The sequence below is a fragment of the Poromitra crassiceps genome (genome assembly GCF_964638095.1).
Source record: "Poromitra crassiceps genome assembly, chromosome: 10".
Lineage (NCBI taxonomy): Eukaryota > Metazoa > Chordata > Actinopteri > Beryciformes > Melamphaidae > Poromitra > Poromitra crassiceps.
This window is the reverse complement of record NC_139631.1, coordinates 3,599,529-3,704,880: the sequence shown is the minus strand read 5'-3', so window position 1 is coordinate 3,704,880 and position 105,352 is coordinate 3,599,529. Positions and strand designations below refer to the sequence as shown.

General features: G+C 42.2%; 5 protein-coding genes across 5 annotated transcripts; all 5 read left to right on the top strand.

Moving 5' to 3' along the window:
• Window positions 1-8,827: 8,827 nt before the first annotated feature.
• LOC310783775 (uncharacterized protein) lies at window positions 8,828-12,884 on the top strand (the record flags this gene model as incomplete). The annotated part of the gene is made up of 5 exons (XM_083644680.1): window positions 8,828-8,881; window positions 10,602-10,623; window positions 11,955-12,059; window positions 12,449-12,711; window positions 12,852-12,884. The coding sequence occupies 5 exons, from the start codon at window positions 8,828-8,830 to the stop codon at window positions 12,882-12,884; spliced, it is 477 nt and encodes a 158-aa protein (XP_083500806.1).
• Window positions 12,885-34,411: 21,527 nt separating this feature from the next.
• On the top strand, window positions 34,412-44,698 carry LOC310783720 (uncharacterized protein; the record flags this gene model as incomplete). The annotated part of the gene is made up of 4 exons (XM_083644648.1): window positions 34,412-34,583; window positions 34,996-35,424; window positions 39,289-39,450; window positions 42,916-44,698. The coding sequence occupies 4 exons, from the start codon at window positions 34,412-34,414 to the stop codon at window positions 43,962-43,964; spliced, it is 1,812 nt and encodes a 603-aa protein (XP_083500774.1). The 3' UTR covers window positions 43,965-44,698.
• A 799-nt stretch (window positions 44,699-45,497) lies between these two features.
• LOC310783170 (uncharacterized protein) lies at window positions 45,498-60,910 on the top strand (the record flags this gene model as incomplete). The annotated part of the gene is made up of 6 exons (XM_083643965.1): window positions 45,498-45,540; window positions 45,933-46,334; window positions 48,252-48,413; window positions 51,608-51,704; window positions 51,819-52,303; window positions 59,313-60,910. The coding sequence occupies 6 exons, from the start codon at window positions 45,498-45,500 to the stop codon at window positions 60,260-60,262; spliced, it is 2,139 nt and encodes a 712-aa protein (XP_083500091.1). The 3' UTR covers window positions 60,263-60,910.
• Window positions 60,911-70,799: 9,889 nt separating this feature from the next.
• LOC310783774 (uncharacterized protein) lies at window positions 70,800-74,307 on the top strand (the record flags this gene model as incomplete). The annotated part of the gene is made up of 2 exons (XM_083644679.1): window positions 70,800-70,971; window positions 72,501-74,307. 2 exons carry the CDS (start codon window positions 70,800-70,802, stop codon window positions 73,562-73,564), a joined length of 1,236 nt encoding a protein of 411 aa, XP_083500805.1. The 3' UTR covers window positions 73,565-74,307.
• Window positions 74,308-78,131: 3,824 nt separating this feature from the next.
• Window positions 78,132-93,383, top strand: LOC310783773 (uncharacterized protein; the record flags this gene model as incomplete). The annotated part of the gene is made up of 8 exons (XM_083644678.1): window positions 78,132-78,303; window positions 80,324-80,404; window positions 80,567-80,800; window positions 83,318-83,398; window positions 84,029-84,196; window positions 86,152-86,328; window positions 90,250-90,948; window positions 91,878-93,383. The coding sequence occupies 8 exons, from the start codon at window positions 78,132-78,134 to the stop codon at window positions 92,741-92,743; spliced, it is 2,478 nt and encodes an 825-aa protein (XP_083500804.1). The 3' UTR covers window positions 92,744-93,383.
• Window positions 93,384-105,352: the final 11,969 nt, after the last annotated feature.

Sequence of the window (105,352 nt, the reverse complement as noted above, 5' to 3'; positions counted from 1 at the left end):
ACAGGGAAGACACCATACAGATGCAGCATCTGTGAAGAAGGGTTCACCAGGAGCTCAAACCCGAGGAAGCACATGACTGTCCACACTAGAGTTGCACAGAGTACCAGTGCTTAAAGTCTCTTATTTGAACTTTTGTGACCTGGGGCCTGTGTCTCGTGAAGCAGGATCAGTGGGTTAGTTTGTGTCACTTTTTTAATTTTTTTTAAATGGCAGTTGTGCTTCTGGGCAACAGTGCCACATTCTGGTATTTATATTTTTATTCTTACATATTCTAGTGGTGTGCTGCTTATATTATGTTTCCTTTTCTCCGCTGAATCCTGTAACTTTTGATCATGCAGAGAACTTTATTCCCCACAAGGATAAATAAAATAATTTAATCTTTTCTTAATGTGCTGCTCTGGATTTGTCCATCATGTGACCCGACCCTCATTTATGAGAATGAGGGTATAGTTACTGCATTGACTGTCATGTCATAATCCAACCACCACTCCGGTGCAGTAGGTGGCGGTGTGCACATGCGTTGGTTTGCGATTTTGTAATTTCATCGGCGGAAGTAAACAATGAACACAAGAGCTAGCAGCTTCGCTGAAATAGTTGCTTGTTTTAGCTCTCTAGCTGCGTTCATTTACAGTCTCTCGTTGTTCTACTTCAGTGGAAATGTCTACAGTCCAGAGTTTGAGGACGTTCGTCAACGAGCGACTAACTGCGGCTGCTGAGGAAATATTAGGAGTGTTTGTTAAAACTGTATTAGAGTACGAGGAAGAGATCGACCGACAGCGCAGGGTGCTGGATAGCGTTTTGAGGCCTGAGATAAAGCCACACAGAACAGGTTGGTGAAATCACAATTTGTAGGCTACGTTGGGGGGGGGGGGATTTGGGTTGGTCGTCCATATGATGTATGCAATTATTTCACCTTAAAAAGCTGCCCGATTTGATAATTGAGAAATCGACTATAGACTGTTTTACTTTTGAATTGAACCCCAGCTCACTTCCTGTTGCAGTGTTTGCTACTACAAGACATATCCGAAAACGTCAAAATACTTCTATTTGATCACTAGATCAACAACAAAAATCGCTTGATTTTGTTTGTTGTTGAACTGTTACCAACCACTAGAACAACAGCATTTACTCTCTCCTCCCCCTTCAGACCCCCCAGAACCATCTGTTCTCCTTGACCAGCAGCACTGTAACCAGCAGAGGAACTTCAGTCTGGATCAAGAGGAGCCAGAACCTCCACAGATTAAAGAGGAACAGGAGGAACTCTGCACCAGTCAGGAGGGAGAGCAGCCTTTACTGTGGGAGGAGGCTGATATCTTTAAATTGACTCCTGCTTGTGATGGAAGTGACCACAGTGAACAACATCAGTCTCTGCATTCAGATCCTTATCAAACTCAGAGAGTAGCAGATGAGATGAGAGGGTGGCTAGAGCCTCCAGCATCTGAATCTGACCGAGAGGTCTCTGCAGTATCAGAACCAGACAGTGACCGCCAGCTCCTCTCTCCCAACTGTCATGTAGCTGAGAGCCAAGCTTACAACACATCCAGCCATGAGAACACGGGATCAACTCTGAGTGCTGAGCCAAAACCAAACGAGAAACTGTACAAGTGTGATAGATGTAGCGAAGAGTTTATTTTCTTACCAATGTTACAACATCACATGAGAACCCACAGTGGTGAAAAGCCATTCAGATGTGACACTTGTGGGAAAATGTTCACCTGTAAATCCACCATGACAAAACACATGAGAAGAATTCACAGAAGGGAAAAGCCTTTCACTTGCAGAGTTTGTGGATTAGGATTCACCTGTCAATCAATACATGACCAGCATTTTATCATCCACACAGGTGAGAAGCCTCATGCTTGCAACAGCTGTGGGAAAAGCTTCAGCCGTGCTGAGAATTTGAAAAGGCACATAAGAGTTCACACAGGTGAGAAACCATACAGCTGTGTCTACTGTGTGAAAAGATTCAGCCTTGCTCAGCATTTGAAAACGCACATGAGAGTTCACACAGGCGAGAAGCCTTACAGCTGTGTCTACTGTAGGAAGGAGTTTGCAGACCGCTCATATTTCACAAGGCATCTCCGACTGCATACAGGAGAGCAACGTTTTGCTCTCAGTTCAACTTTGACCGTGCACACCAGAACCCACGCAGGAGAAAAGTCGTAGAAGTGCAGCACTAGCAGGGAACCTTTCACACACAAAAAACCTGAAACTACACGAGGAGCCATACAGGGAAGACACCATACAGATGCAGCATCTGTGGAGAATTGTTCACCAGGAGCTCAAACCTGAGGAAGCACATGACTCCATACTAGAGTTGCACAGAGTACCTGTGCTTAAAGTCTCTTATTTGAAGTTTTATGACCTGGGGCCTGTGTCTCGTGAAGTAGGATTAGTGGGTTAGTGTCACTTGATGTTTTTTTAATGGCAGCTGTGCTTCTGGGCAACAGCCGTCCCATACCAGATTCTGATATTTATATTTATTCCTACATATTCTAGTGGTGTGCTTATATTCTGTTTCCTTTTCTCTGCTGAATCCTGTAACTTTTGATCATGCAGAGAACTTTATTTCCCACAACGATAAATAATTTCATCTTTTCTTAATGTGCTGCTCTGGATTTGTCCATCATGTGACCCAGCCCTCATGTGAATGAGGGTATAGTTACTGCGTTGACAAAATGTGTTGACCAATTTGTTGATTAGGTTTGTTGTTTGTGAGGAAAGTTTTGTACCTACAACTAATGGCAATTAAAAAGTGTGTAAAAACTATTATCTTTCAGTCTCAGTCGTTAGGGCTAGACATTATTGAAATGTGAATGGATTATTGAGTATTGAGCAACTTTAAGAAACAATATAGATTTTAATGATGTGAGCAATTTTAGAATGGTAAGTATTAGTACAACAAGAATCCTACTTAAGTAGAATACTGTGACTTGACATACACACATACAAATGGTAGCCATAGAGCACTTCTGGTCTCCGGAAGTTAATTTCTGGAACCAAGCCAACCAGCTACAGATGATTTGTGTCCATAAAACATGATTCAAAGCAACAATCTTTTTTTTTTTTTTTTTTTTTTAAACAAAGGCACAAAATAAAATGAATACCATAAGTCTATACTTGGGTCAAAGTAAATTCTAAGAAATTTAACTTTGTATTATTATACTCTATTCTCGATTTCAAATGCATTAATGACTATGATGCTACTAGGATCCAAGTCACTAGAAATTCTCTCTTTAACGCAAAAACTGTTATCAAAGAAAGGTGCAGGAGAAAGGGTGTATTTTTTTATCCTGTTAGATTTGGACATAAGGAAGTCTACTTTGTTTATTATGGACAATAGTGCTTCAGATTTGTGAGAAAATCTGGTGTAAGTGTAAGGTAATTTGGGGGTATTGATTTGAAGGGAGTGTAATCTTGAAGGAATACAGGGTGTAGACGATACACAGTGAGGACTCAGTAAGACATTTCTTTGATCAGGACATAGATTTACTAAACTAACAGACCGAAGATAATGTAATCTGTGCTTTACGTTATCACGAGCAAAGCACCAGACATTGCCCGGGTTAAATAGGCACAACGCAATACAACTGCGCCTTTTGCTTAGCCAGAAATCATGGTGGTTTCCAGGACTTTACAACCTGTCCTGCCCCAGATTATAACCCACCACCATGCACATTTTCAGCCCAATCTGACCCGGTGTGTGAGTGTGAGGTTGTTTCCAGGTGCACTGGCATAAGGTAGTTATGACGGGCCCCGAAGCAAGCAATTTTGATGGGCTTTAGTAGATTCTATTGGGTCAAATAAAGAGGTCATAGAGTAAGCCATCAGAACCATGGACAACGCTTTGACACCCGGTAACAGACAGCCAAAGTATTTAAACATGAAAACAAGCATCAGCACCGGAGAGCAGAGGAGCTGTCTATTTCACTGTGGTTCTGAAATGACTGCTGACTTTAACATGTTTAATGTTGATGAATGTTGCTTTTATGTTGAATAAACATCATTTTGTAGATTGCTACTGACTTATCTTACTAAAACAATGTAAAACCATGACAGAGATGGCTTTGCCTTTAGAGGGCATATACATAGTGAATGGCACCGCTTTAGTAATGCGTGTTCTTATCTGAACACAGGCGTCTTTCTGGGGTGGCAATTTGACTCATTTGCAAGGGCCTGTTCTCTGCCCAGTACAGTGTTGGAGAGCCTGCTGTCTCCACTGGCCCCTCTACCCCAGGGGCCCCAGTGCAGCCGCACTGCCTGCACTGTCGATATTTACGCCCCTGTCCAGGTGGTTTCCAGGATTTTCCAGGACTTAATGACCTGCCCATGACCTTCCTCAGATCATAACCCATCGCCATGCAAAATTTCAGCCCAATCCGAATCTAGGGTGTGACTGTGCATTAAAGATACACACGCACACAGACACACAACTTAAACTTTATTATATAGCCTACTTGACCAAATTTAATAAAAAAAATTAACACCCCACAGTTCTTCACTTGCAGGATACCAAGGCACAGCAGAATCCAGACCTCTGCTGTGCTTTCTTAGATATCCTATCTATCCTAATATATTGTTAGCAGTAGTAGTGATATTATTAGTCATAAAAGTGGACCATATAGTGCTATATTTAGAAAAGGTTTGTTCACCCAGAGTATCCTTGAATATGCAGTTATGGATTTCTTTCACTTGTTCCATTTTGTATCCAAAATGGAATTTATACAAAATGGAGGGACACAAATTTCAAGCTGAGGGGCACGAGTTCATTCATTAATTCTTGTTGTGGCCCATTTATTAAGCTTTTTCCAAGATTTTGTGCATCATGGATTTAATCCAAAGAAATGCTGTTGCTCATCCAACAAACTCTGAAGAAAAATCACAAGCGTGGTTTAGCTCAGCGGTACTCTTGATAATGTTCCACTACATTACAGAGTGGGAGTAACTGTAACCTACTTGCAAGACTCCCGCTCTGCTTTGGCTCCATGCCATAGAGGAATTGTTTTTTTTATATTTTCGTTTTTTTTTGGGGGGGGGGGGGGGGGGGGGGGGTTACAATCTAATCTAGAGTAGTGTCGGCCATATAAATGCAAGGTAGATGCATGAACACAGGCTTCTCCAACAGCTGCCATTGTAGGTGTGCATCACGTAGGGGGATTCTTGTGCTACTTTTAGTTAGTTACCATTCTAAAACTGCACTCTTATTAACAAATTAACATTTTCATAATGTCCAGCACTGATGACAGACTGGAACAAACCTTTTAATGGCCATTAGTGCCTAAAAGCAGTTTTCCTGCTGAGCCAGCAGTTACAGCATTCGGGTCATGTCTTGTCAAACTTAACATGGCTGTTACAACCAGCCCAGGGTCCTGTTTCACCAAGCAGGTTTAACAGCCAGGGTATCTTTGTGAATACTGGCTATACAAAACTACTGGCAATACCAAATACCTGGTCACACCAAATTGGTCATCAACCCTCTCTGCCAACCCAGGACTTTCTAATCCAGCACATTCACATAAATGCACACAGAACAGCATGGTTAGGAGAACACAGCGCATGATTATCTAACGCCATGTGGAGCCTGAGTTTCTGCTAGCTAGTTGAAGGCAAACCAAATCTGTGTGTAAATAAACAAATTTTTCACAATAGATTAAGTTTGAGATTATCATTTTATTGTGAAAAATTTGGGCCGTTTGAAGCCCAATTGGGGTCGATTGAAGCCAGATTTGGGCCGTTTGAAGCCCAATTTGGGCAGAGTCCAATTTTACAATGAGATGCACCCACTTTAACCCTGAATAAAGTAATAAAACCACTAGTAAACCAGTAGGCAGCGCCTGGCCTGCTGTTCAGTGAGTGGCCTGACTGCGGGCACCAAAAAATAAATAAATAAAAAACTTTGCAGGCCAGGCCAGGCCAGGCCACCGGGCATTTGCCCGACGTGCCCTGATTATGCAGTCCGCGCCTGACCATTATCACAATACTCACAGATGCCCCCCCCCCCCCCCCGTATCAGTATATCATATGGCTCACATAATTGACACTAACATAATTGTTAAATCCGAACTGAAAAGTATTCAAATACTATTCACTAAAATGTACTTGTCATATATAGGAACAGTCTGTCAAAAATACATTATGATTGTATAAGAGAAAAAGAATCAAGTAAAATATAAAAAAGAATACATTAAATGAAAAGAGAAAGGTAAATAATAGTAACTAAATAATAAATCAATTTAATAAATAGCTAGTGTCTTAATGGCTTTCTGGTTTTTAACCCATTAATCCTGCTTCATGAGTGAGACACAGGCCCAAGGGGCTTAAAATGAGTCCATGGAGAAAAAACTGAAAATTTTAACTACAGACCATCTTGCGATGGGATCACAGATCATCACACCAGCCACAGCGCCAGTGACTTAAAATTAATGTGGGACAGGGGGGGGGGGGCAATGTGTCTTTGTGAATGTGTTGGGGGACTTGGTCGGATCACACCCATTTTTTAACTCTGCTTTCATTTTGATGTCAACTACACGCTTGTAAAGTTTCATGACTGAATGTTGCACGGTTTTGACGCTATCAAAATCTGTCCACAGACAGACATATAAACCTGGCAAAGTAGTCAAACCCGCTTCTGTGGTACTTCTCGCTACAATAGGTGTCTCCAGGAGCACATTTAGCCTTGATGACAAACACGCACTCACATAATAAATAAAAAATATGAAAATAAGAGAACCAATTGTGGAAAACTGTTTTTGTACCATTTCCCATAAAAATCATTGCAACACTTTTTAAGCACTGCTACTCTGTGCAACTCTGGCATGGGCCGTCATGTGCCTCTTCAGGATCGTCCTGTTGTTGAACCCTTCTCCACAGACACTACATCTTAATGGCCTCTCCCCTGTATGGCCCCACATGTGTTCCTTCAGGGTTGTTTTTTGACAGAAGGTTTTCCCGCAAATGCTGCACTTATGTGGCTTTTCCCCTGTGTGGGTTCTGGTGTGCACTTTTAAATTGTAGCCGACAGAAAAACTTTTCCCACACAAAAGACATTTATAAGGTTTCTCCCCTGTATGCACTCGGAGATGCTTTATGAGAGCTGAAGATTGGGAGAAATTCCTGCCACAGTAGACACAGCTGTAAGGTTTCTCGCCCGTGTGAACTCTCATGTGCGTTTTCAAATGGTGAACAAGTTTGAACATTTTCCCACAAGAGTCACACCTGAACGGCATTTCAGCTGTGTGAGTTTTCATGTGTTTTTCTAAGTTGGACTTATGGTTGGACGTTTTCTCACAAAAGTCACATTTGAAAGGCTTTTCACCAGTGTGGGTTCTCATGTGAATCTTTAAGTGTGACTTGTAAGGAAACTCTTTACTACAACTGCCACACTTGTGCAGTTTCTTGTTTGCTTTCGGCTCAGTCCTCCTAGGTGATCCTGTGTTCCCACAGCTGGATGTGTTGTAAACTTGGCTCTCAGCTACATGATAGTTGTGAGAGAGGAGCTGGCGGTCACTGTCTGGTTCTGATAGTGCAGAGCCATCTCTGTCAGATTGAGATGAGATGTTGGCTATAGGCTCTTTCTCTGCTACACTCTGAGTTTGGTAAGGATCTGAATACACAGACTGATGTTCACTGTGGTCACTTCCATCATACGCTGGAGTCAACTCAAAGATATCAGCCTCCTCCCACAGTAAAGGCTGCTCTCCCTCCTGACTGGTGCAGAGTTCATCCTGTTCCTCTTTAATGTGTGGAGGGCGCTCTGGGTCCTCTTGACTCAGACTGAAGTTCCTCTGCTGGTTACAGTGCTGCTGGTCAAGGAGAACCTCCTCCTTAATGAGAGATGGCTGTGGGGGGTCTGAATGGGGGGAGAGAACACTTGATCAAACAAATACAACGTGTTGTAACTTGTGGCTCCTGCAATCAGAAATGGAATCAAAGCCCTCTTTGTTTAAGTAGACGGCCCCCAGGTATTTTCCCGTTAGATGGCTGTGGGGGGTCTGAAAGGTTGAGGACAAAGTAAATGCTATTAGTACTAATGTTAGGAAAAAGGTACACATGAACTATGAACAAATACGTGTAAATCTCTATTTTAGTTATTAGGATTTCAGTTCAGTTCAGGTTCCTGTAGTCAGCCCCGCCAAATGTAGCAGTGTAGCGTTAACTCAAAAGACTATTTCCTGTTTAACTGCACGGGGACTCACCAGCAACTAACTGACCATTACAGTCGATTTATCAAATGATTAAAATCATGCTGCTTTGGAACAGTTTTAGAATAACGTTAGTATATTACAGTCTGGTCTTTCCAACCTGTTCTGTGTAGCTTTATCTCAGGCTTCAAAACGCTATCCAGCAGCCTGCGTTGACGCTCGATCTCTTCCTCGTACTCTACTATAGTTTTTACAAACACTCCTAATATTTCCTCAGCAGCCGCAGTTAGTCGCTCGTTGACGAACGTCCTCAAACTCTGGACTGTAGACATTTCCACTCAAGATAGACTTGAACAGACCAGAGAATAGAATCAGGAACTGAGCCCTTCTCAAGAAAGAAAGAACGAACCTTAAGAAAGACGTGTTCATTGTTTACTTCCGCCGCAGTAGCGCTATGTGCACACCGCCACCTACTGCACCGGAGTGTGTATTATCATAATCATAATGATTTATCACGATAATACATACTCCGGTGCAGTAGGTGGCGCTGTGCATCTACATACGTTGGTTTGCGATTTTGCTATTTCTCCGGCGGAAGTAAACAATGAGCTCGAAGCTAGTTAGCTTAGCTGAAAGAGTTAATTTAGCTGCGTTGCATGTACAGTCTTTCGTCTACTTCAGTGAAAATGTCTACAGTCCAGGGTTTGAGGACGTTCGTCAACGAACGACTAACTGCGGCTGCTGAGGAAATATTAGGAGTGTTTGTAAAAACTATAGTAGTGTACGAGGAAGAGATCGATCGTCAGCGCAGGCTGCTGGACAGCGTTTTGAAGCCTGATATAAAGCTACACAGAGCAGGTTGGTGGAATCACAAGATAAAAGATGAACCATAGTGTGAATATAATAATCACATTACAAATGAGTAATTTGTCTTTGTGCAGTAGGCAGCGCAGCGATCACAACAATAGCAGAAGATGGAGCAAATAGAAAACAATATCAAATGATAAAGTGCAAAGTAAAAGTCCCTGATATGCTGATATATGGTAATATGGTTATGTATATGATGATAATAATAGTGATATATAACAGAGAGCCGCAGGAATGAGTCCGGAAGTATACTATGGGATTTAACATGGGGGTTTCGCTTAAATGCATAAAATAAGGTCTGTGGTTAACAAAAGTTTATGGGGACGCAAATTTGCGTTCCACATGATATTCTCACAAACGTGAATAACTTTTGGAACGTAAATGCGTAAAAAAACAAAACTTAAGTAACAGTTTTACTTTCTCCTCCCGCTCCAGACTCCCCAGAGCCACCTGTCATTCAGGAGGAGGATCTCCTTGACCAGCAGCACTGTAACCAGCAGAGGAACTTCAGTCTGTGTCATGAGAACCCAGAGCCTCCACAGATTAAAGAGGAACAGGAGGAACACTGCACCAGTCAGGAGGGAGAGCAGCCTTTACTGTGGGAGGAGGCTGATATCTTTAAGTTGACTCCTGCTTGTGAAGGAAGTGACCACCGTGAACATCAGTCTCTGCATTCAGATCTTTACCAAACTCAGAGTGTAGCAGAGAGAGAGCCTCTAGCCAACATCTCATCTGAATCTGGCAGAGATGTCTCTGCAGTATCAGAACCAGACAGTGACTGCCAGATCCTCTCTCACAACTGTCATGTAGCTGAGAGCCAAGCTTACAACACATCCAGCTCTGGATCAACTTGGACTGAGCCGAAACTAAACAAGAAACTGTACAAGTGTGGCAGTTGTAGTGAAGAGTTTCCTTACTTCTCAATGTTACAACATCACATGAGATCCCACATGGGGGGAAACCCTTTCAGAGGCAGTCAGTGGAACCGTGACCAGCATGTTAGAATCCACACAGGTGAGAAGCCACACACTTGCAACACCTGTGGGAAAAACTTCAGCCGTACTGAGAATTTGAAAAAGCACATGAGAGCTCACACAGGCGAGAAAGCTTACTGCTGTCTCTACTGCGGGAAGGAGTTTGCAGACCGCTCGTATCTCACAAAGCATCTCCGAGTGCATACAGGGGAGAAACCTTATAAGTGTCTTTTGTGCGGGAAAAGTTTTGCTCTCAGCTCAACTCTGACAGTGCACACCAGAATCCACGCAGGAGCAAAGCCATATAAGTGCAATACTTGCTGGAAATCTTTCACTCAAAGGAAAACCCTGCAACAACACATGAGCACCCATACAGGGGAAAAGCCTTACAGATGCAGTGTCTGTGGAAAAGGGTTCACCAGGAGTGCAAACCTGAAGACACACATGACTGTCCATACTCAAGTCTCACAGAGTACCAGTGCTTAAAAAGTTTCTTAGTTGAAGTCTCTGTTTTCTTTCCCCATGGTATTGTTTTATGGCCTGGGGCCTGTGTTTCTTGAAGCAGGATTAGTGTCTTATTTTAATTTTAATCTCAGACAGTTGTGCTTCTGTTACTCAGTACAGTGGAGAGAGACAGGAAAGTACAGTGGAGAGAGACAGGGAAGGGGTCTGTGAGCGGGGGTGATGGGCAACAACAGAGGTCCCATACCAGATTCTGGTATTTATATTAATTGGTAAAATTTTACTTGAGGTGACGACTGACATGACACTCTCGTACCATGACATGACACCTGTCACGAACATGAAGGAGGCTTTATGAACGTTTATGACTGTTGTCATTAAATGTCATTCAGTAAATTATAGTCTGCACCCTGTTTTGTTGCACTGCTGTTTTATTAGGTCCAGCACCTGCTTTGAAGACCGGTTGTTGGGATGTCCTTCACTGTTTTATATTCAGTAAATTATGTCATTGTTAATGCAATGTTGACATTGTGATGTCTTTGTTATGACAACTTGACATTAACCCAGACAACATAACCTGTCAATGTCTTTGTTATGACAACTTGACATAACCAAGACAACCTAACCTGTCATAAACATGACGTAGCAGGCACTGCGATGTCATTAAGTGCAATTACACTTTCAAATGAGTTTATAACGGTGTCAATATTTTCCTTGACCTCAACTACAGTGGTACAATTTGAACTTTTCATGAAGGTGTCATCGTGTGTCATTACACTGTCACATGAGTTTATAACTGTGTCATGAGTGTTGTCCTTGATCTCAACTACAGTGGTACAATTCGAACATTTCATAAGATGGCATTAAGTGTAATTACACTGTCTTGGTTAATGTCAAGTTGTCGTAACAAAGACATTGACATGTTATGTTGTCTTGGTTAATGTCAAGTTGACGTAATGAACACATCTCAAACAATGTCAACATTGGATTAACAATGACATAATTTACCGAATGACACATAATGACAACAGTCATAAACATTCATAAAACCTCCATGTTCATCACAGGTGTCATGTTATGGTTATGACAGTGTCATGTCAGTCATCATGTCCACCGTCAAGTAAAGTGTTACCCTATATTTTTTTTATCCTTATATATTTTGTGTTTATATTCTGTTTCGTTTTCATTGCTGAAACCTGTTAATTTTTGATGCTGCAGCAAACTTATTTCCCACAAGGATAAATACTCTCTCATCTTTTCTGCTCTGGATTTGTCCATCATGTGACCCGACCCTCGTTATGTGAATGCACTCATAGTTGAATAAGACAATCCTGAGTTGACAAAATGTATGATGACCGATTTAGTGATTCCAGCTTTGCTGTTTGTGAGGAAAGTTTTCGACCTAGAACTAATGTCCATTAAGTATCCCGTGTCTTCTTCGGTGGAAATGTCTACAGTTTGAGGACATTCGTCAACAAGCGACTAACTGTGGCTGCTGAGGAAATATAAGACGTGTTTGTAAAAAAAACTATAGTAGAGTACGAGGAAGAGATCGACCGTCAGCGCAGGCTGCTGGATATAGTTTTGAAGCCTGAGATAAAGCTACACAGAACAGGTTTGTAAAATCACAATGTTCTTAGTAGGCTACTTTTCTTTTTTCTTTTTTTTAACAAAGCTTGGGTTTGGTCGTCCATATGTTATTATTATACATACATACATACATATGATATTATTATACAATGATTTCACCTTAAAAAGCAGCCCGATTTGAAACAAATGAGAAATCGACTAATTCTCTCTTCTTGGCTGGTGAGCTGTGTGCAAGGATTTACGTTACACTTTTGTGTTAATACCAGATTACTTCTGATTGGCAGAGCTTAGCTGACTAGAGACTCCCAGGAGTCAGAAAAAAATCCTAATAGTTCAAATCAAAGTTTATTTGATCAAATGCCTACTGTTCCTATCACTATAATAACAGTATTTATTTTCTCCTCCCCCCTTCAGACCGCCCCAAACCATCTGTTGTTAAGGAGGTGGTTCTCCTTGACCAGCAGCACTGTAACCAGCAGAGGAACCTCAGTCTGGGTCAAGAGGACCCACAGCCTCCACAGATTAAAGAGGAACAGGAGGAACTCTGCACCAGTCAAGAGGGAGAGCAGCCTTTACTGTGGGAGGAGGCTGATATCTTTAAGTTGACTCCTGCTTGTGATGGAAGTGACCACAGTGAACATCAGTCGCTGCATTCAGATCCTTACCAAACTCAGAGTGTAGCAGAAAAAGACCATCTAGCCAACATCTCATCTGAATCTGACAGAGACACCTCTGCAGTATCAGAACCAGACAGTGACTGCCAGCTCCTCTCTCACAACCTTCATGTAGCTGAGAGCCAAGCTTACAACACATCCAGCTGTGGGACCTCAGGATCAACGAGGAGTACTGAGCCGACACCAAACAAGAAACTGTACAAGTGTGATAGATGTAGTGAAGAGTTTCTTTTCTTACCAATGTTACAACATCACATGAGAACCCACAGTGGTGAAAATCCATTCAGATGTGACACTTGTGGGAAGATGTTCACCTGTAAGTCCACCATGACAAAACACATGAGAACTCACACAGGGGAAAGGCCTGTCAGATGCAGAGTTTGTGGAAAAGGATTCACCTGTCAATCAGTACATGACCAGCATTTTATCATCCACACAGGTGAGAAGCCTCATGCTTGCAACAGCTGTGGGAAAAGATTTGGTCGTGCCGAGCATTTGAAAAGGCACATGAGAGTTCACACAGGCGAGAAACCATACAGCTGTGTCTACTGCGAGAAGAGATTCAGCCTTGCTCAGCATTTGAAAACGCACATGAGAGTTCACACAGGGGAGAAGCCTTACAGTTGTGTCTACTGCGGGAAGGAGTTTGCCGACGGCTCATATTTCACAAGGCATCTCCGACTGCATACAGGAGAGCAACGTTTTGCTCTCAACTCAACTTTGACAGTGCCCACCAGAACCCACGCAGGAGAAAAGCCGTAGAAGTGCAGCACTAGCAGGAAAGCTTTGACTAAAAAGCGCATCCTGAAACTACACATGAGCAGCCATACAGGGAAGACACCATACAGATGCAGCATCTGTGAAGAAGGGTTCACCAGGAGCTCAAACCTGAGGAAGCACATGACTGTCCACACTGGAGATGCACAGAGTACCAGTGCTTAAAGTCTCTTATTTAAGATTTTTTTCTTCTCTCTCCCATGGTCTAGTTTTATAACCTGGCGCCTGTGTTTCATTGGTGCGTTAGTGCTCACTTGATTTTTGTTTTTACCGACATGCTGGACCAGCTGTCCCACCGGGGTCATGAGATGGAAAAGTAAGGACAGTCACTCACTCATGGACGTTTGGTGGGTTTAGTGGGAAAATGGCTCAGGATAGAAAGGTGGTAGAGTCTGGATTCGAGTGGTGAGTAGGATTAGTGGTTACTGGGATGTAGGGATGGGAATCGCCAGATGCCCCAAAATAAAATATTATCATGATACTTAAGTCACAATACGATAGTATTGCGATATATTGAGTATTGCGATATTGTGATTTATTACCTTTTTTCAACTGCAAATGATGTCCCCAAAGGAAAAAAAACTTTGTCAACATGTATTGTATCTAATGAGATAAAGTTTCCAGTCTGTTCATCTCACTTCAATATTTTTTATTGCATCAAAATAGGATTGTCAAGCAGACCGACTGACATTTTGTAAAATAAAATATCACGATACTTGGCATTCGATACGATATATTGCCCACAGTGACGCACATCACTTAGGGGTGCTGGGTTAGATAGAAATCACAGTAGTAAGAATAGAACCCACACACACTTATGCTCCAAAGTAGAATACTTTACTAAGACAACGTTTTGAGCCTCAGCTCTTCATCAGGTCATCTTGTTTTTCTTTTTTTTCTACTTTGGAGCACAAGTTCTACTACATTCTACTTTGGACCATAAGGTTTATTGCACTTGTTTCAATGACAGTTCTGCTTCTAGGCAACAGCGGTTACATACCATAATTATTCTGGTATTTATATTTGTATTGTATATTCCAGTTGTGTGCTTATATTGTGTTTCCTTTTCTCTGCTGAATCCGGTTACTTTTGATCATGCAGCGAACATAATTCCCACAAGTATAAATCATTTAATCGTTTCTTAATGTGCTGCTCTGGATTTGTCCATGTTCATGTGCCCTTCGAGGGTAAAGTTGAATTAGACAATACTTGGTTGACAAAGGGTATTGATGACCAGTTTGGTGATGAGCGTTGCTGTTTGTGAGGAAAGTTTTGTACCTATAATGGTCATTAAAAAGTTGTAAAAACTGATATCTCAGTCTCAGTCTGTCATTAGGGCTAGAGATGATAGAAATGTGAATTTATTGGGTATTAATGAGCAACTTTAGAAACAATTATAGATTTTATTGATGTGAGCAATTTTAGAGTGGTATTGGTACAACAAGAATCCTACTCAGAATACTGTAACCAAGCCAACCAGCTACAGATGAATTGTGACCATAAAAAATGATTTGAAGCAAACAAAATTGGAAAACAGGAAAAAGGCACAACATAAAAATAAATGAGTCCATACTTGTATCAAAGTAAATTCAAAGAGTTTTTACTTGTACTTTTTGTTGATTTTTCTTTTTCTGGCCCCTATTCTTGATTTCAAACGCATTAATGACTTAGTTTTGATTTGGGTTAGATTTGGACATAAGGGACTGAAGTCCACTTTGTTTATTATGGACAAGACTGCTTCAGATAAATGTGTGGAAATGTGATTTAGGAAAGGGAAAGACTGCAGGTATAGTAAGGATTTGAAGGGAGTGAAATATTGAAGGGTATGAATCAGTGTTACGTCACAACCACCCACAAATGAGTTGTGCCAAACAAACGTTAATATCTAAAAAAGTATAGGCCTACATAATATTGCTTATATTTTGACATTCATATCAGGGTGAGAGCAGAATTAGCCTAGCTCAAGAGTCTGATGTATAATATATCATGTCGTGTTAAAGTTGTGTGAACTGTCGCAGTTTTTAAAATAGTAAACAGCACAGCCGGCTAGAGTGAGACACTCAAGGCTGATTGCCGTTTCCACCCAGTGACGCTGTTTGTTTACCAAAATGCTGATCGACTGATCCCTCGTTATCATGGTAATACACACTCCGGTGCAGTAGGCGGCGGTGTGCCCCTTTCCGATTTTGCAATTTCGCCGGAGCGGAAGTAAACAATAAAGCTAGTTGCGCTAGAATCATAATACATTAAATCCATCTAGCTGCGTTGCTTGTACAGCTATTTAGCTTAGCTGAAAGAGTTGCTTTAGCTGCGTTGCTTGTACATTGTCTCTCGTCTTAGTCTACTTGAGTGGAAATGTCTACAGTCCAGAGTTTGAGGACGTTCGTCAACGAGCGACTAACTGCGGCTGCTGAGGAAATATTAGGAGTGTTTGTTAAAACTATAGTAGAGTACGAGGAAGAGATCGACCGTCAGCGCAGACTGCTGGATGTCGTTTTGAGGCCTGAGATAAAGCTACACAGAACAGGTTTGTGATAAAAAATTAAGTCATAATACTGTGGCAGTTATACCTTTATGGCAGGGGTGTCAAAACTGTTTTTCAATGCGGGCCAGACTAGATAATGGGAAAATACCCAGGGGCCGTCTACTTAAACAAAGAGGGCTTTGTTTCCATTTCTGATTGTAGGTGCCACAAGTTACAACACGTATTTGTTTGATCAAGTGTTCTCTCCCCCATTCAGACCCCCCACAGCCATCTGTCATTAAGGAGGAGGTTCTCCTGGACCAGCAGCACTGTAACCAGCAGAGGAACTTCAGTCTGGATCAAGAGGACCCAGAACCTCTACACATTAAAGAGGAACAGGAGGAACTAGTCTGCACCAGTCAGGAGGGAGTGCAGCCTTTACTGTGGGATATCTTTAAGTTGACTCCAGATGATGGAAGTGATCACAGTGAACCTCAGTCTCTGCATTCAGATCCTTACCAAACTCAGAGTGTAGCAGAGAAACAGCCTCTAGCCAACAGTTGTGGTAAAGACTTCCCTTACATGTCACACTTAAAGATTCACATGAGAACCCACACTGCTGAAAAGCCTTTCAAATATGACTTTTGTGGGAAAATGTCCAACCAGAAGTCAGACTTGGAAAAACACATGAGAACTCACACTGGGGGAAAGCCTTTCAGTTGCAGATTCTGTGGAAAAGAATTTGCCTTTAGATCGAACTGTGAACAGCATGCTAGAATCCACACAGGCGAGAAGCCGTATGCTTGCAACACCTGTGGGAAAGAATTCAGACATGCTGGGAATTACAATAGGCATAAGCGAGTTCACACAGGTGAGAAACCCTACAGCTGTGTCCACTGCGAGAAGAGATTCAGCCATGCTCACCATATGAAAACGCACATGAGACTTCACACAGGCGAGAAGCCTTACAGCTGTGTCTACTGCGGGAAGGAGTTTGCCGACGGCTCATATTTCACAAGGCATCTCCGACTGCATACAGGAGAGCAACGTTTTGCTCTCAACTCAACGTTGACAGTGCCCACAAGAACCCACGCAGGAGAAAAGCCGTAGAAGTGCAGCACTAGCAGGAAAGCTTTCACTAAAAAGCACATCCTGAAACTACACATACACATACAGGGAAGACACCATACAGATGCAGCATCTGTGGAGAAGGGTTCACCAGGAGCTCAAACCTGAGGAAGCACATGACTGTCCACACTAGAGTTGCACAGAGTACCAGTGCTTAAAGTCTCTTATTTAAGTGTAATTTTTTTCTCTCTCATGGTCTAGTATTATAACCTGGCGCCTGTGTTTCATTGGTGCGTTAGTGCTCACTTGATTTTTTGTTTCAGTTCAGGGGGGTATATATTTATTAAGGAGCGATATTTTGAATATTGCGATATTGTGATTTATTACCTTTTTTCAGCTGCAAATGTTGTCCTCAAAGGAAAAAAAAACTTTGTCAACATGTGTTTTATCTAATGAGATAAATTTTCCAGTCTGTTCATCTCACTTCGATAATTTTTTTGCATCAAAATAGGATTGTCAATCAGACCGACTGACGAATACCGGTGATAGATGTGACATGCACTTGACATTTTGTATAATAAAATATCACGATACTTGGCATTCGATACGATATATTGCACACAAAATATTGCGATACTATTCTCTATCGATTCCCCCGCCCACACACACACCCCTACTGGGATGTGGGAGGGAGGGCAAGGCAAAGGGGGTCATAGGAATAGAAAGGTGCTGGAGAGTCGGGATTCGAGGGGTGGGTAGGATTAGTAAAATCGGGAAGGGGGGGGGACGCACATCACTTAGAGGGGTGCTGGGTTAGATAGAAATCACAGTAGTAAGAATAGAACCCACACACACTTATGCTCCAAAATAGAATACTTTACTAAGACAACTTTTGAGCCTCAGCTCTTCATCGGGTCATCTTGTTTTTGTTTTTTTTCTACTTTGGAGCACAAATTCTACTACATTCTACTTTGGACCATAAGGTTTATTGCACTTGTTTCAATGACAGTTCTGCTTCTAGGCAACAGCGGTTACATACCATAATTATTCTGGTATTTATATTTGTATTGTATATTCCAGTTGTGTGCTTATATTGTGTTTCCTTTTCTCTGCTGAATCCGGTTACTTTTGATCATGCAGCGAACATAATTCCCACAAGTATAAATCATTTAATCGTTTCTTAATGTGCTGCTCTGGATTTGTCCATGTTCATGTGCCCTTCGAGGGTAAAGTTGAATTAGACAATACTTGGTTGACAAAGGGTATTGATGACCAGTTTGGTGATGAGCGTTGCTGTTTGTGAGGAAAGTTTTGTACCAATAATGGTCATTAAAAAGTTGTAAAAACTATGATATCTCAGTCTCAGTCTGTCATTAGGGCTAGACATTATAGAAATGTGAATTTATTGAGTATTGATGAGCAACTTTAGAAACAATTATAGATTTTATTGATGTGAGCAATTTTAGAGTGGTATTAGTACAACAAGAATCCTCCACAGAATACTGTAACCAAGCCAACCAGCTACAGATGAATTGTGACCATAAAAAATGATTCGAAGCAAACAAAATTGGAAAACAGGAAAAAGGCACAACATAAAATAAATGAGTCCATACTTGTATCAAAGTAAATTCAAATAATTTTTACTTGTACTTTTTGTTGATTTTATTTTTGTGGCCCCTATTCTCGATTTCAAATGCATTAATGACTTTATGACTAGGATCCAAGTCACTAGAAATTATGTCTTGTAAATGCAAAACTTTTATCAAAGGAAGGAGCAGGAGAGAGTTTCTCTTTTTAATCTGTTAGATTTGGACATAAGGGACTGAAGTCCACTTTCATTCAGGGTGAGAGCAGAAGTAGCCTAGCTCAAGAGTCTGATGTATAATATATCATGTCGTGTTAAAGTTGTGTGAACTGTCGCAGTTTTTAAAATAGTAAACAGCACAGCCGGCTAGAGTGAGACACTCAAGGCTGATTGCCGTTTCCACCCAGTGACGCTGTTTGTTTACCAAAATGCTGGGCTGATCCCTCGACGTATACAGGGCCTATATGGTAAGCAGTGTAGACCATAGATATATATAAAGGCTAGATGGCTTACCTGCGCTGCCGGTCAATGGAGAGCGACGTCGTCGCATGGCGGCCATCTTGCCACGGTACCACAGCTTTATATATCTATGGCTCAGCTACTGATAACGTTAATGTCTATGGTGCATGTACTATTTAAATAACCATAGATTGCTCAATTCTTTACCGATTTTCAAACGGGTTGGTTTGCTATAAACATCAAAGATGTAGTTATGATACTACTGCATACTTATAATTATGGACTTTCATATGAAAATAACTTTAAACAGATAAGTAAAGCAATGGCTATACACACACAGACAAGGTAGCCTATTTACAGTGGGTTCGGAAAGTATTCAGACCCCCTTAAATTTTTCACTCTTTGTCATATTGCAGCCATTTGCTAAAAGCAATTAATTTCATTTTTTTCCTCGTTCATGCACACACAGCACCCAATATTGTCAGAAAAACACAGACTTGTAGACATTTTTGCAGATTTATTACAAAAAAACACTGAAATATCACATGGCCATAAGTATTGAGACCCTTTGCTCAGTATTGAGTAGAAGCACCTTTTTGAGCCAATACAGCCATGAGTCTTCTTGGGAATGATCCAACAAGTCTTTCACACCTGGATTTGGGGATCTTTTGCCAATCCTCCTCTCCAGTTCTGTCAGGTTGGATGGTGAACGTTGGTGGACAGCCATCTTCAGGTCTCTCCAGAGATGCTCAATTGGATTTAAGTCAGGACTCTGGCTCGGCCATTCAAGAACATTCACAGAGTTGTTCTGAAACCACTCCTTCGTTATTTTAGCTGTGTGCTTGGGATCATTGTCTTGTTGGAAGGTGAACCTTCGGCCCATTCTGAGGTCGTGAACACTCTGGAAAAGGTTTTTGTCCAGGATATCAATGTACTTGGCTGCATTCATCTTTCCTTCAATTGCAACCAGTCGTCCTGTCCCTGCAGCTGAAAAACACCCCCACAGCATGATGCTGCCACCACCATGCTTCACTGTAGGGATGGTATTAGGCAGATGATGAGCAGTGCCAGGTGTTCTCCACAAATACCGCTTAGAATTAAGACCAAAAAGTTCGATTTTGGTCTCATCAGACCAGATCATTTTATTTCTCAGAGTCTGGGAGTCCTTCAGGTGTTTTTTGGCAAACCCGATGCGGGCTTTCATGTGTTCTGCACTGAGGAGAGGCTTCCGTCGGGCCACTCTGCCATAAAGCCCCGACTGGTGGAGGGCTGCAGTGATGGTTGTCTTTCTAGAACTTTGTCCCATCTCCCCGCTGCATCTCTGGAGCTCAGCCAGAGTGATCTTTGGGTTCTTCTTTACCTCTCTCACCAAGGCTCTTCTCCCCCAGATGTTCAGTTTGGCCGGATGGCCAGTTCGAGGAAGAGTCCTGGTCGTCCCAAACTTCTTCCATTTAAGGATTATGGAGGCCACTGTGCTCTTAGGAACCTTAAGTGCAACATAATTTTTTTTGTAGCCTTGGCCAGATCTGTGCCTTGCCACAATTCTGTCTCTCAGCTCTTCAGTCAGTTCCTTCGACCTCATGATTCTCATTTGCTCTGACTTTACACTGTGAGCTGTAAGGTCTTATATTGACAGGTGTGTGCTTTTCCCAATCAAGTCCAATCTATATAATTAAGCACAATGAAGGTGTAGGCCCATCTCAAGGATGATCAGAAGAATTGGACAGCACCTGAGTTAAATATACAAGTGTCACAGCAAAGGGTCTGAATACTTATGGCCATGTGATATTTCAGTGTTTTTTTGTAATAAATCTGCAAAAATGTCTACAAGTCTGTGTTTTTCTGACAATATTGGGTGCTGTGTGTGCATGAACGAGGAAAAAAATGAAATTAATTGCTTTTAGCAAATGGCTGCAATATGACAAAGAGTGAAAAATTTAAGGGGGTCTGAATACTTTCCGAACCCACTGTATATTACTTACACACACATATCTATCTATCTATATATATATATATATATATATGTATACATACATATGTATATATATATGTATACATACATATGTATATATATATGTATATATATATATATATATCCATCCCACTTATTTTATTATATTGTCATTAGTTAGAAATCTGTATCATTGCCACAAAAGTGTAACAAAGCGGCACTCCAAAATAACAAGTGCAAGACAGGCTCAGGTATAATTTACCATTTATTAGCGTCACTGCTAATGGGACCCATGCAAACTCTGGGGTGTCTTCACTGACAGCTCATAAATGCTGCAATACTGAAAATGCAAAGGCTTCCATCAATGGGCCATAGGCTCAGTCACCACCATTGTGTTAACTCTCATGATCTCTCTAGATCAATGTAATTGATAGGAGATTTTTGATAATTGATTATTTCCTCAAAGGCTGGTGGTGAGCTGATTTGGTTTTAATATTATATGAATGGCATCAGAGCGGGGTTGTTTTCCCCTGGCCTCTTCTCACGAGTCCTCGTACCTCTCTTCCACCAGTAGAAAGTAGTAGAAACGGAGTACGACTGAGGAGAGAAACACCAGGTACCAAAAACAAAAATGTCTTCTCATCTCATCATACAACGCTCTTACTCTCCTAATGCCCTTTGAAAAGGACAGTTTTGGTGAGCTTCTGTCTCGTGTTGCCACACTGTAAGCTCAGAGTAGTTAATTTGGCAATGTGGTGCAGCCGTAGCTTGAAAAACAGGGACACAACTAATGTCAACAGCATATGGTGGTGACTGTCAATGCCATACTGTGTCACCGATGTGCTCTCCGAGTAAAAACACATCCTCTGACCCTATTCTCTTGCGCACAATGTAGAGGACTTTCAGTGGTTTGATGGGCTGTGATCGTCTTGAATCAGCTGATGACTGGCGAATGACCCACTCTGCTGCCCTGACAACCCTCACCGTGCCTTCAGATGGAATCAGCAATCGTTTTCACCCTAGGTTTTGACTATTGGCACAATCAGTCAACCTCTACCTGAAATGTACACAAGGGCGTTGTCCACAAGTTTTTCTTGGCCCTCCTTTCTCTTGCCAAAGCATTTGACTTCTCCCGCTCCAGTTTCCTCACTCTTGCTGAGGCTTCATCGAGTTTGGCCTTTATAGCCTTGGGGCAGGCAGGCAATGAGTAAGGGTGGTCAGTGGCCTGCCACTTGCGGCTCTTTCCCCTCTCTGCAGTGGTTCCCTGTTGCTTTGGCAAAATATATGAATACATAAGTAATAGTAAGAATTAATAACAGTTACTTTTTTTAAACATTTCAATGTTCACTTATCAATGCTGTGACCCTAAATTCATTTTTACATTCTCCAATTCTCCAACTCAGCATACTTTTAAGATATTGATCTTAATAGGCTTGTCCCCTTAGAAGGCAAAAATATGTTTTGTGGCTCTGGACGAAAATGGCTGTTTTGATTGTAAGGGTTGCCTAACCCTGTATAGTTTCAATGTTCGCACATGTTTATTCATCAAAGTGTATGAGTGACATACATAGACTTCAAACAGTACCACCTCAAATAATATTAGGCTCTTCTAATAACACCATCATAGACCTTCCTGCGTACCACCGAGATGAAGGATTTAATATGGCAAGCCATATGATGCTCTCATGAGAGCATCTCTCATTTGTTAGTGACATTCTACATGCAAATACTCACAACATCAGGCTGAGGTTCATCCTGAGGCAAGGCCATTGGAAGCTTGTCTTCCGCTCTTCTAGAATTGTTTGTGCTTCTAGTTGCAGCCGGCTGAAATAAACATAATTAAAGAAGTTGAGTGTCTAAAATGTGCTGTAATAAAAAACACATTATTTACTTGCAGAAAGAAAAACTACAGTGTGACATTGATATACCAATCTCATACACCTTGAATACCTATTGGCCAAACACATACCCTTTGAAGGTGAGCAGGGAAGCTGAACATTGTTGGCACAACACCATCTTTAAGGCGGACAGTCTGCCCCGTCCTGTCAAATTGCTCACTAGTAAAGTGGTCACTGCAGAGCACTGTCCTGCCAGCCGCAACAAAACCCTCCCGTCTTAATGCAAGTTCCCACTGTCTCCTCCTCTCTCCGGTTTTGGGAAACCTTCAGAACATGAGAAAGGTAGCCAAATATAGAAATTATTGTCAACATTTTCCACCTTACTTTACTTTAGCATTAAGGGTAAGGACAAAAATACACACCTAAATTATGATATTTTGGGGGTAATTGTATGAATTTATGCAAATTTTAAGAATAAGACAACCACACTAAGATTGATAAAAAAAAAGGTGTCCAAAAGAAACATTCAATGATTTTGTAAACAATGTTAGCAACATTCTAAAAAGGCTGGGTCAACAACAATCTTGCAATACTATTATCTCACATAACCCCACTATTCCTTTTTGTAGCAGGACTTGTATAGTACATACAGTACATCCACTAAGTAACTAGCGATTATCCTAATTATAGACGTAATATTGTCATATCTTACTGGTGAAAGGTGATCCCACGTCTTCTTGATTCAAGACTACGTAGATTAGAGCATCCATAAGCTGCACAAAAGTGAGGCATGATGCTTCACTGGTAGGCCGCGTACTTCTGTAAACACAAAGCCAGCAATGTCCTGCATCATAAATGTATCTAAATGTAAGATGTTTTTTTTACAAACCAACCCGCTTGAATCATAGCCACGTTAATAATGCTTGTAATAAACCAAACCGTTTGTAAATCCGTCAAGATTTCAGCGAATTATGAGTATTTTTGTCTGTGCAGGCATCCGGTCCAACAGCTACCATAGAACAGAACGTACCAGAAAGCATACCGTGGCAAGATACACACTCCGGTGCAGTAGGCGGCGGTGTGCACCTTTGCGATTTTGCAGTTTCGCCGGTGCGGAAGTAAACAATGAAGCTAGAAGAATAGAAGCTCTAGAATCATGGATGTATTATAATAACGTCTAGAATAGATATAACTCTAGCTGCGTTGCTTGTACAGTATCTCTCGTCTACTTCAGTGGAAATGTCTACAGTCCACAGTTTGAGGACGTTCGTCAACGAGCGACTAACTGCTGCTGCTGAGGAAATATTAGGAGTGTTTGTAAACACTATAGTAGAGTACGAGGAAGAGATACACCGTCAGCGCAGGCTGCTGGATAGCGTTTTGAGGCCTGAAATAAAGCTACACAGAACAGGTTGGTAAAATCACAAAATAAAAGATGATTTTAATAACCATAGTGTGAGTATAATAATCACATTACAAATGAGTGACAATGTCTCAGTATATTAGTGGACCAGTGGGAGTTAGGCCCCCAGCTGGTTTGGAACACAGTGGTCTCCAAAGCCTCCAGGACACACTCAAATTCATCATGAATCATGGATGATGTCATGTATTTATAGAATCGGTGATGTCACTTGAGCACACGATGATGTCACCAGTGATGTTACTCGCGCACTCAATGATGATATCATCAGTGAGTGACGTCATCATTCATTAGGTAATCATTTGGCATTAATTGGCCCTAATTACCTAATTTAAAAAATCTGCCTGCATTGCCAGACCCTTGGGTGTCTGCCCACCATGCTCCCCATATTTCTACATGGAGTGAGTAGGGGTGTAGCCTGTATGGGAGTATTATTATTTGATCGACAATATTGGTCTATCGAAATATGTAGGGATGCACTGATATGAAAACTTCAGCCAATACGATAACCAGGGGCACGGTGGCTCAGTGGTAGAGCTGTCGCCTCACAGTCAGAAGGTCCTGAGTTCGATTCTCGCCTGGGACACTGTGGGCGCTGTGGTTGTGTTCCCCCCATATCTTCAGTGCCTACTGCCCAGGTGGGGTATCTCGTCGTAAGGGCCTTTCTGGTTGTGTGGAGTTTGCATGTTCTCCCCGTGCTCCCCCAGGGGGTTCCTCCGTATATAACCCCCCCCCCACCAAAAACATGCAGAAGATCAGATTGTCATCGTCATCCGACCAGTGACGACAACATCCGAAGTTGGTCCCCGGGCGCTGTACGAGAAAGCGACCACTGCTCCTGGCCTGCCCCCCGGAGGAAAGGACATGCCTGGATGGGTTAAATGCAGAGGACACTTTTCACCGGCCACCGTCAGCATGAGTGTGTTGTGGCCGCATGCATGTGTTGTGGTGTTCGTGTGACAATAAAAGACGGGGCTTGTCCCGTTACGAGAGAGAGAGAGAGAGTAACCGATATTAACATTGCTTTATGGCGATAACCAATATTTTACTGATGTCGATATGAACACATTTCTATGATAATCAAATTGTGTACATACTGAAAAACACATGTAAACACTGTGAATTTGAAAAAGTAATGCATTCTTTATTTCCAAAACTTGAAACATCGGACCGTCCTGGTAGCTACACTAGCGCCTCCTCTGGTCAGTCGGGGCACCTGTTCGCGACCCATTTGTGATTAAAAAAAAATATATATGTCATAATACTGTGAGAGTTATACCTTTATGGCAAGGGTGTCAAAACTGTTTTTGAATGGGGGCCAGATTAGATAACAGGAAAATACCTGGGTGCCGTCTACTTAAACAAAGAGGGCTTTGATTCTATTTCTGATTGCAGGAGCCACAAGTTACAACACGTTGTATTTGTTTGATCAAGTGTTCTCTCCCCCCATTCAGACCCCCCACAGCCATCTGTCATTAAGGAGGAGGTTCTCCTTGACCAGCAGCACTGTAACCAGCAGAGGAACTCCAGTCTGAGTCAAGAGGACCTAGAGCCTCCACACATTAAAGAGGAACAGGAGGAACTCTGCACCAGTCAGGAGGGAGAGCAGCCTTTACTGTGGGAGGAGGCTGATATCTTCAAGTTGACTCCTGCTTGTGATGGAAGTGACCACAGTGAACATCAGTCTCTGTATTCAGATCCTTACCAAACTCAGAGTGTAGCTGAGAAACAGCCTCTAGCCAACATTTCATCTGAATCTGACAGAGAGGTCACTGCAGTATCAGAAAAACTGGATAGTGACCGCCAGCTCCTCTCTTACAACTGTCATGTAGCTGAGAGCCAAGCTTACAACACATCCAGCTGTGAGAATGCAGGATCAACTACGAGTACTGAGCCAGCACCAAACAAGAAACTGTACATGTGTGGCAGTTGCGGTAAAGAGTTTCCTTACATGTCACACTTAAAGATTCACACGAGAACCCACACTGCTGAAAAGCCTTTCAAATATGACTTTTGCGGGAAAATGTCCAACCAGAAGTCCGACTTGGAAAAACACATGAGAACTCACACCGGGGGAAAGCCTTTCAGTTGCAGATTCTGTGGAAAAGAATTTGCCTTTAGATCAAACTGTGACCAGCATGCTAGAATCCACACAGGCGAGAAGCCGTATGCTTGCAACACCTGTGGGAAAGAATTCAGACATGCTGGGAATTACAATAGGCATAAGCGAGTTCACACAGGTGAGAAACCCTACAGCTGTGTCCACTGCGAGAAGAGATTCAGCCATGCTCAGCATATGAAAACGCACATGAGAGTTCACACAGGTGAGAAGCCTTACAGCTGTGTCCACTGCGGCATGAGCTTTTCTGAACATTCAACTCTCACAAAGCATCTCCGAGTGCATACAGGGGAGAAACCTTACGAATGTCTTTTGTGTGGAAAAAGATTTGCTGTAAGCAGCAGTTTGAAAGTGCACACCAGAACCCACATCGGAAAAAAGCCAGAAGTGCAGCTGAAAACAAAGGCTTGAAAGAACATGTCCCGACCCATACAGAGGAAAAACCATAATAGTAGAGGAACAAACCTCCAAAAAAGGCAGTCGTTTTGGAGATACCCCTCCTCGAGGTAGAACAAAGCAAAACCATGTTTTTTCATAACTTTAGTATGTCTACCTTTACAAATGGATGGTTGTATAAACATGTTTTACTGCAGAATTAGTTCATTTGGTTGATGTTTGGATCCTCCCCAAAACTAGTGAAAATGTAGGCTTCTCCAAAAGCGACAGTGTCTGCCTTATCACATGTATCTCTGGAAATAATGATCAGAATGTCCCCAAATCAATAAAGCAAAGGTTTCATCGATACCTTTGTCCACTTTGAAATGTATACACTTAAACACATGTGAATTATAGGTGGTAATTGACTAGGAAAACAAACATGAGGAAGGTATGTATATGTCTGTCATTATTAAAGTAAGGAGATAAATCACCAAAAAATTTCATTTATATGTACCACATAGTGTTATATAGTATGTTATTTGACTATTCCCTTCACCCTCTGATGTCACCAGCCCCTAACAGGCAACTAGTGTATTGCAGCCAGCACTTAAAACAGTCAAATAGAATGGGGCCTTGTTGGTGTAAATGTGTGAAGAGAGAGAAGGTCACAAACCATAGATTAAAGCCAAAATGCTGTACTGACGTGTGTAATTATATTCATATACTGATGTGTGTATTTCTACAATGTTATGAATACTGTTTCACAAATATGCTTATGCTCAGAATTGTATGCCACCGTCTACTCCCGCCCAAGCACTAGTGTCTTCTAGAGAGAGAGTGGCGTCAGCGGAGGACCAAAATGCGTGACTCATTAGCCAATGAACAGCCAGGAAAGGGTCTCGCGCTACTTTTGCATGCTAAAATAAAGCTGATAATGTACAATTTGATTCAAGATTTTTTTTTTTTTAAGTACAACACAAACTGTCCATTTTGCTGCAACTCGACAGTGCTGCTTAATCCAGGACCTTACTTCCTGGAACTCTTGAGAGTAAAAAACTGGTCCATTGGCGTGAATGGAGATGTTGCGACTCTTCTATATACGCGACTCTTCTATATACACGGCTCTGCCAGGGACTACAGATGCAAATGATCTGCAAGCTATTTCTAGTGCAATGTATTTATTGTGCATCGTCCCACTCCCTGTCAAATAAACTATAAAGATTAACAAGGTAGGTAATTAAAATCAACAACAGGTGTTTATCAGATGTATGATTGCACTATGATGTGATGATAATAATGATCAATCAGAATTATAATAATAATGATAATAGGCATCCAGGAATTGGTGAGGGTGCTTTTTCCAACCTTTGCCTGAGGGGAGGCCCACAGTGTCAGACATTGAAAGCCCCTGCTCTGTCATCAATCATTATACTACACACTCCGGTGCAGTAGGTGGCGGTGTGCACCTACATGGTTTGCGGTTTTGCAATTTCTCCGGCGGAAGTAAACAATGAACACGTCTTCTTGTGCCAAAGCAGACACCTTTAACAAAGAGCGTGGAAGGAAAGAGACGACACTCCGCCCATTTTTGGAAACAGAATGCGCCTCGCAGTGGTCAGCTGCGGTAGCGCTGGCCCCTATAATCAGCCTCTCTAAACAGTAACTCAACGGGAGTTGAACCTCGGGTCCTTTTCATTAGGTATTTCTCTTGAAAAAACTAAACAAAACGAAAAATTTTGCTTAGTTTCCACAATATGATTGTTGTTTTACATCCCTGCACTACACCACTTCAATCAAGATTTGCAGTACGCCCGGAAAAGATGTGAATCCCCAAAGTTTAGAGTGTTCTCCCATTGAGTTACTGTTTAGAGAGGCTGATTATAGGGGCCAGCGCTACCGCAGCTGACCACTGCGAGCCTGTGCGAGGTTCTTTTGGCGCTGTCACGCTTCCAAAAATAAAAAATGGCGGAGGCTGCTGGGTGCTGATGTTGCAATGGGGCAATATGGAGCTGTCATTTCTTTCCATAAAAGTTCTTTGCCTTTAATAGAGACACCCCACTGCAGGCTCCGCCAATGATAAGAAATTGCACTCTTCCGGTCTCCTAAAGGGGCGTGGTCATCAGCTTGTGATTGGATGGCTGTGGCAAAGTGGTACGTCACTTCCTGCTTCAGCACTGTACCAGAGATTTTCAGCCGCCATTTATTTTCCCATAGATATTTCGTAAAATGCGTATAAAATCGTTTTACTTCGTCGAACCAAGCGGTTCAGCTAACGCTATAATCCGGAGAGACCATATAAGATTTCACTCGGACCAAAAACAACAACAACATTGAAAAAATATTTTCTTTAAACCCGCTTTTTTTTTTAACGTTTTGGTCCCAGTGAAATGTTCTATGCTCTCTCCCGATTATAGCGTTAGCTGAACCGTTTGGTTTTAACCAGTAAAACTATGTTTATATGCATTTACGAAATGTGTATGGGAAAATAAATGGTAGATGAAAATCTCTGGTACAGTGCTGAAGCAGGAAGTAGGCGGTCACTTTGCCTCTATTGGCTTACTATTGGCTGACCAGTCTAAGTGGGCGTGGTAGTAGCGAACCCAGATACAGGAAGTGACTGGAACATGGGGTGTCTCGCTCTAAAGGTCTCTGGCGAAAGCAAAGGGCGAAAGCTAGCGTTAGTTAGCTTAGCTGAAAGACTTGATTTAGATCTAGCTGCGTTGCTTATACAGTGTCTCACGTCTACTTCAGTGGAAATGTCTACAGTCCAGACTTTGAGGACGTTCGTGAACGAGCGACTAACTGCCGCTGCTGAGGAAATATTAGGAGTCTTTGTAAAAACTATAGTAGTGTACGAGGAAGAGATCGACCGTCAGCGCAGACTGCTGGATGTCTTGAGGCCTGAGATAAAGCTACACAGAACAGGTTGGTAAAATCACAATGTTCTTTGTAGGCTACGTTGTTCTTGTTGAAACAAAGTTGATTTCTTCTTACACAACACTGCTGATTAATGGGTTCAGGATTCCGAACCCACCAATCACTGGCCAGGATTCTGACAGCAGTTTGGGGATAGAAGCCCAGACCCAGAGACAGATCTGCAGCATGCACTCTCATGGGTCTGGCGTACTGAGCCCTGTGCAAGGATTTGTGTTACTCTTTTGTGTTAATACCAGATTACTTCTGATTGGCAGAGCTTAGCTGACTAGAGACTCCCAGGACTCAGAAAAAACCCTAAAAGTAAAATGCAATTTAGATTTGATCAAGTCCCTACTGATCCAACCACTAATAACAGTATTTATTTTCTCCTGTCGGCTTCAGACCCCCCACAGCCATCTGTCGTTAAGGAGGAGGTTCTCCTTGACCAGCAGCACTGTAACCAGCAGAGGAACTTCAGTCTAAGTCAAGAGGTCCCAGAACCTCCACAGATTAAAGAGGAACAGGAGGAACTCTGTACCAGTCAGGAGGGAGAGCAGCCTTTACTGTGGGAGGAGGCTGATATATTTAAGTTGACTCCTGCTTGTGATGGAAGTGAGTGTGACCACAGTGAACATCAGTCTCTGCATTCAGATCCTTACCAAACTCAGAGTGTAGCAGAGAAAGAACCTCTAGCCAACATCTCATCTGAATCTGAGAGAGAGGGCTCTGCAGTATCAGAACCAGACATTGACCACCAGCTCCTCTCTCACAGCTGTCATGTAGCTGAGAGCCAAGCTTACAACACATCCAGCTGTGGGACTGCAGGATCAACTAGGAGTACTGAGCCAAAACCAAACAGTAAACTGTACAAGTGTGACATTTGTAGTGAAGAGTTTCTTTACTTGTCAATGTTACAACATCACATGAGAACCCACAGTGGTGAAAATCCATTCAGATGTGACACTTGTGGGAAAATGTTCACCTGTAAGTCCACCATGACAAAACACATGAGAACTCACACAGGGGAAAAGCCTGTCAGATGCAGAGTTTGTGGGAAAGGATTCACCTGCCAATCAATACATGACCAGCATTTTATCATCCACACAGGCGAGAAGCCTCATGCTTGCAACAGCTGTGGGAAAAGATTTGGTCGTGCCGACCATTTGAAAAGGCACATGAGAGTTCACACAGGTGAGAAACCATACAGCTGTGTCTACTGCGAGAAGAGATTCAGTCTTGCTCAGCATTTGAAAACGCACATGACCGTTCACACAGGTGAGAAACCTTACAGCTGTATCTACTGCGGGAAGGAGTTTGCCGATGGCTCACATTTCACAAGGCATCTCCGACTGCATACAGGAGAGCAACGTTTTGCTCTCAGCTCAACTTTGACCGTGCACACCAGAACCCACGCAGGAGAAAAGCTGTAGAAGTGCAGCACCAGCAGGAAAGCTTTCACTAAAAAGCACACGCTGAAACTACACGAGGAGCCATACAGGGAACTCACCAGCAGCATCTGTGGAGAAGGGTTCTCCCATCCCACCGGGGTCATGTGATGAAAAGTCAGGACAGTCACAGTCACCCTGTCAGTCACTCATGAACGTCGAGTGAATTTAGTGGGGAAATGGCTGTAACTCGGGATAGGAAGGAGTCAGGATTCTAGGGGTGAGGAGGATTAGTGGCTAGGGTCATGTTTGGATGAGAGGGGGGGAGCGCTGCGGTATATTCTTACATATTCCTGTTGTGTGCTTATTTTCTGCTTCCTTTTCTTTGCTGAATCCTGTTACTTTTGATCATACCAGCAAACATTCCCCACAAGTATAAATCATTTCATCTTATTCTTTTCTTAATGTGCTGCTCTGGATTTGCCATGTTCATGTGACCCAAGCCAACCCTCATATGAATGAGGGTATAGTTGAATTAGACAATATTGATTTGGCAAAATGTATTGATGACCATTTTGGTGATTAGCTTTGCTGTTTGTGAGGAAAGTTTTGTACCTACAACTAATGGCAATTAAAAAGTTTGTAAAAAAAAAACGTATATTTAAGTCTCAGTCATTAGGGCTAGACATTAGTGAAGTGAGAATTTATTGTGTATTGATCGGCAACTTTATAAACAATTATAGATTTTATTGATGTGAGCAATTCTACAGAGAATAACTTGTCATACACACAGAGGGGTAGCCATAGAGCTAAACAGTGACTGCCTATTTCGAGTGGATCTGGTTCCAGGTAGTGAATTTACCACTCATTTCTCCATTCACATTTCAGAAAATCCTTATATAAAGAGTTTTAAGCCTGGAGCCAAGCCAACCAGCTAGATTCAAGATTGTAATAGCCATATAATAGTAAGTAAACATGTTACAAATGAGGAATTTGTCTTTGTGCAGTAGGCTATGCAGCGCAGCGATCACATAATACAAAATATGGAGCAGACAGAAAGACAGTCTTCAAATTATAAAGTGACATATAGTGGAGTCCATATAAATGTCCTTGTAATAAGTCCATGTAAAATGTCCAGTAAGTCCTTAAGTGATGTATAATGGTGAGAGGGGGTTGTGTCCATGGCAGAATGTCCTTGTAAAATGACCATGTAAAAGTCAATTTAAAATATCAAGTAAAGCCTTTTAAGTGTCTGGGATAATAGCCAATCGTTGCAGAGCCGGATTGCTCAGGGGGCATTGGGGGGAGGGAGTCCTGATTTTGGAGGACTTTCGGGTCTCATTGAAGAGGCGGGTAGCAGTTGGGTAGAATTTGTCCCAGTGATGGGAAGTTCTGGTACGTACTGCAAAACATCAGTCTTCTGCCATGGGGGAGGACCCTGAAGAGTTTATGTCCTGGATGTGTGGGGTCTGCCATAATTTTCTTAGACCGCTTTAGCATCCTAGCAGTGTGTATGTCCTGAATGGATGGCAGGCTACACCCGACCACCTTTTCAGCTCCGCGGATGATGCGCTGCAGTCTGGAGATGTCCTTGGAGGCAGCAGCAGCATAGACGGTGATTGAGGAGGTGTGGATGGACTTGACAGTGGAGGTGTGCTGGTGTAGCTACAGATGAATCGTGATAAAACTTGATTAGAAGAAAACTAAATTGGAAAACAGAAAAAGGGCACAAAATAAATAAATCCATACTTCAAAGTAAATTCTAAAAAATCGTACTTGCTAGTGTAGGTTTAATAAACATACCAAAGGTCATGTAATATCTTAGTGGTTCTCAACCCGTGGGGCTCCCTCCCTTGTATACTTTCATGGTGATAATTTCTGAGGTGCGCTACAGTACTTGGTGTAAAAAGGTTGAGAACCACTGTAAATATGCAGAGATGGGCGAAAATACATCAAAAAGTATTTTGATACAAATTACAAATACTTGCTCAAAAAATGTATCACAATTCAAATACAAAATAGTGGTCTGAAAAATGTATTTGAAATACAAATATGTATTTTGTATTTTGAAAATACATAAAAATACATTTTATAAAAACCGATAAAGAGCTGCAACGATTAGTCAATTCATCGATTCATTGCCAAATATTACATTAATTGCCTATTTTGATAATCTATTAATCATTTTGAGCCATTTCTTTCAGGAAACATTTCCTAATTCTCTGATTCCAGCTTCTCAAATGTGAAATGTTCTGGTTTCTTTAGATGGTAAATCATTTCTTTAGTTGTCTGTAACAGTATTCTCCTTTGTGTACGCGAACACACTACAGTTCTTCCATTTCAGTTTTAGCTGTTTTTCAGCACAGCTTATTTCTCCCTGACTCAAGACCCACCCTACTCTGCCTCTGACTTGTGCATGGCTGAGTTTGTTCTGAGGGTAAGCCAATCAGAGGCGGAGTAGAAGTGACATGTCACATTGCGTTTTTCTTTATTCCACAGTTTAAACCTGTGTCAATGTTAAAAATGTGTCAATTTGAGAATAAAATGACATAACATAAATAAAAAAAGTATTTAAAATACACAAAATACAAGGTCTGAAAGTATTTTGATACAAATTACATCTTATTTTTCTCGGACCAGCCAAATACAAATTACAAAATACACAAATGTATTTGAAATACATATTTTAAATACATGTATTTAAAATACTGCCCATCTCTGTAAATATATACACTTTATGTCAGAGGTTTTCAAAGTGGGAGGCGGGACTCCCCAGGGGGGTTTCAGGGAGGCTCAGTGAATGGAACGCGAAATATATTACAAAATAAGATCACATTGACTAACCTACAGTAAATGTGTTATTTGGTGAAAGAGCTAGTTCAGAGATGCAGTACAGTAGTTTGGGGGAATTAGCTGTTTTTCCAGAGTCCGAATTAAATAAATGCCTTCAGACCATAGATAGACTATAGCTTCAGACAGACATTTTATGATGACGACGACAATGATTATTATTATTATAGGCTATTTGGTGTAGTCTAAAGTAGGCAATGTCAAACAGCAATATCAGGAATCTTGGCTCAGTTATTGAGCTATGGGATCAAAGAATATAATCATGATGCTAGGGAGGCCCATAGTGTGAGACTTTGAAAGCCCCTGCTTTGCCGCTTTATGTCATCATTATACTACGCACTCCGGTGCAGTAGGTGGCGGTGTGTACCTTACATTGTTTGCGATTTTGCTATTTCTCCGGCGGAAGTAAACTCTTTTGCGAAAGCTAGTTAGAGCAGAGTTGCTTTAGCTTTAGCTGCGTTGCTTGTACAGTGCGTCTACTACTTCAGTGGAAATGTCGACAGTCCAGAGTTTGAGGACGTTCGTCAACGAGCGACTAACTGCGGCTGCTGAGGAAATATTAGGAGTGTTTGTAAAAACTATAGTAGTGTACGAGGAAGAGATCGACCGTCAGCGCAGGCTGCTGGATGTCGTTTTGAAGCCTGAGATAAAGCTACACAGAACAGGTTGGTAAAATCACAATGTCCTTTGTAGGCTACGTTGTTTTATTGAAACAAAGATTGGGGTTGGTCGTTCATATTGTAGCATGCTGAGGGAAGTGGGCGGAGTTAAGATAATCTCTCTGCCGGAGTTACTGCCACTGCTAAACACTTAGCTTGCTACAATATTATATTACGCAATGATTTCACCTTAAAATAAGCCCGATTTGAAACAATTGACAAATCCACTATAATGCAAGGATTTACGTTACTATTTTGTGTTAATACGAGATTACTTGTGATGGGCAGAATTTAACTGACTACAGACTTCCAGGACTCGGAAATAATCCTAATATTTGAAATACAAGTTTATGTTTGATCAAGTCCCTACTGTTCCTATCACTATATTAGCAATGTTATTTTCTCCTCCACCCTTCAGGCTCCCCACAGCCATCTGTCGTTAAGGAGGAGGTTCTCCTTGACCAGCAGCACTGTAACCAGCAGAGGAACTTCAGTCTCGGTCAAGAGAACCCAGAGCCTCCACAGATTAAAGAGGAACAGGAGGAGCTCTTCACCAGTCTGGAGGGAGAACAGCCTTTACTGTGGGAGGAGGCTGATATATTTAATTTGACTCCTGCTTGTGATGGAACTGACCACAGTGAACATCAGTCTCTGCATTCAGATCCTTACCAAACTCAGAGTGTAGCAGAGAAAGAGCCTCTAGTCATCATATCATCTGAATCTGACAGAGAGGGCTCTGCTGTATCAGAACCAGACAGTGAGCGCCAGCTCCTCTCTCACAACCTTCATGTAGCTGAGAGCCAAGCTTACAACACGTCCAGCTGTGAGAACGCAGGATCAACTAGGAGTACTGAGCCGACACCAAACAACAAACTGTACAAGTGTGACATTTGTAGTGAAGAGTTTATTTACTTATCAATGTTACAACATCACATGAGAACCCACAGTGGTGAAAATCCATTCAGATGTGACACTTGTGGGAAGATGTTCACCTGTAAGTCCACCATGATAAAACACATGATAACTCACACAGGAGAAAAGCCTGTCAGATGCAGAGTTTGTGGGATAGGATTCACCTGTCAATCACTACATGACCAGCATTTTATCATCCACACAGGCGAGAAGCCTCATGCTTGCAACAGCTGTGGGAAAAGCTTCAGCCGTGCTGAAAATTTGAAAAGGCACATAAAAGTTCACACAGGTGAGAAACCTTACAGCTGTATCTATTGCGGGAAGAGATTCAGCCTTGCTCAGCATTTGAAAAGGCACATAAGAGTTCACACAGGTGAGAAACCTTACAGCTGTGTCTACTGCGGGAAGAGCTTCAGCCTTGCTCAGCATTTGAAAACGCACATGAGAGTTCACACAGGTGAGAAGCCATACACCTGTGTCTACTGCGGGAAGGAGTTTGCTGACCGCTCATATTTCACAAGGCATCTCCGAGTGCATACAGGAGAGCAACGTTTTGGTCTCAACTCAACTTTGACAGTGCCCACCAGAACCCACGCAGGAGAAATGCTGTAGAAGTGCAGCACTAGCAGGAAAGCTTTGACTAAAAAGCACATCCTGAAACTACATGAGGAGCCATACAGGGAAGAGACACTGTAGACGCCATACAGATGCAGCGTCTGTGGAGAAGGGTTCACCAGGAGCTCAAACCCGAGGATACCTCAGGTTTGAGCTCCTGGACAGGCATGTGCTTCCTCACTGAGGAAGCACATACTAGAGTTGCACAGAGTGCCAGTGCTTAAAGTCTCCTGAACTCCTGAAAGTTTTTCTCTCCATGATTTTTTTTTAATGACCTGGGGCCTGTTTCTTGTGAAGCAGGATTAGTGGGTTGGTGGCATTGTGCTTCTGGGCAACAGTGTTCCCATTCCAGATTCTGGTATTTATATTTTTCTTACATATTCTAGTGGTGTGCTTATATTCTGTTAACTTGTCTCTGCTGAATCCTGTTACTTTTGATCATGCAGCGAATTTATTTCCCACAAGGATAAATAATGTAATTGTTTCTTAACTCATTGAGTGCCAATGACGTCTAAAGACGTCAATTCAAATAGTAACGTAGAGTGCCAATGACGTCTAAAGACATCAATTGCGTTTTTTGACGGTGGGACGTGGATCAAAGCCTGATGCATCTCCTGTGAAAGTATGGGGGATTTTGGATGTGTATATGCTATTTTACGGACCCATTAGGTGGCGACAGTGCTCTCCAGATTTGAGAAAGGTGAGGAAAAACAGCAGAAAAAGCCGTGATGAAACGGAAACCGATGCATGCTGGAGCCAGAGCGGCACAGATTGCTCTGGCTGGAGCCAACGTTAGCTGCGGACAGCAGCCAATCCGCTCCCACAACTGAGCCCCTCTGTCTCTGCTGCGATAGTTTCTCCACACGATTAGCCGCCAGAAAAGAAAACCAAAGCCAAACCATTCTCATGAGAATGGTTTGGCTTTTCGGTGTCGTGCTGGGAGCCGGCCACAACGGCGGAGCGCTCCGAAAATAGACTCTGGGTGCAGCGCACTTTGAAACGCGCAGCAGAAAGCCCAGAATCGGACGCAGCTTCATCCCAGCTCACAACCGAAACCCCAGAAACGTCAGACGAACTCAGCGAGCCCGATCCAGACTCCCCCGACGAGCGGCCACCATCCAAACGTGGATCCGCAGCCAGCAGAGACTCGCCACCCGACGCAGGCAGCAGAGACTCGCCTGACACACGCAGCAGAGCCACCAGAGACACTCCCACGGAGGAGGAGTTTGAGTTGAGGGGGGTGGGGGTGCTGTTTTATTGAAGGAAATTACTGTTCAGATGTTTCAGGTCTGAAAATATTAGCTTCAGAGTCAGTGATTTGCTTGAAATGCTTCATTTCACAAAAGGCTCATTATCTCAGCTTCTAGTTTGTTTTTGGTGAAATCAACCTATCTTCTCCGGCTGATAACTAAAGAACGGAAAATGATATCAATAAACTTTTTTTTGCTGATGATACAAGAGAGTCTCATCATTCTTTCGGCGTGTTCGGTGTTTACATAGTAATATCACACAATATTCTGTGGGTCTTGAGTTATCACTGAAAACGCTCTGAAAGGGCTGGCACTGGGAGCATCCGTTTTCCAAAAGTGGCTGGCACTCAATGAGTTAATGTGCTGCTCTGGATTTGTCCATCATGTGACCTGACCCTCATTATGTGAATGAGGGTATAGTTGAATTAGACAATACTGCGTTGACAAAATGTATTGATGACCCAGTTGGTGATTAGCTTTGCTGTTTGTGAGGCAAGTTTTGTACCTACAGCTAATGGCAATTAAAAAGTTTGTAAAACCTATTATGTTTCAGTCTGTCATTAGGGCTAGACATTATTGAAATGTGAATTTATTGAGTATTGAGCAACTTTAGAAACAATTATAGATTGATGTGACCAATTTTAGAATGGTAAGTATTAGTACAACAAGAATCCTACTTACAGTAGAATACTGTAGTGTAACTTGACCTATACACATACAGAGGTAGCCATAGAGCTCAACAGTGACTGCCCATTTCGAGTGGCTCTGGTTCCAGGAAGTAAATTTCCCATTCATTTCTCCATTGACATTTCAGAAAATCTTTATATAAAAAAAGAGTTTAAGCCTGGAACCAAGCCAACCAGCTACAAATGAATCGTGAGCCATAAAATATATGATTCGAAGCAAACAAATTGGAAAATGGAAAAAAGGCACAACATAAAATAAGTCCACACTTGGCTTAAAATACATTATAAGAAATGTTACTTTTAATTTTTGTTGATTTTCTTTTTGTGGCCCCTATTCTCAATTTCAAATGCAATACGAGGAATCAGCATGACATCACGACACTGCAAATCCCCGGGAAGCGCAGCAGTTAACTATTATGAGTTGTTCCAAACAAACGTTCATATCTCAAAAACTATACATGACATCGCTTATATTTTGACATTCTGAGTGAGAGCAGAAGTAGCTCAAGAGTCTGATGTATAATATATGCATGTCATTCTAAAAGTGTGTGAACTGTTGCTTTTTTATGTAAACAACATAGCCGGGGCTAGAGTGAGACATTCAAGGCTGGCTCCATAGGTCCCATTGTCGTTTTCCCCCAGTGACAGGGTTTGTTTACCAAAATGCTGCTCGGCGGATCCCTCGTATAATCCTGATACTACTAGGATCCAAGTCAATCCAACACACAAAACTGTTATCAAAGGGAGGTGCAGTAGAGAGTCCCTTTCTTTTTTAAATCTGTGTTAGATTTGGACATACTTTGTTTGAACGGGCAGGAGAGAGGGGATGGTGGTGGTGTTATTGTTTTTTCTTCATCTGTGTTAGATTTGGACATAAGGGCCTGAAGTCCATTTTGTTTATTATGGACAAGACTGCTTCAGATAAATGTGAGGACATTTGATTTGGAAAAGGAATTACTTTGTGCAGGTACGTATTTGTCTCCGTTCAGGACATAGGTTTAAAGTAACAAGACTGAAGATAATGAAATAAGATAATATGCATTATGTGTAATACACACTCCGGTGCAGTAGGTGGCGGTGTGCAGCTACATTCGTTGGTTTGCGATTTTGCAATTTATCCGGCGGAAGTAAACACTACTAGCTTGAAGCTTCTCGCTCGCTAGTTAGCTGTGAGCTGCGTTGAAAGATTTGCTTTAGCTGCGTTGCTTGTACCGTATCTCACGTCTACTTCAGTGGAAATGTCTACAGTCCAGAGTTTGAGGACGTTCGTCAACGAGCGACTAACTGCGGCTGCTGAGGAAATATTAGGAGTGTTTGTAAACACTATAGTAGAGTACGAGGAAGAGATCGACCGTCAGCGCAGACTGCTGGATAGCGTTTTGAAGCCTGATATAAAGCTACACAGAACAGGTTGGTAAAATCATCAGACATGGGTCACTTTGGTCCAAGTCAGTAAGTCCCAAGTCATTTTGTTTTGGTCAAGTCAAGTCTAGTCCTTAGTTAGGCATGTCAAGTCACTCCCCCCCCCCCTCCCCAATATACTGCAGCCTTACCTTTATGAAGAAAAAAGGTATTAGTACCATAAGTTTCTAATAGTATTATATTAGAATAGTATTATTATTGGCCAATTTACCTAACCTGTTCAAAATGTATTACAATGAATTGATTTGTATTATAATTACTCATGATCCAGTGAGAGGAGCGTGACTGACATCCAGTCATCCAATCATGATCATGCCATTTCCAGCTTACACTCAGAATCAGAATCACATTTATTGCCACAATAATATGCAAACATTACATATGAGGAATTAAGGCTGTGTGCCCCATTATATCTTTAATGACATCATCAGTGTGTGTGCCCCCCTATGACATCACTGATCAGTCTTGTCACAATGCCTCCTTATGTGTCTGTGTGCGTGCGTGTGTGTGTGTGTGTGTGTGTGTGTGCGTGCGTGCGTGCGTGCGGGCGCGCACTTTTGACATCATCACTGATGACATCACATCATTAGCTAATAGAGGGTATGCATGTGATGTCACAGAGGCAGAAGCCACTGTGGGGTCACGCCCATTGAGTCACAGCAAGACTGAGCTTGAATGCAGTAATCAACCTAGATAACTGACACCTGCTGCTCAGGGAGGAACTTGACACTAATTTTGACACTCATTCCTGATTGAGGGGGCGTGTTTCAGTGGGTGTGCATACCCTCTATTAGCCTAATTAAAAAATCCGGCTCTGTCAGGTCACCCGCACTGGTGCCCTTTACACACCCTGAAAGTTTCAGCCCAATCGCACTTAAAACGGCATAGCTGTGGCCGGACACAGAGCAGAGCTGACACAGAGCTGAAAACAAACCAACAAACATTGCCCACATACTCAATTTTATATAGATAGACACACACACACACACAGGTTTAAAATACATGCTACAGCATGCGCTGGGACGCCTCATCAGTGATGTTAGCTGGGGTCGTAAGGTGTTTCGGGTCTCTCAACATCATACACCCTCGCACAGTAGACCCAGCCGAGGCCGATTAAGACCCCGACCCGCGTCCCAAAAGCAGCCGCTCATGGATCAGCCTTCCTACTCTGTCTGCAACGTTGCCCGCGGAAGGGTTGATCACGCCCAATCCGCTGCAATAGAGTTAGTGCTACACCGCAGTATTGTAAGACCCTTCATTGCATGGAGGGTCTAAAGCCCTGTGTGGGTGACTCCAGGCCGGCCTCCTCCTACGTCTCACCAGACCCTCCCGGGGTAAAGGCAATCCTACCATGGGCAGAGAGGACGCCTCAAGAAGGCCTGTGCGCTGCACGTCATTCGCCTGCGGCGAGCACCTCACTCTAGCCTGAAGGACCCCAGGCTGCGCCGATCTTTGCACAGATTTTCACGAGGCTAATCCATAGCGTTTGTGGATTTCTCCCTAACGAGAGCCAGGATGGGGTGCTAATCCCATCCCGTACCGGATGCCGTCTCTCCAACCGTCAACTGTCTCTCCAGCTTGTCACCAAACTATACTTGGTTGTCACCTAAGCCGTTTTCCCACATGCGCTTTGTACCGCTAAATGACCGGAACGTGGTCTAATGCCTGCATGTGAGAAAGTCGTCGTGCCGGTATAAGCGCGACCCCGTCGTCGCGGTGATTTCACCAGTTTCGAGCCAGTCAGAAGAGCGGTATGCCGTGAGAAAGGGGTCCAGTCATTTTCCGCGACACCGGTCCTTCTCTCATCATGGGCGAGGTGTACACACGTTGCTTAACGTTCACTTCCAGCTTGCATCATCTAGTCATTCGCGCACATCAAAGCAAACTACTTCCACATTTTGCTTCGTGCATTTCGTCGCTGTGCAATGAAAGCCACTTATCTCCAAATCGCCAACTTTTCAGGAAATGAAAAAAAACCCGTGCTCTTAAAATACTGAACACCACGTTGTCATATTTGACACGTCTTCATTGTAGGGATGGGCATCGAATTTCGAATTTTCGAATAATCGTTGTTATTATCAAGGTCGACTTTTATTATTGAAATTCGAAATTCGTTTTTTGAATTTTTTTTTTTTTTTTTTTTTTTTTTTTTTTGTGAGTGAAATGTTGCATTGTCTCCCCTGATTCTAAGAATAGTCGAATCGCTTGGTTTGAGCAAGTAAAACAATTTTTATAAGCAACCTCTCCCTCTTCATGGGATTTCATCCGCCATTCATTTTTCCATAAACCTTGCTTAAAATGCTTATAAAAATTGTTTTACTTGCTCAAACCAAGCGATTCGACTATACTTAGAATCAGGGGAGACAATGCAACATTTCACAAACATTAAAAAAAAAAAAAAAAAACATTTTTTTTTTTTTTTCGAATTTCGATTAAAAGTCGACTTTGGCCAGCGAATTTCGAATAGTGTTTTTGCTAGAAATGCCCATCCCTACTTCATTGTAGACAGTTTATCGCTGAATGTGTCATTACATTATTAATATCTTACCTGAATAAGCTCAAATGCTGTTACAGGATTATCACACCGAGTCTGGGGCACTTTCTGCTGGCCAGACAGCAGCGTGTGGGAGCCTGCCTTTTAGAGCGCCAGCACGAGCCGCTGTGCTCCAGGCAGCGGGGACGCGCGGGCGGAGCTCTTCACTCTGCCAAGCCGGGGAGAGTGGCTCTGTCATGGGTTGAGCAGTCCCGGACTAACGTGACATTATTCTTGTCAGAAACAACTTCGATTTGCATACTTTAAATGAGTTTGCAGCCCAAGGACAACCCGAAAACACCTTATTGATCTAAACCCGACCCCCCAAATAAGCTCCCCCCGCCCCCCAACATACAGGCAATTTAGCTCCTAGATTCCCACATGCCCGCGCTGAGGTGTGAAGGGAAATTCTGGGAAATGTCCGATATTGACTTACAGGTAATTTTCAGGTACGCATGTGGGAAAACGGCTCTAGTCTATTCCTAAGTGTCACTGGCCAGGGGAGCCAGGATTCTAGGTTTAAAATACATGCTACAGCATGCGCTGGGACGCGTCATCAGTGATGTTAGCTGGGGTCGTAAGGTGTTTCGGGTCTCTCAACCTCATACACCCTCGCCCAGTAGACCCAGCCGAGGCCGATTAAGACCCCGACCCGCGTCCCAGAAGCAGCCGCTCACGGATCAGCCTTCCTACTCTGTCTGCAACGTTGCCTGCGGAAGGGTTGATCACGCCCAATCCGCTGCAATAGAGTTAGTGCAGAAAAATATATTTGGTATAAAATCTGCAGAAACTCTGTTAACACTCTGATCACCCTACACAAACAAAGAGGGCTTTGATTGCATTTCTGAATCTGATCACAGGAGCCACAACAGATAATATTTGTTTGATCAAGTGTTCTTTCCTTTCTCCTCCCCCTTCAGACCCCCCACAGCCATCTCGCATTGAGGAGGTTCTCCTGGACCAGCAGCACTGTAACCAACAGAGGAACTTCAGTCTGGGTCAAGAGGGCCCAGAGCCTCCACAGATTAAAGAGGAACAGGAGGAACTCTGCACCAGTCAGGAGGGAGAGCAGCCTTTACTGTGGGAGGAGGCTGATATCTTTAAGTTGACTCCAGCTTATGAGGGAAGTGACCACAGTGAACATCAGTCTCTGCATTCAGATCCTTACCAAACCCAGAGTGTAGAAGAGAAAAAGCCTCTAGCCAACATCTCATCTGTATCTGACAGAGAGGGCTCTGCAGTACCAGAACCAGACAGTGACCACCAGCTCCTCTCTCACAACCTTCATGTAGCTGAGAGCCAAGCTTACAACACATCCATCTGTGAGAATGCAGGATCAACCAGGAGTACTGAGCCGAAACCAAACAAGAACCTGTACAAGTGTGGCAGTTGCGCTAAAGGTTTTCCTACATTGGCATACCTAAAAACTCACATGAGAACCCACACTAGTGAAAAGCCTTTCAAATGTGACCTTTGTGGGAAAACATGCAACCAGAAGTCCGACTTGGAAAAACACATGAGAACTCACACTGGGGAAAAGCCTTTCACATGCGGAGTTTGCGGAAAAGGATTCACCATTCAATCGAACCACGACCAGCATGTTAGAATCCACACAGGTGAGAAGCCGCATGCTTGCAACACCTGTGGGAAGAGATTCAGCCGTTCTCAGAATTTGAAAACGCACATGAGAGTTCACACAGGTGAGAAACCGTACAGCTGTGTCCACTGCGAGAAGAGATTCAACCGTGCTGAGAATTGGAAAAGGCACATGAGAGTAGTTCACACAGGTGATAAACCTCACAGCTGTATGTACTGTGGGAAGAAGATTGCCAGTCGTTCAGATCTCAAAACGCATATCCGGGTGCATACAGGGGAGAAACCTTTTCAATGTCTTTTGTGTGGGAAAAGATTCGCTGTCAGCAGAAATTTGAAACTGCACACCAGAACCCACACAGGGGAAAAGCCATAAGTGCAGCACTTGTGGGAAAGCTTTCGCTTGAAAGAACACGTTCGGACCCATACAGAGGAAAACCCATAAGATACAGTCTCTGGGGTTCAGTCGCAGAACAAACCTGAACAAGCTCACGACTGTCCAAAATAAATTACTTGATATGAGAAAATGTTAACAAGAAGAACTAAGAGAATCCCATAGAGAACACTGTAAATACCAGGGCACTTTTATTTTTCTTCTCCAAACAATTTTTGGTGGGCATGGAACAAGTAGTAGTTTATCAAGCATGCAATAGAATGTGGAGCTTCAGCAATGGCTTCATCTGTATCAGCCAAGAGTACGCACACTTTCATTTCAACCAAACACTTCACCATCTGATTTCACCAGTTGGTTTCCCTCTCTGGATGAAGTTGTGCTAATCAGTGGAATCGGCTGCTGTAGTGTTGAGCTGGAATGAGAACCTGCATATTGTTGATTCATAATGTCCTCAACTCTCCAACGTGATAGCTGATGTGTGGTGAGCGTTCTGGCGCAATCTGGCTGCCGTGCATCACCCAGGTGGGTGCTACACATCAGTGGTGGATGAGTTTGAGTTTCCCCCCCCCCATTTGTGAAGCACTTCGAGTATCTAGAAAAGGCGCTACATGTGTATCATAGCTGCTTCTCTCACCAGAATATTTTTATTCCATTAGTTCTACTTTATATTCTCTTTAACCTCCATAGAGCATCTTTTGTATTGTAAATTCCTACTTATCACTCAAGACCTAATTTGTGTGTGTCTATTGTATATATTGGAATTCACTTTTGATTTTTAGTAATTTTATCTCTTGATTGATGTAATCTAATTACCTACTGTGGCAATAAAAGTGATTATCATTCTCATATAAATGCAATCAATTATTATTATTATTATTAGTTTGTTTCCAGTTCATTTATATTTAAATTTCAAAGAAATCCCCCTTTCTCTTTTGTTTTACTTCAATACGTCCATGATGTCCCCAAAGGCTATGAGTAATCATGTCTTATAATCATGATCTCAATATCAATCAGAATGGGCACTCTTAGAGCACAGACGTCCACCAAGGCTATTTGCTAAATGTGGACTTTAGAGAATGTGAAGTTGTGTTTGGGTATCATTTGTTTACGAGCCATGTTGTGAGGATCCCGCTGCCTTCCTTTCTGTTGGTCAGTTGGTGGCTATGTTTTGATTTGCTGTCGTGATTCTGAAAGAATGTTGCCATGGTAGGTCAGAGTCTCATTTAGCAAGAAGAACCAGGAAGCAACCTATATGTGATTTCTGTTTGTTTATTTCAGTTCAGGGTCTGTAATCCGGTCTTGGGCTGCCAAATCATATGGATCTATGTTGGTTGGTTTGTTCAAATGCTGTTGCTTGGCCTTGAGATTAAATTTCTTCGGTAGGCTGCCTCTTTCTCTTTTCCCTTCTCTGTCTCTTCCCTTCTCCATGACGATTTAACCAACGTTTTAGCCGAACAGAACAAAAGGTAAGCAGTTAACCACCCAGGCACAGGTAAACAGTGCATTCCTTACAAGATGGTGGCGCCCCTCAACATGGCGGGCCTCCACATAGGAGAGGGTTAGCGGAAGCCATCTTCAGCCTTTACATCAACATGGAGCCAACATGGCCGCTCCAGAGTCAAAGATAGTGGGAAGAAATCCCACTGCGGCCTCTTCCACCTCAGGTGGCTGAAGGTCGTGCCGCCTCCAACAGCATGCTGACCGACTGCATCTATGTATTTATGTATTTATCTATCAGAAAAATATCTATAGATATATATATATGTCAATCAGATGATCATGTACAATGTGCAGTGAGTTTAAGTTTAATAAATGACAACCTATGCTCAACAAATAGTGCTGCCCCTGTCCTTGGTTCTGAAATAACAGCTATGTTTTTATAGGGTACATAAAACTTTAACAATTGTATTTTTTGATCAAGTGTTCCTTCCTGTCTCCTCCCCCCTACAGAACCCACACAACCATCTCGCATTGAGGAGGTTCTCCTTGACCAGCACCACCGTAGCCAGCAGAGGAACTTCAGTCTTGGTCAAGAGGACCCAGAACCTCCACAGATTAAAGAGGAACAGGAGGAACTCTGCAGCAGTCAGAAGGGAGAGCAGCCTTTACTGTGGGAGGAGGCTGATGTCTTTAAGCTGACTCCTGCTTATGATGGAAGTGACCACAGTGAACATCAGCCTCTGCATTCAGATCCTTACCAAACTCAGAGTGTAGCAGAGAAAGAGCCTCTAGCCAACATCTCATCTGGATCTGACAGAGAGGGCTCTGCAGTATCAGAACCAGACAGTGACTGCCAGCTCCTCTCTCACAACTATCATGTAGCTGAGAGCCAAGCTTACAACACATCCAGCTGTGAGAATGCAGGATCAACTAGGAGTACTGAGCCGACATCAAAAAGTAAAATGTTCAAGTGTGGCAGTTGTAGTGAAGAGTTTCTTTACTTATCAATGTTACAACATCACATGAGAACCCACAGTTGTGAAAAGCCATTCAGATGCAGAGTTTGTGGGATAGGATTCACCTGTCAATCGATACTTGACCAGCATTTTATCATCCACACACACACCCATGCTTGCAACAGCTGTGGGAAAAGATTCAGCCATAGTGGGGATTTGAAAAGGCACATAAGAGTTCACACAGGTGAGAAACCATACAGCTGTGTCTACTGCGGGAAAAGCTTCAGCCGCACTGAGAATTTGAAAAGGCACATAAAGGTTCACACAGGTGAGAAACCGTACAGCTGTCTCTCTTGCGGGAAGAGATTCAGCCTTGCTCAGCATTTGAAAACCCACATGAGAGTTCACACAGGCGAGAAGCCGTAGAGCCGTATGTTTGACGGCTCATATTTCACAAGGCATCTCCGAGTGCATACAGGAGAGCAATGTTTTGCACTCAGCTCGACTTTGACAGTCCACACCAGAACCCACGCAGGAGAAAAGCCGTAGAAGTGCAGCACTAGCAGGGAAGCTTTCACTAATGTGCTGCTCTGGATTTGTCCATCATGTGTTATGACCCAGGGGATCATAATCCGTGTGTATTTGTATCCTGCTGTGTTGTCATTATGTTAATGAGGCTAGAGTTGAATTAGACAATACTGGGTTGACAAAATGTATTGATGACCAGTTGTGTGAGGGAAGTTTTGTACCTACAACTAATGGCAATTAAAACGTTTGTAAAAACTTATGTTTCAGTCTCAGTCATTAGTGCTAGACATTATTGAAATGTGAATGTATTGAGTATTGATGAGCAACTTATTGATTAGCAACTTAGCAAATTATAGATTTGATTGATGTAACCAATTTTAGACTGGTAGGTATTCGTACAACAAGAATCCTACTTAGAGTATTACTTAATCCTACTTAGTGTAATTTGACTACATTCACATGAGGGGGCAGAAAATTGAACTGAGGGTACAAAGCCCTATCACGCCCCCTCGTAGCGCCGGGCCGATTTGACATAGCCTACATAATGGTAGCCATAGAGCTCAACAGTGACTGCCCATTTCGAATGGCTCTGGTTCCAGGAAGTAAATTTCCCATTCATTTCTCCATTGATTTGAAGCCAAGTTCAACAAATTGGAAAATGGAAAAAGGCACAACATAAAAATAAATAAGTCATTCATAAATAAGTAATAAGAAGTCATTTCTGTTGATTTTCTTTTTGTGGCCCCTATTCTCAATTTCAAATGCATCATAGTCATTAATTTCTAGTGACTTGGATCCTAGCAGGCTAGTATCATAGTCAGACTATGATACCACTATTATCCAAGTCACTAGAAATGATCTCTCATACTGTGCAAAACGGTTATCAAAAGAAGGTAAAGGGGAGTTTGTTTATTTATTTATTTATTTATTCTAATTAATTCATCTTTTTATTTATTTATTTGTTCATTATTTTTTAATCTGAGTTCGATTTGGACATAAGGAACTGAAATCCACTTTGTTTATTATGGACAAGAGTGCGTCAGATAAATGTGAGGAAATATGATTGGAAAGGGAAAGACTGCAGGTAAGGATGTAAAGGGAGTGACTTATTGGAAGAATACAGGGTGGCGATAAGCAGGAGTACTACACACTCCGGTGCAGTAGGTGGCGGTGTCCACCTACATATGGTAGGTTGGTTTGCGATTTTGCTATTTCTCCGGCGGAAGTAAACACTAACTAACGTAGCTTCTTCTAGCTCGAAAGCTAGTTAGCTGAGCTGAAATATTTGCTTTAGCTGCGTTGCATGTACAGTATCTCACGTCTACTTCAGTGGAAATGTCTACAGTCCAGAGTTTGAGGACGTTCGTCAACGAGCGACTAACTGCGGCTGCTGAGGAAATATTAGGAGTGTTTGTTAAAACGATAGTGGAGTACGAGGAAGAGATCGACCGTCAGCGCAGGCTGCTGGATATCGTCTTGAAGCCTGAGATAAAGCTCCACAGAACAGGTTGGTAAAATCACAAATTGTTCTATAGTGACAAGGGGAATGCGTCACCTAGGCCTATTTATATTTAAAGGATGTTGTTTTTTAAAGCAGCCCAACCCAGGTCCTTGCCTAAAACCCAGAAGTTAGCATCGCCTTGTTCCCTCTGTCAGTCAATGGTTTCTTTGTTTGGCGGTTTGGTTAGACTTGGCGTCTCGCGCGCTCTATTCCTAGGCTCGCACGCTACTCGCCCGCCCTGCAGCTCGGCCACTGTGCGGCCACTCACTTGCTCTTATGACATTACTGATGATGTCACAACTTTGCCATCACAATTGCTCTTATGATATCACTGATGATGTCACAAAGAAACAGACAGAGCCCCAGCTCCCCCTACTGATGATGAAGTATAGGATGCCTGAAATAAAGTCTGAGACTGGTTAGAAAAAAGTTTATGAAACTGAGACCTTGTGTTCAGCAAGATAATCTTCACAAATCAAGTCAAGTTTATTTGTATAGCACATTTCATACACAGAGGCAATTCAAAGTGCTTCACATAAAATGGATGACAGCAAAATAAAAGAATAAAAGAAGAGAATAAAATGGACATTTAAAAGCATCACAACAAAACTTTAAAAAAGAGTATAAAAAGTGCATTAGGCAACAGGCGCAGCAGTTGCAAAAAGAGATAAAAACTTAGAGGACTCATTGGGTTTGCATAATAGAATAAATCAATTTATCTATATTGAGTCCCCGGACATCATGACTATAAACATGACTACACACACATAAAACTCAGGTCTGGGTACGGTGTCCTCTTTTCCTCTATACTCTAGTTTGGACGCCAAGCATACCCCCGCTTGTACCTTGCGTCATCTGTTGCCCGTCGACAAACAGGCCGTTTTTTTTCTCTAAACCTTGCTTAAAACGAGTACGACTCAAGTAAGCTCCACTTACGCGTGCGTCCCTTCTGACGCATCACTTCACCCTCTGTGAGTATATCCGTATTACTGAACCATCCCCCCGACCTGCAGCTTTTAGCAGTAACTATCTATGTTTTAAAACCAATTGTATAATAGTGATTGAGAAACAGCTGTCAGCAGTTAAAAGCGACGGTAAACATAAAAATCTTTAGTCTACTTTTAAAAGTAAGTAACGTTGGGGCAGATCTGAGGTCTTCAGACAGTTTGTTCCAGCTAGCAGAAGCATAGTGGGTAAATGCGGCCTTCTCATGATTTGATTTGATCCTAGGGACAGTTAATAAGCTGGACCCTGCTGACCTGAGAGGTCTACGGTTCGTAGCGTGGGAGCAATTCAGCGATGTATTTTGGGCCTAGGCCATTAAGTGATTTATAGACTAATAACAGTATTTTAAAATGTATTCTATGACACACTGGCAACCAGCGTAAGGACTTAAGAACTGGAGTGATATGATCAGCTTTCTTAGTCTTCGTTAGAACTCTAGCAGCAGCATTCTGAATGAGCTGAAGTTGCCTAAGTTCTTTTTTGGAGAGACCAGAGAAAAGGCTATGGCAGTAGTCTAACCTACTATAGATGAAGGCGTGAATTAGTTTTGAACACCGTATTCGACTATCTTTGAAGCGTTTTCTGGCTCTCGTGATTTTTGGTGATTGCATTTACACTTCAAAAAACATCAAAGTGGTGTTGTTTGTGAAGATTATCTTGCTGAATACAAAGGTCTCAATATCATATATAGGACATTTGACCCATCCTGGCTCGTCCTCCACATATATTGTGTTAAAAAACATGGGGGCAACAGCGTTGTTTGTGTGAGTATGCAGACTGTGCACTTCGTCTTCTACTGGCAACCAGCTGGCAGGTGCTTGAGTGTGTGTACAAATAAAATGAAAAATAAATGATCGGGGGCGATCTTGGGGGCAATTTCTGCCCCTCAATCCCGGTTTTTAGGGGCATTCTGAGATTTCTTGGAGCCTCTTTGCTCTTGCCCTGGCTAATTTCCTGCATTGGTTAATTGGCTAGATAGAAGCAATTCTTTACAGGACTTTTGAAGGGGGAAGGGGGGTCAAGTAGGCAGGTTGGGGATTTGGAGGAAAGCACCAAAGGGCATTAATCCCATGTAGAGGTTAGATTCTCTGCCGGAACCCGTGGGCCGGGCCCGGAAATTCCCATCTATTCCTCAGAGTCGGGCCGGGCCGGGCTCAGACAGAACGGGTTCATGTTATATTCTCACTGACAAACCGACCTAATTTCTCAGACACTGTCCAGAATTGTCTAAAAATGTGATAAAGACAAAAAAACAGAAAAACCAAGGAACAAATTGAAGAAGAAAAAAATATTTGGTATCAAATCTGCAGGAACTCTGTTAACAGTCTGATCAAGCTCCCCCTACACCAGTGTTTCTCAAACTTTTTCAGACCAAGGACCACTTAAACCAATGGAAAAAACTCGGGGACCACCTAACTCCCAAAACATCCCCAAAAACAATAGGCCTACTACTTCAACTGTAAATTACAAATTACAGGCTAATTAAATGACAAATAGCAGTACAATGAATCAAATTTTTGGCTTCCCACAATTATGAAAACAGGATAACCGATATAAAAAATATATATGTAATTTATTTTAGTTAGTCCATTTACCCTTTTTTTTTTACATTTATTTCTCCTGTTCAGTTCAAATACATTCAACGTTCAAAGAAAGTTTTTTCAAGTTCAATAAATGCACAATGTTGCCAAAGTCAAATATGCTATCTTTTGCCATCTTCAAGTTGCATTCAGTGATGCTTTTGTGTTCAAATAAGTGTTAAATGGCTCTATATTCTGACAGCAATTACTGAAATAGAGTGTTTGGTCAGTAACTTGGAACTCCCAACCACCCGCTGTACTCTGTCTCTCTCCTGTAGCCCTGCAGGCAGAGTGGACGTATCTCCGCAACCGTAAGTTGTAGAGAGTTAGCGGTGGTGTCGTTGGATTCGGGGTGAAAAAATACATACTGTATAGTCCTTTACAGGCAACGTGATGTGACCTTGAGTTTCCCATGAAAATGTAAACATTTCTCTGATTGGATAGTGGGAGGTAAAAAAAAAAAGGAAAAAAATATAAATCTACTCGCGGACCACCATTTGAGAAACACTACCCTACACCAACAAAGAGGGCTTTCATTACATTTCTGATCGGAGGAGCCACAACAGATTGTATTTGTTTGATCAAGTGTTCTTTCCTTTCTCCTCCCCCCTTCAGATCCTCCACAGCCATCTGTCATTAAGGATGAGGTTCTCCTTGACCAGCAGAACTGTAACCAGCAGAGGAACTTCAGTCTCGGTCAAGAGGACCCAGAGCCTCCACAGATTAAAGAGGAACAGGAGGAACTCTGCACCAGTCAGGAGGGAGAACAGCCTTTACTGTGGGAGGAGGCTGATATCTTTAAGTTGACTCCTGCTTATGATGGAAGTGATCACAGTGAACATCAGTCTCTGCATTCAGATCCTTACCAAACTCAGAGTGTAGCAGAGAAAGAGCCTCTAGCCAACATCTCATCTGTATCTGACAGAGAGTGCTCTGCTGTAGCAGAACCAGACAGTGACTGCCAGCTCCTCTCTTACAACTGTCATCTAGCTGAGAGCCAAGCTTACAACACATCCAGCTGTGAGAACGCAGGATCAACTAGTACTGAGCCAACACCAAACAACAACCTGTACAAGTGTGGCAGTTGCGGTAAAGGTTTTCCTACCTTGGCATACTTAAAGACTCACATGAGAGTCCACACTAGTGAAAAGCCTTTCAAATGTGACTTTTGTGGGAAAACGTGCAACCAGAAGTCTGACTTGGAAAAACACATGAGAACTCACACCGGGGAAAAGCCTTTCAGATGCGGAGTTTGCGGAAAAGGATTCACCATTCAGTCGAACCGCGACCAGCATGTTAGAATCCACACAGGTGAGAAGCCGCATGCTTGCAACACCTGTGGGAGACGATTCAGCCGTTCTCAGCATTTGAAAAGGCACATGAGAGTTCACACAGGTGAGAGACCGTACAGCTGTGTCTACTGCGGGAAGAGATTCAACCGTGCTGAGAATTGGAAAACGCACATGAGAGTTCACACAGGCGATAAGCCTCATGGTTGTGTGTACTGTGGGAAGACGTTTGCCAGTCGTTCAGCTCTCACAACGCATATCCGGGTGCATACAGGGGAGAAACCTTTTGAATGTCTTTTGTGTGGGAAAAGATTTTCTGTCAGCAGCAATTTGAAACTGCACACCAGAACCCACACAGGGGAAAAGCCACAAGTGCAGCACTTGTGAGAAGCTTTTGCTCAAAACAAAGAAAGAACACGTTGACCTATGCAGAGGAACACGCATAAGATGCCGTTTCTGGGGTTCAGCAGCAGATCAAACCTGAACAACCTAATGTCCAAAATAAATTACTTGATATGAGAGAATGTTAACAAGAAGAACTACGAGAATACCATAGTAGACCAATAGAGCACAACAGGCACAACATTCGGTTTGAGCAAGAACAAAAAATACCAATGGGGGAAAAAATCGAATATTCAATTCCCCCTTGTTATTTTTAGTTTTTGCTCAAACCGAATGTTTTATGGTCACTCACGATTCAGTAGATCCCGGGTCGGCTTTGTTCCAGCCTTAAAACTCATTATATAAGGATTCTTCAAAATGTCTATGGAGAAAATGAATGGGGAACTTACTTCTGGGGTGGGATATGTCACGAAAAGTCACGTGCCTGTTGAGCTCTAATAGTAGGGCAATTTTCAAAAAATCTTAACCCCGAGGGCAAATCGTGTTAATTTATGGGATACATAAAGTTCAAATCTGCTGTGTGCCCTGCCCAAAGATTGACGATAATGCCTCAAATCCAAGATGGCTGTCACCACCGGGCTAAAATGTATTTATGTACATATATTTTTAAGTAAACCAGGTAGAAACTTGAATTAAATGTGCTTTTGCAGGTTTTCATATATGAAAAATCCATAATAAAAATCCCCGCTAAAAAACATGCAAAAAAAAAGGATCCAGAAGCAGGTTGATCCTAGATGTCTAGGAATAATTTACTTGCACTACTAATAAGCTACTTGCAGTTTGTTTTTGAGATAAGTCCAGTATACTGTGATGGAATGTTTGCCCCCCCAACCACCTGCTTCACCACAGCACAATGTGACTGATCATGGGATCTCACCTATATGCTTTCAAACGTATGCTGAGATGTCCGTTCTCCCAACAGAAGCCCTCCTTGAGTTCCAGTAAGGCAACTTCGTAGTAAAATGCACTGGTCGGTGCTTCAATCATATATCGGCGGACCAAAGTACGGAATGCTAACGCTACAGGAGAGATGAGTGGGGGCTTAGTAGGACCTATTGGTGATACCTAAGGTATCACCAGAATGGCATCTGCACTCAGTAGATAGACATTGTCATATCATCTGATAATGCTCATAGCTTCTCAGACAACAGCACTGCTGAGAATGACAAAAGACAATGAAGATGATGAGTACACACAGTGCATGAAAAGTAGAATGGAGAAAGACAACTGATGACCGAATATAGTGATCTCATTGAAACGGCATGGTGTGTTTCAAGATGGTGGTGACACATTGAAGAACATAATCAACAAGGACATGGTCATGCCTGCTATTCAAGAAGCGCTGCTTAGTAAAGAACACCTTGGACGGGCACAAGTGAAAGTCTTCGTGGACAAACGTGAACCTCCAGATAGCAACCGGCACCTGGATCTGAGATTATTACCCATTCAAAAGAATAAGGCGAGGGCATTTGCCCCTTTGTATGACGTTGTGCAACTTCAAGCTGCAAGCAAAACACTATCAAAGTGGACCGGCACATTGTAAAGGCTCATAAAAGCTTAGAGAGCAGGGTGCAAGGTGAATCTGGAAAATATCCTCTTGCATGAACTCACGCCCATCCCACTATCTTTAGCCACAACTAATGCTAGTCTACATTTGTGTTGGTAAACACACCGAGTCACCGACACAACAAGTCCAAACCTCTACAAATGTTACACTTGAGGAACCCAGCTGCCTGCTGTACTCATTGATGGCCAAGCACTCGTGATGACACTTGGAAAGCCGCCTGACATTAGAACATTCGGTGACTATGCCGACTTGTTTGCTTAAAACGATGTTCAAGATGGCAGCAAAATAGCAGGGCAGGGATTGATGTCGTCTTCGACAGCTATCAAGAGGAATCAATCAAAGCAGGTACACGGATCAAACACAAGATGCTGCTGCTTCTACTTCTGGCACACTGACAGATACATCTCTACATGAAAGCTGGGACGTCAAAGGCTCCAAAGTATTTTCCAGTACATGAAATGTGCCTGTTGCTGCGATCTGCTGATCGAGTGGACACGCTACTACATGCCGTCACTGGCTGTGATAAGTGTCGCTGGGTTCAGTGGCCACAGTAAGAAAACAGCCTGGCGGGTGTTCCAGCAACATCACACTGATCTTACTGGACTTGGCAAGGGCTCTCTCACAGAAGACCCATGGATATCAACAGAGAAATGCATCTTTAAGATGGATGGTGTGCCTGAGGTTGATACAGGCAACGAAGCAAGACTCGAGATGTTTTGTAGAGGTTGTGCACAAGAGACTCTGCCACCACCCTCAGATGCAAAGATTCACATGCGCTCACACTATCGAGTAGGGCTGTGCCGATTCACTTATCTCCCGATTCGATACTATCACGATACTTTGGTGCCGATTCGATATATATTGCGATTCACGATTATTGCGATTCTACGATTATTGCGATTCGATATTACGATTTATTGCGATTTTTGTTTATTTTTTTCTTGTTTGCTTTTTTACACTAGATTAGAACATGGGAAAAGTTGAATCATACACTAGAGACTGTATATTATATATCATGAGTAGGGCTGGGCGATATAGTTAAAAACAGGGGCGGACTGGGATCATAATTCAGGCCGGGCATTAGATACCAAGCAGGCCAGGCCGATATGGGCCAACGCGCGTGAAATTTGGGCCGTTTGAAGCCAGATTTGGGCCGTTTGAAGTCCAATTTTACAATGAGATGCACCCACTTTAACCCTGAAGTGTAATTATTACTTCAGACTAACTAATAAAGTAATACAACCACTAGTAAACCAGTAGGCGGCGCCTAGCCTGCTGTTCAGTGAGTGGCCTGACTGCAAGCACCAAAAAAAAAAAAAAAAAAAAAAAAAAAATTTTTTTTTTTTTTTTTAATTTGCGATTATCGATTCTGGAATAAAAGATCGATCCAAAAAATCGTGACATTAAAAATCGCGATACTTAGGTGAATCGATTTTTTCTCCCACCCCTACTATCGAGCAATTGTCTGGAACCAATAAGCTCACTTTAGAGCCCTGCATTCGGCCCGAAGACCTTGGGACACTTTTCACATCACTAGCTCGGGTCGGGCCCAGGCGTAATAGCTTGGGACATAATATAATAATATTGGCATACCAATCAAATGAACTACTCATTCAAGACTACTTATTTAATTTAAGGGGCTCACCTCGAGCTAGGGCCTAGAATTGAGGCCCGTGCAGGGCTCTAGCTCACTTGCCACATCCTGATCTCCCTCCAGTGACCGGGGTGGCTGCACCTGGATGGTCTGTTAGTGTCACGGCTACTCTCTCTGCCACCTATGCTGAAAGTGCATGGAGATCTGAATGTGTCGTATCCCATATATGAAAACCTACAAAAGGGTTACCATTAACCCCAAAGGCAAATCATGTTAATTTATGGCATACAAGGTTTGTAGGGGTACTGAACTCAACTCTGCTGTATGCAAATACATATTTGAAAAACAAAGTAAGGAAATTATACAGCTAGCATCAACCTGCTTCTGGATCTTATTTGGTTGACGAATTATTCATAATTAAAACTACCATTTTCGCAATATGAGTTTCAAGCAATTTCTTCACATTTGATCTCAAATGAGAGTGGCATTGGATTCCCCATATATGAAAACCTACAAAAGCACATTTGATTAAAGTTTCTACCTTGTTTAGTCAAAAATATATGTACATAAATACATTTCAGCTCGGAGGTGGCGGCCATCTTGGATTTGAGACATCCATTTTTTAGCTGGGCATACAGCAGATTTGAACTCTGCACCCTTCAACACCCCCTCCCCCCAAAAAAACATGTATGCCATAAATTAACACGATTTGCCTTCAACACACTAAATAAGCACATTTTCAGAAATTCTGCCTAGTCTATAGAGAACGCTGTAACTACCAGGGTGCCTTTTTTCCCCCAAAACAATTTTTGGTGGGCATGGAACAAACACGCACTGTAGTTTATCAAGCATGCAATAAAATGTGGAGCTTCAGCAATGGCTTCATCTGTATCAGCCAAGAGTACGCACACTTTCATTTCAACCAAACACTTCACCATCTGATTTCACCAGTTGGTTTCCCTCTCTGGATGAAGTTGTGCTAATCAGTGGAATCAGCTGCTGTAGTGTTGAGCTGGAATGAAAACCTGCATCCTGTTGATTCATAATGTCCTCAACTCTCCAACGTGATAGCTGATGTGTGGTGAGCGTTCTGGCGCAATCTGGCTGCCGTGCATCATGTGGATGAGTTGGAGTCCCCCCCCACCAATTTGTGAAGAACTTTGAGTATCTTGAAAAGGCGTTACATTCGTATCATAGCTGCTTCTCTCACCAGAATATTTTTTATTCCATTCTTTTTATTCTATATTCTCTTTAACCTTGATAGTGCATCTTTTGTATTGTAAATTCCCATTTATCACTTTAGGACCTTCTAATTTGTGTGTGTCTATAATTGTAGGGGTGCCCAATAGCTGATCAACCTGTAGATCTCGGGCCATGAATAAGTAGCTCGCCAAAGAAATCAAAAATGTATTATCTTTTATTTTCAATGCATAAACTAGGGTCATATGATTTCTGCAAAATGGAAAAAACGGAAGGAATCATGGAATTTGGTCATACAAATTGAATCGACTCTAAAGCATGGAATATTGCACAATTTTCCATAATTTGTCTGAAATTGATAAAAAGTAGGCCTAATTATTAAAATCAAAAGTAAACCTAATTATTGTAGTAACCTAAATGGTTTCATCATTGTAAAATAGGCCTAGAGAAATAATTCTGTTTTGGATTGGGGTGTTTTGAGAGGGGGTGGATCTTGTCTGGGACCCTTACATCACCTCAAAGTGATTGAGTGTGGAAGAGGTTGTCTGAGAGAGCCATGTCATAAAAATAAATAAATAATCTTAACCCCTAAATTAAAATGGAAAAAACGGAATTGGGGGAAAAATAAAATGGAATTTGGAGAGAAAAAAATAAAACCGATTTCATATGGCCCTAATCAACTAAATCCCACTCGTGTATATCTAACTCAGTATGTACAGTATTTAACATTATAACATTAAATCATGGGGGCAAGGGTAAAGGCATTAGGCTAGCTCGTGACTAGTTTTATTTTTTGTAAGTGGCTCTCCTAAAAAGTTTGGGCACCCCTGGTCTATTGTATATATTGGAATTCACTTTTGATTTTTAGTAAATCTATCTCTTGATTTGTCTTCTGATTATTGATGTTGAACCACTACGCTGCATACTTACGCTAAGTAAAATTCCTCGTATGTAATCTAATTACCTACTGTGTCAATAAAAGTGATTCTCATTCTTATATTAATGCAATCAATTATTATTATTGTTTGTTTCCAGTTCATTTATATTTAAAGTTCAACCCCCCCCCCCCCCCCCCATTTTTTTAACTTAAATAAATCCATGATGTCCCCAAAGTCGATGAGTAATGATGTCACATAATCATGATGTGAATATCAATCAGAACTAGATGGGCACTCATAGAGCACAGATGTCCACTAAGGCTAATTGCTAAATGTGGACTTAAGAGAATGTGAAGTTGACGTGACTTGTAGGTGAGAGTCACCTTTTTTTATCCCAAAATAGGGCACTTAAATTAATGAATTCTGAGTGGTTTTGTGTATCTGTCACCTTTTTCACTGAAATTCACTGTGTGAGTTTGCATCCCTGGTCACGCTGTGTTTGGGTATCATTTGTTTACACGCCTGTTGGTCAGTTGGTGTCTGTTTTGATTTTCTGTCGTGATTCTGAAAGAATGTTGCCATGGTAGGTCAGAGTCTGTCTTTTAGCAAGAAGAACCAGGAAGCAATTATTTGCCTATATGTGATGTCCGTTTATTTAAGTTCAGGGTCTGTAATCCAGTCTTAAGGCTACCAAATCAGATGGATCTGATCTTTGTTGTTCATGGTTAGTTGGTTCAAATGTCCTTGCTTGGCCTTGAGATTCAATTTCTCCATCGCTGCCTCTTTTTAGGCCCTTTCGGGCCGTGTGTCACGTAACTGTAACTGAGGTAATCAGTTAACGTTAACTTCAGATACAGTTGCATGACACACAAGGGGCTACCTCTTTCTCTTCTCCCTTCTCCATCTCTTTCCTTCTCCATGACGATTTAACCAATGTTTTAGCCTAACAGAACAAAAGGTAAGCAGTTAACCACCCAGGCACAGGTAAACAAAGCACATTCTCACAAGATGGCAACGCCCCCCAACACGGTGTGCATGTTGGGGGGTGCAATGATAGTGGGAAGAAATCCCAATGTGGCCTCTTCCACCTCAGGTGGCTGAAGCGCTTGGTCGTGCCACCTCCAACAGCATGCTGCCCGACTGCATCTATCTTTTTATCTATCTATCTGAAATATATCTATAGATACATATATATAGATAATATTATCACATGATCAATCAGATGATCGTGTACAATGTGAGTTTAAATGTAATAAATCTCTTGACAACAAATAGTGCTGCCCCTGTCCTTGGTTCTGAAATAACAGCAATGTTTTTATAGGGTACATCAAACTTAAACTGAGTTTTATTTTTTGATCAAATGTCCATTCCTGTCTCCTTCCCCCTACAGACCCACCACAGCCATCTGTCGTTAAGGAAGTTCTCCTTCACCAGCAGCACTGTAACCAGCAGAGGAACTTCAGTCTGGGTCAAGAGGACCCAGAGCCTCCACAGGTTAAAGAGGAACAGGAGAAACTCCGCACCAGTCAGGAGGGAGAGCAGCCTTTACTGTGGGAGGAGGCTGATATCTTTAAGTTGATTCCTGCTTATGATGGGAGTGACCACAGTGAACATCAGTCTCTGCATTCAGATCCTTACCAAACTCAGAGTGTAGCACAGAAAGAGCCTCTAGTCAACATCTCATCTGAATCTGACAGAGACGCCTCTGCAGTATCAGAACCAGACAGTGACTGCCAGCTCCTCTCTCACAACTACCATGTAGCTGAGAGCCAAGCTTACAACACATCCAGCTGTGAGAATGCAGGGTCTGAGCTGACACCTAACAGTAAACTGTACAAGTGTGGCAGTTGTAGTGAAGAGTTTCTTCACTTATCAATGTTACAACATCACATGAGAACCCACAGTGGTGAAAATCCATTCAGATGTGACACTTGTGGGAAAATGTTCACCTGTAAGTCCACCATGACAAAACACATGAGAACTCACACAGGAGAAAAGCCTGTCAGATGCAGAATTTGTGGGATGGGATTCTCCTGTCAATCAATACATGACCAGCATTTTATCATCCACACAGGTGAGAAGCCTCATGTTTGCAACAGCTGTGGGAAAAGATTTGGCCGTGCCGACCACTTGAAAAGGCACATAAGAGTTCACACAGGTGAGAAACCGTACAGCTGTGTCTACTGCGAGAAGAGATTCAGTCTTGCTCAGCATTTGAAAACGCACATGAGAGTTCACACAGGTGAGAAACCTTACGGCTGTGTCTACTGCGGGAAGAGATTCAGTCGTGCTGAGAATTTAAAAACTCACACGAGAGTTCACACAGGCGAGAAGCTGTAGAGCTGTCTGCCGCAGCTCATATTTCACAAAGCATCTCCGAGTGCATACAGGAGAGTGCTTTGCACTCGGCTCAACTTTGACACTGCCCACCAGAACCCACGCAGGAGAAAAGCTGTAGAAGTGCAGCACTAGCAGGAAAGCTTTGACTAAAAAGCACATCCTGAAACTACACAAGGAGACATACAGGGAAGACACCATACAGATGCAGCAGAAGGGTTCACCAAGAGCTCAAACCTGAGGAAGCACATGACTCCATACTAGAGTTGCACAGAGTACCAGTGCTTAAAGACTCTTCAGCTTTATTTTTTTCCCCCTCCATGGTCTTTTATGACCTGGGGCCTGTTTCTTGTGAAGCAGGATTACTGGGTTAGTGCTCACTTTACTTTTTTTCAAGTGACAGTTCTGTTCTTCTGGGCAACAGCGGTCCCAGTCCAGATTCTGGTATTTATATTTGTATTCTTACATATTGTAGTAGTGTGCTTATATTCTGTTTACTTTTCTCTACTTATTTCCCTACAAGGATAAATCATTTAATATTTTTTTATGTGCTGCTCTGGATTTGTCCATCATGTGACCCGACCCTCATGAATGAGGGTATAGTTGAATTAGACAATACTGGGTCGACAAAATGTATTGATGACCAATTTGGGGATTAGCTTTACTGTTTGAGGAAATGTGTGTACCTACAACTAATGGCAATTAAAAAGTTTGTAAAAACTATTATGTGTCAGTCTCAGTCATTAGGGTTAGACATTATTCAAATATGAATTTATTTAATATTGATGAGCAACTCTAGAAACAATTTTTGATTTTATTGATGTGACCAATTTTAGAATGGTAAGTATTAGTACAACAAGAATATTTACAGTAGAATACTGTAAACTTGACATACACATACGGTTGTAGCTCATTTCGAGTGGCTATGGTTCCACAAAGTGAATTTCCCTCTCTTTTCTCTTTTCTTTGCTGCTCACAGCTTCCGGGGCGCGGTGCTTACGCTGACCCAGTGCTTCACGTCGTGGTTTGCTTGTATGTTTAATGTCAGTCCTGTCTAATTATCGTTGTGTTTAACCTTGTGAGAATAACGGACAATCACTCCTGCCCATGTCCGTTATCACTGTCTGTAATGTGCTGTTGTCCTGCTGTCTTGTTATATGTTGTATTATGTACCCTATCATTTCCTGTGCTGTGTACTGTGTCTGTGTACTTTTCATGTGTGCAAGCAAACCTGTGAAGCCAAAGACAAATTTCCACATTGTGGACAACAATAAATTGAATTGAATTGAATTGAATTTTTTTATCAGTGTTAGATTTAGACATAAGGGACTGAAGTCCACTTTGTGGACAAGAGTGCTTCAGATAAATGATTTGATTTGGAAAAGGAAATACTTTGTGCAGGTAAAGATTTGAAGGGAGTGAAATCTTGAAGGAATAGGCCATAAGCAGTTGGTCGTGTCTTCGTTCAGGACATAGGTTTGCTAAAGTAACAGACCGAAGGTAATGAAATAAAGCTTTCTGCATTAAATTATCGTGGTAATACACCCTCCGGTGCAGTAGGTGGCGGTGTGCACCTACATACGTTGGTTTGCGATTTAGCAGTTTACCAGGCGGAAGTAAACAATGAACACTTCTCGAAAAGCTACTTAGCTTAGCTGAAAGAGTTGCTTTAGCTGCGTTGCTTGTACAGTATCTCTCGTCTACTACAGTGGAAATGTCTACGGTCCAGAGTTTGAGGACGTTCGTCAACGAGCGACTAACTGCGGCGGCTGAGGAAATATTAGGAGTGTTTGTAAACACTATAGTAGAATACGAGGAAGAGATCGACCGTCAGCGCAGACTGCTTGATAGCGTTTTGAAGCCTGAGATAAAGCTACACAGAACAGGTTGGTAAAATCACCAGACATGGGTCACTTTGAGTCTCAAGTAAGTCCCAAGTCAAGTTTTTGTTTTGGTCAAGTCAAGTCACAGGTAATGTAAAGTCTAGTCTTCAGTTAGGGGACACCTCGGCATTCCGAAATGTCGGCACTCCGAAATACCGGCATTCCGACAAAATTAAGATCTGTCTCGCCATTGCGAAAGAACCCCGGGGGACCGGCTGGAGCTAACCTCTCCCAGCCCCCACGTCTAAACCTAACCTCCCCCAGACCCTAACCCTAAACCTAACCTCTCCCACCCCCCACGCCTAAGCCTAACCTCCCCCAGAACCTAACCCTAAACCTAACCTCTCGGCGAAAAAATTTTTGGAGATAAAAAGGGCCGCCTCTCCGAAAGCATAGAAGTCAATGATCGGAATGCCGACACTTCGGAATGGCGAGATGACCCCCTTCAGTCAAGTCAAGTACTGACTAGTCAACCCCCCCCCCCCCCCCCCCAATAGTGCATAGGAATATATATATATCCCTATATGTAGGGCTATATATCTACACCGTCTAGATTAGACAAAGGTGTGAATCTGGGTTGTAGCATCCGCCATATTCATTATTGGACAGGACATTTGACCCGTCGTCCTCCACGGGCTGGCCAGGATCGGTGGGAAGCTGCAGTGAACTTCTTCCAACCGCCGCTGCTCTTGTATGTTTTTACTGAAGGTCCATATAGATTTTATATGGAGGAAACCCCAGGGGAGCACAAACTCCACACACAAAGGCCCTTTTGACGAGATAGCCCACCTGGGCACTATGGCACCGAAGGCATCAGGAGACATGATAGACATGATACTACCATGCAGTGCCAAGTGCCAACAGCGTCCCAGGCAAGAATCGAACCCAGGACCTTCTTGCTGTGATGCCAGAGTGCGAGGCAAGAATGCTACCACTTTGCCACCGTGGCCATCATGGAACAGATCCTCGAAATATTGCATGGGGGGGGGGGGTTGTCATTTCCTGATGTGGGCATCAGATGAGAGCTGGGTTGAAGATAACAGCAAGATTTTTTTTTACTGTAGTGCTGCTAGGTGTAATTTGACAATCCCCAAAATGTATCATATTGGTCCATCGATGGTCTATCGAAATATGCTACCCCTGAAACCTTAATTACATGTTGTACTTTAGTAGGTAGGCTATCAAATTATGCTCTCCATATTCTTAGTACACTTACCTGTTTGTGATAAAAAAATATATATGTCATAATACTGTGAGAGTTATACCTTTATGGAATATAGGTCTACAGTACACAACTGGAAATGGAAACATAATGTAGCATTTGTCGAGAGGGTTGTGTGGAGTGATAAACTATCGATGTTCGCTACGGGAGCGTTTTATGACAAGGCAGCATGGATCGGCAGTTGGTAAATCCAACCTGTTAAAACCTGTCCAACAGCTTGTTACAAATGTTGCTGAGCCCTAACAAGTTATATTCTCACTGACGAATCAACCTAATTTCTCTGACACTGACCAGAATTGTCTACAAATTTAAGAGCGAGACAAGAAAAGGGAAAAACCAAGGAACAAATGGAAGGAAAAATACATTTGGTATCAAATCTGCAGGAACTCTGTTAACACTCTGATCAAGCTCCCCCTACTACAACAAAGAGGACTTTGATTGCATTTCTGATCGCAGGAACCACAACAGATAGTATTTGTTCGATCAAGTGTTCTTTCCTTTCTCCTCCCCCTTCAGACCCCCCACAGCCATCTGTCTTTAAGGAGGAGGTTATCCTGGACCAGCAGCACTGTAACCAGCAGAGGAACTTCAGTCTGGGTCAAGAGGACCCAGAGCCTCCACAGATTAAAGAGGAACAGGAGGAACTCTGCACCAGTCAGGAGGGAGAGCAGCCTTTACTGTGGGAGGAGGCTGATATCTTTAAGTTGACTCCAGCTTATGAGGGAAGTGACCACAGTGAACATCAGTCTCTGCATTCAGATCCTTACCAAACTCAGAGTGTTGCAGAGACAGAGCCTCTAGCCAACATCTCATCTGAATCTAACAGAGAGGGCTCTGCAGTATCAGAACCAGACAGTGACTGCCAGCTCCTCTCTCACAACTGGCCTGTAGCTGAGAGCCAAGCTTACAACACTTCCAGCTGTGGGACCACAGGATCAACTAGGAGTACTGAGCCAGCACCAAACAAGAAACTATACACATGTGGCAGTTGTGGTAAAGGTTTTCCTACCTTGGCATACTTAAAGATTCACATGAGAGCCCACACTAGTGAAAAGCCTTTCAAATGTGACTTTTGTGGGGAAACGTGCAACCAGAAGTCCGACTTGGAAAAACACATGAGAACTCACACCGGGGAAAAGCCATTCAGATGCAGAGTTTGCGGAGAAGGATTCATCTCTCAGTTGAACCACGACCAGCATGTTAGAATCCACACAGGTGAGAAGCCGCATGCTTGCAACACCTGTGGGAAGAGATTCAGCCGTTCTCAGCATTTGAAAACACACATGAGAGTTCACACAGGTGAGAAGCCCTACAGCTGTGTCCACTGTGGGAAGAGATTCAGCCATGCTCAGCATATGAAAACGCACATGAGAGTTCACACAGGTGAGAAGCCCTACAGCTGTGTCCACTGTGAGAAGAGATTCCACCGTGCGGAGAATTGGAAAATGCACATGAGAGTTCACACAGGTGATAAACCTCACAGCTGTGTATACTGTGGGAAGACGTTTGCCAGTCGTTCATCGCTCACAACGCATATCCGAGTGCATACAGGGGAGAAACCTTTTGAATGTCTTTTGTGTGGGAAAACATTTGCTGTTAGCAGCAATTTGAAAAAGCACACCAGAACCCACACAGGGGAAAAGCCCTAAGTGCAGCACTTGTGGGAAGCTTTTGCTCAAAACAAAGGCTTGGAAGAACACGTTCAGACCCATACAGAGGAAAAACCATAAGATGCCGTTTCTGGGATTCAGCAGCAGATCAAACCTGAACAAGCACACGACTGTCCAAAATAAATGACTTGATATGAGAAAATGTTGACAAGAAGATCTAAGGAAATCCCATAGAGATCACTACCAGGGTGCTTTGTTTTTTGTCTTCAACTCTTTAAATAAGCACATTTTCAGAAATTATGTCTAGTCTATAGAGAACGCTGTAACTACCAGCGCACCTTTTCCCCCCCAAACAATTTTTGGTGGGCATGGAACAAACACACACTGTAGTTTATCAAGCATGCAATAAAATGTGGAGCTTCAGCAATGGCTTCATCTGTATCAGCCAAGAGTATGCACACTTTCATTTCAACCAAACACTTCACCATCTGATTTCACCAGTTGGTTTCCTTCTCTGGATGACGTTGTGCTAATCAGTGGAATCAGCTGCTGTAGTGTTGAGCTGGAATGAAAACCTGCGGAATGAGTTTGAGTGTCGCCCCCCCCCCCCCCATTTGTGAAGCACTTCGGGTATCTAGAAAAGGCGCTACATGTGTATCATAGCTGCTTCTCTCACACCAGAATACTTGTATTCCATTATTTTACTTTATATTCTCTTTAACCTCCATAGAGCATCTTTTGTATTGTAAATTCCTACTTACTGTATATATTGGAATTCACTTTTGATTTTTAGTAATTTGATCTCTTGATTTGTCTTCTGATTATTGATGTTGATCCACTACGCTGCATACTTACACTAAGTCACATTCCTCGTATGTAATCTAATTACCTACTGTGGCAATAAAAGTGATTCTCATTATCATATAAATGCAATCAATCAATCATTATTATTATTATTATTTGGGGTATTGTTTTTGTACTGGTTTATTATTATTTATTCATTATTCCTTTTCTGCCTCGACACAAATTCCTGTGAGTTAGTACATCGCAGAAACATGACATTTGGCCCAATAACACATATTGGTTGTTACTACACTACAGTAGAGCTCCAGAAATATGTTTTGAATCTGCCTGAAGGTGGCGCTATAATTAAAGGTTTTACGTTAACACCGTTAGTCTAATTTTCAAGCAGTTTTTTCCACATGTTCAGGTGAACCTCCTCGACCAATTTGCCTCAAGGACCATCAAGGTTCTTCTGGATTTTTTTTTATATATTTTGAAAGGTTTGGAAAACACATTTTTGACATCTCCTAGACCGTTTGACCGATTTCCAGCAAAATCGCTAGGTAGCATCTATGGAACAAGCTCCACAACGTGCTTTTTTGGATTTTTGAAATCTACTTTGGTTTCGGAGGTTAACCCTTAAAGTCATGAGAGGGGATGGCCTCTCAGCTAAATTTTCATAACTTCATGGCTGATTATTGAATCGTCATGAAACTTTGGGAACATTTTCAGATATCATCACTGACCATGTGTGCCAAATTTTGTGTGATTCAACCAAAAGGGGACGCCATAAACGTCAAAAATGTGCCCACCCTAAAACAAAAGGCCGCGACTCCACCTGTATCTCCAATTATCGCGAAACTTGGCAGACATATCAAGGAGGCTGTACTATTAAAAATCTCAAGTTATGTCATCATTGGTAAAAGTGGGCGGGGTCTATGGTGTAACCATGTAATAGAGAGCCAAAGCGAACGTCACTTCCTGCTTCAGCATGGTACCAGAGATTTGCATCCGCCATTTATTTTCCCCATAGACATTTCGTAAAATGCTTATGAAAATGGTTTTACTTGTTCAAACCAAACAGTTCAGCTATATTTAGAAACAGGAGAGACCACATAACATTTCACTTGGACCAAAACATTTACAAAAAAATGCGGATTTAAAGAAAATATTTTTTCGATGTTTTTTCTTTCGATGTTTTGGTCCGAGTGAAATGTTCTATGCCTTGGTCTCTCCCGATTCTAAATATTGCTGAATCACTGGTTTGACCAAGTTTGAGTTGAGCCAATTGAATGAGTCAGCTGATGTGGGCTGGGTTTGAGATCAGCTCCTAATCAGCTGTGGGCTAGGTTTAAGCTGGGCTTGACCACTTGGCCATGCTCCATGTAAGCAGTTAACCACAGGTAAATAGAACGCATTCCTTAAAGATGGTGGCGCCCCTCAACACGGCGTGCCTCCAGCCCTCCACATAGGAGAGTTAGCTGAAGCCATCTTCAGCCTTCATATCAACATGGAGCCAACATGGCGGCTCCAGATTCAAAGATAGTGGGAAGAAATCCCACTGCAGCCTCTTCCACCTCAGGTAGCTGAAGTGCTTGGTCGTGCCACCTCCAACAGCATGCTGACCGACTGCATCTATCTATCCACATAGATATATATGGATATATCTAAATGTATTATCACATGATCAATCAGATGATCGTGTACAACATTCAGTGAGGTTAAATCTAATAAATGACCAATGCAAATAAACAAATATCGCTGCCCCTGTCATTGGTTCTGAAATAACAGAGCTATCTTTTTATAGGGTACATAAAACTTAAACTGAGTTGTATTTTTTAAATCAAATGTCCATGTCTCCTCCACCCTACAGAACCCCCACAGCCATCGCTCATTAAGGAGGAGGTTCTCCTTGACCAGCAGCACTGTAACCAGCAGAGGAACTTCAGTCTGGGTCAAGAGGACCCAGAGCCCCCACAGATTAAAGAGGAACAGGAGGAACTCTGCACCAGTCAGGAGGGAGAGCAGCCTTTACTGTGGGAGGAGGCTGATATCTTTAAGTTGACTCCTGCTTATGACGGAAGTGACCACAGTGAACATCAGTCTCTGCATTCAGATCCTTACCAAACTCAGAGTGTAGCAGAGAAACAGCCTCTAGTCAACATCTCCTCTGAATCTGACAGACCGGGTTCTGCAGTATCAGAAGCAGACAGTGACTGCCAGCTCCTCTCTCACAACTGGCCTGTAGCTGAGAGCCAAGCTTACAACACATCCAGCTGTGAGAATGCAGGATCAACTAAAAGTACTGAGCCGACACCAAACCCTAAACTGTACAAGTGTGACAATTGTAGTGAAGAGTTTCTTTACTTATCAATGTTACAACATCACATGATGACCCACAGTGGTGAAAAGCCATTCAAATGTGACACTTGTGGGGAAATGTTCACCTGTAAGTCCACCATGACAAAACACATGAGAACTCACACAGGAGAAAAGCCTGTCAGATGCAGAGTTTGTGGGAAAGGATTCACCTCTCAATCACTACATGACCAGCATTTTATCATCCACACAGGTGAGAAGCCTCATGTTTGCAACAGCTGTGGGAAAAGATTTGGTTGTGCCAACCATTTGAAAAGGCACATAAGAGTTCACACAGGTGAGAAACCGTACAGCTGTGTCTACTGCGGGAAGAGATTCAGTCTTGCTCAGCATTTGAAAACGCACATGAGAGTTCACACAGGTGAGAAGCCTTATGCTTGCAACAACTGTGGGAAAAGATTCAGCCATAGTGGGGATTTGAAAAGGCACATACGAGTTCACACAGGTGAGAAACCGTACAGCTGTGTCTACTGCGGGAAGAGATTCAGCCGTGCAGAGAATTTGAAAACGCACATGAGAATTCACACAGGCGAGAAGCCGTAGAGCTGTTTGCCCCAGCGTATGTTTCACAAGGCATCTATGAGTGCATACAGGAGAGCAGTTTTGCTCTCAACTCAACTTTGACAGTGCCCACCAGAACCCACGCAGGAGAAAAGCCGTAGAAGTGCAGCACTAGCAGGAAAGCTTTCACTAAAAAGCACACGCTGAAACTACAGGGAAGACACCATCTGTGAAGAAGCTCAAACCTGAGGAAGCACATGACTGTCCATACTAGAGTTGCACAGAGTACCAGTGCTTAAAGTCTCCTGACCTTTCAGTTCTTTCTTTCTCCATGGTCTTTTATGACATGGGGCCTGTGTCTCCTGAAGAAGCATTAGTGGGTTAGTGCTCACTTGATTCCCCCCCCCCCCATATATATATATTTATATATTTTATAGAACAATAAACGAACAAGACAAACAAACAGGCTCAGACACAGGAAAAGAAAAGAAAAAAATACATCATCGACATTTAACATTACAATGTGGGGCTACCACCTGCATAAGGTGCTTATGTGCTTGTAAGAGATATTGTGCATGGGATCCTACGCAAGGGGTCCATGGGAAACTAGGCGAGCAAGCCATCCGTCACCCCTAACCTCAGTCACTAGTCATTCTTAACCTCATCAAAGTAGGCCAAAAACTGCTCCCAGATAGTTGAGAACGTTCTAAGCGAGTTTGCTCTCAAGAACCTGAGTCTCTCCATCTGTATAACAGAGATCATGCCCCACTTGATTTTTTTTTTAATTGGCAGTTGTGCTTCTGGGCAACAGACGTCCCATACGAGATTCTGGTATTTCTATTTTTATTCTTACATATTCTTGTGGTGTGCTTATATTCTGTTTCCTTTTCTCTGCTGAATCATGTTATGTTTGGATCATGCAGAGAACTTTATTCCCTACAAGGATAAATAATGTAATATTTTCTTAATGTGCTGCTCTGGATTTGTCCATCATGTGACCCGACCTTCATTATGTGAATGAGGGTATAGTTGAATTAGACAATACTGGGTTGACAAAATGAATTGATGACGAATTTGGTGATTAGCTTTGCTGTTTGTGCAGAAATGTGTGTGCCTACAACTAATGGCAATTAAAAAGTGTGTACAACCTATTATGTTTCAGTATCAGTCATTAGGGCTAGACATTATTCAAATATGAATTTATTGAGTATTGATGAGCAACTTTAGATAGAATTATAGATTTTATTGATGTGAACAATTTTAGAATGGTAAGTATTAGTACAACAAGAATCCTTCTCACAGTAGAATACTGTGACTTGACATACACATACAGTGGTAGCTATAGAGCTCAAAAGTGACTGACCATATCGAGTGGCTCTGGTTCCAGGAAGTGAATTTCCCATGCATTTCGCCATTGACATTTCAGAAAATCCTTCTATAAAGAGTTTTAAGATATTATATACAGTCAATGGTTTTAAGCCTGGAACCAACCAGCTACAGATGATAGTGATCATAAAATATATTATTAGAACGAAACAAATTGTAAAACACAAAAAAGGCACAACCATACTAAGTCCATATAAATCCATACTTGGGTCAGAATACATTCTAAGAAATGTTACTTTTAATTTTTGTTGATTTTCTTTTTGTGGCCCATATTCCCAATTTCAAATACATTAATGCATTAATTACTGTTATCAAAGGGAGGTGCAGGAGAGAGTTTCTCTCTTTTTTTAATCCGTGTTAGATTTGGACATAAGGGACTGAAGTCCACGTTGTTTATTATGGACAAGAGTGCTTCAGATAAATGTGAGGACATTTAATTTGGAAAATAAACTACTCCAGGTAAGTATTTAAAGGGAGTGAAATCTTGAAGCAACAGGCCATAAGCAGTAGTGTCTTCATTCAGGACATACTAGGTTACTAAAAGTAACAGACCGAAGATAATGAAATAAGCTGTATGCATTATGTTATCATGGTAATACACACTCCGGTGCAGTAGGTGGCGGTGTGCACCTACATACGTTGGTTTGCCATTTTGCCATTTCTCCGGCGGAAGTAAACAATGAAGACGTCTTCTTGTGCGAAAGCTAGTTAGCTGAGCTAAAAGATTTGCTTTAGCTGCGTTGCTTGTACCGTATCTCACGTCTACTTCAGTAGAAATGTCTACAGTTCAGAGTTTGAGGACGTTCGTCAACGAGCGACTAACTGCGGCTGCTGAGGAAATATTAGGAGTGTTTGTAAACACTATAGTAGAGTACGAGGAAGAGATCGACCGTCAGCGCAGGCTGCTGGATAGCGTTTTGAAGCCTGATATAAAGCTACAGAGAACAGGTAGGTAAAATCACCACACATGGGTCACTTTGGTCCAAATCAGTAAGTCACAAGTAATTTGGTCCAAGTCTCCAGCAAAGTCCCAAGTCATTTTGTTTTGGTCAAGTCAAGTCACAGGTAATGTCAAGTCAAGTCCAAAATAGTCGAGACTCGAGTCACTCCCCCCCCCCGCCCAAGATACTGCAGTCTTATCTTCCTTTAAGAAGAAAAAAGTCAAGGTGTTAGTTACTAATGCCTTGTCAGACAGGTACTAATAGTATGACCTTCCTTTTGAAGACAAAAAGACAAGGTATTACCTGTCTAATAGTATTATTAATGGCCATTTATCTAACATGTTCAAAAAGTATTACAATGAATTGATTTGTATTATAATTACTGACATTCAGTTAAATGGTTTAAAATACATGCTACAGCATGTAAATGTATGTAAATAAATATCATCAAACAAAAGTCAAATAACTATACTTAACTAACTACTCATATAAGTGCCTTCTCCTTGAGAAAAAAAAAACATCCAGTGAGAGGAGCGTAGCCAGTCATCCAATCATGACAATGCCATTACCAGCTTGCACTTGCATACCGGATAACTTACTTTACACAGACACATGACAACATTGAACATGTTAATATTTTACATTTAACACAAGTCATCACGCCTCAAGTCGCAAATCTTTAACTTCCATGTCAAGTCTCAAGTAATTTATTTTTTGTCAAATCAAGTCGCAAGTCATCAAAACGGGGCACGAGTCGACTTTATTCCAAGTCTCAAGTCCCCATCTCTGATAATCACAATGTTCTTAGTGAAAAGGGGAATGTCAGCTAGGCCTATTTTATATTATTAAAGTTTCCATTTTTACACGCAGCCCAGGATTGGAGTCCTAAAACCAAGGTCCTTGCCTAAAACCCGGAAGTTAGCATCGCCTGGTTCAGTGGTTCCCTCGTCTGGCTGTCAACGGGTTTTTTGTATGTGGTTTTGATTTGATGCCTGAAATAAGCTCCGTGGTTAACAAAAGTTTATGAAACAGACCTTTGTGCTGTGTGTCATAATCATGTGAGAGTTATACCTTTATGGGATATAGGTCTACACAACTGGAAATGAAAACATAAGGTAGCATTTGTCAAGAGAGTATTGTGGAGTGATAAACTCTGCTATCGATTTGCGCTACGGTAGCATTTTTTGACAAGACATCATGGATCGGCAGTTGGTAAATCCAACCTGTGAAAACCGGTCCAACAGCTTAAATGTTACTGAGCCCTAACAAGTTATATTCTCACTGACAAATCAACCTAATTTCTCTGACACTGACCAGAATTGTCTAAAAATGTAAGAGCGAGACAAGAAAAGGAAAAACTAAGGAACAAATGGAAGGAAAAATATATTTGGTATCAAATCTGCAGGAACTCTGTTAACACTCTGATCAAGCTTTCCCTACTACAACAATGGCTTTGGTTGCATTTCTGATCGCAGGAGCCACAATAGCTTGTATTTGTTTGATCATGTGTTCTTTCCTTTCTCCTCCCCCCTTCAGACCCCCCACAGTCACCAGTCTTTAAGGAGGAGGTTCTCCTGGACCAGCAGCACTGTAACCAACAGACGAACTTCAGTCTGGGTCAAGAGGGCCCAGAACCTCCACAGATTAAAGAGGAACAGGAGGAACGCTCCACCAATCAGGAGGGAGAGCAGCCTTTACTGTGGGAGGAGGCTGATATCTTTAAGTTGACTCCAGCTTATGAGGGAAGTGACCACAGTGAACATCAGTCTCTGCATTCAGATCTTTACCAAACTCAGAGTGTGGCAGAGAAAGAGCCTCCAGTCATCATCTCATCTGAATCTGACAGAGAGGGCTCTGCAGTATCAGAACCAGACAGTGACCGCCAGCTCCTCTCTCACAACCTTCATGTAGCTGAGAGCCAAGCTTACAACACATCCAGCTGTGAAAACGCAGGATCAACCAGGAGTACTGAACCGAAACCAAACAAGAAACTGTACAAGTGTGGCAGTTGCGGTAAAGGTTTTCCTACCTTGGCATACTTAAAGACTCACATGAGAACCCACACTAGTGAAAAGCCTTTCAAATGTGACCTTTGTGGGAAAACGTGCAACCAGAAGTCTGACTTGGAAAAACACATGAGAACTCACACCGGGGAAAAGCTATTCAGATGCAGAGTTTGCGGAGAAGGATTCATCTCTCAGTTGAACCACGACCAGCATGTTAGAATCCACACAGGTGAGAAGCCGCATGCTTGTAACACCTGTGGGAAGAGTTTCAGCCGTTCTCAGCATTTGAAAACGCACATGAGAGTTCACACAGGTGAGAAACCATACAGCTGTGTCCACTGTGGGAAGAGATTCAACCGTGCTGAGAATTGGAAAAGGCACATGAGAGTTCACACAGGTGATAAACCTCACAGCTGTGTGTACTGTGGGAAGACGTTTGCCAGTCGTTCATCTCTCACAATGCATATCCGAGTGCATACAGGGGAGAAACCTTTTCAATGTCTTTTGTGTGGGAAAAGATTTGCTGTCCACAGCAATTTGAAAAAGCACACCAGAACCCACACAGGGGAAATGCCACAAGTGCAGCACTTGTGAGAAGCTTTGGCTCAAAACAAAGGCTTGAAAGAACACGTTTGGACATTTATATGTACAGTCTATGGTTCGGACCCATACAGAGGAAAAACCATAAGATGCAGTTTCTGGGGTTTAGCAGCAGTTCAAACCTGAACAAGCACACGACTGTCCAAAATAAATTACTTGATATGAGAAAATGTTGACAAGAAGAACTAAGAAAATCCCATAGAGAACACTGTAAATACCAGGGTGCTTTTTTTCTCCAAGCAATTTTTGGTGGGCATGGAACAAGCACGCACTGTAGTTTATCAAGCATCCAATAAAATGTGGAGCTTCAGCAATGGCTTCATCTGCATCAGCCAAGAGTACGCACACTTTCATTTCAACCAAACACTTCACCATCTGATTTCAGCAGTTGGTTTCCCTCTCTGGATGAAGTTGTGCTAATCAGTGGAATCGGCTGCTGTAGTGTTGAGCTGGAATGAAAACCTGCATACTGTTGATTCATAATGTCCTCAACTCTCCAACGTAATAGCTGATGTGTGGTGAGCGTTCTTCTGGGGCAATCTGGCTGCCGTGCATCACCCAGGTGGGTGCTACACATCGGTGGTGGATGAGTTGGAGTCCTCACCCCCCATTTGTGACGCACTTTGAATATCTAGAAAAGGCGCTACATGTCTATCATAGCTGCTTCTCTCACCAGAATATTTTTATTTCATTTTTTTACTTTATATTCTCTTTAACCTCCATAGAGCATCTTTTGTATTGTAAATTCCTACTTATCACTCAAGACCTTCTAATTTGTGTGTGTTTATTGTATGAATTCACTTTTGATTTTTAGTCATTTTATCTCTTGATTTGTCTTCTGATTATTGATGTTGATCCACTACGCTGCATACTTACACTAAGTCCAATTCCTCGTATGTAATCTAATTACCTACTGTGGCAATAAAAGTGATTCTCATTCTCATATAAATGCAATCAATTATTATTATTATTATTATTTGTTTGATGGTTTCCAGTTTATATTTAAAGTTCAAAGAAATCCCCCCCCTTTTTTTTTACTTCAATAAGTCCATGATGTCCCCAAAGTCAATGAGTAATTGTGTAAAATATTAAATCATGATCTCAATATCAATCAGAAGTAGATGGGCACTCTTGGAGCACAGACGTCCGCCAAGGCTAATTGCTAAATGCAGGCAGTTATTTGCCTGCCCTATATGTTATTTCTGTTAGTTTATTTAAGTTCAGGGTCTGTAATCCAGTCTTGGGCTGCCAAATCATATGGATCTGATCTATGTTCAAGGTTAGTTGGTTCAAATGCTGTTGCTTGGCCTTGAGATTAAATTTCTTCGGTAGGCTGCCTCTTTCTCTTTTCCCTTTTCTGTCTCTTCCCTTCTCCATGACCATTTAACCAACGTTTTAGCCGAACAGAACAAAAGGTAAGCAGTTAACCACCCAGGCACAGGTAAACAGCGCGTAGAGAGTGGCGCCCATTAACACGGGGTGCCTCTACATAGGAGAGGGTTAGCTGAAGCCATCTTCAGCCTTTACATCAACATGGAGCCAACATGGCCGCTCCAGAGTCAAAGATAGTGGGAAGAAATCCCACTGTCACCTCTTCCACTTCAGGTGGCTGAAGTTCGTGCCACCTCCAACAGCATGCTGACCGACTGCACCTATCTATGTATCTATCAGAAAAATATCTATAGATAGATACATATATATAGATATATGATCACACTATCAATCAGATGATCATGTACAACGTGCAGTGAGGTTAAATCTCTGACAACCAACGCACAACAAATAGTGCTGCCCCTGTCCTTGGTTCTGAAATAACAGCTATGTTTTTATAGGGTACATTAACTTAAACTGAGTTGTATTTTTTAAATCAAATGTCCCTTCCTGTCTCCTCCCCCCTACAGAACCCCCACAACCATCTCTCATTAAGGATGAGGTTTTCCTTGACCAGCAGCACTGTAACCAGCAGAGGAACTTCAGTGTGGGTCAAGAGGACCCAGAGCCTCCACAGATTAAAGAGGAACAGGAGGAACTCTGCACCCATCAGGAGGGAGAGCAGCCTTTACTGTGGGAGGAGGCTTATATCTTTAAGTTGACTCCAGCTTATGATGGAAGTGACCACAGTGAACATCAGTCTCTGCATTCAGATCCTTACCAAACTCAGACTGTAGCAGAGAAAGAGCCTATAGTCAACATCTCATCTGATTCTGACAGAGAGGGCTCTGCAGTATCAGAACCAGACAGTGACCGCCAGCTCCTCTCTCACACCTGTCAGGTAGCTGAGAGCCAAGCTTACAACACATCCAGCTGTGAGAACACAGGATCAACTAGGAGTACTGAGCCGACACCAAACAGTAAACTGTACAAGTGTGACATTTGTAGTGAAGAGTTTCTTTACTTATCAATGTTACAACATCACATGAGAACCCACAGTGGTGAAAGGCCATTCAGATGTGACACTTGTGGGGAAATGTTCACCTGTAAGTTCACCATGACAAAACACATGAGAACTCACACAGGGGAAAGGCCTGTCAGATGCAGAGTTTGTGGGATAGGATTCACCTGTCAATCAATACATGACCAGCATTTTATCATCCACACAGGTGAGAAGCTTCATGCTTGCAACAGCTGTGGGAAAAGATTTGGTCGTGCCAACCATTTGAAAAGGCACATAAGCGTTCACACAGGTGAGAAACCTTACAGCTGTGTCTACTGCGAGAAGAGATTCAGTCTTGCTCAGCATTTGAAAATGCACATGAGAGTTCACACAGGCGAGAAGCCTCATGCTTGCAACAACTGTGGGAAAAGATTCAGCCATAGTGGGGATTTGAAAAGGCACATAAGAGTTCACACAGGTGAGAAACCTTACGGCTGTGTGTACTGCGGGAAGAGATTCAGCCGTGCTGAGAGTTTGAAAACGCACATGAGAGTTCACACAAGCGAGAAGCCGTAGAGCTGTTTGTGTATATTTCACAAGGCATCTCTTGAGTGCATACAGGAGAGCAATGTTTTGCTCTCAGCTCAACGTTGACCGTGCCCACCAGAACCCACGCAGGAGAAAAGCTGTAGAAGTGCAGCACTAGCAGGAAAGCTTTCACTAGAAAGCACATCCTGAAACTACACATGAGGAGCCATACAGGGAAGACACCATACAGATGCAGCATCTGTGTGAGCTTTCTTTTTTCTCCATGGTCTTTTATGACCTGGGGCCTGTTTTTTGTGAAGCAGGATTAGGGGGTTAGTGCACTGCTCATTTGATTTTTTTTAATAAGTGTCAGTTGTGCTTCTGGGCAACAGTGGTCCCACACCAGATTCTGGTATTTCTATTTTTTATTCTTACATAATTCTAGTGGTGTGCTAATATTCTGTTTCCTTTTCTCTGCTGAATCCTGTTACTTTTGATCATGCAGCAAAATGATTTTACACAAGGATAAATAATGTAATCTTTTCTTAATGTGCTGCTCTGGATTTGTCCGTCATGTGACCCGACCCTCATTATGTGAATGAGGGTATAGTTGAGTTAGACAATACTGGGTTGAAAAAAATGCATTGATGACCAGTTTGGTGATTAGCGTTGCTGTTTGTGAGGGAAGTTTTGTACCTACAACTAATGGCAATTAAACAGTTTGTAAAAACTATTATGTTTCAGTCTAAGTCATTAGGGTTAGACATGATTGAAATGTGAATTTATTAAGTATTAATGCACCTTTAGAAACAATTATAGATTTTATTGATGTGACCAATTTCTGAATGGTAAGTATTAGTACAACAAGAATCCGACTTACAGTAGAATACTGTAAATTGACATACACATACAGTGGTAGCCATAGAGCTCAAAAGTGACTGCCCATATCAAGCGCCTCTGTTTCCATGAAGTGAATGTCCCATTAATTCCTCCATTGACATTTGAGAAAGTCCTTATATAAAGAGTTTTAAGTCTGGAACCAAGACAACCAGCTACGGATGAATCGTAATCATAAAATAGGTTAAATGATTTGAAGCAAAAAATTGTAAAACGTGAAAAAGGCACAACCAGTCCATGTAAGTACTTGTGTGAGAATAAATTAGAAGACATTTTACTTTAAATTTTTGTTGATTTTCTTTTTGTGGCCCCTATTCTCAATTTCAAATGCATTAATGACTATGATACGAATACGACTAGGATGCAAGTCACTTTAAATTATCTCTCATACTAAGGCAAAACTGTCCACTTTTTTTTCGGAAAAGGAAATACTTTTGTGCAGGTAACTGAGTGAAATCTTGAAGCAATAATAGGCCATAAGCAGTAGGTCGTGTCTTCATTCAGGACATAGGTTACTACAGTAACAGACCGAAGATAATGAAATAAGCTTTATGCATTGTTATCATGGTAATACACACTCCGGTGCAGTAGGTGGCGGTGTGGACATACATACGTTGCTTTGCCCTTTTGCAATTTCTCCGGCGGAAGTAAACAACGAACACATCTTCTTATTTTCTTGTAGCTCGAAAGCTAGTTAGCGGAGCTAAAAGATTTGCTTTAGCTGCGTTGCTTGTACCGTATCTCACGTATACTCCAGTGGAAATGTCTACAGTCCAGAGTTTGAGGACGTTCGTCAACGAGCGACTAACTGCGGCTGCTGAGGAAATATTAGGAGTGTTTGTAAACACTATAGTAGAGTACGAGGAAGAGATCGAGCGTCAGCGCAGGCTGCTGGATAGCGTTTTGAAGCCTGATATAAAGCTACACAGAACAGGTTGGTAAAATCACCAGACATGGGTCACTTTGGTCACTTGAGTAAGTCCCAAGTCTCCAGCAAGTCCCAAGTCATTTTGTTTTGGTCAAGTCACAGCAGGTCCCAACTAGTCAAGTCACCCCCCCCCCCCCCCCCCCCCCACACACTCTTACGTTCCATTTGAAGAAATAGTCTGTCTAATAGTATTGTTATTGGTCATTTATCTAACGTGTGCAAAAAGTATAAAAAATAATTGATTTGTAATATAAATACTGATATTCAGTTAAATAAATGTAATCAAACAAAACTCAAATAACTTCTCCTTATTGGGGAAAAAAGCAATCATCCAGTGAGAAAAGCATGACTGACAGCCAGTCATCCAATCATGACAATACCATTTCCAGCTTGCACTGCATGACTTACTTTATATAGACACTTGACAACATTGAACATGTTAATATTTAAACTGATGAACACAAGTCATCCAAGTCATCACGTCTCAAGTTACGAGTCTTTAATTTCCAAGTTCAAGTTAAGTCTCAAGTAATTTATTTTTTGTTAAGTCAAGTCGCAAGTAATCAAAACAGGGACACGAGTCGACTTTAGACCAAGTCTCAAGTCCCCATCTCTGAAAATCACAATGTTCTTGGTGAAAAGGGGAAGGTGTCACCTAGGCCTATTTTATATTATTAAAGTTTCCATTTTTACAAGCAGCCCAGGATTTGAGTCCTAAAACCAAGGTCCTTGCCTAAAACCCAGAAGTTAGCATCGCCTGGTTCCCTCATCTGGCTGTCAATGGGTTTTTTGTATGTGGTTTTGATTTGATGCCTGAAATAAGCTCCGTGGGTAACAAAAGTTTATGAAACTGAGACCTTTCTGTTCAGCAATATATTATTCAGAACTCAATTTTAGCATTGAGTTCGGGATTCTGGGCGATCACATTTACGCTTCAGAAATCATCAAAGTGGTGTTTGTGAAGATTATCTTGCTGAGTACAAAGGTCTCAATATCTACTAAGTTGTTTCTGTAACTGGCAAATTGTGAAATTAAACTGTTAAACTTTGGTTCTCATTCTGGACATTCAACTTATTACTTTAAGGATATTATAGTTGTTTTATGGGCTTCATTACTTTTAATTTATCTAATAGGTTCAATTTTAATTTAGTCATTCATCCATTTCATTCTTCATCAAGACATTCGTCAACCACCCACTTCTAGAAGCACACGTTAAAATAAGGTTTAAGGGGTAAATCTTCATCACTTGCTGAGTACAAAGGTCTCAATATCATTTGTTTTGTAGGAGTACAATTACAGTAGTCAAGTCTAGATGAGACAAAGGTGTGAATCTGGGTTGTAGCATCCGCCGTATTCAATATGGGACAGGACATTTGACCCGTCCAGGCTCGTCGTCCTCCACGGACCGACCAGGATCAGTGGGAAGCTGCAGTGAACTTCTTCCAACCGTCGCTGCTCTTGCATGTTTTTAGTGTGGGTCCATCCATATTCCAAGGGAGCATGGGGAGAACATGCAAACTCCACACAGAAAGGCCCTTTTGATGAGATAGCCCACATGGGCACTAGGCCCCGAAGGCATCGGGATTCGGGAGGCATACCCCCATGCAGTGCCAACAGCGTCCCAGGCAAGAATCAAACCCAGGACCTTCTTACTGTGAGGCGAGAGTGCGAGCAAGAACGCTACCACTGTGCCACCGTGCCCATCATGGAACAGATCATGGAAGATAACAGCAAGATTTTTGACTGTAGGACTCAGTCTAATTTGACGATCCCCAAAATGTATCATATTGGGCTGTTGAAATACGCTACCCCTGAAATCTTAAAGGCCCCCTAAAGTCCTGTTTCAAGATGTGTATAAAATACTCTACTTTGAATAATAATTTGTGTCTGATGGTTTTCCCCCCACAAAAAAGAATAAATTATCTTCTAAATCAAAGAGGACTTTGATTGCATTTCTGATCGCAGGAGCCACAACAGATTGTATTTGTTTGATCAAGTGTTCTTTCCTGTCTCCTCCCCCCTTCAGACCCCCCACAGCCATCTGTCTTTAAGGAGGAGGTTCTCCTTGACCAGCAGCACTGTAACCAGCAGAGGAACTTCAATCTGGGTCAAGAGGACCCAGAGCCTCCACAGATTAAAGAGGAACAGGAGGAACTCTGCACCAGTCAGGAGGGAGAGCAGCCTTTACTGTGGGAGGAGGCTGATGTCTTTAAGCTGACACCTGCTTATGAGGGAAGTGACCACAGTGAACATCAGTCTCTGCATTCAGATCTTTACCAAACTCAGAGTGTAGCAGAGAAAGAGCCTCTAGTCAACATCTCATCTGAATCTGACAGACAGGGCTCTGCAGTATCAGAACCAGACAGTGACTGCCAGCTCCTCTCTCACAACCTTCATGGAGCTGAGAGCCAAGCTTACAACACATCCAGCTGTGAGAACGCAGGATCAACTAGGAGTACTGAGCCGAAACCAAACAAGAACCTGAACAAGTGTGGCAGTTGCGGTAAAGGTTTTCCTACCTTGACATACTTAAAGACTCACATGAGAACCCACACTGGGGAAAAGCCTTTCAGATGCAGAGTTTGCGGAGAAGGATTCACCACTCAATCGAACCACGACCAGCATGTTAGAATCCACACAGGTGAGAAGCCGCATGCTTGCAACACCTGTGGGAAGAGATTCAGCCGTTCTCAGAATTTGAAAACGCACATGAGAGTTCACACAGGTGAGAAACCGTACAGCTGTGTCCACTGTGGGAAGAGATTCAACCGTGCTCAGAATTGGAAAACGCACATGAGAGTTCACACAGGCGATAAACCTCACAGCTGTGTATACTGTGGGAGGGCATTTGCCAGTCGTTCATCTCTCACAACGCATATCCGAGTGCATACAGGGGAGAAACCTTTTCAATGTCTTTTGTGTGGGAAAAGATTTGCTGTTAGCAGCAATTTGAAAAAGCACACCAGAACCCACACAGGGGAAAAGCCACAAGTGCAGCACTTGTGGGAAGCTTTTGCTCAAAACAAAGGCTTGGAAGAACACGTTCGGACCCATACAGAGGAAAACCAATAAGATGCCGTTTCTGGGGTTCAGCAGCAGATCAAACCTGAACAAGCACACGACTGTCCAAAATAAATTACTTGATATGAGAAAATGTTGACAAGAAGAACTACGAGAATCCCATAGAGATCACGAAGTACCAGGGTGCTTTTTCTTCTTCTCCAAACAATTTTTGGTGGGCATGGAACAAACACGCACTGTAGTTTATCAAGCATGCAATAAAATGTGGAGCTTCAGCAATGGCTTCATCTGCATCAGCCAAGAATATGCACACTTTCATTTCAACCAAACACTTCACCAGTTGGTTTCCCTCTCTGGATGAAGTTGTGCTAATCAGTGGAATCGGCTGCTGTAGTGTTGAGCTGGAATGAGAACCTGCATACTGTTGATTCATAATGTCCTCACCTCTCCAACGTGATAGCTGATGTGTGGTGAGCGCTCTGCCGCAATCTGGCTGCCGTGCATCACCCAGGTGGGTGCTACACATCAGTGGTGGATGAGTTTGAGTGTCCCCCCCCATTTGTGAAGCACTTTGAGTATCTAGAAAAGGCGCTACATGTGTATCATAGCTGCTTCTCTCACCAGAATATTTTTATTCCATTATTTCGACTTTATATTCTCTTTAACCTCCATAGAGCATCTTTTGTATTGTAAATTCCTACTTATCACTCAAGAGCTTCTAATTTGTGTGTTTATTGTATGAATTCACTTTTGATTTTTAGTAATTTTTTTACTCTTGATTTGTCTTCTGATTATTGATGTTGACTACGCTGCATACATAGACTAAGTCCAATTCCTCGCATGTAATCTAATTACCTACTGTGGCAATAAAAGTGATTCTCATTCTCTTATAAATGCAATTTTTGTATTATTAGTATTACTATTGTTACTGTTATTATTATTATTGTCATTATTATTGTTTGTTTCCAGTTCATTTATATTTAAAGTTCAAAGAAATCCCCTGCCCTTTTGTTTTACTTCAATAAGTCCATGATGTCCCCAAAGTCAATGAGTAATCGTGTCAAATATTAAATCATGATCTCAATATCAATCAGAACTAGATGGGCACTCTTAGAGCACAGACGTCCGCCAAGGCTAATTGCTAAATTTGGACTGTAGAGAATATGAAGTTGTGTTTGGGTATCATTTGTTTACGTGCCATGTTGTGAGGATCCCGCTGCCTTCCTATTGGTCAGTTGTTGGCTGTGATTGATTGATTGATTGATTTTCTGTCGTGATTCTGAAAGAATGTTGCCATAGTAGGTCAGAGTCTGTCATTTAGCAAGAAGAACCGGGAAGCAATTATTTGCCTGCCCTATATGTTATTTCTGTTACTTTATTTAAGTTCAGGGTCTGTAATCCAGTCTTGGGCTGCCAAATCATATGGATCTGATGTATGTTGTTCAAGGTTAGTTGGTTCAAATGCTGTTGCTTGGCATTGAGATTCAATTTCTCCGGTAGGCTGTCTCTTTCTCTTTTCCCTTCTCTGTCTCTTCCCTTCTCCATGACCATTTAACCAACGTTTTAGCCGAACAGAACAAAAGCTAAACAGTTTAACCACCCAGGCACAGGTAAACAGAGTGCATTCCTTACAAGATGGTGGCGCCCCTCAACACGGGGTGCCTTTGACACTCCAGAGTCAAAGATAGTGGGAAGAAATCCCACTGTCACCTCTTCCACAGGTGGCTGAAGCGCTTGGTCGTGCCACCTCCAACCGCTTGCTGACCGACTGCATCTATCTATCCACATAGATATATGGATATATATAAATATATTATCAGATGATCGTGTACAACATTCAGTGAGGTTAAATCTAATAAATGACAACAACGCACAACAAATAGCGCTGCCCCTGTCCTTGGTTCTGAAATAACAGCTCTGTTTTTATCGGGTACATAAAACTTAAAACTGAGTTATATTTTTTGATCAAGTGTCCCTTCCTGTCTCCTACCCCCTACAGACCTCCCACAGCCATCTCTCATTAAGGAGGAGGTCCCCCTTGACCAGCAGCACTGTAACCAGCAGAGGAACTTCAGTCTGGGTCAAGAGGACCCAGAGCCTCCACAGATTAAAGAGGAACAGGAGGAACCCCGCACCAGTCAGGAGGGAGAGCAGCCTTTACTGTGGGAGGAGGCTGATATCTTTAAGTTGACTCCTGCTTATGATGGAAGTGACCACAGTGAACATCAGTCGCCGCATTCAGATCCTTACCAAACTCAGAGTGTAGCAGAGAAAGAGCCTATAGTCAACATCTCATCTGAATCTGACAGAGAGGGCTCTGTAGTATCATCTGCAGTATCAGAACCAGACAGTGACCACCAGCTCCTCTCTCAAAACTACCATGTAGCTGAGAGCCAAGCTTACAACACATCCAGCTGTGGGAATGCAGGATCAACTAGGAGTACTGAGCCGACACCAAACAACAAACTGTACAAGTGTGACATTTGTAATGAAGAGTTTCTTCACGTATCAATGTTACAACATCACATGAGAACCCACAGTGGTGAAAATCCGTTCAGATGTGACACTTGTGGGGAAATGTTCACCTGTAAGTCCACCATGACAAAACACATGAGAACTCACACAGGGGAAAAGCCTGTCAGATGCAGAGTTTGTGGGATAGGATTCACCTGTCAATCACTACATGACCAGCATTTTGTCACCCACACAGGTGAGAAGCCTCATGTTTGCAACAGCTGTGGGAAAAGATTCACCCATAGTGGGGATTTGAAAAGGCACATGAGAGTTCACACTGGTGAGAAACCTTACAGCTGTGTCTACTGCGGGAAGAGATTCAGCCGTGCTGAGAATTTGAAAAGGCACATAAAAGTTCACACAGGTGAGAAACCTTACAGCTGTGTCTGCTGCGGGAAGAGATTCAGCCGTGCGGAGAATTTGAAAACTCACATGAGAGTTCACACAGGTGAGAAGCCGTAGAGCTGTTTGCTGCGGCTCATATTTCACAAAGCATCAACAAGTGCATTCAGCAGAGCGACATGTTGCCCTCAGCTCAACGTTGACAGTGCCCACCAGGAGAAAAGCCGTAGAAGTGCAACACTAGCAGGAAAGCTTTCACTAAAAAGCACACCCTGAAAGTACAGATGAGGAGCCATACAGGGAAGACATGGGGTCTTCCCTGTATGCAGCATCTGTGGAGAATTGTTCACCAGGAGCTCAAACCTGAGGAAGCACATGAATCCATACAAGAGTTGCACAGAGTACCAGTGCCTAACGACTCTTGAGCCCCCCCCCCCCCGCCCCCCCCACATGGTCTTTTATTACTTTTTTTTTTTTTATGACTTTTGAAGCAGGATTAGTGGGTTAGTGTCACTCCATCTTTTTTCAAGTGGCAGTTGTGCTTCTGGGCAACAGCCGTCCCATACCAGATTCTGATATTTAGATTTTAACATATTCTAATGGTGTGCTTATATTCTGTTTCCTTTTCTCTGCTGAATCCTGTTCCTTTTGATCATGCAGAGAACTTCATTCCCCACAAGGATAAATAATTCCATCTTTTCTTATTGTGGTGCTCTGGATTTGTCCATCATGTGACCCTCATTATGTGAATGAGGGTATAGTTACTGCATTGACCAAATGTGTTGATGACCAATTTGGTGATTAGCTTTGCTGTTTGTGAGGGAAGTTTTGTACCTACAGCTAATGGCAATTAAAAAAATTCTAAAAACTATTGTGTTTCAGTCTCAGTCATTAGGGCTAGACATTATTGAAATGTGAATGTATTGAGTATTGATGAGCAACTTTAGAATGCCATAGATTTTATTGATGTGACCAATTTTAGAATGATAAGTATGGTATTTAGTACAACAAGAAACCTTACAGTAGAATAGTGTAACTTGACATACACATGATACAGTGGTAGCCATAGAGCTCAACAGTGACTGCCCATTTCAAGTGGCTCTTGTTCCAGGGAGTGAATTTCCCATTAATTTCTCCTTTGACTTTTCAGGAAATACTTCTATAAAGATTTGTTAAGCCTGGAACCAAGCCAACCAGCTACAGATGAATCGTGACGATAAAACATGATTTGAAGCCAACAATTTGGAAAACAAAGGCACAGCATAAAAATAAATAAGTCCAGAATAAGTCAATTTTAAGATATTTTCTTTTAATTTTTGTTGATTTTCTATTTGTGGCCCCTATTCTCGATTTCAAATCCATCAATGACTATCATGGTCATTAATTTCCAGTGACTTGGATCCTAGTAGTATCATAGTCAGACTAAAGATACCACTAGGATCAAAGTCACTACAAATGCTCTCTACTAATGCAAAACTGTTATCAAATGATTTTTTTTTCGTATCAATTTATTTATTTTTAATCCGTGTTCGATTTTGACATATAAGGGGATTGAAGTCCACTTTGTTTATTATGGACAAGAGTGCTTCAGATAAATGTCAGGACATTTGATTGGAAAGGGAAAGACTGCACTAAGGATTTTAAAGGAGTGAAAATCTTGAAGGAATACAGGGCGTATAGGCAAGAAGCAGTAGGTCGTGTCTTCGTTCAGGACATATACAGTAGGTCTACTAAAGTAACAGACCGAAGATAATGTAATATGTAAGTTTTGTGTATCATGTTATCATGATACTACACACTCCGGTGCAGTAGGTGGCGGTGTGCACCTACATACGTTGGTTTGCGTTTTTCCCATTTCTCCGGCGGAAGTAAACAATGAACACAGGACGAGCTTCTAGCTCTAAAGCTATTTAGCTTAGCTGAAAGAGTTTTTTTTTTTAGCTGCGTTGCTTGTGCAGTGTCTCCCGTCTACTTCAGTCGAAATGTCTACAGTCCTGAGTTTGAGGACGTTCGTCAACGAGCGACTAACTGCGGCTGCTGAGGAAATATTAGGAGTGTTTGTAAAAACTATAGTAGAGTACGAGGAAGAGATCGACCGTCAGCGCAGGCTGCTGGATAGCGTTTTGAGGCCTGAGATAAAGCTCCACAGAACAGGTTGGTCAAATCACTATTTTCTAGGTGACAAGGGGAACGTGTCACCTAGGCCTATTATACCTTTACTTTGTTCTACCCCTAAAGATAATTGTCAGGAACATAGTTAGGTTACGCCTATGATGCTGTGCGACTGTACACAAAATAGGGGATAACTCTTGCAGTCAGACTGAGATGTGAATTGGTGGATACTATTAGTACCAGCCAGGCCAGCCAGTCAGACTGAGGTGGTCGTGTGTATTGATGGAGACCACACCAGGAACTTAAGCGAATAAATATGTATTTAATGAAGCAATGGACAAATACAAACTAAGCGAAATGCATGTGGCGTGTGCATGTGACGACGGCGCCCACCAGCGCGGTGGCGTCGTATCTGGCGCGCGCTCCTAGTGCCTCCCTCGACCATGTCTTGGCCTTTACTTTAGTCTCTCAAGCCAGACTATCTCTTCCAGAGATGGGGACATGGGCCAAGGCTGAAATTTTGACATATCGGTACCACCTGAGGTGACCACACGATTTTGTTATTTTTGTCTTCCTACATGTCTCTAGTTTATATTTTGGTATGATAACCCTTCCGATTTGGTAGCTTAAGGATAGTTATCACTCTGTAAACGAACCTACCCCCATATAAATGACAAAACCCTGATGTCATCATTATCTCCTGAACCACACACGATAACACCGATGTCTACCCCTATGTTTTCATGGGCAAGGATTACAATGACAAACTTTTAAGTGGTTTCATTATTCAATTATTCAAGTTACAGCTAATAAAAAGAGCTTATTTTAGTTATCTTGTCATACATTCATTAAATATTTTACTGCAAGAAATCCTGGGGGTAGTTGGTACAGCAGTACCAAGGTAAAATGGGTGTTGACATTAACATCTTTTCAGTTAACATAATTCTGAAATGACTCCCAAAACATCCACCATCTCCTTCCTTGTGGTAAACCCCAAACGCACAGTATACCTTCCCATTCAAAAGTTACATTTCCACAATACTGGATGGCAGCCATCTTGGAATTCTGGGTCAAAATGATGCCATAATGTCAAACTGATGTCAGAATCGGATTCCTCGTGGTTGACTTACACCGAAAAGTGTCTTCATACATTATTCTATGTGCTTCAATTTTTCAACATGGCGCCAGTGGCCATCTTGGATTTGGCCATCTGGCAAAGAAAATCCCAGGATCTTTAAGAGGGACCTGGGCGCTATTTTAACAAAAGGTCTATATAAGTCAAATCACTCATCAAAACATCTTAGCCAGAGAATGGTCATGGCTTTGAAGTTATAGCATCATTTATCAGATACTGTCATTTCCTTCTCACAACGTCATTGAATTCACCATTGATTAGTCACTTTAACAGTTTATGATATTCTATATGGTATCATTGTAATCCTTGACCATGAAAACGTTGGGATAGACATCTCCTTTTCAGTGTTAGCATGTGTGGTTCAGGAGATATGATGCAAACTACATAATTTGCTTATGGCAGAATTAAAATGGCCGCCACAAGGCATTTTTGCGATGGCTCAATTTCTGAAAATGTACAGGGGCCCAAACTATAAGCGTACCAAGTTTCATGCTTTTACGAAAAAGGGAACATCATTTTCACATATCATCTGGACTAATACACAGAAATCAGGGTTTTGTCATTTATATGGGGGTAGGTTTGTATACAGAGTGATAACTATCCTTAAGCTACCAAATTGGCAGGGTTATCATACCAAAATATAAACTAGAGACATGTAGGAAGTAGGGCTGTCACTTTTTCCCAAAATAAAATTCGAACGAACTTTAATTGCCAGAAATTCGTTCGAATATATTCGAAGTTTTTTGGTTAATTAATTTTTTTTTTTTTTTTTTTCAGTCCAGCAGCCTGTTGCACCAGCTGAACGTAAGTTCTGTCTTAAGTTAGGGTGTAAAGTCCACACTAACTGCTACGTTCAAACTAGTTAGTTTGACACTAAAGTTGTGTCTTTGTTTGGTTGCACCACGGAGACGTAAGGTACATCTTAACTAGTAGACCCTAAAGTCCATACTAACCAAAATAGTGTCGCAGACAATGACGTGTACAGTATCTGTGACCAATCAGTGAAAAGCACGGTGGAAACGGTGTTTATTTACGGTTGTTTAAGTAAGTGGAGTGAAAACAGGACATGTTGCCCACCGCAAATTAGTGCTTTCATATTTCATCAACACTAATCAAATGAGAACGTTATTGAGTAACGTTCGTTTAGGTTCATATTACTGTTAACGTTTATCTGTGAGCTCTTCATCAGTATTGTAGGCTATACCACCATCCTGCCTCACTAAATTGTTGCGGTTATTTTAATTTGTATGCAGTGCTGCAGCTTGTGGGAAACAAAAGCGTGAGTCATAAATATCAACGGGTGTAATTTATCACGGAGAGCGCGTTGAGGACGCAAAACAACGATGCGCCATGGTGCCAAGTTGCAATCCGTGCCAACTGCTATTTTACGGAGGACTTTACACCTAGTAAGATGTAGGTGTAAATTTTAAGTTCTAACTTATGCCTACGTTGTAACTATTTCACTTGGTGCAACCCAAATATTTTTAGTAGTGCGTAAACTCGGACTTAGTGAGACTTTACGTTCAAACTAGCTTACGTTTCAACTTACGCACAGCTGGTGCAACCCACTGCAGGCCACCGGGCATCAGCCCGACGTGTTAGCTTGGACGCTCAGTCACAACACTGCCTCACAAACTTGGCTGCATCCAACTCGAGACAACTTTTCAGACCCTGGAGACAATCTTTCTCAGAAGAGACTAACGCGACAAATCTGGAGACTTTTTCTGACATGGGATTAACATTACCAGCAAGCAGCAGTTGGTTAATTTTGGTTCATAAAAAAAAATAATAATAATAATAATAATAATAAAAAAAAAAAAAATCAAACAGTCAATTTACATATCGAACACGAACCCCTCCCCCACATTCGAAGTTGCATTCGAATTTCGAATGAAAAGTGACAGCCCTAGTAGGAAGACAAAAATAACAAAATCGTGCGGTCACCTCAGGTGGTACCGATTTTTGCCTTGGCCCATGGACTAACTTGGTGACTTGGACTTACTTGAGTCGACTCGAGTCCCTGTTTGATGACTTGTACCTTGACAAAAATAAATGACTTGAGACTTACTCGAAAGTTAAAGACTCGTGACTTGACTTGATACATCATGACTTGTTTGTATACAGAATTTTAAATATAAAATATAAAATATGGCCGATGTATGGTTGGCAGTTGGTAAATCCAAACTGTTAAAACCGGTCCAACAGCTTAAATGTTACTGAGCCCTTACAAGTTATATTCTCACTGACGAACCAACCTAACTTCTCTGACACTGACCAGAATTGTCTACAAATTTAAGAGCGAGACAAGAAAACAGAAAAAGCAAGGAACAAATGGAAGGAAAAATATATTTGGTATCAAATCTGCAGGAACTCTGTTAACACTCTGATCAAGCTCTACCTCAGGGGTGCCCACACTTTTTCAGCTTGCGAGCTACTTTTAAAATGACCAAGTCAAAGTGAGCTACCAAGCATATTTATTTATATATATATACACTGAGTATACAGTGGAAAACAGTGGAACAGTGGAAAAACAGTGGAAACAGTGGAAAAACAGTGGAAACAGTGGAAAAACAGTGGAAAAACAGTGGAAACAGTGGAAAAACAGTTAAAAAAAAAAAAAAAAAAAAAAAAAAAAATTTTTTCTTCCTCAATGCCATGCGATCGACCACACTACCTTCGCGATCGACCGGTCGATCGCGATCGACGTATTGGGCACCCCTGCTCTACCTACTCTAACAAAGAGGGCTTTGATTCCATTTGATCACAGGAGCCACAACAGATTGTATTTGTTAGATCAAGTGTTCTTTCCTTTCTCCTTTCCCCTTCAGACCCCCCACAGTCACCTGTCATTAAGGAGGTTCTCCTGGACCAGCAGCACTGTAACCAGCAGCAGAGGGACATCAGTGTGGGTCAAGAGGACCCAGAGCCTCCACAGATTAAAGAGGAACAGGAGGAACTCTGCACCAGTCAGGAGGGAGAGCAGCCTTTACTGTGGGAGGAGGCTGATATCTTTAAGTTGACTCCTGCTTATGATGCAAGTGACCACAGTGAACATCAGTCTCTGCATTCAGATCTTTACCAAACTCAGAGTGTTGCAGAGAGAGAGCCTCTAGCCAACATCTCATCTGAATCTGACAGACCGGGCTCTGCAGTATCAGAACCAGACGGTGACTGCCAGCTCCTCTCTCACGACTGCCATGTAGCTGAGAGCCAAGCTTACAACACATCCAGCTCTGATAACGCAGGATCAACCAGGAGTACTGAGCCGACACCAAACAAGAAACTGTACAAGTGTGGCAGTTGCGGTAAACGTTGTTCTACTTTGGCATACTTAAAGATGCACATGAGAGTCCACACTAGTGAAAAGCCTTTCAAATGTGGCTTTTGTGGGAAAACATGCAACCAGAAGTCCGACTTGGAAAAACACATGAGAACTCACACTGGGGAAAAGCCTTTCACATGCAGACTTTGCGGAAAAGGATTCACCAATCAATTGAACCACGACCAGCATGTTAGAATCCACACAGGTGAGAAGCCGCATGCTTGCAACACTTGCGGTAATAGATTCAGCGGTTCTCAGCATTTGAAAAGGCACATGAGAGTTCACACAGGTGAGAGGCCGTACAGCTGTGACCACTGCGAGAAGACATTCAACCGTGCTGAGAATTGGAAAAGGCACATGAGAGTTCACACAGGTGATAAACCTCACAGCTGTGTGTACTGTGGGAAGACGTTTGCCAGTCGTTCAGCTCTCACAACGCATATCCGAGTGCATACAGGGGAGAAACCTTTTCAATGTCTTTTGTGTGGGAAAAGATTTGCTGTCAGCAGAAATTTGAAACTGCACACCAGAACCCACACAGGGGAAAAGCCACAAGTGCAGCACTTGTGAGAAGCGTTTGCTCAAAAAAAGAAAGAACACGTTCAGACCCATACATACAGAGGAAAAAACATAAGATGCTGTTTCTGGGGTTTAGCAGCAGATCAAACCTGAAGCACACGTCTGTCCAAAATAAATTACTTGATATGAGAAAATGTTGACAAGAACAGCTAAGGCCATGTTCACATTACAGGCAAATCCGATTTGCTGCTAAAGTCATTGATCATCATTATCTTGATTGGTTTCCCAAATCTGATTTGGGAGTGTCCGCACTGCCACAAATCTGATTTGGGCAAGTGTTCAAGTCGGATCTGTGTGTCCAGATACAATGACCCAACATACAATGTTTCTGGCAGTGTTTGCATGTCTGCTCTCTGCTCTTCAAGTCCCCGTCCCCTGCAAAAGACACTCTCAAATCTGATTTGGGTGATAAGCGCGTCCACACTGAAGTCACATCAGTCCAAAGCAGATTGGAAACTACCTCCATATGTGGTTTGGGACAAGTGACACAAATCAGACTTGGAGCGTCCAGACTCATTTTTTTTATCAAATGTCCCTGTCTCCTCCCCCCTACAGACCCTCCACAGCCTTCTGTTGTTAAGGATGAAGTTCCCCTGGACCAGCAGAGGAACTTCAGTCTGGATCAAGAGGACCCAGAGCTTCCACAGATTAAAGAGGAACAGGATGAACACTGCACCCGTCAGGAGGGAGAGCAGCCTTTACTGTGGGAGGAGGCTGATATCTTTAAGTTGACTCCTGCTTATGATGGAAGTGACCACAGTGAACATCAGTCTCTGCATTCAGATTCTTACCAAACTCAGAGTGTAGCAGGGAAAGAGCCCCCAGCCTACATCTCATCTGAATCTGACAGAGAGGGCTCTGCAGTATCAGAACCAGACAGTGACTGCCAGCTCCTCTCTCACAACTGGCCTGTAGCTGAGAGCCAAGCTTACAACACATCCAGCTGTGGGACCTCAGGATCAACTAAAAGTACTGAGCCGACACCAAACAACAAACTGTACAAGTGTGACATTTGTAGTGAAGAGTTTCTTTACTTATCAATGTTACAACATCACATGAGAACCCACAGTGGTGAAAAGCCATTCAGATGTGACACTTGTGGGGAAATGTTCACCTGTAAGTTCACCATGACAAAACACATGAGAACTCACACAGGGGAAAGGCCTGTCAGATGCAGAATTTGTGGGATAGGATTCTCCTGTCAATCACTACATGACCAGCATTTTGTCACCCACACAGGCGAGAAGCCTCATGCTTGCAACAGCTGTGGGAAAAGATTCACCCATAGTGGGGATTTGAAAAGGCACATAAGAGTTCACACAGGTGAGAAACCTTACAGCTGTGTGTACTGCGGGAAGAAATTCAGCCGTGCTGACAATTTGAAAACTCACATGAGAGTTCACACAGGCGAGAAGCCGTAAAACTGTTTTCCCCGGCTCATATTTCACAAGGCATCTCCGAGCCACGTTTTGCTCTCAACTCAACTTTGACAGTGCCCACCAGAACCCACGCAGGAGAAAAGCTGTAGAAGTGCAGCACTAGCAGGAGAGCTTTCACTAAAAAGCACACCCTGAAACGACACAAGGAGCCATACAGGGAAGACACCATACAGATGCAGCAGAAGGGTTCACCAGGAGCTCAAACCTGAGGAAGCACATGACTCCATACTAGAGTTGCACAGAGTACCAGTGCTTAAAGACTCTTGAGCTTTCAGTTTTTTTCTCCATGGTCTTTTATGACCTGGGGCCTGTGTCTCGTGAAGAAGCATTAGTGGATTAGTGTCACTTGATTTTTTTGTAAATGCAGTTGTGCTTCTACCACATTCTGGTATTTATATTTGTATTCTTACATATTTTAGTGGTGTGCTTATATTCTGTTTCCTTTTCTCCGCTGAATCCTGTTACTTTTGATCATGCAGAGAACTTTATTCCCCACAAGGATGGATACTTTTTTTTTTTTGTATCTTTTGTTAATGTGCTGGATTTGTCCATGTGACCCGACCTCCATTATGTGAATGAGGGTATAGTTGAATTAGACAATACTTGGTTGAAAAAAATGTATTGATAACCAAGATTAACTTGACTGTTTGTGAGGGAGGTTTTGTACCTACAGCTGATGGCAATTAAAACGTTTTAAAAAACTATTGTTTTAGTCTCAGTCAGACATTATTGAAATGTGAATTTATTGTGTTTTGATGAGCAACTTTAGAAACAATTTTAGATTGTATTGATGTGACCAATTTTAGAATGGTATTATTAGTACAACAAGAATCCTACTTACAGTAGAATACTGTAACTGGACATACAGGTAGCCGATAGTGACTGCCCATTTCGAGTCGCTCTGGTTCTATAGGAAGTGAATTTCCTCAATTGACATTTCAGAAAATCTTCTATCAAGAGTTTTAAGCCTGGAACCAAGCTGACCAACGACAGATGAATCGTGACCATGAAATGTGATTTGAAGCAAACAATTTGGAAAACATTTGATTGGAAAGGGGAAGACTGCATGTAACTGATGTAAGGAATGAAATCTTGAATGAATCTAGTAGGCGATATTAGTAGGTCTTGTCTTCGTTCAGGACATAGGTTTACTAAAGTAACACCGAAGATAATGTAATATAATTAATATACTGCAGTCAAGCCAGCCCACACCTCGGAAAGCTCAGTCATTCTAGCCCACACTCTAGCCCACACTTGTTTTGTGGTGCGTGTATATACTAGGCATTACGGTAAAAGCATGCGCGAACTGATTTCAAAATAAAAGCGCACTCCCAGAACAAATCTATACTAATTAAATGTTCTAATTTTTACATATTATAATTACAATTGCACGCTATGAGAGTTGATGTACAATTTCAAAGTAAAAGCCTACTTTTTTTTTCTTTTCACTGTTTTCTGAACATTCAAATGGATAGTTCAAGGAAACTGCCTGTTATTAAAAAATAATTATACTTCAGACTGATAGTACTCAACCCCAGGGTGTCATCCAGACAATTTCATAACAATCTGATGTAGCATTTCACAATAAAAGCCTTCTAAATATTGATTTTTCACTGCATTACATGTACATTTGGAGGAATATTGATAGAAAACTACCTGTTATTATTGAACAATTCCACTTCAGACTCATAGTACCTCACCCCGGGGGTTCACCCAGAAACTTTCAGAGCAAACTGATGTAGCATTTCAGAATAAAAGCCTTCTAACTATTCATATTTCACTGCATCACATGTACATTTGGAGGAATATTGATAGAAAACTACCTGTTATTATTGAACCATTCCACTTCACACTCATAGTACTCCACCCCGGGGCGTCACCCAGAAAATTTCATAACAATCTGATGTAGCATTTCAGAATAAAAGCCTTCTAACTATTCATATTTCACAGCATCACATGTACATTTGGAGGAATATTGATAGAAAACTACCTGTTATTATTGAACCATTCCACTTCACACTCATAGTACTCCACCCCGGGGCGTCACCCAGAAAATTTCATAACAATCTGATGTAGCATTTCAGAATAAAAGCCTTCTAACTATTCATATTTCACTGCATCACATGTACATTTGGAGGAATATTGCTAGAAAACTACCTGTTATTATTGAACCATTCCACTAAACACTCATAGTACTCCACCCCTGGGGCGTCACCCAGAAAATTTCATAACAATCTGATGTAGCATTTCAGAATAAAAGCCTTCTAACTATTCATATTTCACTGCATCACATGTACATTTGGAGGAATATTGATAGAAAACTACCTGTTATTATTGAACCATTCCACTTCAGACTCATAGTACTCCACCCCGGGGGGTCACCCAGAAAATTTCATAACAATCTGATGTAGCATTTCAGAATAAAAGCCTTCTAACTATTCATATTTCACAGCATCACATGTACATTTGGAGGAATATTGATAGAAAACTACCTGTTATTATTGAACCATTCCACTTCAGACTCATAGTACTCCACCCCGGGGGGTCACCCAGAAAATTTCATAACAATCTGATGTAGCATTTCAGAATAAAAGCCTATTGATTTTTCACTGCATTACATGTACATTTGAAGGAATATTGATAGAAAACTACCTGTTATTATTGAACCATTCCACTTCACACTCATAGTACTCCACCCCGGGGCGTCACCCAGAAAATTTCATAACAATCTGATGTAGCATTTCAGAATAAAAGCCTTCTAACTATTCATATTTCACTGCATCACATGTACATTTGGAGGAATATTGCTAGAAAACTACCTGTTATTATTGAACCATTCCACTAAACACTCATAGTACTCCACCCCTGGGGCGTCACCCAGAAAATTTCATAACAATCTGATGTAGCATTTCAGAATAAAAGCCTTCTAACTATTCATATTTCACTGCATCACATGTACATTTGGAGGAATATTGATAGAAAACTACCTGTTATTATTGAACCATTCCACTTCAGACTCATAGTACTCCACCCCGGGGGGTCACCCAGAAAATTTCATAACAATCTGATGTAGCATTTCAGAATAAAAGCCTTCTAACTATTCATATTTCACAGCATCACATGTACATTTGGAGGAATATTGATAGAAAACTACCTGTTATTATTGAACCATTCCACTTCAGACTCATAGTACTCCACCCCGGGGGGTCACCCAGAAAATTTCATAACAATCTGATGTAGCATTTCAGAATAAAAGCCTATTGATTTTTCACTGCATTACATGTACATTTGAAGGAATATTGATAGAAAACTACCTGTTATTATTGAACCATTCCACTTCACACTCATAGTACTCCACCCCGGGGCGTCACCCAGAAAATTTCATAACAATCTGATGTAGCATTTCAGAATAAAAGCCTTCTAACTATTCATATTTCACTGCATCACATGTACATTTGGAGGAATATTGATAGAAAACTACCTGTGATGCAGTGAAATATGAATAGTTAGAAGGCTTTTATTCTGAAATGCTACATCAGTTTGCTCTGATAGTTTCTGGGTGAACCCCCGGGGTGAGGTACTATGAATCTGAAGTGGAATTGTTCAATAATAACAGGTAGTTTTCTATCAATATTCCTCCAAATGTACATGTAATGCAGTGAAAAATCAATATTTAGAAGGCTTTTATTGTGAAATGCTACATCAGATTGTTATGAAATTGTCTGGATGACACCCTGGGGTTGAGTACTATCAGTCTGAAGTATAATTATTTTTTAATAACAGGCAGTTTCCTTGAACTATCCTTTTGAATGTTCAGAAAACAGTGAAAAGAAGAAAAAAAAGTAGGCTTTTACTTTGAAATTGTACATCAACTCTCATAGCGTGCAATTGTAATTATAATATGTAAAAATTAGAACATTTAATTAGTATAGATTTGTTCTGGGAGTGCGCTTTTATTTTGAAATCAGTTCGCGCATGCTTTTACCGTAATGCCTAGTATATACACGCACCACAAAACAAGTGTGGGCTAGAGTGTGGGCTAGAATGACTGAGCTTTCCGAGGTTTGGGCTGGCTTGACTGCAGTAATAATATAACAATGAAAAATGTAAGCTTTATGCATTGTTATCACGATACTAGCGTTACATACTCCGGTGCAGTAGGTGGCGGTGTGCACATACATACGTTGGTTTGCGATTTTGCTATTTATCCGGCGGAAGTAAACAATGGAACACTTCTTCTAGCTCGAAAGCTAGTTAGCTTAGCTGAAAGAGTTGCTTTCGCTGCGTTGCTTGTAAAGTATCTCGTCTACTTCAGTGGAAATGTCTACAGTCCAGAGTTTGAGGACGTTCGTCAACGAGCGACTAACTGCGGCGGCTGAGGAAATAATAGGAGTGTTTGTAAACACTATAGTAGAGTACGAGGAAGAGATCGACCGTCAGCGAAGGCTGCTGGATGTCGTTTTGAGGCCTGAGATAAAGCTAAAGAGAACAGGTTGGTAAAATCACGTTCTCAATATGAAAGTTTTGGAGTTGTACAATGAATTACAGTAGTCAATTCTTCTAGATGAGACGAAGGTGTGAATTTGGGTTGCAGCATCCGCCGTATTCAATATGGTACATGACATTTGACCCATCCTGGCTCGTCCTCCACATATTTATTTTTGGCGGAACTTTTGCCCCCCACTGTTTAGAAAATGGGGGCATTTATACATTTTTTTAAATTAAAAATGTATAGTGCGTGTTCATAAAGCGTAGTGTCAAAAACAGCGCTGTTTGTGTGAGTGTGGTGCTCTTTCTTCTGGCAACCAGCTGGCAGGTGCTGAGTGTACAAGACCATGGAAATGAATTGACTTTAATGAAAATGGAGGATTGAAATCTTGGGGGCAATTTCTGCCCCTCAATCCCGGTTTTTAGCGGCCGTCTGAGATTTATTTGTGCATCCTTGCCCTGGCTAATTTCTTGCATTGGTTAATTGGCTAGATATAAGCAATTCTTTACAGGACTTTTGAAATGAAGGGGAGGTTGGAGATTGGTCTGTAATTGTTAACAACATTGGGGTCGTTTTTTAAAGCATGCTTTAAAAAACGACCCCAATGCAGAGGGTTAATTTGGCTGATTTGAATGAGGATGGTTCAATGCCGGAGCAAAGCCAGGTGTTTATAATGTCAGCGGAGACTCTGTGGACTCAGCGGTTCACTGTGACAGGGAAACAAAGCAATATTCATTACAAACAAATAACTGTCCTGTTTTAAAATCAGTCAACCATGCCAATATCGTGCGCGCGTACAACGGAGGCTCGGTTCTTTGTGCGGCCTTCGCGGGTTCGAATCCGACCCGAGGTCCTTTGGCGCATGTCCTCCCCTCTCTCTCTCCCCACCTTTCCTGTCTGCCTACTGTCCTTTAAGGCAAAAATGCCCAAAAAATAATTAAAAAAAGAGGCCAATATCGGCTGACACTGATGCGCTGATATATCAGTGCATCCCTAATTGGCAGTTGGTAAATCCAACCTGTTAAAACCGGTCCAACAGCTTAAATGTTACTGAGCCCTAACAAGTTATATTCTCACTGACAAATCAACCTAATTTCTCTGACACTGACCAGAATTGTCTAAAAATGTAAGAGCGAGACAAGAAAAGGAAAAACTAAGGAACAAATGGAAAGAAAAATGTATTTGGTATCAAATCTGCAGGAACTCTGTTAACACTCTGATTAAGCTCCACCTACTCAAACAAAGAGGACTTTGCTTCCAGTTTTGATCACAGGAGCCACAACAGAATGTATTTGTTTGATCAAGTGTTCTTTCCTCCCCCACTCCCCATCCCCTTCAGACCCCCCACAGCCATCTGTCATTCATGATGTTCTCCTTGACGAGCAGCACTGTAACCAGCAGAGGAACTTCAGTCTGGGTCAAGAGGACCCAGAGCCTCCACAGATTAAAGAGGAACAGGAGGAACTCTGCACCAGTCAGGAGGGAGAGCAGCCTTTACTGTGGGAGGAGGCTGATATCTTTAAGTTGACTCCAGCTTATGATGGAAGTGACCACAGTGAACATCCGTCTCTGCATTCAGATCTTTACCAAACTCAGAGTGTAGCAGAGAAAAAGCCTCTAGCCAACATCTCATCTGAATCTGACCGAGAGGTCACTGCAGTATCAGAACCAGACAGTGACCACCACCTCCTCTCTCACAACCTTCATGTAGCTGAGAGCCAAACTTACAACACATCCAGCTGTGAGAACGCAGGATCAACTAGGAGTACTGAGCCGGCACCAAACAAGGAACTGTACAAGTGTGGCAGTTGCGATAAAGGTTTTCCTACCTTGGCATACCTAAAAACTCACATGAGAACCCACACTAGTGAAAAGCCTTTCAAATGTGACTTTTGTGGGAAAACATGCAACCAGAAGTCTGACTTGGAAAAACACATGAGAACTCACACTGGGGAAAAGCCTTTCAGATGCGGAGTTTGTGGAAAAGGATTCACCATTCAGTCGAACCGCGACCAGCATGTTAGAATCCACACAGGTGAGAAGCCGCATTGCAACACCTGCGGGAAGAGTTTCAGCCGTTCTCAGGATTTGAAAAGGCACATGAGAGTTCACACAGGTGAGAAACCGTACAGCTGTGACCACTGCGGCAAGAGATTCAACCGTGCTGAGAATTGGAAAATGCACATAAAAGTTCACACAGGTGATAAACCTCACAGTTGTATATACTGTGGGAAGACGTTTGCCAGTCGTTCAGCTCTCACACCGCATATCCGAGTGCATACAGGGGAGAAACCTTTTCAATGTCTTTTGTGTGGGAAAAGATTTGCTGTCAGCCGAAATTTGAAAAAGCACACCAGAACCCACACAGGGGAAAAGCCATGAGTGCAAAACAAAGGCTTGAAAGAACACGTTCAGACCCATACAGAGGAAAAAACCATAAGATGCAATTTCTGGGGTTCAGCAGCAGATCAAACCTGAACAAGCGCACGACTGTCCAAAATAAATTACTTGATAAATTATGAGAAAATGTTAACAAGAACTAAGAGAATCCAATAGAGAACACTGTAAGTTACAGTGTAACTACCAGGGCGCTTTTCTTTTTTATTCTAAAATTTTTTTTGGTGGGCATGGAACAAACACTCACTGTAGTTTATCAAGCATGCAATAAAATGTGGAGCTTCAGCAATGGCTTCATCTGTATGACCCAAGAGTATGCACACTTTCATTTCAACCAAACACTTCACCATCTGATTTCACCAGTTGGTTTCCCTCTCTGGATGAAGTTGTGCTAATCAGTGGAATCGGCTGCTGTAGTGTTGAGCTGGAATGAAAACCTGCATACTGTTGATTCATAATGTCCTCAACTCTCCAACGTGATAGCTGATGTGTGGTGAGCATTCTGCCGCAATCTGGCTGCTGTGCATCACCCAGGTGGGTGCTACACATCACATTTGAGTGTCCTCCCCCCATTTGTGAAGCACTTCGAGTATCTAGAAAAGGCGCTACATGTGTATCATAGCTGCTTCTCTTACCAGAATATTTTTATTCCATTATTTCTACTTTATATTCTCTTCAACCTCCATAGAGCATCTTTTGTATTGTAAATTCCTACTTACTTATCACTCAAGACCTTCTAATTTGTGTGTGTTTATTGTATGAATTCACTTTTGATTTTTATCTTGAATTTTATCTCTTGATTTGTCTTCTGATTATTGATGTTGATCCACTACACTGCATACTTACACTAAGTCCAATTCCTCGTATGTAATCTAATTAGCTACTGTGGCAATAAAAGTGATTCTCATTCTCATATAAATGCAATCTATTATTATTATTATTAGGGGTTCAAGCCCCGAAGGGGCTGAAACCCTATTGTTTTTGTGCTGGTTTATTATTCTCGTTCTCGTTGTTGTTGTCCTTGTTGTTCATCTGCCCCGACGCAATTTCCCGTGAGTTGGTAAATGATAGAGACCTGAAATTTGGCCCAATGACAGATATTAGGTGCTAGTTTCTGCTCAAGAAATAGTTTTCAAATCGGCCTGAGGTGGCGCTATAATCAAAGGTTTTACGTTAAAGGCCATAACTTCCACGCCGTTTGTCCGATTTTCAAACTTTTTCTTGGACATGTTCAGGTGAACCTGCTCTACAAATTTGCCTCAAGGTCTGTCTGGAAAAATTTTGAGATATTTTGAAAAGTTTGGAAAACACATTTTTGACATCTCCTCCTAACCGTTTGACTGATTTCCACCAAAATCGCCAGGAAGCATCTATGGAGCAAGCTCTACAATCCTGATTTTTTATGCCTCCGCCGGCGAAGCCAGGCCGAAGGCATTATGGATCCGGGTTGTCCGTCCGTACGTACGTACGGCCGGCCGTCCGTACGGATGTTTAACGCGATATCTGAGGAACGCCTTGACGGAATTTCATCAGATTCGCCTTAAACATTCACTTAGGCTCAAGGATGATCTGATTAGATTTTGGTGGTCAAAGGTCAAGGTCACTGTGACCTCTCGAACGCCATTTTCAAGCTTGTTAACGCGATATCTGAGGAACGCCTTGACGGAATTTCATCAGATTCGCCTTAAACATTCACTTAGGCTCAAGGATGATCTGATTAGATTTTGGTGGTCAAAGGTCAAAGGTCAAGGTCACTGTGACCTCTCGAACGCCATTTTCAAGCTTGTTAACGCGATATCTGAGGAACGCCTGGACGGAATTTCATCAGATTCGCCTTAAACATTCACTTAGGCTCAAGGATGATCTGATTACATTTTGGTGGTCAAAGGTCAAAGGTCAAGGTCACTGTGACCTCTCGAACGCCATTTTCAAGCTTGTTAACGCGATATCTGAGGAACGCCTGGACGGAATTTCATCAGATTCGCCTTAAACATTCACTTAGACTCAAGGATGATCTGATTAGATTTTGGTGGTCAAAGGTCAAAGGTCAAGGTCACTGTGACCTCTCGAACACCATTTTCAAGCTTGTTAACGCGATATCTGAGGAACGCCTGGACGCAATTTCATCAGATTCGCCTTAAACATTCACTTAGGCTCAAGGATGATCTGATTAGATTTTGGTGGTCAAAGGTCAAGGTCACTGTGACCTCTCGGAACGCCATTTTCAAGCTTGTTAACGCGATATCTGAGGAACGCCTGGACGGAATTTCATCAGATTCGCCTTAAACATTCACTTAGGCTCAAGGATGATCTGATTACATTTTGGTGGTCAAAGGTCAAAGGTCAAGGTCACTGTGACCTCTCGAACGCCATTTTCAAGCTTGTTAACGCGATATCTGAGGAACGCCTGGACGGAATTTCATCAGATTCGCCTTAAACATTCACTTAGACTCAAGGATGATCTGATTAGATTTTGGTGGTCAAAGGTCAAAGGTCAAGGTCACTGTGACCTCTCGAACACCATTTTCAAGCTTGTTCACGCGATATCTGAGGAACGCCTGGACGGAATTTCATCAGATTCGCCTTAAACATTCACTTAGGCTCAAGGATGATCTGATTAGATTTTGGTGGTCAAAGGTCAAGGTCACTGTGACCTCTCCAACGCCATTTTCAAGCTTGTTAACGCGATATCTGAGGAACGCCTGGACGGAATTTCATCACATTCACCTTAAACATTCAATTAGGCTCAAGGATGATCTGATTAGATTTTGGTGGTCAAAGGTCAAAGGTCAAGGTCACTGTGACCTCTCAAACGCCATTTTCAAGCTTGTTAACGCGATATCTGAGGAACGCCTGGACGGAATTTCATCAGATTCGCCTTAAACATTCACTTAGGCTCAAGGATGAACTGATTCCATTTTGGTTATCAAAGGTCAAAGGTCAAGGTCACAATGACCTAACAAATGCCATTTTCAAGCTCGGTAACGCCATATCTCAGTAACACCTTGACTAAATTTCTTCACATTTGGCTCAAATATCCAATTCTGCAAAGAAACGCCTTGATGCAATTTCTTCCAATTTGGCTCCAACATCCACTTGGACTCAAGAATGAACTAATGGCGGAGGCATAAGTCCGCGTTGCGGTCGTTCTAGTTTGATTTTTGAAATCTACTTTAGTTTCGGAGATATTGTTAAATTTGTGAGAGGGCGTGGCCTCTCAGCTAAATTGTCATAACTTCATAACCGATTCACAAATCTTCACGAAACTTGCTGGAGATGTTCGGGGATCATCAGAGACCATGTGTGTCAAATTCTGTGCAATTCGACTAAAAGGGGGCGCCATAAATGCCAGGAATGGGCGTGGCCTAACACAAAAAAGGCCATAACTCCGCACCTGTTTGTCCAATGATTGCGAAACTTGTCAGACATATCAAGGAGGATGTCCTAGTCAAAATCAGAAGTTTTGTCATTTGTGCAAGGCTTGAACCCCTGTTATCGCCACTTGCGGCTATATTTATTATTACTATTATTATTGTTGTTGTTTGTTTCCAGTTCATTTATATTTAAAGTTCAAAGACCGCCCCCCCCCCTTTAATTAAATAAATCCATGATGTCCCCAAAGTCAGTTCGAGAACAGTTCGAGATAAATAAAGATCAAATCAAAGTCAATGAGTAATCGTGTCAAATATTAAATCATGATCTCAATATCAATCAGAACTAGATGAGCACTCTTAGAGCAGAGACGTCCACCAAGGCTAATAGCTAAATGTGGACTGTAGAGAATATGAAGTTGTGTTTGGGTATCATTTGTTTATGCGCCATGTTGTGAGGATCCCGCTGCCTTCCTATTGGTCAGTTGGTGGCTGTGTTTTGATTTGCTGTCGTGATTCTGAAAGAATGTTGCCATGGTAGGTCAGACTCTCATTTAGCAAGAAGAACCGGGAAGCAATTATTTGCCCAAATTTGATTTCTGTTTGTTTATTTCAGTTCAGGTTCTGTAATCCAGTCTTGGGCTGCCAAATCATATGGATCTATGTTGTTTATCATGGTTGGATTGTTCAAATGCTGTTGCTTGGCATTGAGATTAAATTTCTCCAGGAGGCTGCCTCTCTCTCTTTTCCCTTCTCTGTCTCTTCCCTTCTCCATGACGATTTAACCAACGTTTTAGCCAAACAGAACAAAAGGTAAGGAGTTAACCACCCAGGCACAGGTAAACAGAGTGCATTCCTTACAAGATGGTGGCGCCCCTCAACATGGCGTGCGTCCACATAGGAGAGAGTTAGCAGAAGCCATCTTCAGGCTTCACATCAACATGGAGCCAACATGGCCGCTCCAGAGTCAAAGATAGTGGGAAGAAATCCCACTGTCACCTCTTCCACCTCAGGTGGCTGAAGCGCTTGGTCGTGCCACCTCCAACAGCATGCTGACCGACTGCACCTATCTATCAAAAATATCTATAGATAGATAGATACATATATATAGATACTGTACATTATCACACGATCAATCAGATGATCGTGTACAACGTGCACTAGTGTGGTTAAATCTATCGCATCTCTTGACAACCAATGCACAACAAATAGCGCTGCCCCTGTCCTTGGTTCTGAAATAACAGCTATCTTTTTATAGGGTACATAAAACTTAAACTGAGTTGTATTTTTTGATCAAATGTCCCCTCATGTCTCCTACCCCCTACAGAACCCGCACAACCATCTCTCATTAAGGAGGAGGTTCTCCTTGACTGTAACCAGCAGAGGAACTTCAGCCTGGATCAAGAGGACCCAGAGCCTCCACAGATTAAAGAGGAACAGGAGGAACCCATCTGCCCCAATCAGGAGGGAGAGCAGCCTTTACTGTGGGAGGAGGCTGATATCTTTAAGTTGACTCCTGTGTATGATGGAAGTGACCACAGTGAACATCAGTCTCTGCATTCAGATCCTTACCAAACTCAAAGTGTAGCAGAGAAAGAGCCACTAGCCACCATCTCATCTGAATCTGACAGAGAGGGCTCTGCAGTATCGGAACCAGACAGTGACTGCCAGCTCCTCTCTCACAACTGGCCTGTAGCTGAGAGCCAAGCTTACAACACATCCAGCTGTGAGAACGCAGGATCAACTCAAAGTACTGAGCCAACACCAAACCCTAAACTGTACAAGTGTGATAGATGTAGTGAAGAGTTTACTTCCGTATCAATGTTACAACATCACATGATGACCCACAGTGGTGAAAATCCATTCAGATGTGACACTTGTGGGAAAATGTTCACCTGTAAGTCCACCATGACAAAACACATGAGAACTCACACAGGGGAAAAGCCTGTCAGATGCAGAGTTTGTGGAAAAGGATTCACCTGTCAATCAATACATGACCAGCATTTTCTCACCCACACAGGCGAGAAGCCTCATGTTTGCAACAGCTGTGGGAAAAGATTCACCCATAGCGGGGATTTGAAAAGGCACATAAGAGTTCACACAGGTGAGAAACCTTACAGCTGTGTCTACTGCGAGAAGAGATTCAGTCTTGCTCAGCATTTGAAAACGCACATGAGAGTTCACACAGGTGAGAAACCATACAGCTGTGTCTACTGCGGGAAGAGATTCAGCCGTGGTGACAATTTGAAAACCCACATGAGAGTTCACACAGGCGAGAAGCCATAGAGCTGTTTGCCGCGGCTCATATTTCACAAAGCATCAACAAGTGCATTC